The sequence below is a fragment of the Onychostruthus taczanowskii genome, unplaced genomic scaffold (assembly GCF_017590055.1).
Source record: "Onychostruthus taczanowskii isolate IOZ18803 unplaced genomic scaffold, ASM1759005v1 scaffold3, whole genome shotgun sequence".
NCBI classification, from domain to species: Eukaryota; Metazoa; Chordata; class Aves; order Passeriformes; family Passeridae; genus Onychostruthus; species Onychostruthus taczanowskii.
The window spans coordinates 14756779-14900957 of NW_024500349.1; the positions used below are offsets into that span (position 1 = coordinate 14756779).

Here is a 144179-nt window from a genome sequence, read left to right on the forward strand (position 1 = left end):
CTTAAAGAAAAGTTCTAATTTTATTTTAAAAGTAAAATTCAGAAGACTTCATCCTTACACTTTCAGTATATCTCCCTCAACAGTATTGCATGGTATCACCACACAGCCACACTTTCATCAGCAGATGCAATGGCTTTTATGAAGCATTTCTAAAACTGCTACCAGCCTCTGCAGCGGAAGTTTTTTTAAATTTTTCTCAAAAGAGTGCTAGGAAAAAAACCCCACTGAACAATAAAACACAGAAGTTGGAGCCAACAGCTAAATAATGGGTTTTAAATAGTATTGGGAGAAAGCCAGTATAGCAACTCTTTCTGGACAGAATTCATAATCTGTTTTATTCTGTTCTGAATGTCATAAACTACCTTTCTAATCATGCTCAAACGTGCTGCAAGCTCATTCAAGAACATAACGTGCCAAAACCACAGTGCTGTAGCACCTTGCAACTTAAATCTAGAGAAATTCTGAATGGCACTCTCTACAATTCCTTCTCCCTAAAAGATATACAAAAGCCTGAATGCACACAAATATTGATAGAAAGGATGCACAATGCACAGACTTTTTCCTACCCTATCACAAGGGATGCCAGATATATCAAACAGTGAAGATAAAGGATTATAAACCTTTGAATCCTGTGGCAAACTGGCCTGTGGTGTGTTCTGTATATCATAGTGTTTAGAAGCAGCAGGAAGCAGAGTGCTACAGCTGCTGTTGTAGATGCTGCAATCTTCCTCTGTAAGGAGACTATATCTATGCCATCTTTCAGGGGTGGATAAATGTATATGACATCATTGGATGGGCTGAACAGAAAGTCTGGAGTGCCCAGTCCAAAGTAGTGCTAGGTTCAGGTTAAACTAAAAGGCTCAGGACTGTGTCCAATAGAGTTATGAGTCTTCTAGACTGAAGAGTTCAACCTGTTTCACTGTTTCACCATCTGCATTATGTTAATTTTTTATTATATCTTGTCAGAATTTCTCTTGAGACAATTTTTGTTCATTATTTCCTTCTTTTTGCACCCTTTGTCCTCTTTTGTGCAAAAGTACAGGCTCCATCTGTGCAGTAAACTTGCTGGGAATAAAAAGCATCAATTAATTTCTTTCCACTGCTCTTCTTTACTAGAAGTTTATCTGCGTTTTCTAAGTATTACATAGGCACAAATGCATGTTCAGGAAATGACTCAGTAAATGCCACAGCCCTTTCTCTGTGCAGGCAGGGGAATATCCAGTCTGATTCTAGTTGCTTCTATCTCCTTCTTCTGTCCTGATGGTAATAATAATATTATACACCATACGTCATTAGGCAGCCCACTTTTTAGTTACTGAAGTGAAATTAGCTTTTGTACCTAGAAAGGGTTCAGGCCACCTGCAAAACAGGAATAGTCTAGCTACATCCTGGATGTCTCAGAATGGACTCATAAACCTAATTATCAATTAGGCTTTTAGCCTAAGGTCAGTCAAAAAGTGAATAAAAAAAGTGAAGTTTGGGCTTTTCAGGTTTCTTGTATTAAAAAAAAAAAGTCAACTCCAGGTCAGGAGATGCTCTGGAATGTTTATAAAAAGCATAGGTTGTTTATAAAATGCAGGATGTACACAGGCATACACACTGCTCAGGAGATACATTTTCTCTTACAGTTTGTCTTCTGCACAAGGTCCTGATGGAAAATAGGTGCTTTTACCTGCACTTAAGTGTATAAAGCTAAGGAATCTGTATCCAGGCTTATTTCAATGATAATTATTTCTTTGGGCAGAAATTTTGTGTTGAGCAGGCAAGAATAACCAGTTGCTAAGGGAAGTCTTCAGAGGTTAAAACTGCTTGGGCAATACCATTTTTGCAACAACTACTGGAGGTTATTTTTTTTTTAAAATATCTCAATCCAAAGACAAAAAAATTTGGACATTATATTTTGCAAATGATTCATAGAAACAAATGCATATAGTAGTAAGAAGTAGTCAGAATCTACATTTGAATAGAGATGTTTAAAAATGGTTTTATAGGAAGGAGGAGGAGAGAAGTGTGATGAAACTATGGACAATTATTTGTTGCAAAAATACCATCTATTTTCTCCTGTATTTATTCTGATGCCAATTCAGTCTGAATAAAATTAGCATTGCTGGCACTAACTTATGGCAGGCTCTGAGAGTGTTTACATGATTGCCACACCAATTATTAATGATCTTTTAGGTAAAGAACAAAAGGCATGAATTTTTTTTATCCAATTATATATTTTTCCTTTTCTGAATAGTTAAATGAATAGTTCTTTCAAAAGGATTTTTTCCCAGCAATGAACAATAAGACCATGTCTTCTCCAAGGTGTCACATTGATCCAGTTTGTTGTCTCTAATTGTATTGATTTAATGTTATTGAACTGAAAACTCTTACCATCACTGTAATGCAGTCTTAAGGTGGATTCCTTTGAAACTGATACATACACATGTATTGGGTTTTTTTTTTTTCAAATTCAGCTACCATTATATCTTTTCTTGTATCATGTACAGCCTACCACAAACAATTAACTAGCAGACCAGGGAGGTTCAATTGACAGTAAAAAAATCACAAACTCCAGCAGTCCTTTCCAAGTACGCATTAGCTTGGCAGCATTGTATGTACCATACAGAATACTGAAAATATAAAGAAGGTTGCACCCTACATGAAGTGTTACAAGGCCACAGTAAGTATATTGAGCACATTCCCTCACACATAAAGAAACAGGTGCTCTGCCAGTCTAATTCTCTTCCCATGCCCTGGACATTAATCATGACACAGGTCATCCTACGGAAGGTCATCACTTATGGAAGAATTCTAGGGAGCTCTGTTCAAACACTCATCTCTACATTCCAAACAGCTGTATTTGATCAGATTACTGTCACCTTTCTGTTTGCTTTCTGGAATCAGAAAGGAAATACTTTTGCCTTGTAGACAAGGGCGCCAGTAGTGTTGTGAGACCATCAATCATTTTTGAAGGTCCAGTTTGCTCCCTGCTTCCATGCATTTTGGAGCTTTTTAATGGTCTGATGGCCAAGAGAAAGGAGACATTTAACTTCACCCTAAGGACTTTCAAGTGTCAGTAACATGCACTTTGGAAGAGTGGGAGTGGTGTTGGGATGTGGAAGCAGTGTTGCCGGATGTCAAGACATATCATTATGTGCTCCAAGTATTGTCTGCTTCATTTCACCCAACATCTGTGAAACATAAAGAAGAATCCTGGAGGATATGCCTGCTAAGTGGACAGGAAGGACCTGGAAGATTAGAGCTGTCTAGAACAATGTACTTCAAAACCTCCTACACGATCTCTGCAGTGAAGTACATTGTGTTTAGTTGAAGTTCCAGAGGAGAGTAGGTCTGGGTAATAAACAGGTTGCAACCCAGAAAATTTTAAGTGGAACAGGTACTTGCTGGTAACATGATGGCTTGTCATTCTCAAAATGAGTAATCTGAAGGAATATAAATTATGGGAAATGTTCTTTCTCAAAAAAAAAAAAAAAAAAAGAGAGAAAACGCGAGAGTAGGGTAACTATGTTGAAATAAGTTTTTAAGTATTCACAAATGCTGTTGTGTTTTAACTCCAGCTGGCAGCTGAGTTCCACAGAGCCACTCACTCACTCACTCACTCACTCACCCCTCTCATCCAAAGGATGGGGAGACAATTGCAAGAATAAAAGTGAGAAAACTCATTAATTGAGATAAAGGCAGTTTAGTAGGGAAAGCAAAAGCTTCACACAAGCAAAACAAAATAAGGAATTCATTCACCACTTTTCATTGTCAGGCAGGTGTTCAGCCATCTCGAGGACAGCAGGGCCCCATCACATGCAAGTGTGACTTGGGAAGACAAATGCCATCAGTCCAAATGTTCTCATCTTTCCTTCCTTTCCCCATATCTTCATACAGAGACAATGACACCATATGGTGTGGGCCATCTATCTTTGATCAGGGGGAGCCAGCTGTCCCCCTTGTGTCACCTCCCAGACTCTTGAGGCACCAGCCTCCTCATTGGTGGGATGGGTGAGAGGCAGAAAAGACATTGGCTCTGGGTAAACCTTGCTTAGCAATAACAAAAACATTCTATACCATAATAATACTTTTTCCAGCTCAAATCCAAACCACAGCACCATACCGTCTACTGTCAGGAAAATTAACTCCATCCCAGTCAAAACCAGCACAAATGCCTGTGAAAAATATACTTCCTCTCTGTGTAAATAAATATTTTGGGAATGTTTTATACATGCTTGGACTGACAATTGCCATTAGTAGCAGAATTTGTACAGTTAGTATTTTGTGGGACTTCAACACGTTTACATAAAGTGCAAAATGCTGGAAGCTGAAGACAGTACTTCCTCTTGCTTCAGCCTAAATTTTTTATTGTGGTGGAAGATACTAAGATTAAAGATTTAAAAGCACATCACATATAGCAAAAAAAATATTAAAATAATCTACATGCCTTCACTGTAACTGAAAGGCTCCTCTACATGGATTCTCAAGTATATTAATTCTCTTGGTAAAAATTGACTAGTCTCCACAAAACTCTGTAATAAGATAGTAAAGATTTTATAAACATCAGAAAATTATTTATTCCTGTGTGTATGGAGATTTCTTTAGGACATGAATTTCAAAGGTAAATTGCAGCCAAACCTAGGGCTATTCTACCCCAAAAATGTTCTCATTTTACTAAGGTAGTCATCAAGGACATTGTTCCAGAGCTCTTTGCTCACATGTTGCATACATGTGATTAGGAATTCTGATTAATTATGGTGTGATCAGGAATTCTTTTGGAGAGACACTATCTCTGCTTGCTTGCTTGCTTGCTTTTAAAGGGGGAGCATAGCCCAGTCATCCTTGAATCCTCTGGACACCACTTATCAACAATATTATTTTCCTAGAAGAGTTTGTCTTTACCATCTATTTTGTCTACTTTTCATCTGAGTAAGGAAGAGGAGGTGGGCATTAACACGAACACACCCAGTGCCATCCTGCAGTTAGGCCAGTCTGACTGTGATGACTCATGTTACCTGTTTGGGAAGGTGTGTGCACTGTGAAGGCTCCAAAACACTCATCCATGTGCTGCAGATTGGGATTTACTGTGGATGTTTCACTGTAGGCACACAGTTTGTGGTAATTGGGAGTGGGGCTGTGCCCCATCCTTAGTGGGTGCAGCTGTGAGCAGCAGGAGCAGCACTGACAGCAATGAGCCATGGAGTGCCCAGGGGCACTGAGCAACCACCAAAGGGAACAGGGGCACACAGATGCAGTGCATGAACATGAGGGGTATAAAAGGTTGGGCTAAAGAACAAGAAGGGCATAGGTTTGAAGTTTTCTGAAGTGATGTGTTGTTATTCTGTATGGGTAGGTGCCTGAAGCCTTCTGATGAGGCGTGGTGTTACTCTGTATGAGTGAATGCTTAAAGCCTTCTGAAGTTGTATGGTGTATTGTGGCTGTCTCGACTGTGACATGCACTGTGGCCTGTGCTGGGACATTTCGTATGATTACTCTGTGACCACTCTTTGTGATCATTCCATGGACAAGGCACGTGCTGTGCTCCTGCATGGGAAAGAGCCTTTGAAGGCAGGTGAAAGCACTTGCTGCAGTCGAGGCATGGAGAAGCCCCAGTCTCAGCACGAGATCAGATATTTTACTATTCTACCAGAGGATTTCAAACAAGCCATAGGATTTCTCTCTTTCCCCTATAGGTAATAATATACAAGGGACACAAGGCTCAATGCATCATTAAATGCATCATTAGAGTGTTTAGGTGTCAGATAAGCAAACGAGCATTAGCTAGTTAAATAAACACACTAAACAGCCATATTTTGCTTCAACAAAGTATATTGAACAACATTGCCCTTTAGGGGATATATAAAGTAGAACTAAGCTACTAAAAATGTAAATTTATTCCTCAGCATATTGCTGTTCAAACTGGGAATGTTCAGATGTCTCTGAGGCATTTCTGGATAATTTTATCATTTTATGGCCACAATACTTCAGGGCCAGATAATAATGTTAGTTCCTTAAAATGAAATCAGAGGAAAGCAATTTTTTCCTATTTGACAGTTCTGGAGGTCCCAAAGTCCTCTTGTGCATGTCATCTTAATTCAACTTATCTTAGCCTGTTCAAATTAATATATGGTGTCAGAATTCAGGGAAATATGATCCAAAATTAAGTAAGTCATAGTGTCATTTCCAATACGTTATTATCATATTTTTGTATCATATGCATTCTAAAAAATCTAGGACCAGCTTAACAGATCTCTGCCCAGCAAGGTGTGAGAAATTTTGAACTTAATGAGACTGTTACAATTAACAGTAGAATTAAACCCAGAATTTGGTGTTTCATGGTTGAAGTTTGTTCATTCATTTATTCATTCCCTCATACATTCATTCATTGAAAGTGTCCTCACTGACTTCCTTGGAAGCAGCTGTGCATGTTATAAAGAGGAAATGTAATAAGCATGAAGGAACATGTAACATAGTTTCAATTTAATGTTCTCCATATAATTTATTTCTCTTTTGTTGAATTAATTTCTGATTTCTAGACCATTATGTCTTGATAGCTGGTGTAACCTTAAAAATAAGACCACCAGGAAAGTTCCACTCATGTTCTGGATGTCAGGCTGGAATCACTTACAGAGGAGTAAATTAAGGCTGTGATTCCAAAGAACTTAAAATATGATCTTTTAGATATATTCAAGTAATTTAGTAATATTAAAGTATCCAGAGAAAAGAACTGTGTTCCTGACAGACAAGAGACAAAATGTGTCTCTTGGAAAAGTAGTACCTTTTGCCACTTCCCACTCCCCACACAGATTTAAAGAGAAGAGGGCACGCTGGCTTAATGCAACTAGATTATTTTAGCTTGGCAGTTGAAGGGTTTTATTTTCTTCAAATTTCTGGAACCTGCTTTCTGCATTAGAAATTAATGCCAATAATTACGAGACAGTGTCCTATGAGCATATAAGGAGGCTTTACTATTCTAAGTTTTAGCATTCAAAATAGTACAAAAGAAACTTTTCATATTTCAAGTTTGTTTAGTCAGTGTTATTTGATACAAAAATGCATAAATAATTATCTGCACCACCTGTGTCCCCAACATTTTCAGAGATATGTGAAATTATGTCCACTGTTTCTCATTCCCTATTTTGTACAAACTTTTCCCCCTAAACTTCAGAACTTTAATAAATTGAATAAGTACGATGGAGAATGAGTATAAGATTAATTACCTGAATCCAAGGATGAAATTTGCAAGTATTATAAAAGTAGTTATGAATTTAAGAAAAATGATGTATGTTAAAAATACTACCTACAGTTGGAGAAAAAAAATCACAAGAACCCAAACAAAGCAACAAAACCAACAATTATACATTGAGGAGTATGCAGGCAGATTAATGGATTTATAACTTCATGTGAAATAAAAATATCTGTAAGTTTTAATAAAAGCTGCAAAAATACAGAAAAATGTGTTCTTTTGGTATACAAATATATATTTAGTAACAGACTGATTTTACCAGTTGCATAGATAGACAGCAAACAAAAATATTTCTGGTTGCGCTTCCTCCCAGAAATGAGTTTCTCCAGAAAGTCTGTTTCTATCATTTATTGTTATCACCTTAAACTGAGAAAAAAGAACAGGCTATTTACAACCCTCTGTTGAAAGTGTTTTTTCTTTGGTAAACTCTGTCAGTAGAATATAAAAGTCATTAAAATATGCCTGTTGTTAATGATTCTATGGGATTCTTTTTTATTATTTAAGTGTTATTTATTGTTTAAATTTTAAAGCAACGACAGAAAACCCAAGTCTTTATTACACCTCCAATCTATTGCAATCTAGACACAATTTAGCCTGTGATCTAGTTCTCAGCATGAATTTCAGCATTTTTCCACTTCTTTTTTTTTAAATATGCATCTCATATCCATAATGAATATTACCTGAGTGTCTTTCAATAGCCCATTGTGGTGCAGTCATCAAGTTGTCAGTGTAATACAGTTCTTTGTTCTGGAATCTACACTTCAAAGATTATGTTAACAAATTGGAATGCAGCAAGGAAATGACCTACAAGAATGCTCAAGGTCTGGAAAGTCTGCTATAAAATACAGAAATTCTGCATCTGTTTAATTTATCTAAGAGATTAAGATCTGTCTTGATCCTATGCTACAGAAAAAGTATTTTAGATAGTAGATTAATTTTTAATCCAGCAGAAAAGAAAGTATTAAAGGATCCAGAAGTTGAAAGCTGATATATGACACATTTAGTCCAGAAACAAGATGAAAATACATAACAAAGAAATAATTTAAGTGAAAAACTTGCTTTGGGATGTTGCATATAATCCAACAGTTGAATTTTATATTTTTGACTTTTTAATCATAATGTGCAGTTAAAAGAAAGTTCAAGTTTTATAATCACCAATCCTTCCTATCACTAATAGGAAAAAAATACATTTTCAAAGTTGTTATTCTTCCACCTGACACACATCTAGAAAATGTGTATTGAACAACCTGATTCATCCACATGATCCTCACTATCACAGTAACTTGTGACTCCAAATTTGGCATTTACCCTGATCAAGAAAATTTTGCTGTCTAAATACTTGGCTTAAATATTTTCCTAACTTGGAGTCTAGGGATTGTATTTCTGGTAACAAAAATACCATGCACAGAAGTCCCAAATAATCCTGTAAATTTGGCACGATTCTTTTTGTGTCCCCACGGGAACCTCTGCACCTTATATCCAGACTATGACAGGCTGGTAGCTTCAGCAATATTCTTCGTACAGATGAGGTATGTTGACCTGAACCTCCAAAAGAAGAAAGGTGATATAGAATCAGTTGCTCCTCAATGCAGGGTTATGAAATGTGGGAAGCAGCAACATTTTCTCCAAGGCTGTTCCTTCTTCACTGGTGGTTAAAAGATATTTCCACTGCAATTGCTTTTGTTGGGGAACTTGGTTCTTCAGATTTTTGATAGGTGTCTCTGAGCTCAGCTCTGGGACAGAATCCTTAGAGGACTTTGTAAGAGAAATATCCAATTTCTGTGTTAATAATAACTTATTGCAATGATCACATTTTTCAGAGTTTTCAAGACATAATTTTAGGTACAAAGAACACCCCTGAGCACTCACAAAACTTTCATGTGTAAAGTGGGCACTGATGAGTCTGGATGGCAATCATTAACTTATACCTGAGCATAGGGGTCAGGTAGATACTGTTAGATTTAGCAGTGTACATCTCACTTTAAGAATACAATTACTTCTGCCTATCTGGGCCTCATACTTTAGGATTTTTTAAGAGCTCAGCACCCTGGTGCTTCCATCTAGAGCCTTGGATATGCTGCTGGGTATTATCTGTTTCTGTGCTATGCTGCACACAGATAATCTACTTGACCAGAAGTTGCACTGACTGACCCTCTTTGAGGATATGTTAGTCCTTCATTACTTTTATGCCTCCCAGTTCCTTATTCAGCATCCTTTTAAATTCTCATATTCTCAGATTTACTGCATACTATTTGGTTTAGATATTCCTTTTATTCTTAGTTTTTCCTGGTTTTACTTATAGCCAACACTGGTAGTATTAGCTGTGAAACTGGCACCAAAGCACATTAACAGCACAAGGCTGGTTTTCCTTCTTGTGTGTCTCAGACACTACTGATCTGTGAACTGCTTAAAACATATTTGTCTGTGTACAGTTTAATATTATTGAAGTAAGACTCCATTTGACTCCTGAACTAGAGCCCCTGGAAGAGCGCTTAAGATTAATTTTTAATAAACTATTTAATCAGATAATTTGATACACAGTTTTGTGTCAGATATTGTACTGTAAAGTCACAAATACAAATATCTTTAAGGGTTAAATTATTGATTATGTCACAACTGTACAGCAGGACAGTCAGTGAACTGCTTTGAGCTATGTCTCATTAGATAAGAAAATAAAAAGACTTAATAATAAAATCTTCCTCTTCACACTTTATTTTGTTTCCAGTACAGATAATTTAGATCTCAGTCTAAGATATGCAAATAGCTCCTATGCAGAATGAAAAACAAATGTGTCAAATATATTTTAGTGATTAACTGAAAACAACCAATTCTCTTTGATAAAACTACCCTTATTATGACTTTATTTGATGAATTCTCTCATGAAATCTGATTAAAACAATAAACTGCACCACTTTAAAAAGACATTTTTTAAATAATAGTAAAAAAAAAGTAGAAGAAATCATGAATGTTTTTCTGTAATCATGTACACATGCTATGACTAATGTCAGTATGATAGGTAACTACATTAATTTTAACAACTTCAAAGATTAAATCAAAGATGCCTTGTCCTTGTATAGTTTTTCCTAACAAACTAGACATGATGGATTTTCTTTCATTCAATGTTCAATCATTACATTTCTGTTTACCATTAAAGGCTGGATAATAGTACTAAATTTTGTTTCATGCTTTTAATGAAATAGAATTTACACTCTGAGTTTAGAAAATTTTGTTTTTTAAACATAAAGAACTCAGTTATACCATGCATCATGAAAACTGTGCCGTCATTATGTGTTTTTCCCTGTTTTTATGAAATCCTGAATCTATGTGCCGAGTTGCAATTTATTAAATGTCATGGCTGGGTCATCTGACCAGTAGTTTGAGCAAAAAATTCATATCCCATGATTCTGAAGGCTGAAAGGTTAATACATAACAGATTCTGCTTTGGAGGAAACCATTCCAGGCAATGCTTTTCAATCAATGAGATGCTATTATGAGCAATAGAACCAATTTCTTTTAATCAATGAACCTTTATTACGACATTTACTGAGAAGCTCTGTGCAGTTCTTATAAACCATTCTGCGATCTTCGAAAAACAATTCCTTTTGTTTTTGAAGCCCTTTTATGGTTTCTGTAGGTTTGCTCATTTTAAGGTAGTACACTGGATTTACACTCTATCTTCCTGATAAAAAAGCACGAAAGGAAACTTGGTAGCCAACATGCGTTTAAACCTGAGGGGCAGTGAGGGCTGTGTGTGAGCCCTGCTGGGCAGTGGGGTACACTGAGCACTGAGAGCACCCCTCACGAGGAGCTCAGCCACATCTCTGGAATGGAACATTTTGTTCAGCTCCCATCCTCAGAGCAGGCCTCAGCATGAGCTGTGCTTTCCTGTGTGACGCCACCATATTGAGCACCTTAGTTTAATTTTGCGTGTTGAATGAAATTAGCATAATTGAGCGATGATCATCCACAGTGGCCTTGCAGTGGTCTATGAGCCCTCCTTCAGCACAGGTAAGCTCACCCCATCAGGGCCCATGGTCTTGTGTGTGTCCAGCCCTCTTAAGCATTCCCTGACCTCACCCTTTTCACTGAAGGTAAATTTTCATTGGTCCAGCCTTTGCCATGGCCTCTGGGACATGAGATATCTGGGAGATGATCTGTCATTTGGTAAATCAGCCTCTTCTCTATCCTATCTAGTTAAATAATGGACCCACATTTTCCTCAATCTCCCTTCTTTCTCCTATGTACAAGTTGAAGGATTTTTTGGCATTGACATCCCTGGCCATATTTAACCTCCCTTGGGCTTTAATTTTTCTAACTTCATCCTTGTGTGCTCAGAGAATGTTTCTGTGTTTCTCCCATATCCTTTATCCTTGCTTTCTCCCTTTGTATCATTTCTTCTTGGTTTTGAGTTTGGCCTTCTGTCATTTTTGCCTGATTTCATATTCATCACCATGAACTACTCTTGAAAATGGAAGAAGTGATCTTTGACTATTTTACAACTTTCTTGCACAGGACTTTTCCAAACAGGCCTGTGAGAGGCTAAAGGCTGAGAGCATGTTGTTCTCAGTATGAGACCACTTGCTGTGACTCAATTCTTTATCAAATTGGTTTAAAATTAATTAACTTCTCTGTGTTTAAAATGTAACTGATGATTTTTTTTTTTTTGAAAAACAGACCACCAGTAGACCATAGATGTGATTTTTCAGCAATTTGAAGACTCACAGACATATTCAATAGTGTACATATATATTTTACTCTATATTATAATTTACCCATATTTAACCATATGTATAAATATATTTGAGATGTAAAATATGAAATATTGTTTTGGTAATAAAATTTGCACATATAGTTTACTCTCAGTAATGCTCTTCTCTGAAAATATTGTGTCACTTTCTTGTAAGTATGTGGAATTAAGTATACACTTTTTTTAAGAATTATTTGTCCTAAAAATAGTAATTAATTAAGTGTTCTCCACAATTCTTCTCCACACTTATGTCCATTTCATCTATTCTGGAGACAGGGAACATTTCAAATTGATAAGAAAGAAAAACATAAATGTTAAAACAGTTATATGAAACATGAAAAAAAAAATTAATGCTGTTGTTTGGGTTTTCTTTTTATTTTTTAGCTCAGGGTGTCCTATTTATGTAGCAGTATTAATCTTACATGTAATATCATCAAGTACATGTAGAGAACCCACAAAATAATCTTTAGCTGCACAGTCTACTTTCATAATGAGCTTTCTAAAGCAATGCAGCAGTGTTCCTTTTATTGTGTGATTATCTTTTACTTATATTAAGTGAAAATATCACAGAAGCAAAGAGATGCAGCATATGTCATGTTCAGAGAAAAAGTACAGCTTTCATTCCAGGATATCTGCAAAAACCACTGGACATCTTGCCAAAGGCAGTCTTTTGTAAAGAGAAGAAAAACAGTGTAACACATGTTAGCAAGGCAGCCCAGGTGGGCATTTGAGAAAGAATAGAGCAACGTGAAAGCAGCAAAATGACACTGTTCCATAGCTCTCTCAGCTGGCAAGGAATTTACCCCAAGGCTGTCAGCAAAGCTTCCTTGTCCCACATTGAACAAAGCTTGCTGTGCCAAGCCACGGCCAAGGGTTTTCACATCACGTGGGACCAGAGCTTCTCTGAAGGATAAACTGTGGGTAAAATCCATGGGAGTAGTCTTGGGGAATTTCCAAGAGTTGCCTGTATTTCCTGGGAAAAAAAGTCTGTAAAGATGGAGAATCTCCTCTCTTTCAATTAAAAAAGTGAAATAATAGAGAACTGTGTGCACAGGGTTGTATCTCATGAGCATGTCTTGCAAAACAATCATCACAGTGCTGACTTCCACTGTGATCATGGGAAGAAGCAACTTAGAATTTTTTGTCTTCCTTTCTGGGATCTTAATTAATGTATTTGTTTCAGAAGACTTCTTTAAGGAGAAGATTGGAATGGTCATAGTCTTGAGCACTGGTACCAAATTCAACATACCCATTGGCACTCACTGCTAACATCTTATGAAGAAGGTGGAAACTGCATAAAATGTATTACATGAGCTGGATAAAATGTATTGCATGAGCTGGAGATCTTTGCACACACTGGTGATAGATATTGCATTGTAGACTTAATTCCATCACAAGGTCAGAGGGACCTGATTCCACAGTTTGGAAAGAGGGTGCCAATAGCTACTGATCAGTGCAGAGCAATTCAGTGACAGGAGCATCAGCATAAATGCATATACACAGATGGATGTAACTGTGATGTAAAGGGAATATTTAGAGAAGAGCCAGGTCCTTGTGGACTGTTGAAATGAATTAATGAAGAATCACTATCTAGGAAATAAATCCATAACCAGCCAACCAAAAATAAACCTCAATAGACTTACCTACAGCTTTTTTCATATTTTTTTCCAATAATTTCCAAAACACAAACTCAGAAAAATTCAGGCTTGCTGTCTTGCAATATTTCTTCAACATCTTTCTAACTTAGTCATGTGGAAGAAGTGACCCATTTCCTTATTAGCTTTCTTGCCACTGGTTCCAAGATACAGTATATGGTACACATAAGAAAGTGATATTTACTCATGCTGGAAATTAATATTTCCAAATATTTGAAATAATCTTACAGTCCTTAATCTCTATAATATTTTCTAAATATCACTGCTATATAGTTTAAGTGACAGAAATTGTTTATCATCGTAAATAACAGAATATAACACAGTAAACCATCTTCTAGAGCTTTATGTCAAAATTAGCATTGAACTAGATCTTTGACTGTGTGACACATTTCAAATGTAACATTGGCATTTTTATTAGTAGGTGCATGAAGTGACATTTATTGCAGTTCTTTTTTTAGTCCCTTTGACAAGTCATAGTTTTTACTAAAAAACCCCACAACCTATCAAAAGATTTCTTGTGAAGTGTTTAAATTTAATTATATTGAAACCCAGTTTGAAGTAAACTATTTTTGAAATTTATTTCTGCACAGAATAACAAACAAGTTGTAAAACTGAGATTTTTTTTAAATCTCAGAGATTTTTTTTTCCTGGATCAGTTCACTATTAGGATGGGAATTTTTTGTGTTCTTTTTATTTTTTTTTTAACCTGGCTTGTACTTTCATAAATTTTTTTTCCACCAGATATCTTGTGGGATGCATAACTGCTGATTATAATCTTTAAAGCACTTTCTTTCCTATTGATATAATGAATCAGATTATTAGCTTTACTTTTGAAACTCCACATATCCTCTTTTCTCTCCTTGTTATTCTCCTCTTTAATGAAAGGACTTTAGAAGGAAAAGTTTTTCTCCTTAAGGAGTTAAATTCAACACACTGTATATATAGTTAACTTTTCATTGTTACAGATATTTGTGAATATAATAAAAATGCAGATATTGGTAACAATAATATATTCATATTGTGAACACTTCAATTACATATTCACTTAATTTTTTTTCCTTTCCTGTTTACATCTTGATCTGGGAACAGATGAATGAATCTATTGCTTAAATTTGTCCTATTTTATTTTCTTGTATAGACATTTTTCATATACAAAAGTGTTTTTCAGTACCCAGAATCAATATAGTTTTTTTATAAAGAAGGATCACTTTATTTAGCATGAACAAAGTATCCTTGCCCTGGGCTTAAAGCAGCGGTATGATTTTAAGTTATAAATTAAAGAACAATCTCAACATCTGCATGGGATACAGGAGTGTTATTTTTTATGCCAAGGAAAAGCCATGCTGTCATGTTCACTGTTGTTTCCAATATTTCATTCTTAAGATGGTGGGACCTGGAGGAGAATGCTCAATCCTCGTGTGATAGCTTACAAAATTCCTAATTGCTTTTGCCAAAACATGACTTACTAGTTTTGAAGGATACTGCTGTTACAAAGGCCTGTAGCTGATGAGACTGTGAAAGGGAGAAATCCAGCCCTTCTGTCACTTCTATGGGTAGCAGTGAAGTCAGCAAACCTTTTCATATGACAAAACAATTAGACTGCAGTTGTCCATGAATAAATGAAGTCACCACAGTGCAAACAGAATTTGTGGCCAAATTCTTCATGAGGAATCACTCTCCCAGTAGCTTGATTTGGCTTCCAGATGTTTTCTTATTTACCCTTTACAAATCAGTGAGGTTTGTGAAGGACCCTGAGCATTTGGCAAGTGCACATTTGTCAACTCATCATGCATGTTCAGATCACAGCAGCAGTTGCTTCTCTGTGCCCTTTGAAATGCAGTCATGGCAGAAGAGACTCCCAGCTGGACATGTATCCAAAGCCACACACTGCTTTGGACTTGCTCATTTTCAGCCAGCACCAGTAACCCCTCAGAAGTTACATGATGTTTTACGCACACCTACATGCTTGCCCCCCATCCCCAATCTGCAGAACTCGAGGCATTCAATTTCATTTTCTTACATCTTATTTTTGCAGATAATACTAGCCTAAAGAAATAGAAATAAATGTTCAGAACACCTTGAGACAAACAAAAATTTAAATGTGAAATGTACAGCTCTTCTCTCATTTACACCTCTGCTGAGATTATCATCTACACTTACTTGGGCATCCAGATGTTGAAACAAAATAGAGACAAACCACAGTACTACAGTCTATTTCCCTTGTGCCAGAATAGTGGCATAGACAAAGAATGGAACTGGCAGGTCAAGGCCTCCTGTGGTTCTTAATGTCTACCAGAGTAAGAATAAAGAACAGTTAGAAATTCCAGAACGTTTTCTAGCTTTCTAGCTTGCCACCCAGATCTATTAATTTGAGCTCTAACCTAAGGGCATCCTTACAAAGTATAATGGCAGGATAAGTGGAAAGACTTTCTGTTTCTAACTGGTCCTATTTTGAAAATTAACCACTTAGCTTTGCTTTCATTTATTCCATGGGGCTGGAACAAGCAGTGCATGCCCTGAGCCTGCCTGACTGAGAGAATGAGTCTGTGTCAAGGGACAGGCAGGGAGGTTTCACAGAATTCACAGAATGACTGGGCTGGAAGAGACCTTAAAGATCATCCAATCCATGCCTTAACGCCTCAACTAAACCATAACAATGAATGCCACATCCAGTCTTTTCTTAAACACATCCAAGGATGGTCACTCCACCACCTCCCTGGGCAGATCATCCCAGAACTTTATCACCCTTTCTGTAAAAAACTTTTTCCTAATATCCAACCTATATATCCCTTGACACAGCTTGAGACTGTGTCCTCTGGTTCTGTCAGTTGCTGTCAGTTTGGAGCCTGGTGGAGTGGTTCTCCTTTCCCCTACTGAGGAAGACCTCAGGGTGAGTGTCCTGAGCAATTGATGGCCTGTGATCATCTCTCACACTTTATTCACCAGACTGTGATTTCCCCCAGTTTCTCACTTGGTGTCTGCTGCCTGATGGAGGAAGGCAGGCTGCCCAACTGCCTTTTGCCAAATGCCCTCGTCTGCATCTCTCTTGGATCTGAGCTGTGAGCCTGTCACTCACCCACTAAGCCATGATGGGACTTAAAACCTCTGGTCAGCAGAGTGTAGCTAAATAAAATTTTACATACAGTAAAGGGAAAGAGTAAATTTGGACATGCCAATGGAATTAAACCTCTTCCAGAAATCCATTGTCATTAGAGCCCAAAGGCTTCATTAAATCTCCATTTATCCTGGCATTTATCATCTTTTCTGTCAAATGTAGCTTCCTTCAAAGGAAGCCTCCAAGTCACTGAGAGTGCTGTACTGCATGACTGCACAGTGCTCAATTTACTGCAGACACTGTAAGAACAACAAAACTCTTCATAATACATTTGCCCGTCCTGGAAGCATCAGTTTCATTTAGCCAGAATCTCCACTTTTTTCAGCCCATTTCTATGTAAAATTCAAGGTGCTATCTCTGATCTGTTAAGCTCTGTGTGATTTGTTTCTTGGCCTTAACCAAGGCAGTTAATGTCAAGATTGTCACATCACATTAACAGCTTTTCCAAGCTGCTGGACACCAGTCTGAGCCAGATTGAATCACTTAAAAAGGGAAATTCAGTTACAACAGAGGCTAACAGCTGGGATGGCAAGTCTAGTCATGTAACTAAAAATGCAGCAGTGCTTCTGAGAATCTGGGTACTGGAATTATTATTTGTGGGTTTTTCCTAGAATACATCAGACAACCTTAAAGTCAACTTATTTCCCAATGCAGAATGCCTATTAGAAATATTCTCAGTGCAAGAATCTCTTTTACAAACAGCTCATGCAGAATATAATATTATTTAATAATTTTATTGTCTTTAGAGGTATGTAATTTTTAGCAACTACAATATAAGAAACAGAAAAAATGGATAGATTCTTGGTATTGCACTGCTGAGGGAACCATGTGAAACACAAAATAATGCCTCTAATCTACGGTTTTCCTAAATTTTTACAGGCTTAGTTTCCTCCTGCTAACTTACTAACAGTGACCATCAGCTCCCAGCAGAGCAGTGCATACTGGTACAGACACCTGAACAGGTACAGACACCTGAACAGGTGCCCATTAACCAAAAAAGCAGTGATCTGCAGCATCATCTGAGCACCTCATGAGGAAGAAGCAGCAGCTGAGGAAACACTTCTGCACATTAGCTGTATTCATATACAGATTAGAAGAAATGAAAGACACCATTAAAAAAATCCAAATCAACAGAAAAAATATTAAGTTAAAAGTAGTTGTTAGATGCTGATAATAAAGAGGATCAGAAGTTTATTTTCTTTTCTCACCTAGAACTTAATAATGACACTACAAAAACAGTCTTTGTGAAAAAAACCAAAAAACTATATAGAGAATATACTGACCCTTTGAAGACTTTTGAAATGGTACTCTATTCAGGATATGTTGCATGTAATAAAACAGAAGAAAGTGGCCTTTTTACAAAAAAAAAAAGACTGAGAGGTAACAAAAAATATGCACATCTTTGATCAGAACCACAGTGAAATAGAAGTAAACTTTAGTATCCATATTTTTGAGATGCATTTTTCTCAGGCCAGAGGTTTCATTATGTATTTTATGTGCCTGTGATCATGCCACTTCATTTAAGGCCTTACTGACACAGAGTAGTACCTGGATACTTAAATAGTCCCATCTATTTCAGGACGAATTGCTTTCCCAGTAGGATTCTGGTGACACAAAATAGGACTTCAGAAACAAACAGTGATTCAGAAATTGTTAGTAGGCATCTAATTAGATTTTACTAATTAGTTCCTATTAAGTTAAATTGAAAGTTAAAAATACACTCAATTAGACACCAGTAATGGAACTAGGACTCCTGAAATTATCCTTATCACAATAGTATTGAAACTTGCTGCTGAACTGTGTATTAGTTGAGAGGATTGCAATGTGAAATACTGCACACTTTGGATCAGTGAATAAAAAAATATTTTGTTTGATTTCAGAAACTGTCTCTTTTGGCACACAGTTCCCATGGAGAGTTTCAGCCCAGTGTTCAGGGTGCTTGTGTCCATGTGTGCTGCAGACAGACGTTCTTTGGCCATGTGTTGTAACAGGGCTGTGCAACACCGTCAGTCCTGCTTGGGAGAGGACTGACAGAGCTGGAAGGCAAATGGGCATGAAGTGATATGTGATTTTTCAGGTTTCAAATTAACTGGGTACCTAGCATAAATTTATTTGGTGATGTAAATTTTCTGCACTTGCTAGCTTTATAAATTGCTGGTAACCATTACAGAGCAAGTAACCCAAACCCCCTAGCACTGGCTTTGACTTGGTGCAGTCACAGCCAAGAGACTTTGGCTGTGGATGTTAAAAGGCTTGGGATCATCAGAGGATCATAGAACGATTTGGGTTGGCAGAGACCTCCAAAATCCATCCAGCTCCAATCCATTTGTCCTGGGAAGAAACACCATCCATTAGATCAGTTTGTTCAGGACCCCATTTTCACACCACCATTACCAAAAGAAAAATATCTAGTAGTATCTTGCAAAGAAAAAACAAGCAAAAAAATACTCAGCCGAGGAAATTATATCAGGCATTCTGGGAATAATATTACTAATGGCAAGTCAGTGAGAATTGTGGCAAAGGCTTAATTCTCTCTTCCAGTGCATCAGCTTCAAATGAGACTATTCTGCTGTTGGTGTCAGTGGACTTGGGCTTGTGTAATGGATGAAGGGATCAGGCACAAGCAGAAGCTTCATGTCATCTGAAGACTGCCTTGTTCATGCCAGGATTTTAGGTAGAAAAACTAAGATTCTTTTTTCATTCTTAAGAAGTAGGTCTTTTGTAACATTATTCTTATAATTTGAGCAATTCAAATAGCAATTTGAATAATGCTATCCATTATTATCATTACCATTGGTGTTACAATTTCTATTATTTTTTGGCAGTTTTCCCAAATTAAATGATTATTTGCTGTTACAAAAGTTTACAGCTTCTCTTGTTGACTTGCCAACAAGACTGCAGTAATAAACTACAGAAAGGATGAATAGGATTTCTGGCTTTGTCTAGTGCAGGTGGCTCAGTCAGAATGAGAATTTCTGTGCGTGTGGCAGGTATGCACTGAATTAAGAATAGATATAATGTCCCATGAGATATTTTTAATGTAGATAAAGTGGTGGAATGAGGCAACTGCGAGTTTAAGTTCATGTCTACATCCCAAAAAATCTGCTCAACACTATGTACCATTGCAAGTTGTTATAGGGGGAGTTGTATATTTATTCAGTTTGTGCATTACTTTGTTTGTACAGGACAAACTTGTTACTTCAGTTTGTACAGGACTTTGTGCATTAAATGCTGACTTGTGCAAAAATAGAAATATTTTAATTGAAAAAGAAGGGAAATATTTTATAGGCTTGGAATGCAAGACTTTTGTAACCCGTTTCTGCTAAGCTATATAGGAAGTTTACTGAAAGAATCCTCTCTCTGGGCAACATGTCTCAGGGGGAAATTTCAGCTTTTTAAGCTTTTTCATTTTCAAATATTTATATTTGAATAAAAAAAAAATAAAAAAAAGGGAATGGAGGCCTATCTATTTATTGCAAATTTTAAAAATCCTTTTCCAGCAACAAAAGTGTGAAGATTTAATAATTTTAAAAAGTATGGACAGTTGAAAACAAGAAGTTTTGAGAGTTATTGTATATTATAATATCATATTTGCTGGATGTTTCTGTTGGAGACATTTCTCAGGAAAACCAAGGTATGACAATAACAGGAAGAATAACTTGTGTTAATGAAATGCCTGCTGTGTGTTACACACTTAGCTGTGTGAAGAGCTGCTGACCTGACCCAGCTCACAACAGGATGAACATGAGAAACAATTGTCCAAGGAACAAGGAGGGGCAGAGAGTAGAAGAGGACAAAAATCACCTGGTTTGTGATGCCTGCAAGGGACATACTGCTGATATCCAATAGTTTAATAATAGCACAAGACTCAAGAGGCTGTACCTCCCTGACTCAGCCTTAATTGGGAAGGCTAACTTTAAAATTATTTTCTTGGCAAAACCTTTCCTGAATATAGATAGCTAAAACACCCTAGGTTTATACACCCCAGCCTTAGTCTGGGAGAGGGAGGTAATAAAAATACATTCTTTTCAAAACAGGGAACTAGTTAAAGTCTCATGATTTTCCATAAGCTCATAATATTTAATCAGGTGCATATAAAATGCTTTTGTTCATGTACTTTAAAGAGTTTTTAAATTGTGACTTTTTTCTTTTGCCCATTGATATTTAACTACTTAGTACAGGTTTGTAAAAATATAACATTCAAGCTGTCTTAACAGGAAAAGTGTTGTTATTTAGAACTTTGAGCTTATATTTTAATATTTTAAATATTTTAAAAAGAAGGAAAAAATCAAAATTACTCCTGTGAGACAAGCAATTTTCATTTGGTTTTATAATTATTTTCTGAGGAAATATAGGTCAGCATTCCTTTGACTTTTCTTGTCAGGGATTCTTAAATTTAAAATGTTAAGTGGAGAGAAATGACAATGGATGAATGTTAAGCTATTACCCAAATAAAACCAGCTCATTTAAAATAGCATATTTAAACCCTCTGATCAAAGAAATTATTTCAAATTGTCAGAAAAGTAATTTAAATTTTTCCCCAGTTTTTTTATTGAAAAGTGTTCTTTTGAGACCTTTTCTTTAACAAATTAATGTGACTAGATTTTTCCTGTTTGAACATGAAGTGGTCCAAATACTATGATACAGACATTTATTGTGCATGCCTGCTTGATACAGTGCTAATGGGAATAAGTTTATAGGACACCTGTTAGGTTTGATATAAGTGAAAAACTAAGCAAGAAAAGCAAGAAAGCAGGGAAGAAATGACCATCATCTAAATAAAATCTGAATGCTCTACAGATTAGCACTGGAACCTTTGGCTAAAAGTTTGACTATCAAATCATGAGTGCTTTTGGAAAGGATATTTAACAGCCAAATATCCAAGTTGTCAGATGAAACTCTGTGGAGGGAACAACTGCTATAGGGAATGTAAAAGCAGGGATTAAGGACATTTAAGCACTGTACTTCGGTTGTTAGAGATTACATTTTTCTCATTTAAGATACAGTATATGTTTCATTCTGAGTCATGGAAGAAGGAAAGTAGGGATATATAGTTAATACAAATTGCTAGGAATAAAAAGTAGGGAGGAAAATCCATACTGCCTTTATCCTAATTTGCATCTGCACTTAAGAAGAAGAGTGGCTATAATTGCTTTAGAGGAATGCAAGTGAAATAAGCTAAATTAATACTAGTTATGAAGCAAGATTAAAGAAGTTCAGCTTTTTTCCTCATTTAAGAAGAGGAGACGTCACAGTGACACAGCTGAATTTTCTAAAAATATGAGGAGTGAAGATTACCAGAAGCAGAGAACAAAACATTAAGACAAAAATGAACTTACAAAATTGGCAAAAGAGAGGATATATACAGAACTGTTTCAGATAAATAGGCCTGCTCCTGGAGAATCTTTTACCAGAATAGAGCAGTCTCAGAGATGCAAACTCAGGAGAAGAGAGGCAGTCTTCTAAGCAAAACCTTGGTGCAATTTAATATAAAGAAAACCCAAAACTGAAACTTAGGTTTGAGAAACGAGTCTGGACAAACTGATAACAAGACAAGCTTTCAGCTAAAAGTCAAACTTTTTCCAAAGCCTAAAAAAAAAAAAGAGAAGTGTTGGGTTTTTTTCTCTTTACTCCTCTTTTTCCAGGCACAAATATCATTGCTTCTGTTTAATAACATTTCAAAGTAGATTTGCTGCAGTCATCCCTCAGCAATAAGGTCAAGAAAATCTGTTGGTATTACCAGCAGTATAGAGATAATAGCTGGAAGGAGATGCTCATGCGATTTGGAAGGATGGAGACATAATGGGGAGTAAGAGCAGAAATCAGTAATTTATACTTTGTGTGCAATTTGAATTAAGAAGGATTGGTACCTCAAGAAATGTAATTGGGTTTCACATTCTGATAGTTTTTGTAAAAATATAGGGGTAACTGATATTACAGTTTTCAATACTTTAAATTTTGATTTTTTTTCTTTAACATTAACAGTATCTGCAAAACAAGAGCTAATAATGTGTTCTTGACCAACCTTTCTACACTGGCACAGAGCTGCTTTGGTAGTAGAAGTCTGCTGCTATTTTAAAGACAATGTGAAATTCTGTGGTGATCCCACATCTCAGGAATACCTGTGATTCTCACATCTCAAGAAATGAAACACTAGATTGAAAATAATATAGTGAAGAATGAAGAGGATAATCAAAAGTAGGGAATCCTGTATTTTTACAGCAGGGAATATTAATCTGTGTCTGGAAAGTCTCATTCTATGTCTGGGAAAAGATGACTAGAAATATTACATGACTAGAGGAAAGAAATTAGAGGCATGAAGAGTCTATTTAGGGAATTATTTATTCACTGTTTCCCCAACAGAGATGAAGAGGATGGAGATGGTTTGGAAAAATTTGTCAGGTAGCCAAAAGAAATGTCAGTGTCACTCAATTACACTGTGCTACATTTTGTCTTGATACCATATCTTAGATAGTTTCAAAAAGTAATTATGCAAATTCCTGAAAGAAGGTCTTTTAAACAAAAGTATTAGGAATTCTATCAGACATAAATTTTCTGAAAAATAGGAAAGCATACTGGAAGCAAAGCATTTCTGTGTATCTGTCTATGTTTTATATGCTAATCCCAAACCTCCAATCCTAGTAATGACAAAATGCAACACACTTGACTAGGTGGACCCTTGCCTGATACAGGACAACTCTTTCTCAACATAAAGACACAAATAGTATCCATATAGCACTATGTAGGCAAATTTTTACCTTTTAGCTGAGTAGAGGGAAAAAATGTTCAGAAACAGCAAAACTTCTTGCTGTTTGCACATGCTGACATTTTAATAAATATGGTTTTCAATTATATTACAAAAGCAAATGACATTTTAGGTTTCCATTTCATTAGCTTGATAAATCAAATCTATTTCAAAATTCTGATTAATTTCAAACACTTTCTGACATGGTGCAAGAACAAGTATACTGATGCTGGTTTCATAACAATTTATACCACAGCTCCCTTTGGAACCTCTTTGAGTATCTCTTTTCTTACCATTTTCATGGGATTTTTGAGGTCCTCATTATTTGTCATTTCTGGATTGACTGTTTCATATTTCACTGAAGTGACTTTTCCTGATAGCTTGCTTTGATCACTTTTGGTACCAGAGCTAAGAACCATATTGCTACCTACACATTTCGTATTATGGATAATCCTGCCACAAATCTTCTCTTGATCCTCGCAGTTATCTGCTGCTAGCTCTGTGGAAGTAATTTTCATTTCCAGAATTTCAAGGTTATATATAGCAACACAGCAGGTAAGACAGACATGTTACCTTCTCTGCTTCAACACACTTGTTTTCCTTGCTTGTAATTGAGTCTGAATCTTTCTGTTGTTTTATTAATTACATTCAGTAGTTTTAGCAGAAGATTGAGATGTCAATTATTCATACTGTATTTAGAATTCAAATATTGCCATAGCCTTTTTTTCTTTTTGGCCCCACAAGTAAGATCATCACATAAACCAAACCTTTCCTGACAGATGTTAGTCTTATGTAAATATTTATGTAACACAAATTCTGGGCCCTTCCCAGATCCTCTCTATGATGTTAAATGGTTCTGTTGCAAGTCGTTTTTCTTCATATTTCCCACATAGTTTTTCTTTGAAGTGACTTAAAATCCTTACCTCTTGCTTTTGTCTAAAAAGAACAAAGATAAAACCTTATTCCCATTTGTCCCCACTGCAAATTTTCACACTTCTGAAAACCTGCCATATTTCTCCTGTGTGGCCAGCTCTCTAAGAGAAACCTAGTTCTTACTAGCTTTCAGAATACATGTTTTCTAGTTCTTTGATCATTGTTTTTGTTCTCTTATGCATTGTCTTCTAATAGTTTTCATCATTTACTGTATAAGGTGTAGGATAAAGAAGGATAAAAGGTTTAAGATAGTAAAATATCTCAAATATTTTGTTTTAAACTGCATTTAAAATTTTAGGTAGTATATAAAGCTGTATGAGTCTTTTAGTTGAAGACTTCACATAGATTTTTCCTTCTTTTTCCTCCCTTAAAGAATATTATATTTATGTTAGAATATTTAGGTGTACAACAGCAATAGTATATGCAGTAATTAAGTATGTTAAAACACACATTTTATTGAAATGCAGATTTACAAAAAACAATAAGAACTCATCTGTGGTTTAAAGAAATGGCTCTATTGTAATTTTGTTCTTCCTTCTAGCCTATATCCATCTCCCACTTAAAATTAAAGCAAACAAAAAACCAAGCAAACAAACGAACCAACAAACCCAGGAACTGGACTTGCTTATATATGGAACAGCACTTGCTTACATATGCTATTAATCCATATGATTATTCCGTTTTACTCTAAGGTGAAACTGGTTGTTACAACTATGGTTGTACAATTGTTTTGTAGCTAGCTGAAATTAAAGCTTCTATATTACATGTGCACAAATTATAAATTACAACAAAATTTTACAACAAAATTACAACAAAAATTACAACAAAGATTGCAAAAAAAAAAAAAATTGTCAGAATATGTTTGTGTGAATATGTTATTGGGCAGTCATTTCTAAGTGATCTGAGACATCAAAAAGGGAACAACTAACATCCATGCTGGAAAGATTAAAGAAACATGATTCTGAAAACAGGTTGTCATATGCCAGGATCAAAAATAAAGTACATGAATAAGCATGGGTATTGTATGAGGGACAAGGTATTGTGAATGAGAGGCAAGGGCTGAATTCAAGGAAATATCATGGAGTGAAAATGAATGAATGGCCTGTGGGGACTTTGATTGGGAGATACAACTGATGAGGCAAAGCAAGAGGGATTCATCAATAGAGCAGAACACAGAACAATGAAGTTAAAAGAAAATCTTTGATACTGTCAAAAAGTATCCTAAATCACTCAGCATTCCTTGCAGAGTCATCAAGGCAACAGATGGCAGGGCCCTAATGAGACTAGAAAATATCAATACCTGCTTTGAAAGAAGACTTCTAGAATTACACAAAACACTAAGAGAAATTCCAGTCTTGAGTAGGAGTGACATACCCTCTATATAGAACTATATCCATACATAGCTACTGTCAAGATAGGCAATAAACAATTATAAACTTTATATCCAATATTATTTTGCATAATATAATTATACAAACACAATATCTACTTGAATTTTCAAGATGACACGGTTCAGCCTCCGTGGAGAAGGTACCAGTAAGTTTCATAATGCACAGTAAATTTTTGTGGAATTGCCTAAATGATTAAATTCCAGATTATAAGGATTTGAAGATTTAAACAGAGTTGATGTGCTTCAGGATGCATATCCTGTGTGCATATATTGCACAATCCAGTGTAGGTAATTTAGGTACAGTTTTATCAGACATTCAGTCTTTTTCTAAAACTGATTTCACAACTGGAGCCCAAGATGTTTAAATTCTCCTTCCCTTTCAATGCCTTGTGCCTCCTTTCCCTTTAAAGAGATATGTTTTTCTCTGTTGTAGAAATGCTCTATTGAAAGAAAGAATATTCAACATTCTCCAGCTTTCCTCATCAGGTAAAAGTCATATTAAAATTTCAATGACAAGAGGCAGAATACATAGAAGAGACATTAACAGTAACTTGATTTTAATTTCATTATAAGATTAAGATTCCTTTTCTTCTCCATTCCTCCTTCTCCCTTTTCTGTATTTTTTTTTCTATTCCAGTTCCCACACTGTCAATCATCACTGTTTTCCTCTGCCCTTCCTGCCTGTTATATGCTAACTATTTTTTCACTTAAAGTATTAGTTATTTTATTTCCACTAATTTCTTATCTTTCTTTATAGGGGAGACACAACTTTTTTTTTTTCCCTCTCTTTTTTTTTTTTTTTATTTTCCCTCAATGATTATACAATAAAGAATTTAAGAAAATAAGAAGTCCTTTCCATTAAGAAATTTGCAGAAGCTGTAGAAGAAATGGAGAAAGCAGAAGGCTCTGGACAGTGGTGCAAATAATCAGCTCATGCCCTTCTAACAGGAAAGGGAGAGCTAAATGAGTGTGAAACTGCACAATAATCAATCTCCCATGGGAATAAGATTCTGCTGCATTTCATTAGAGATCGTTTCAAGGGCAAGATGGAAATGACAAGATTCAGCAACTCACAGAAGGCAAGAGCAGGCTCTGACTATACAGCAAGTCTTACAAAGGGCATAACCCTACCCTCAAATACCTAGCACTTTTTTTCATTCCCCAACAACAAATAAAAAAAAAAATCCCACTGACATACACAGTACATGGAAATTGAAATGGCAGGCAGACAGCAGTGAAATTTGAAATGTCAGTACAAGAGTACTCTGAAGTCCTGGTTTGGGACTGCCACCCTGCTACAGTGGCACACAGTAAAAGTAGAACTGAAGGTTGAGTGGTTCCTCAGTGCAGGCACAGCTTCCTGGTGGCAAGAGGCCAGCAGAGGGATGCTGATCTTACTGATCTTCGCTTCTTGGTGACACAAGAAGACACATGGAAATGGAATGGAGCTGCATCAGAGGAAGCTCAGACGGGACACTAGGAGAAGATCTTTCACCCAGAAGGTGGCTGGTCACAAGCTCCCAGAAGAAGTAGCTGCAGCACCAAACCTGTCAATGTGCAGTGAAAATCTGGAGAATACTCTTGGTGATCCTGCTTAGTGTTGAGCAGTACTAGAAAGAGCAGAGACTTGGTCTCAATGATCTTTATGGGTGACTTCCAACTTTTGGTATTCTGATTCTGCAAGTCTGAACAGCTGTCCACAAAAGCAAATCTGTTTAACAAAAACACCCCAATATGGATGTAGGATGGCCCCCAGCCAGGGAATAACATGCTCTGACTCCATGATTCAGGAGGCTGAACAATTGCTTTATTAAGCTATACTATATTACATACTATACTATAGTAGTACTAAACTAGCTAAACTCCATACTATACTAAAGAAAAACCTGTGACCCTTTCAGACAGTCATGACACAGTTTTGACCTAATTGGTCAATCAGTCCAAATAACCATTACCAGAATTCAATTAACAAATCACTCTTCTGTAAACAATCTCCATAACACATTCCACATGTGCCAAACAACAGGAGCAGCAAGTAGAGATAGGAATTGTTTTCTTGTCTCTCTCTGAGCTTTCTCACTGCCTTTCCCAGGAAAAATCCTGGGAGACAAAATTATGTCTCTCTCTGTTCAAAGAGTATGTGAATACCATACCCCTATATTTGCATGCTGTTCTTCATAAATTACCTTTGCTTCTTAAGTAATTTGGGATAGTCTATATTTCAGATTTGTAGAAACTTCATAAATAATTCTGTTGCCTGGAAACACATCGCAGGTGAATTTTAGATCAAGCTACAGCAAGAGAATGCTGGAGAACTGCTTGGGCTGGATATGAAACAGCGGAGACCCCTGTCCAAATGCAAAATACATTCTAGTCCTGCAAGATATATTATAATGAAAATATTTTAAATCTTTCCAAAAAACAGTGTTGTGAATTTGGAATGAGCAATTGTGTTTATTTGTTTTTTATATTTAATTAAACTTTCTGCACCAAAATCAGATAAATCCCTCTAAAAGGAAGATTTGCCATAAGTCACACTTTAGTTTATAGTTCCATGTTCAAAATTTCTGCTCTTTTGAGTTTTCATTTAGCTGTTCCCTTCGCATCCTTTAGCATCAAATAAACATTCACATAAGGCTTTGAGGGGGCCATGCCTGCTTTTCATGCTTGAGTACATCTTTATTACAAACAGAGCCATCTCTAGAAACCATGGCAGTGCAGCTTGAAAGGATCGAAGGACAAGTATGGCCTAAGAAAATCTGTGAGCAGCTGGGATCAGTGGCTCAGGGAACTGTCCCTAGCAAAATAAAACAAAAAAAAAACCAAAACAGCAAGCAAAGACTGAGGCATAAAGCATAGGAAGCTGTGAAACAAATTTCCGGGGTTAGAGATATGGAAAGTTTTCATTTCTGTGAGAGCAGATGGGTTCAGAGCAAGCTAGTGTGCTCAGAGAGCTGGTATCAGAAACCTAGAATCAGAACCATTAAGGTTCTGACTTATTAAGATAATTTTTTTAGTCATAAACCTATCACTATCTCTGCCATACCCCCACCAAACCATGTCCCTGAATGCCGATCTACATGTCCTTTAAAGAGATCCAGGGTCTGGGACTCTGCCCCTTGGGCACTGGTAGGAGCAGCAGAGCTCCTGTGCTCCCCAGCAGCCCCTGCACCCAAAACCCTTAACCAGAGATCTGACATTTGTAGTCACAGGAATGGTGTATGGGAAATGGACCTTAGGACCCCGTTTGTCTAAAAAAACCCCTAGTCCTAAAGTGCTATGTGAAGAGCAAAGAAAGGGGTTTTGTACCTCAGGAAGAGCGTGCAGGCAGATTGCAGAGCCTGTGCTGCAGACCTGGGCTTCTGTATGGGAGGCACATGGAATACCCTGGAGATGGGGTTTCTGGTTCATCTCAGTTACTTTCTGAAGAACTCTTTGCTGCATTTCAGAAGACCTTTCCTCCATTTTTCAATAGTTATCTATATTTATCTATATTTATGTATGTGTGTTTGTATCAATCTGTCATAGGCTTTTACCATTTTTTAACTTCCTAATAAAACACAAACATTTCTGAAAAAAATTGTGGGATTTTCTTAAAATAGGAAAGCTTCCTGATTACTTTGAGGATGAAATAAAAGAATGAAATTTCCTTGCCAAATCTACGCCAATATTTCTTTTTAAAAATTTTTTTAACATTTCTTTTTTTTTTTTTCATTCACCACCATGTCCTATATTAGGACTGAAGATAATTCTCTTCTTAGCTCTGTTTCTTTAAAGATCAATAATAAGCTGATAAAGCAGACATCTGAAGGACATTCAGAATAATTATGAGCACTGGCATATATGATTTGGACTTCAATTTTCTGTTAGATATAGCCTAGATGAGATGACAATAACAATAACAATAATAATAACAATAATAATAATAGTAATATATCCTATTGGATAAAGTATTTTTGTCTTTGCTTTACTTACCATGCCCAGAATTTTTTTTTTTCAGTTTTATCTGCTTAATAGATTCATAGGTTCTGTTGCTATTAACATATATAAGATCATTGGAGCAGAAGACACCAGGAAGTACAGCTGAGTTACTTTCAGGAAATGATTGTTGTACTTATTGTTGAGTCAAGAGAAGAGTTCTGTTCTGGCTCTCTGTATCAGTTTAAAGGAGCTCACTGTCTGCTGCTAGAACAAGTGATCAAATTAAGAGGATAATGTCCCCAGTCCAATCCATACTGCCATTTCAAATCAAAATCAGTAATTGTTTCCAGCATGATAGTGGTTTTCTACAAACACTAGAAATATAAGTGAAGAAAGAGGAATTTGACTCTTTAGCCTCAAATGAAGATGTCAATATACAAGACCTGTCAGAAAGCCTTGTGAAGAGAGCAAGGAGAACACTGTAATATCATGATACCAAACATAAAGAAAAGAGATGTAATTTTGCTGTCAGCAAAATTTTCTTGTGTGTTAAAAGACCTTGAAATGAAAGCAAAGAAAGTTTAACCACTTCAGTAACTAGCACAGAATCTGTGTGAGAAGCCTCAAAAGAACAAATAAAGCAGAGTCTGTATTACCAATTGTCTGACTGAGATGGGTTCATTGACTGCGATATGCTGAGAGAAATCAGAGATACCAAGGGCAGAAAAAACAACTGTACTGCCATTATTCCCATGCAGACTGGTCAGATGGAATGTGAATCGGAGATTAAATTTTTAGGTGTTTTCACGGAGTGTCCAGATAAGAGGCCCAGAAGAACACCACAGCCTTAGACTTGCTTCAGAACAATCTGCAGGACTTGGCTCAAAGCCAAGATATTCTGATTCTATGATTCTGAAGATTTGACAGCAACATGTTTAAAAAAATAAATAAATAAAAGCACTTTCTTGCTGCTATAGGGAATTAAAAGCACATGGGCAAAGGACTACCCCAGAAATGCCAAAACAATTGGCTCATCCCTAAAGAAGCAAAAGAAATAACCTCAGGCAAGTTAAACTTCACTAAGAGAAATGATGTGGAAATGCAAAAGATTAAAAGATACCTAAGATAGTTGCATCCCTATGTTTAGCTTTTAATGTTACTGAAGATGCCATACTGGCAGCATCTTGGCAGTACAAAATGTTGTTGGGAAAGACTTCAGAATGGGAAGAGAGAAGGAAGATGTCATTCAAAAAGGTGAAGTAGCATCTAAATGAGGAAAACAGCAATGATCCAATAGAGCATATGACCCAAATGATCATAAATTCTGTAAATTTGCAAAAATTTAATATAATGTAATAAATATTACATGAATATGTGGGCAACCTAATGATATCAAAACCAGTACATGATATTTTTTCCTTCATTAGGAGTGAAAAACCTGCCCAGAAAGTAATTTTATTTTATAATAAAAAATGAGTAATTTGACTGAAGATGCATAAGGATGATTAAAGACAGCCATGTGCTTGAAATAAGACTTATACCTTTGAATTAAAACAGGAAAGGAAAAAAAGATCAATTCTTTAGTATAAATCAAGTGATTTACTAAAAGTAAAACTACTTTTGAGGTCTGTGTTGATTTAAAAAAAGTCTGAAAAAAGCAACCCTTCAGAAGAATTGCCATTTTAACCCATGACACGGAAAAAACCAGACATCACTATTGGTTTTGTTAGGGTTTTGTTAGCATTTTGTAATTCTAATTTAGTTTCTCTTTAGTGCTCTTTTTGTACTGTTAGCATATCAAGTTTGTAAACTTTGTAGAGTTTGTAAATGCTATTAAATCTCTTGTCTTTGTGTATATTCTGCTCTACAGAGGAAGAACACAGGTGTCAAATTTTCATTTTTGAAGCATCATTGACAGACACAAAAATCAAGAGGTGAACACACTAAGTTCTTCACTGATAAAAAATTAAAGACCAATTTGTCAAAGAAAACAATACTAACATCAAGTTTCCCCTTTTTTGCTTAAGGTGAAGAATTTCTCCCACAGTTCAGAAACATATGGCTCACCAAAGAAAGACAATTTTTATTCTTTTGACCTTTCAGACCACTCACAGCCTTCTTGTAATTTATAGTTCTTTACCTAACTGTTGCATTTTCCTAGGGGCTGTCATTTCTATCCTTTATAAATTAAGATTCAGTGGCTGCACAGACATGTGTAGGTGAAACCTCTTCCAGCTCACCTGCTGTTGTTTCTTGTTACCTCACCCGCTAAGATTTCAGGCTCTGGGATCTGGCTGACCTCCTTGTCAGCTCAGCACTGTTTCCCACAGCTGATGTGGTTGTGGACGTTCTGCTGCTGTACTCAGCACAAGCCAAAGCCTCCAGGAGCAGAGATCAGTGTACCTGGAGTCTGTGTAGCTGCGTTTTGCTTCAACTACACTGTGTCTTTTCAAACACACGGAAAGGTTGCTGTGTCTCTACACAGCCTTGCCTTCCATTGGTGTTTGGCACTTCAGGGCAGCACACACTTTTTTCCCAGCAAATCAATGTAAACTGATGGGGTGGATGCCTTTGTCTATTACAATTGAAATTAATTATCCTTCATAGGATGCTACTCAAACTATTTTGCCATGTGAGGTTTTAAAGTGACCCTGTAAATGCTGCAAGTAACATTTCCTTCTCCACACAGAGGTCACAGAAAACCCACAGCAAGTCAAGTGGCTCTCTAGCAAACCTGGGACCACTTGTTATTTCACAAGCAAACATTGACAAATAAATATTTTTTTATAAACCTACACAAGTCACACGTGCACACACACACATAACCCAAAACCAAACCCCCAAAAACCAGAGGAGATGGTATTGTCTCTGCTTATACCCATGACTATGAGGTATTTGGAACATAATAAGCAGAATCAGATGAAATAAAACTAGAAATTGAGACTGTCTTTTGGGTAGATATCTTTCTCAAACATATTTTGTTGTAAAAATAATACAATTTTAAGAGATTGTGAGTTGCAGTAAAAACTATTATAATTTCCACATTAATCTCCATGCTTTATGCTCACCATATACCAATACCTGAAATACAACACACCACCAGGGTCCAACAACCTGGTTGGGAGCAGTAAATGATAGGAAGCATTTGCTTTGTATTTGTGATATTGTCAATAGCAACAGTCATTGCAATAGTCATATATCAATAGTCATTGCTATGTGGCTAATACCACCAGTAATTATTGTGAGTTCACTGGGGAATTCATATGAAATAAATGAACATGCTGTAAGCTATTTGTTGGGCAAATACAGTAGGATTTCATCTGTTTAAATGATTTTCACATGTTCACTATTAGAATCTTTTAGACAATGAAAAATCATTGTCTTTTTCTTTTCAGAGCAGAAGTATTTTGCCATAGTGATAATAATTTTTATTTATTTATTTATTTTGTCTGTGTGTCTTTGATAAGCACAGTTGTGGTTATAAGAATTTTGCATGGTGAGTTGCAGTGTAAAAGTCGATTTTAGCATACAAAATTCTCTGTTTCCCTAAAATAGAAAAAAGCAAGTAAAGCAGTTGTAGTACATGAATTAAAATTTGAAGATTCCATCCTCCTCTTCCTTTTCCAGCTGGAAAAGGGAAATAGTTCTTTCTTTTTCTTTTTTTTTTCCTTAGGACAGAAATACTTCTGCTGAGAACTATCTCCACACAAAAGCTTACAGAGCTGAATATGATGTCTTGTCTTATCACTTCTGAACAGACTCTGGAGTTTGAAAAGACTTCTGAAATTTGCTTAACTTGCTGTTTCCTAATATAATGAGGAAATCAATGTGTCTTGCTTTTAGAAATGCTGGTGGCTTCAGAATAATTTGAGAGTCAGCAAGGATAAGCAGAAATGAAACTGCAAGTACTTGCTCATCACTGAAATATCTGAGATGATTTAGAGATAAAAATGTGCTAATTTACTATTGTCAGAGAGAATATGTCATTCAGACATGTTCACTAGTCTGAGTGTTCTTTGAACAAGCTAATTCAGGCTTTGGGGGCTTCTGAATGAAACCTGAAGGGATATCCATACCCACCACGCTGCACTTGAGCAGGGCTGCAAAAGGGGACAGCAGCAGGGTAACAGCTCTGGGGAAGGAAATGCAGCAGTGGGAAGCATGAGCTCCTCAGTGAGCAAAGCCCAGACCTTCACTCCCACAAACCATCCTCCTCCTGGCACGCCTAAGCCCTGATAACTGGTCACTGGAGGAAATACAAATTGTTAGAGAATATATATATAAGAATATGCTTCCATGCTTAAAGAGCATCAACAAATGTATCATCATTGATGCTAAAGAGCATCAACAAATACAGTACAAAGGGAATTCTTTGAATAATGAAATGATTTGCCAAATACAATCCAAATGCACTTGTCTTTAGCACTGTGTATGCACCTTAGTATTCCTTAGAATTGTTGCTGAGGGTTTGGGGGAATTTTAGGTTGTGCGTGAAATAGAGAAGCTAAATTTCAGTTTGACATTCAGGTAATTTTCCAGTCAACTGCTACTGTAGAGGATTATTTGAATGAGACCACACTAATTTTAATGAAGTCCGAAGTTTAAATTAGATACAGCAGTACGTAGGTTTAATGCAGAAGTTATTTAAAATGACATTTTACATAGGGCTATTCACATGATTGCATTTTGATCTGGTTCCTCAACCAAAATTTTGTGAAAAAGCTTATTTCAGAATAACTGTTTTGATCAGCTTGAAATAGTTTTGCATTTTAAACCTTTTTTTAAAATTTATTTGCATTTTTCTCAATGTTAAAACAGAAACTTCCACTATTAAGAGAATAAAATGGAACACTAGCATTTTTTCTGAGTTTTTATTCTTGTTTCAAAAAAAATACTTTCTAAATTTAATTTACCCACAAATTTAAAGACCAGAGATTAATTACATGTACTTTAAAGCATAAATATTCTGTCTGTTTATAAAAGCTGTAACTAACTTTTTCATTTTTTTCTTTGCAGCTCTCTCTTATTTTGTTATTCTCCCTCATTACGTGTTGATGAACATTTTTCTATGATAGGATTTGACTAGATTCTTATATTTTTTTTGGAGAAATTCTATCCTGAGTATCAGCAATGACTGTTAAAATAGATCCACTTTTAACCATCTGAGACCTTTCTCCTGATCTTAATTTCACATGTACTGAAGAATGTTAACAAAACTGTTTTGTTTTTGTTTTTGTTTTTTTTTGTTTTTGTTTTTGTTTTAATATGAGGTTCTCAAACCTATTCACTCTGTACCTTCCCATGTAGACTCAAAGGATGCCCGTGTGTATTCTCAATGTCCTCTCATTCTCCACACCTGAGTGTTTTAGATTAGAAACTGAAAAATAATTAAAGGCTCTAGTGGCTGAGATGAAAATGGACATAAATCCTATTGGTTTGAGTTGAGAACTGTTTGTAGCCACGCTACTATTAAAAAAAAAATTAAAAGAATATTCTAAAATATTTGTCAGTGTTAATGCAATAACAATGCTTCCAGCATGGACAAATTCAGGCAGCCTTTTGGAATGTTTTATAATTCAAACAAACATAAAGGCAAATAACATCCTTGCCACTAGAGAGAGCTCTCACACTAAAATAATAGAACTTTGCTTTGGGCTCCTTTTTTTCGTAATTGAGGAAGAAATGTAAGAGGGAAAAAATTGTACCATCTGGACTCATGATGGGAAGATATGACCTGACAAAAAGAAGAGTCCAGAGGCTGGTTCCAGCTGGACATGGGGAGAGGGGAACATGTTGTCTTCATTCCTCACTGTGGCAGATTCTGCCTGGATCCCATGAAAGGGAGCAAGAAATGTCTGAAAGAAAATAGGTTTATTTTTCCACTTTTGGCAGAGAAAATTTGAGTTGATGGGACATATGGTTGTTGCTCCTGACTTTTCATTCTACACAGGCAAGGCCAAACAGAGTAAGAATTGTTGTGTGTTTTGCCATTTTTAGAAGTGGCCAATAACTGTCCCCAGAAGCAAACCAAGAAGAGCCATTAACATTATTCAAAGATGTCAATGTTTCTAAAAACATGGATGAAAAGACTGCAATAGCTTTTTTTATCTTAGCGGCCATGAACGAAAATCTGTGCTAAAGAACACCAGGAACAGAACTGGTATCTGCAGGAGAGCAGGTTGTAACTGAAAACTTCAGGGTGAGATGATGAAAGAGTTCAAGTTAAGAGAAAGGATATTTTTGAGCACAGTTTTGAGTACTTTAGTAAACCTCCATTCAAGAATGACATCGACTTTTGAGGAAACTGACACAGGAAATTTTGGATGGTATTACTTGTTATTTAGAGCAGTATTTAAAGTTCAGTGAAGTGTTCTGCATTTGATTAAGCTGCTAGAAGTAAACATTTCAAACTAAGGAAGAGAACATGTCTGGGGAAAGTATGGAAAACTTAGAGTCTCATGTGCCCGTCTTTCTCCTTCCTTTCCTCATCCTTCACATACAAAAGACGAACCTGAAATCTTTAAGGGCTTGAATGTCCTGATTTTGTGACTAAGGTTTTATTCTACGCTCTAGATAATGGAAACACGATAAGTTCTACCATGTTAGTCAGGTGTAATGTTATTTACTGCTTGAGAATTTATATTATTTCAGCCCTTTTAAATTAAACATATAATTTCAACAAGCTTCTGAAAGATGAGATACCTTGCATTCCCAGGGGATCAAAGAGGACTCATGATGGTCTTCTGTCAAATCCTGAGATTTCTTTACAAAAGCAGATATTCCAACAGAGAGATGAAATATTTTTTGTCATAAAAGGTGTAGTTAGTGGCATGAAAGACAGGCAAAGGAGTGTTAGAATCATTTATCTAAGAAGTTTCTTAATTTGGCATTTGTGTGAATTGAAACCCTTTTGAAATGACTTGTGAATTCAGTCATCTGTGCGACCAGAGACAACTTTGTAATTGTGTGCAAGGCTGGCTTCCTAATTACTCTGAGATCTAAGGCAATTAAAATTATACAGTTTCCCCTCCATCAACTTTCCTGTCTGAGAAAAACTTGCTTTGTTTTTTACCTCAAAATCTCAATACTCCTTAAGATACAGCAGCAGCCTAAAATAAGTTTAAGGAATTTTCATGTTCTCTCAGTGTTCCTTTTTCTCCCAGTTTAAAGGAAGGTATTTCAGCCTTCCTGTAAATGGCCTTCCTGTAAACAACCTACTTGTCATTTTCTTCCACTCTCTTCTATCTCTCTTTTGCTTGGATTCTGTTTCCATATTCAGCATTGTGTTACAAGAATATGAGTTTTGTGCCAATGAATAGTTCATATTATAGGAAGAAAGCAGGAGGTAACTGGACAGGTAACATTAAATGCCTATAAATATTCCAGGGTGTTCCTAGTTGCCCTTTCTTATGAACAAATCATCCCTTCATCAGTTCAACTAAGCTATTAAGAGCTGAAATATTTATTTTCTACATCTAACAACAGAATTGTTACTATTCTACTGAGAAATAATCTCTACCTCAGGCTTCAGTAAAGTCATTCAAGGACAGACGTTCCTTTTCACAATCAATTTAATTCAAGTCATTAACCAAGAAGCCCAAAGAAGTTTATAGACCTTAAAAATACAAATAACAGAGTGTGCTATGTCTTTAATTAGTAACACTCCAGATTTGAAATGATGACCTAGAGGTATATAACCCCATAGCCCATTACCAATCCCCTGAGCCACTCCAATCTCTCAGAAACCTTGTCCCCGCCTTACACTTCTAAGTAAGGTTAAGAAAGCCTAGGACAAGGTGGGGATTTTCCATTCCTTTTTATCTTTTTCTTATAATTTTCAACTGCCTTTCAAAATGCCTAAAAAAGCTCTATAGCTTGTGGTAAAATACAAAACATTTGAAAATCTGCTAATAATTAAGAAAATGTGGCTATCAATCCTGTTGTAAAATGTTTTTTTGGGAAATGTATTTGATAAATCTTATTCAATGTGAAAACTTTTATATTTTCTTTTTTTTTTGGGGGGGGGCGTGTTGTGTGTGTGTGTGTGTGTGTGTGTGTGTGTGTGAAACTAAATATAAAACAAATGCCACCTTTTTAGGATGAGATTAGTCATCTATTACTGTAGTGTTACCATAGTCAACATCATCTCTGATCTCAGAAAGTCTTACTAATAGTTGTTTCCAATTCATAAACATGGGGGATATAAAACTACAAATTTAAATTTCCTTTGGAGGAGATACTGTCCACTGAAAAAAAACCCTAAAAGCATTATTGTTCTTATGCCCTTAAACACAGCATCAAAAATTTATAAATTTTGAGCATTGCAGCGCACTTAAGAAATTAGTTCCTAGTGCACAGAAATCCTGGAAATTGACATTTACTTCTATTCTGAAGACAACCATCCCAGGATTTTATAAAATAAATAACTCAAATATATGCTCAATATATTTTTTTCAGCTTTAAAGCTTTGAATATGTACTGCAATACATTGCAGTCCACACTTTATATATACTCTTTTCCTTCCTTTTTCCAGGGGGATCACATTCAAAAATTTCTAATTCACTGTACACACAGTGAGAACTCACATTCAGTACTGCCAGGATGATATAATTTCTCTGTTTATTGAATCTAGCTTTTTTTTCTCTCTAGCAAGAATGTTAATAGCAGTGTCTTTCCTGATGCCATCAGATACATGAAGTTAACTGTGAATCTCTGTGAGAATTTTCAAACACCACCTCAACCATTAAAGGCTTGTAAGAGCAAGGGAGAAGCTCATAACTCCAGAGTGGATATGAAGGGCTTCAGAAAGGTAATTCATTGTCTCCTCCTGCCCTTCAGAGGAAGAATTTCATTGCTTGGGATGATGCTTGGAGGTCAAATATTTGTGCTGTTCCCACCCAGTCCAAAGAGTACATAAGAGGAGATAAGAGCAACACCAATAGTGAGATGTAGTTAGCTCCTGAACCGATAGTGGTACTTCAAACCTAGAAATTGCTTTTATTCATTTTTTTTGTTATTATGCTAGCTCACAGCACTGTATTATTATTGCCATCACTATTGCTACTGAGTTCCTTGGGCTTAGTCCTTGAGATTTATGATTTTTCAACATATTTACACATTAGTTAAAGATGTAGCTCTAAATAATAGAATGTAGAAGGAAGGGCAAGAGGATGGGGCCAGCCCTTGCAGTGGTGCCCAATGACACTACTAAGGATAAGGAATGATGGGCTCAAACAGAAAGGAAGGAAGTTCTATCTGAATACAAGGAAAAACCACTTTGATGAATGTCCTCGGTTGTAAGATGTGGTTTGGGTGTGTGTATTCTATTTCCAATGTGTTAGAGGTAGGGCAGTTATCTTCTGTTGGTTAGGCAGTTTATCTCTTCCACAACCAATCCTCCCTCTGGGAAATATCTTCTATAAATGGGCCATTGAGCCTCACTGCATGGCTGATAAAATTACATCATCCCATTGTGATGGGGGAGGAGCCAAGCATTCCTACCTGGATATAATCTGAGATCAGGAACACCACAGTCAGCTTTTTCCACTGGATTCCCAGAGGAAGACCAAGCCCATCTACACCACCACTAATCTCCAGAAGAAAACTACACCCTTCTAGAAGATCACTGCTTCAAGAGAACCACATCTGTCACTCCAAGAAGGCTACAGCCACCATTTAATTAGACTGCTACCAACACCCTGACTAGCAGGGTATCAGGTCGTATTCTGACTCTGTCAGTGTTGTTTTGTATTACTGCATTTTTTATTTTATTTTTATTTTCTTACCTAATAAAACAATTGTTATTCCTTCTCCCAAATCTTTACCCAAAAGCCCCTTAATTTCAAAATTATAATTCAGAAAGAGGGGGTTTACATTTTCCATTTCAGGAGAAACTCCTACTTTCCTTAGCAGACATCTGTCTTTTCAAACCAAGACAATGGAGCACTGGAGCAGGCAGCCCAGAGAGGTTGTGTAGTCTCCCCAAGATATTCAAAACTGACCTGGACATGAAAAGTGCAACCTGCTCTAAATGAACCTGCCTTAGCAGAGGGGTTCGACAAAATGATCTCCAGAGGTCCTTTCTGACTCCAACCATTTTGTGATTTTCTGACAAACAACAGATGTTTCAGGTTTCTCCATGAATGCTTTCTCTAGACACTATGGAGACAAATGCCCTTGGCCAACTGAAGCAGCTGCCTGAAGACAGAAGGCAATTTCAGCCCTTTAAACAGTGAAACAGCAATCTCAGTGGTTTCTGTTCTCTCTATTCCATAGTCTGTTCTTCCTTCTGGAACTGCCTTTAGATTTTAGATCTAGTCCTGATTATTGTCTCATCTTTGACAGTTTGCCAGGCAGGGTGCTTTGCCATATATTTTTACATTCTTTATGCTGCAGTTTGCTTATTCTGTGTAGAGTGGATTATTTCCTTTTTTTCCATGAGTGTCCATTGTCTGTATGGCATTGACAAAGCCAGATAAAGGATGCTCTTTTAATAGCAAAATAAGATTTAGGATACCTCAGCACAATGATCAAAAAGCCTGTCTGAATCATGCAAATCTGTTTCATTACAGTCTTTTTCCACTAAGTCTTTATGCCAGGAAGATCGTCTCAGAAACCTCAAAACTGAATAATTTGCAAACAATTTAGAATCTGCTAAGATAAAAGGGTTTGTCTGTTTCAGGATCTATTCTGGTTGATACTTTCTGTCACATTAATTTTGACATTATAATTGAATGGTTGGAAACCTGAAAGTAAAAGTGACATTATATTCCCTTTGAACATAAATTAAAGGAAGTGTACCTTATTATCACTAGGTATCTTGTTTAATCAATGTTATTCTTACTCCAAATTTTTATGGACAAGATACACAGTTACTAAATTGGACACTACAACCAGATACCTGCTCAGGGCTGGGGTGCAGCTAGGGAGAAGGAATTGAGACCATTTCCCTGAAGAGATCTGTTGTGTTATATATGTGTATTCTGAAGACAATGAAGTTTCTCTGGAGACATGCAGAAAAAAATTTCCAGTTCTCTTAAATTAACTAACTAGATTAATGTCTTTGGATCATATAAATGAAGTGATCAGAGGAAGAAATGTATGCAAATGAGCAATTTTTTGCTAGATACAACACTGTATCATCAAAACTCTATAAGACAACTTCACCCAGACAATAAGATTCTTACAAATATTCTGAATTTGTGACTGAACTAAACTGTCAGCTCATCCTCTAGCATCACCTCCCCATCTTACATGCCTTAGCAAAAGGGATAGGAACTGCAGATTCCACTGCTGTAGAGCATCATGATAAAAAAGATGTTTGTGGACTAGAAGTACTTCACTGGACAAAAAAAGTTGAAAAAATGGAATGTTTATGCTAGTCATGTGTTCATCTACATCACCAGCTAATTTTCCACATGCATTAGGAGAATTCTGAGATAACTGAGTAGCAAAAATTAGGTGAAACATCAGAAAAAGATTTCTATAAACAATATAGAAATACAACATTGATATTATCTTTATGTGTGACAGGAGAACTAATATATCTTGCCGTGGACCACAACTTCATTTTGCAGGATATTTCATAAAGACAAAACTAAAAAATAGATCATTACTTTTTAGGCATAAATCAATGAGAAAGCAAATGGAAGACAACAAGGAAACCCTGAGATAATATGCATTAACCTGAATAGTCCTGACAGGTAAATCATCCTTATTGATGGGTAACCTCTCCAATGAGTTCAGTTTTGAATTAAAATTTCTATTGAAAAAGAATTTGTTGTCCATATAGATTTTCAGGAAATCCATGGTCTGACATACATTGAAACTTCAAGTAAAATAAATGCTTAAAATATCAGTGCTGGAGTGATTTAAAAAGCATTTTAAAGCAGTGTTTTCATGTTCTATATTTGCTTTACAATCCTGAAAAAAATACTAACTCTTTATTTTAACTACTGATTATCCCTTTCTTCCAAATTAACTTCAAATCCTTTGCTCATATTGAATCAAAGTGACTTCAAACAGAAGTCCATTTATTAAATATTTTATTAGGTCTTTCATTATGTATGCTTGTAAAGATCTTAATAGAGATGTTAAGTAATGGAATTTTATAAGTTCCTAAAATTTCATAAATCTCCATAAATTTTCTTTTTATGAGAAACCTGCTTTCATAGTGTCTGATTTTTTATTCATATGCAACAAAAATGTTAATATACTGTAATTAAGCTAATATGATTTATCTTTTCACTCATTATATAAGTTAATTTTGTTCTAAAGAAATCCTGTTTTCGAATTCTCTCCAGCAATGTAGAATTAAAGTAATTATAGTTTGGCACAGGAAATTAGTCATAAAGGGCCATGATTTCTAAACTAAATGGAAGTTTTCACAGGCTGGATTAGCCATATACTTTAGAAAAAGGGAGAATATAAGGGAAACAATTTGCAGTGCAGATTATTCTTAGTGCAAGAACTCACCTTTTGGGTACAAATTCTTCAGATGATAAGTAGAATATTAACAGATCAAGAAGTTTGAATTTTTTAATCTATTTTATATTTGTCCTTGCTGAATGAGATTATTAAAATCTCAGGTTTTTTTCGTTGGTGGTTTGTTTGGGTTTTTTTGTTGTTTCTTTGTGTGGTTGGGTTTTTTGTTTATTTTTTGGCTTGTTTTGATATGTTTTTTAGTTTTTTTGAATTTTGAAACTGGGAAGATCATACCAGTGTAACTGTCCAGTTTCCTTCCCAAATCTCTGACTGATGGAAGAATATAGACAGCTGCACAAGTGTGGAAGTGCCCATTGAAGCTCGTGGAAGTTCTTGCACATAAATTTCTTAAACCAATGACTGTATGACAGATTTTATTGTGCTGCTAATGCAATATTTGCAGCCTCCATGACTCATACCATCATTCACTGAGATCTTTGAAGCTTCTGCATTGAAGTAGAGAGATCTTATCAATGTAACACTGGGCCTGGTGTTGATAAAGTGGGTACTGATGAAAATGAAATAACCACAGCAAAGGATGAGTCTGACTACTCAAGGCTACCTCCGTCAACTTGATATCAAGTGCAATGAAATGAACTCTCCTTTACCTAAAAAAAACTGGCAACAGAGCCCTAACTAGAAATGTTAAAACATGGCTAGAGGTCAGAGGATGAACATGGCACACTAAAACCTTGGCCAGGGAGAAGAGAACATAAGGAATGGGACTTGTTGGTTATAACTTGTTGTTGGTATTACAAGGTAACGCTCTCAAGAACTTAATAAACTACAATCATTGTCATCTACGTCTGAAAATATGCAAAATAAGTTAGAGTTACAGAATGCACTTCAAGAGAGCTGGTTAGGACAGTTCTAAAGGAAAACAGGACTGTTTATGAAATCTACTTTGACCAACACATTAAATAAAAGATTAAGGGAGAAAAAGGAAGTAGACTCTTTTTTTATTGAGAATTCAAAAGCATATTTGAAAGTAGAAATCAAAAGAAAACTAAAAATATCAAATTGATGATGGTTTATGTTGTTCAATGAAATTGAATGCTTCATGAAAGTTAATCCATGATTTTTTATATGAGAAGCTTAGAATAAGATGTCAGAGAGATGTAATTTCTATACATCTTCACACATGTATCTGTGCTTGAATAAAATACTCTAGTGCACAATACAGACATCATCTTCTGTAAGATCATCAGTCCATGACATCAATTATGCAATGAGGTTTCCCCTTGAACTTCTTTCCTCTATTATATTTTCATTACTACATTCAGTGTAGGAGTTAGGCTGGACAATTTTCTTGCTGCCATGATGGATGATTATGACATGTTATGAATAAGAGGTGATTAAATATAAACTATGTGTTGTCCATCAATGCAGTTATTATGGAGGCTTTGATATTAATATATTTTTAATTTCTCAGTTCACGGATGAAAGGATCAGCCAACATTAATAGCGCTACATAAAGGGATAATTTAGTAAGATACCTGGTGCCCTAATCCTGATTCAGACAAACTTCCCATTAAAATATGTGGAAATGGCAGTGTGACTAAACCCTTTAGTTTGGTCTTAGAGTCAGGGACAATCTTGTCCTATTCAACACAATAAGAAGTTTAATTCAGAATATTTATTCATATTAAATTTTAATCTTCCGTTTAAAGAATATGTTGAATATACAGTGTACAGATAATTTTCTTCTTGTTAAGAAGCATAATTTTTTTGTTTCTCTGCATTTTTGTCACATACTTTATCAATAAAGAGAAAAAGTGGGTGAAGAAAGCACCCTAACCAACAGCAAACAGAAACTTGACTTGCCTCTGTGTCTGCTTGCCAGCTTATGCAATAAAATCTACTGAAAATCATAATTTATAAACATTCTCAGAGAATGACTTAAAACATTTGTTGGTTGGGGTTTTTTTGTGTGTGAAATGATAAATTTTTTTCCACCTTTTTTTGCCTCTTGTGGTTTAGAAATATTAAGGAGTCAACTATACATTCCTGCTTTTTCCCATTATGTTTCTACTTTTTTTTCCTTTTTGAGTAACCACAGGCTATGGGACAAAAAGTTTAGTAATACAAATAAACTACAGAAAATTTTTATTAATTTTGTTTTCAAAGTTGATATTTTTATGATATTTTATTGTCTTCATTTTTGGTTTTACATTGTGCACTTAATACACTTTGACTACAGAAATTTCAGAAAGTGCTAAAATGCTGAGAAGACTCAGGATTTATGGAAAATATATAGTAAAACACATATGATGTGGTCAGATCATAGACTTTCTTTCCCTGGTAGACAATTCAGTTCAGAGCCAAGACTTTAAAAGAAAGAGGTTTTCTAGTTAGATGAGAAAAGGAAGAGAAAGGACACATGAAGGATATCTTCAGCTTCAGTGAGCTACGGGAGGGGAAGGAATAGTACAACGATGATAGAAAAAAATCCTTTTAAGTAAATGAATGTATTGCAAGAGCTAATTTTATTCTGTGGACAAAATTTGGTGACAACATTATTCACACAGGGTTTCAGACAGCCTATGGCACCTCAGTGAGCCTGAAGGAGCCTGCAGGGGGTCAGCAGAACAGCCCTGGTGACCTTCCTTCTTATCAACTAACCCTGATCAGTCTTTCAATTCATGCAAATAACAGATGCACTCCTTTATTTTCTATCTTGGATTTAAGGAGGACATAAAAGTAAAAAATTTTAACATTAGAAGTAGCTGAACCCAGAGATACATGAATGGCTGGTTTATACATTGACATGAAATTTTATTCACATATTATTGAAGAAAATGCTGGAGAGAGAAAGCACTTTGTCATTAGCCTAAAGTGAACAGGTTTTTGTTTGCCTAGGAATGGGGTATGTTTTCCACAAAGCTCCTTGTCAGTTACAAATTTATTCCTACTTTGTATAATGCCTGTCTCTACTTTTTGCTTAATATTATTCATTTCACATAAAAATAAATGCAGAAAAGGTGATTACAAAAGAAAAATAATTTGATTGAACTATTTTATTTCCTTCAAAGAAACTGTTTTCAAGCTATTACTGTACTTAGAAGAAGACTAAAGGGAGAAGAAGGGAACTTGGAAGAGCAGTCAATGGGCATAAGTAAGAGATCTAGAACTCAGAGAAGCTGGCTATTGTCTTACCCCTAATTTTGTTGAACTCAGAGCCAAATCACTAAAATAACAGAGCACTTGAATAAAAAAAAAATGCAAGAATTTAACCATATAACATATATTATCCATTTACAAAGTTGCTTTATCATCACAGTACACCAATCAAATTACTCCTCAGTGCAGAACATTTCAGCCAATTTAAATATAAAACATTAATGAAGTCACATGTGAGGGGCCAAACAGGGATGTTAAACAAATCTGGAAATCACAAATAGACTCTACTAAGTCTCAATCAATTTTTGGTTAATGGTATATTAAGTAGGAGTAATTATTCAAGTTAGGGGTTTCTTTGTACAAATTACACGTAATAAGCTTAATGTAGATGTGACATAGTTCCTTAATTCTAGCCATTAAGGAAAGTAGATTTAACTCCATTAAGTAACTTCACTTAAATATGACAATAGATAACTGTGGTCATTAAACTAACGACATCTGTCATCAAAGTTGATGTTACCACAATGCCATGCATGTGTCCAGAATAAAGACTCAGTCAGTATTTCTGTTATAAAGTGATCCAGGGGGTTGTAGCCTGGCTATTTTAAGGAATGGTGGAGAAAGAAAAATTTAGTCCACCCAAGAAAAAGGTTATTGAACAAGGTCTGCACCAGTAATGTCCATGGGCAAGTCTCTACAGTTTATCTGCATGTGGCAGAGCAGTATGAATTTTGATAATGTAGAACTGTGAAATGGCATTTAACACATATATGACTGCATCAATCTGTGCTTTAGAAAAACTGTCAGCACAGAACTCCTCAAAAAGCCTTATAGAGATGAAACCTGCACTGTTTAAATGCTCTCTCTTTGTTCTATTCTGAGTTCCTAGTCATCTTCAAAAAGAGGATTCCCAGTATGAAGCATTTGCTCCTCATACCTACAGACAAGCACAGATTAAGCACTTACACATTTCTAAACAGCAGCTAATAGCTTTTGGTGGAAATATGAGTGATGTGTAATAAGTCTGCAAACTGCAAGTAGCTCAGTTAGATATATCCTGAGGGTATATCCTACTGTCTATACATTCAGATTTACAGAATAACCTGCTGTTCTGCAGCTGAAGTTATTAGCTCAGCACTGAAGAAGTGCTGAAGTTCTTAGTATAAGATTCATTCTCTACTATTTTTGCACACTCCCAGTACATTATTTTTACTACTTCCTCAGTGATTGTGTCTTATCTGGTAGGAACAATATAAGTCATTGACTTTCCCTATTAGTCTGATAGAATTGGTTAGAGTACAGTGAAAATTACATTAAAGAACAGAGAAGATTAATTATGTTTTAAAGTCAGTAGAAATAATATCACTTGAAACCTATTCTGCAATACAGGATGGCATCTTCTGAATGAGTCTTGAGAGTAGAACACATCCTCTCTGTTCTCCCTGATGCCTTGTAGAGAACCCCTTTTCCAGCACCTCTGTCTACCCCTAAGCTTTTTCTGGCATTGCAGCAGCTTTTCTCAGCATTTGTGGAGGAGATGGGACTGGTAACTGTGTGTGCAGGACAGACCTGTTCTTGGGAAAGCAGTTTGCTTTGCTTGCTTGCCTGTTCTTGTGCAAGAATTAGAAAAGACAGTTCTTTTTTTTTTTTTTTTTTTCCTCTTGATATTTCAGCACTGGACTTAAGTTTTCTGATTTTTAGTTTTGTTCCTTTGAATTATTAAACAAAGGAAAAGCACACACACTGTTAGGAACACCTCTGAGACACACCAGCTACGGCCTTCCCTTTTTGCATTTCCTTTTACCCTTGCTCAGGAATTCTAAAAAGGATTTTCTTCTCTCCCCATGACAGCTCACTCCAGAGAGTGCAGCCTTTCTTCTACAGGCAGGGCCAGTGAGAACAGCCAGGCTCAAAGTCATGAGCTAAATAAAGTATCAGTATTTTTCACCAAAGAAGGAAGAGGGGAAATTGATACAGCCTTCGGGGTACAGTAACTGCTGAACAGAACTCTATGAAGAGACTGCTTTGCTTGAGATCTCTGGGCAATTCCTGCTGTTTTCTGGTGAGCAAGGAGGTAATAATTTATAATGCAATAAGAAAGTACTGCATGTTCTTTAAGCTCCCTTGTAAACAGCAAGTGAGAAACTGCTGGAATAAAACTGATATTGTTAAGAACAAACAAACAAACAAGAAATCTAAAAGCATTACAAACTATTTTAAAAATCAATTATATGGAATAAAAATGAAAATCACAGAACAATTTATCTGTAAGAATAATTAAAGTGTTTTAAGAAAGAGAAAAAATAATTATTTCAACGTTGTCAAAGCCCTGGGTTTGTTTAATTTTGTTTTTCTTTCTCAGCTGCTAGGCAAAAGAGCTAAATGGAAATGGAAACTTAACAAAGTGTTTTCACTTTCAGTTTATAATATATGATGAGGAGTAAGCAAAAGCAAGGAATGCTTTATTGATAAAAATCAATACAGGTATGAAAGTAAACATAAGCAAAACACATTCAAGCGGACAAGTGAATATAATTGTAGCTCTGGACTGCTAGAGAGGTTATTGATTTCTGCAGACAGGACCCTGTACTACACAGGGTACCACAAACAGCTTTTCAGATGATGATTTCTTTAAATGTAAAATCAAATGTCAAAACTTCTGCTAATCTACCTCAGTCTGTGAAATCACATGCCATAAAATGAAGGCCTAATTATAGTGTTTTCCATTGAAAGTTTGACAGCTAACATAGAGTAGAGCTAAATATCAAAAAGAAAGTCTTTATTTTACAAGTACAGATGAAAATTTAATGGGAGTTTGCATCCTAATTCACCGCTACTCTGGATAATGGAGCAGATGCCTTCAACACACCTCTATGTCAGTCAAATATGCCTGGAAACCTCATTGTGGAGTGTGCAGCCCATGAGCACTGCAGCCATATCAACAGGGCATAGCAAAAAAGAGTGCAGTACTATGGCATTTTTGATTAAAGCTCTGCTAGATCCCAAAAACAACATCTTGGTGCTCTCTGAAACATGACTTAGGTGTTTTGCATTTGCAATCAGTAATTCTATTTTAGATATAATTGGACTCTTCAAGAGATCCAGGGCATAGCTGGATAAAAAAACCCTCTTCACATAATTTTCTAGGTGTCAATTTTTGTGGAAGGTTTGAAAGAAGGGGATGAAAACTTGCTCTTCCACTTGGTGTCTCTCCTCTCAGAGGCCTTCAAAGCTGTCAAAATGCTGAAGATAATATGAGATTCCACTGGGGCAGTGAGGTCTTTCTGCCACCAACTCCTTGCATGTAGGGCAATAAAAACATATCACTTAAAAATATCCATAAACCCCTCAGGCTCATATCTGAAAAAAAGCCCAGTAAATAAACAGCTCTCCTAGAGACTAACAGGATGTTAGGATAACCTCAACTGTTCCATCTTTGGAGAAAAACACCAGGTGTGTTTTAGGTAGTTAGAGTTACATGGCATGTAGACATTTTGAGCTGTCTTTATTCTGCAGGTTTTCCAAGAACCTATCACTGTGCTCAAGAATGACATCCTTTAAACATTTTACACAGTTGACTTTACAAGGTGGACTATGATTCCACACAATAAGTTTTTTAATTTCTGATGAGAAATCTTATGGACAAGGTGAGGGAATTGTCAAAGTAACTAGTTTAAGTTAATTTACATGAGATTTTTTAATAAGGATACTGAATATGGGGTTTATAGATTATAAACCTTATGCAAAGAGAAATCAACCTTATTATATATAAAGACATATGGACTCAAAGGGTTTTTTTGCTGTTATTAACTCTGGTTTGGGTCAGATGCCATTTACTCTTGGCTTTCCTAGAGAATATGTCAGTATAGGAATAAGAAGTATGAGTCAAGATAGAGGAGGCTTTACAAAGACAGCACACATGAAATCTGAGAAATCAGGAATGATATGAACAATAGGTGTAAAAGGGTGCTGTTATTATAATAGGAAACTTCAGAAACATGTTTAAGGAGGAGCATTGTAAATATTATTTTAAATGTTCTTGGATAAAAATATTGTCTTCTGTATTTTTAGAACTTTGTAGAAGAAAAACAAACAAACAGGGTTTTTAAAGCATATTGTATATCTGCTATTGATGGGAAGGTGGACAAGTCACTGTAGGATAAAACAAATGCCAGAAATATGAGATAAAATATTCAGATAGGTGAGAAATCCATGTTTAATTGTTGGTAAAACAGAGCTGAAATGCTGGGTAAGCAGGAAAGGTAGTCTTTGAAAAACTGATGGATTTAGCAAGTGACTGAATGTGAAAAACAGAGCTAGAATCTGCAAATAATTGTTGCCAGTTTGGATGACTGGAGGGAAAAATAATCAGTTACCATGGGAGAATAACATGCAGAGGTAAAGAACACCTATAAAGGAAAAGTGCTTTTGGAAACAAATTTTTTGATGAATGGTATAAATATTTGGCTTTTGAGTCACATTGAAAAACTCCTTTCTAAAGAACTGAAAAAGTGCAATGGACTGACAGCTACAACTTACTACTTTTTCTTTTCATTTAAGATTAAAATGAAAGTCTGTCAGATTAAAGATTTTTCAATCTCTTCATAACAGAGACTGAAACTTTTCTAATCATATTCTTCAATAAAACAAAATCTATTTCAACAGATGTTTCAGAGGACAACAGATTATTAAGCAAATGTCAGGTCAAATAAAATTATGTGGAATGTCATATGAATGTGGGAAAATGTTACTTTTTTTCTTTTTAGTTCCATTTACATTTTCAGAAAACCATTTTTTTGTGCCGTTGTCTCAATCTTGAAGTAATTCTGAGGGCCCCTTGGCTAGCCCAAGGATTCTGTCCTCTGTGCTACTCTGTGAGAGTAGCAGAGTTTATTTCTGCAAAGGATGGGGCAGCAGAGCTTCTGGGGGGCAGAGTGGTTTTAGGACACCAAAAACATCTGGGATGTAGGGTTGGAAGGACCCAAGTTGGGGTCCAACTCTTCCAAGGTTGGAAGAGGAGTTTCAGGATAAGTGATTCGAGGAGCCTGGATGTAAAAGAAACAAGAGAAAACAAGGTCTGTGAGAAGAAGGGACTTGGGCATTATGTTCAGGCTTATGGGACATTTGGGTCTCTCTGAGTCCCAACAGATCTCAAACTATTCTCTTCTTTCCAATTTCCTATGTTTTTCACCTGCTCTCTCTAGAATTCACTTCCCAGCTGCCCCATCACAGCAAAGTCAGCTTTTCCCCAGCAAAAGCCACACAGCTGCCAGCATTGCTCATGTCTAAGGCAGAGAAACCATGAGTGCGGCCAAAGTGACTTTTGAAAATACTTCAGTTCTTCAGAATGCATCCCTAGGGGGATTTCTTTTGCATTGAAAGATTTAGGATTAGGGTTTAAAATGAATCAATTAATGATTCATTTAAATTCTTTTCAATCATTCATCCACTTCAGCAGGTTTTACCAATTATCCAGGAAAGTAATGGTCCCTTACAGTTAAAGGTGAGTGTTATTTGTGATTTTCTCTCTAACCACATGGGTTTCCTTGATAATGACTGATTGCAGAAGGGAATAACATGAGAATCTCTGTGCAAATGCAGTTATGATTATCTCCTGCCCTACTTTGCACTGAAGTAATTAAATATTAGCAAGACTGAAGCACTTCTAATGTAGTATAAAGACAAAATACTATTTTGTAACAACTTGAAGTGTGCTAACTATTCACACATCTGAAAGGCATTTCAACTCACAAAATAAACAGTAAATACTATCCCTGTGGAATTTTAACGTTATTTACTTACACTGCAAGAATTTGAAAATGCAAATTGTATATGATGTGAAGTGCAGAAGTCTCGTTCTGTCCTGCGCTTCTACACCTGATATGATGGCAGACCCAGACTGCTTTGACAGAAAAGTGCCACATCACAGGTCATATGTGGAAATGGTAACTGGGACAAGCAGACAACAAAAAGATAAATTCCAGTTTCCAACTCATTTAAAAATACATGTAAAATTGACCTGATTTTTTATCTGAAGCTACTAACAGTATTACATCGACAATATATGGTATAAGTTAATAGTAAGAAGAATAACAGAAAGCTAAAACAAAATCTAATATTGCAAGTCTTTCTGGCTGACACAAGCAGATTTTTCTCACTATGTTCTTATAATTCTGTTTCTACTTCTCTCTAGAACACAAAAATCAGGAAAGGCATTAAAACGTAATAAGCCTATTTCATTGTTCCTGCCGCGTAAGCTGCGTAGGGTCTATCCAGCCTGACAGCCTCTTCTTTTCTGCCAATATTTATTACCTTTTATTTAAGACTCTGAAATGACTTCCCAAATCAACATTGGATGAATTTTCTTCATTTTCTTCCCTTTCTGTGTGGAGATAAAATCTGTTAGCAAGAGATTTGTGGGTGGCCCACGAGTCACACCATTGGTTAAAGTGGAAAATCTAAGAATTTTTACTGTTCACATTATGTTTGAAAATGGTAAAACCCAACCAACCACAAACATTTAAATAACACATTTTTTGTTTCTAATTCCATTGAAGTCTGGGATTGCCTCTGAACACAGAACTCCCAATAAAAGACTTCCCAGAAGAAAACTGGCATTTTTAAATACCAATTTCAGTTTTTTATTTTCTGCAGTGCACTTGAGCAGATTGAAATAGCACCGCTGGTATTTGTACTTGGATGTTCTTAGACCTACAGTTTTGCTGGGCCTAAGCTCAGACTTGGCTTTATTTTATCCTAGATATTTGTGTTTAGATACTTGCTTTATATATCTGTCCAGTAAAAAATGCCTTTTCAAAGGATTACTCAGCATCTAAGTTCTCTCATTTCTGCATTGCATGGAGCTACTCAAGTCCAGCAAATGATTTTTAAAAAGTGCCCATTTGATGGTTTTTACTACAACAGTATTTATGATATTCCCATTTATTAAAAAGAGGGACCAAATTAGTTCCCAGGTGTAGTGGGGAAAATTTTATTAATAAAAAGGTGAGATACCTGAGCATTTTTGGACAAAATCTGCCTTGGTGATGAGTCAAAACCAGTAGTGTGTCTTTGTGTTGTTATTTTGACTACATGTATTTTACATATAAATATTCCCAGAATATGGAGTTATTCACAATAAGAAGTTGCTTTCATAGGATGAAAATTATGAGTAGGATCTCTTCTTAAAGAGCATTAACAATGTCACTTTACATTCAGACTCAGTGGCATAGGTGCAAGGAGGGGTTTCTGTGATTAAATTCCAGTACCAAGATTAAGAAAAAAAGGTCAAATTCTTAACTCCTTCATAGATTTATAATGTGACATTGGACATGTTAATTCACCTTTCTTCTTAATCTACAATAGAGATTCTTTGCTTTTTCATCATCCAAAAAACAAGTCCTTTGAACAAAGTGAGGAATAAGGGTCAATTCTCCAGTCTTCCAGTTAAGCTAAATGTCCTGATGAAGCACAGTTGTAGAGGAAACAACAGTACTAAATATAGTAGTTTTACTCCCTTTCCTGCACATCATTCACTATTCTTTTCAGTCTTGTTCTAAAAGACCAGGAGAATATGTGTATTTTAATTTTTAAGGATGGGGAATCAATTATGAAAACCTCTGGGAAAAAAAAAATATGAAGGCGGCACAATTAGTGAAAACACAGATCAAAAGACAGCAAATCTTCCATCCTCCTTGAATAATTGTGGCTGTAAAATGACTTAAATATTAAAATTTCTTCCTAGCTGAATTAACTGCACTTTTTGAACATATTGTTAATACCCAGAAATCTTAATTAATAGTTGGAAATTATGGCATATAGTAGGTAGCATTTTCTTAAAGAAAAAGAATAGGCTTGCAGTCTCTGAGACAAAACTGAATCTCTTTCCTCCTTTATCTGCTGTGTCCCTGAGCTCCCTGAGAACCCTGACTGTGATGTGGGGAGCACAGTGTGTGTCCACCTTACAAGGAGATGATGAGAGTGCTGCTGTCACCCTTAAGTGACTACCAGCTGCTGCTATCAAATCAAAAATGGCTGGAAAAATTGAAAGGGACATAAGAAAGTAATCCCTTCAAATTGCCACAATATTTACTGGAAAGAGAGGCTTTCAGGGGAAATCAAGCATGTAATCCTGTAAGCCCTCTGCCCAGTCATACCATGAGCACACAGGGGTACCTATCGAAATATGGTAATGATCACAGCTCTGCAGCCCAGGAAACAAATAAAAATAATGAAAACTTTTTAAAAATAGAGAGAGTGTCACTATCTGAGTCTTTTGCATGAGCTCAGAACAATTGTTGCTATTCATAATTAAAAGCATCTAGCTCTGTATTTTTGGTTTTTATGTAAATTTGTTTAGAACTGAGATGGTAAAAAATTCCCACCCAACAAACACACATTTATAGAAATAGTCACAGCATTACCATGCTGCATAATATAAAAAAACATCCATTTTATGGCTGCACAATTTCCTCCCCATAATGCTGTGTGCCAGCAGTAACAAATATGAAAGCAGATCGATTTAAAGTTCAAGTTAAGTTGCATGAGTTTCCCATGGTGAAGCAATTACTCCCTCAGAGGCTCTCATTTTCTTTATCACACCATGAATTCCTCAGGAAACGAATGTGCAGTTTCTACCATGTGGATACTTGTATTGCAACAAAAAAACCTCAGAAACAGTATTTAAGGATAGACATTTTTCTCTCTGTGGAGACTTCCTAAATTTGAAGTTTGACCTCTCTACAGTCAAAAGCATTTACTCTTGGCAAAATCATGTTCCTGTTAATCTAATCTAAGCCATCCTTTTCCCTCTAAACTCAGAACTTTTTTATTTGTCAATAATAGAGGTTGAACTTTCCAGTAAAAGCCTGGGGTGAATATAATAACTCTACATATATTGGGGTGCACTGAAGTGGTATCACCAATGTTTTATATATCTAAGAGCTGGAAATCTACATCATTCCTGAACATTTGTATTATTCTCTGCCATATCCCTCTGAAATGCATGGGAAACATTGATTTCAAACCTGTCAACAGGCTCAAAATCCATCTTCTCCCTTGCAGCACTCAGGTCTTTGGACCTTCAATTTGCAGCTGAAGCCTTCCTGAAGCCACAGCTGGGAGTATGGTCTCCACCTGTTTTTTCCTGTCTCTCCTTAGGGGCAGAGCTCTGCAGATCTGCTCTGCCTTCCACAGCAGGATTACTCTGCAGAGAAAAAATCCCTACTTAAACCCATCAATTCCAGCTGCCATTCTTGTGGGTATTCCACATGGGGTTTGGTGAGAAGAGGAAAAAAAAAAAAAGTAAAAACCAGTAAGACTGGATTATAGAATTTCACATTGCAAATGCACATTGCATAAAAACGATAATGGTTTTATTTCCAGTTTGATAAAGATATCCTTGAGCATCTTCACTGGACAAGAAGAATCATAAAACTTCAGGTCAAAAGAAACTATTAATTATAATATTGTAATAATATTGATTCATTTAAGTTCGCCATTCCTTCGTTTTTCTGCTAAATATTATTTATTTCCTTTTCTGTATCTTTTTCTATTTAGTTGATGAAAATTCCAGAAAACTCATCTGATCAATTAATAAAAACGACAATTTTATTTTCATTCTCGCATTCATTAGACATTATATGAATGCATGCTTTAGAGATTTGATTTGCATGAATCCCTTCTTTCTATATATTTCCCTATAAATTTCTATAGGTAGCTGGGCTGTTGTTTTTCTGTGTGGCAAAAGTAATAAATACCACTTCTGCATAGTGTTTCCTAATGGCTCAGACAAGACTTCTGAAGGCAATAAGTTGGTATGAAACACTAGACTCAAGGGCTCGTGTGGAATTTGGGCATGTGAACATGAGTGCTGGATGCTGCAGGGTAACATTTCTCCCAGCCATCTGCACTAAGAGACAAGAGTGGCTGAGAGGTGGGAGAAGGAATCTACTGTCAAATAAGGATAATTTTTTTTAATCCACTTTTTACATTAAAATTATGTGCATGCACACATACACACACAAATATATATACTCACATAGACCCACTGATTAATTTTCCAATTTTTGTATGCTATTTTCAGTCGTGGTTGCCTATAGAAAAGAAAACCAAATGAAGTCCTGAATCAAGATGCAGAGGAAGAATTATCACACCTGACAGAGCTGGAGCAAAAGAGTCAGGATCAGGGAAAAAACTGAGATTTTACTGGGACACGTGGCTCAGTGTGAGTACAAGAACAGAAGGAAAGAGCAGGAGACACTCTGTGGAGTCAAGAGGGAAACAAGCACAATGAGACAGAGCTGCAGAAGACTGTGGAGGAGAGAAGTTCAAACCCAACACAGCAAGAGACAGGGTCAGCCCAAGAAAGATATAAAGTCTAATTACATCCTCAGTGTTATTTGAATTACTTCAGCAGAAATATCACAGGTAGTATGCCCACTTCATCACCAGTTAAATAATTTCTAAAACCAGACATTCCTATATGTCTGTCCCTGAAATCAATATTTGCAGCTGAATAATTTCTGCTTTATTCGTTCAACAATCACCTACTTTTCAGCTTTGCAATGAGGACCAATAAGTGTATACAATTTTGTCCAGTAGGAAAAATTAACATATTTCCTTCTCTTCAGAAAGAAAATAAGTTATTTCCACACTTTCCATGTAAAGGAAATTTGAAAAAATAATTCAGAAAAACAAATATTTCAACTTGGTTGCATGGAAATTAAATTCCACATCTTGCTGCTCCCTGGGGCAATTCCCTGCTGCAAATGAGCAGCATCCCCAGGAGTTGCAGGTGAAAGATGGGGCTCAGCTGCAGGCAGTAGGAGGGTTTGCCACATCTAGTCTACAGGTCATAAGTGGCCTGAAACTATGTTTGTTTGAAATCTGAACTCCCAGACAAACTCTGCTCTGGTGAAAATGCATCAAAATCATTCTATTTCCATCAAAGTGAATCTATTTCCATACAATACTTCAGTTTTGACAAAGCATCATTCTCCATATAGAAGTACAATGCAAAATTCCTGACAGGTGTTTTGCAGAGGACTGAGCTCTATAAGAGCAGATATCTGTGTTTGCATGTGATTATTGTAAGAGAACTTACATTTTAACATTTTCCTGATATTTACTAGGGGGAAAAAAAACAAAAAAAAACAAAAAAAAAAACTACCTTCCAGCAATGTTATTTTTTTCTTTTAAAAGAATATTCATCAGCCCTTTTACACCAAAAGTACAATGGTGGACAGTCTTAATATGCACTAAATCATAATTTTATTGCAAATGTAAATGATAAGAGACAAAAGGAGAAAAGAGCATATATGTCATTTTGAGGTACAGCTGAAACTACAGCTTATCAGTAATTTGATAACTGGTCAACCAGCAGTGCTCACTAGTTCATGACTATTATCTACATGTTTTCCCATTTATTACATGCCAGCTGAGGCCAATTTTCAGCTGGGAACTATAGCAGCTGTCTCTGTGGAAAATAAAGGAATGTCACTTTAAATTTCTTTGCAGCATGACAGAAATGTCAGCTTCATGCTGGAAAAATACAGTGATACACATTTCTTCTGACCTGAACACATTGCATCAAATCACATACTCATGAAAATGTCATTTTTGACTTTTTTTGCTTTTTAACCAATTTCCAACCTAAAAAAATTTCCTCATCTAACTACATCACTGATCACCATGTAAATTTAACACTGACCTCTTATAGGGTATTCTGAAATATTTAAAGAGTTTATATTTTTGATAGTATAATTTGCCATTGAATAAATTTTGATAGAGAAGACAATAAAGAAAAGGAACAAGGAAGGAAGGAAGGAAGGAAGGAAGGAAGGAAGGAAGGAAGGAAGGAAGGAAGGAAGGAAGGAAGGAAGGAAAGAGAGAATGGGGCAAAATCTGTTTTCTGCGCTCTTCACAAGCTGCATCAACAATTCTCTACTTTTGAAGTCTGTTTTCTCCTCAGTCTATATAATCACACAAGCTATTGCTGTTTATCTTATTTTTGCCATTGACATGTTTGATCAAGTGTACAGTAACAAAATATTAGAGATAGCTGATCTTTTAATAAGTATTTCTGGAACAATTTGCTTATTCTTCCATCATCATCAGCCATTGTTCTGAGAGAAGTTAAACTTGATAAAGAACTAAAAATCTAGTCTTATTATAAAATATCCAGCGCTAAGCTGTTGGAAAGAAACACAAAAAGGTCACATTTCATCAGGCTTTAATTTTCCATTCTCATTTTCAAAGAGACTCATCCCTGTATTCTTCACAGAAGTAGAAAGCCCTCCCTACCTCTGATAATCCTTTTATGCTTTCACATTAATATAACAGAGTACAGAGAATTAATTATTAAGTACTGCTTATACAGAGCTGTAAATATACAATATGTTACAAAACTTAAGATAAGCAATGGCTCCATTCCTAATGAGCTTACTATAATTAAATTCATTGTTGAATCTACATATAAAATGTAGCTAGGAGTCAAACCACACGGGAAAAACCTTTAAGCCAGGTAGATACACAGATGTGAATCTAACTTGTTCCTGGGTTATGAAAATTAATAGCAATTTAGGTTGGTTAACTATTGACTCACATAATTCACTGAGCTTTTTGGCAAATATCAATAAAATGTGGAAGTTGCACATTATACATACACAGGGGAGTTGAAAAACTAACCTGAGATGTCTGATGATCCATAATCTATGCAAAGTGTGAGGCTATTTTTTTTTTTCAGATGAATATGCTGGATATTAAAAGTATATAATGGTATGCTTAGAATTGTAGTCACATTGCTTCAAATCAAGATTCATTCTACCTTCAGACCTCAAATGAAAAAAATCCCCTCCCCTGCCCACATTACAACTCACAGCTGTGGTATAGTTGTGTGTTTCTTTGTCTGAAAAGTGGAATCCTTCTAGGAATCAGTTTATAAATTAACTGTGTGTCTTTCTAGGACTGTTTATGTTTACAGGGGGAAGGTATAGGAGATCAAGAACAAAAGAACCAGAATTAAGAAAAAAATAAAGAAAAATCTGTAATGCGGAGTCTTGGTCATAAACTGATATTTAAGAATTGACTAGGTTCAGTAATGTGTATACCCATTAAATACCCACTAAATAATAATAATTTAATTGTTTTCAACATTAAAAGGAGAAAAAAAATGTTTCCTATTTCCAAATCCAAATGAACCTATTCTCAAATATAACCTCACATATTGTCTTTTAGGTTGGCAACCATTCCATGTCAATCTCATGTATAGGAAGACTTTCATGATGGACAGATGAACAACTTCCCAGGAAGGAATCCAGTCTCTTCTCTGCATCATGCCCATGAGGTTGCTTGAGGTAAAAAGCTGTGACTGGGAGCTATCTCTAATTTCATTATGTGAGCAGAGCTGATTTGTTTATAAATAATTTCACTTCGTTTGGTGCTCCACTCACTTCAATCGAATGTCACCTCAAATGTCTGCCTTTTGGGGTTTGGGGTTAAAGATGAAGGCACACAACCCTTTGCACAGTAGAAAGAAGGAAATGGGTCATCTCTGTGATCAGTTTCTTTTCCTGTCCCAAGTGTTCAAATCACCTGGTGGGATGGTTTGGCATGGCAAACCAAACAGCCACATCCCATAGCTGCCCTGCTGGCTGGCTCTGTGGACAGCCTCGGGGCTGAGCAGACAAGGGCAGGCAAGGTGACAATTTTTAATCACAAATCACAGCTGTCTTGATCTTGATACAAATCAGCACAGTAGAGACAAAAGACTTTGTACACACACACCATCCACTTTACTGGGCACTATGCACCAGCCAAAGTGCCAGGGGAAAAAAATCCTAATTGCTGGTTTCAGCAATAAAGCCTGGCAACATACCGTTAGGCAGGGATTTTTGAAGGCTAACCTTGAAAATACAGGAATGTATTGTCCTACTCTCAATATTGCTCATATAATTTCTGCAGGAACCATGCAGCATTTTTATTGCTAGTGGAATATCTCTAATGGGAGAACCTCTAGATTCCTAGTGTTAAATACAAATTCATACATTTCTTGTTTATTCGCAGCATATGTTCCTTTGCTATAATACATGACACACACTGTGTGTTGCTTCCATAAAACAGATGCTACAAGAAAGCCAAAAAGCATGAATTTATCTTTAATGTTAAAAATACCCAGAATAGCAGAAAAATACTAGATGCAGAAGAATGCTAGATGCAGAATCAAAATATCTATAATTTTCTTGAACAGCGCCAATTGAAAAGCATTTATGTAATGAACTGTGATAAAGATGGACTCAACTTTAAGAAGTCTTTATTTTCAGTTAAGGGTGTTTTAAACCATTTAACTTGACTCTTTGGGATTTTGTATATTAACTGTACTAGTATTTAATTTTTATTTCCTCAGGAATTTACATATATAATAGTGTTTATATAATAAACTCTAAATGCAATTCACTAATTTAAAATAATTAATCTGACATATTTAGATTTTTAGATTTTCACAGTTATTATGAGGAATTGTTTTCTGAGACCAGATACTTTTGTGTCAAATACTTTCCTCTGTTCATTAATGTTATTATTTAAATTTCACTAGCATTGATGTGGATCTCCTTGAATTCTTGTTTGTAATTGTTTTGCCTTTAGCACAGAACTCATTCTGCTAGTCTAATAGTTATAATTTATCTGGATTGCCATGCCTTCTCACAGTGACAGACAAACTGGTGGGGTCAGTGACACTTTGACTACTGTTAACCAGCAGAAGTGTAATATTAACTGGATGTTTTTCCTCTTTTAGAGATAGGCCAGTATAAACTAAGGGTCACCTTGCATCACCGTTAACCTTTTTTAAGATGAATAAAAGTGAAAAGAGCTTATGTTTTCATTTTTTCATTAAGTGATTGATTAGCTGGAGGAGCTGTAAGATTCCTAAGAAACAGCCCATCCAACTTCTCTGGATTCATCAAATCATGACAGGCTTTTTCAAATTAAAGCAGAGACAGTTTATCTCTTTGGGTAAGAGATCTTCATGTGAACTTGACAGGGAGTATCATCACAGTTCCTCTCTGAAAGCTTAGATGAATTACAGTATCTGACATTTCACCAAAGCTTTCTTTGTATACTTAGAGATTTTTTTTTCCTAGATTCCAGTTATTCAGCCTGATTTGAATAAATTTTCTATGGGAAAAGGAGAGTGGAAAAATGTTTTTTGTCCTCTTTAAACAAAAAAATAAATAAAAAAGGAAAGAAAAAAGTTGCTGATTAATCTGTTGTGACCCGTTTCAAATGCTGTTACAGACAGAAGTCAGTTTTTTATCAGAGATAAGATGTTTCTTCCTGTTCATACTTTAGCTGACAGATTTACTCCCTATGTGTATTGAGCTCATATTGGACATTCTAACTAATGAAACTCCATTGTAGCTCCTGTAGAGATGGAATGTGAGCACCACACCTCAGTCAGGAGTGCTCCAAGCATGGGAGTCATGGGAAGGATGTAATGATTTTCTGTGTCCTTAAATGAGTGGCATCACTGTCCAACTTCCATGAGATAAAATATTAAGAGCTGCTTCGAAATTAAAGGATTTTTTCAAATACAAATTATTTCCTTCTCTGTTGTTCATTATTTTTGTAAGGAGCACACCCTGGGAGCTTACATGTGGGACCAGGGGCTCGCTGAGCAGTTCATATCCCTTTGGTTCAGTGCATCACACAATGAAGCATGAACAGCTGACCATGTATCTATGCACATCCTGAGCACAGGAATCTCACAGGTTCCAGGAAGAGAAGGGATTTCTTATGCTCTGTGAACTTGTGAGAATGGATTTGGTCAAAAAAGAAATCCAATGCAATCTGAGTCAATAGCTGAGTGTAGAGGCTAATATAGAATAACAGATTTATTTTATTTTATTCATCATTCTATTAAGCATTCTACTAAATATTTTCAGCCCACTAAGAGAAAAGAAAGGAAAAAAATAGCAAACAATATAACAGATTTCAAGGTCAAAAGCCCCCACTATCTCAAATTCTGAAATTCTTTTTAGTGGAAAATAAAATAAACTCGTGGACAGCCCAAAACTTTGGAATTATCCTTCTAAATATCCAGTTAATGCACCCATTAAAAAAAAAAATCTACTGTGGGAAAAGAGTAACCATGATTAAACTAGGTGATGCAGTTAATTTTTCATCCTCCTTAATAAGTATATTTTTATAACCTGTTTATTATATGCAATATATAAACTTTCCTGAAGATAAATGAAATTTGCACTTTACATATATGGGTCTAAGTAAAAATGATACATATGGGTGTAAGCAAAAATGATACATTTTCCATTATATGAGCCAGGACTTGAATCTTTAAACTTTTGAAGAAACAAAATGAAATACAACCCCTTTCCAATGTTGCTTACCATATCATATTCTTGTGCAATTTATCCATACATAACATAACGATAAAATTGAACTTTGATTCTTGCAATCACATCACACTTGTTTATTTAAAGGTCAACCATTACTCTTAGAAGTAAACCCATTAAAATATTGTGATGTAAGGATGTAAATTACAATGCGTCTAAATGTGAAGTTATTACTTAAACATCAAATGACACTGAATGCGTGACTAAAAACTAAATAAGATTCATCAGTATTCAGCTGGAAAAATCAAGATCAGAGAGTGAGTACGATTTTTTTTTAAGCTGACTGATAGAGCTGGGTCTGAAAATTTGAAAACTTCACAAGATTGTGCTTAAAAAAAAATAATCTGATATTTTCTGATATTCTGTTTGCTTTTCAAGACACAGATGGTCATCTGAATGTGGACTGGCTTTAACCAGCCATGTAAAAATTATTTATGTAGGAAAATTAAATGAAACAAGGTCAAAGAACATCAGTGTGAAAAATAACAGTCAGAAAAATGTATCTGTACTGTATCAATTTTTAATGTTATCTGATTTTATTCTGATTGCTAAGTGGATATATTCCTCATCCTCATTAAAACAACCTCACTGGAAAAAATGAAAAGGATTACATTCAAAGAGCATGGATATAATTCATGCCTAAAAGCAAATGCAGAAGATAATCAACTGTCTTAGGAGAAAGTGAAGAGGGCTCCTGTCTGAGCTGCAGCAGTGGGTCTGGAAACTGAGTTTGCATGGGACCAAAAAGAAAAGCAAGCGCCAAGTGGAACAGATGCTGAGACAAGATACTTAAATGAATGAAGGAATGCAATATCTGTCATCAAAGTGTGAGCTAGTAGCGTGTGACCTATTTAGTCTAGTGAAACAAAGGCTGAGAGAGGATAATATTGCTGTCTACAAAACCTTCCAGAGAGGGGTTTAAGCTTTCGGAGGAAGATCTTAAAGCAAAAGGATATATAGAATCATGGTTGTGAATACATTTAGACTAAAAATTCAAGATCAGTCAGGGAGTCAGAGCTCAAAAATGCATCTATTTAGCACAAGTCATAAAACATAAGAGGAAAGCTTTACATTACTATAAAAATGTTAATCGAAGAAAACAGTTACTTTGCTGTGGCAAGAAAAATCTGTCAAACTATCATGCTGAGATCTTTGGTTTTGGTTTTTTTAAAAATACTTTAATGCCTTATTTTGGCCATTGAAAAGGGGAGTTGCAATCAACTGGCTAACATGCTTATTATCATTGACAAAAGCATACAGCTCCTGTCTGAAATTAAGAAGGAAGCTTTTTTGGTTATTTTTCAAATAACCAGATTTTTTTTTTTTTGTTATTTTTCAAATGCTCAGAATTGATAAAATTTACCAGGGCTACTTATATATGGAAATTTTCTCTAAGAACTTAGGTAGGTGGCTGAGTTTCCAAATCCAACCATTCTGATTGTATTTAAAAGTAGGGGTGGTAGTGAGAAAGGAAAACTGGACAACCAAGGCTATGGGTTTGACCGGCTTACATTCAGCTCCTGGGAATAGGAAGTGTCACAGAAAATTACAAGGTGTTAACATCACCTAGACCAGTGACATATCTAATATTTATACCTGGTAGGGAGTGCAACAGAAAATATTGTAGTAGATGTGAGTGTGTGATTGTGTGTGCTGAGTGTGTGTGTGCATGTAAGGCAGCAGAGATCTAAGGGGACAGCAGCAAAGGAAACAAGACAGTGAAGCTTTCTGTCTAGGTAACCTCCCCAAGACAAGACTATTAATTTATTATACTTCAAAAAAGGTCACTATCTTTTAAAGCACGTTGTCAATGCACTCTCTTCATTAAGTTCTAGGTTGCCATATATCCCTCTCTGTTGAGTTTGGGAGTAAGCCAGCAAAATGTCCATTGATGGACGCTGTGCAAGAGCAAGGCAGAAAATAATGCCATGGAGTATTTGTTGGTTTTGTCAGCTCAGAAAATCTGCCTCGTTTAATCTCCCTGGAAGCAGGAACATCCAGCTCGGCACTAAACTGAAAAATAAACTAGGTACAGCAGTGTGTCCATCAGTTCAGGTGTTCAGCCCCATGTCTGAGGGGATACCTCAGAGCTTGCCAGGGAAATTCCCAGTGTGGCTACAGCACAAGCACAGCCTGTGTGGAGCTGAGCTTCCAGGTTCACCTTCTGCACTAAGCACAAGAGAGAAGTAAGGCTCAGAAAGTTTTCACCAAGTGTGATACAGTTCTGGTGGGGATGGACACCATTACCCCCAAGGTAAGAATCAACCTTGGTGGAGATGGTAACAGGAGATGATTAACTGCCAGCATCTATTTGTCAGGGAAAAGTCACAGAAAGACAATCCCATGTGCTTCTAAAATTAGCATTAAGAACAGGTAAATAAACAACTCATAGACATACACATAATGCTAGTAAGATTTCAAACTCTCCTTGTTAAGAGCACAAAGTCCAGACAAAACTTATCATAGTGTGCACAACCACACTGCAAAGCTATTCTTAGTAGCTGTGTACAAATATCTGCTTTGGCATGTGATTGTATCACAAATGTTCATTTACACTCCAGCTGATGTAAGTTAGGGTAGTTTAATTAATTGCTCAGATGACATAACCAGTTGTTTCATATGTCATATTATAAATATATAGAAAAATTTAAATGCTCTGAGGTAATATATGTTGCAATTTATCACAGAATCATAGAATGCCTTGGGTTGGAAGAGGTCTTAGAGGTCATCTAGTTTCAAGTCCCCTGCTGTGAACAGGGATGATTTTCACTAGACCATTTAAAATGGAAATGTGAAATTTCCATTTAATATGAAAATGTGAAATTCTAGCTATAGACAAGAAAATTACTTTCATATGTGATGGAGAATGAGCAAACAGCTTACAATGCCACCAAGAGAATTTGTGGCTTATATTGTGACCAGAAACTGAACTTAAGCCAATTGAGTCTGACAGTTGCAAACATTCAAACAATCACATTAGCATGTTTCAGCAAAACACCTGAAGTTAAAGGAAATAAATAATCTGATTTTATACTCAGGGATCCTAAACCTGAATACTATTCTTAGTTTTGATCACTATATTTTACAAATTATGTGACCAGATGAGAATAGATGAGATGGAAGTAATAAAGATGCTCAAGTTGTCTAAAAGAAATGGAATGCTACAAGAAAAATTTGAGAAAACCAGGATTACTTAGGCTAAAGAAAATAAGACAAAGGTAATATTATAGAAAAGATTAATATAAAATACAGAGAAATAATAAAATTTCTTCATTTATGCAGAGATGGAAAAACATTTTACTTAGTATAGCAAAGAGTGAAGTAGAGGTTAAGAATCAAGAAAAATATCCTACAATTACTTAAATAGATCACTTTTAAAGTCTCCAAAATACAAAGATTTTAATAATAATTTAAACATATATTTTTAAGAGTGAGAAAACCATTGTTTCCCTTGGGACACCAATGTTGCTAAAGTACTTTCCAAAACTTTTTACTTATGGAATAGAAAAAGAATATTTTACAGTAATGTTTGATGTACCTTTTCAAGTAGAGCCATGGTGTTGAAAATCTCCAAGATGGACTTTGGCACATCTATGAAAGACATGGTCAGGCTCTTGACTCATGCTCAAAACTATACCCTGTTTTCCAAGCAGGTAATCAAAATTGTTTCACAGAACTTGGTTTTGATACCTACTTTCAGTCAGTTTCACCTAATGCCTGCTGAAGACAATAAAAAATCATACTTTGGTCAGGTTTTGTCAAGCAGTCTCTGGTGCCTTACAAGTGTCAAGCAGCTCGTTTGAAGTGAGTGTGTCAAGTGAAAGAGTATAGGATTACTCACTCAAAATGTGAATGGCATCATTTGGCCTGAAGATCACTTCAGGTAATCATTTATATGATGAATGAATATGAAACAAGTGAAAGAGGGACTGGAGGCTAAAGGATTTTAAAAGGATTTTGCAAGTGTAATGACCATATCCCAGTGGGTTTCAAAGGAACTTCGTTGCTTTAGGTGCCTTTGAGAACCCAATGCCACACAAACAGCGTAAGAGTTCTGCTGTGGGACACAGGGTGTGTGCAGTTCATCCTCCTCTTTCTTTGGGATCTGCAGGTATACAGAGACCAGCTTAATTCCATTTCCAAAACGAACCAGGTTAGTTCAAAGTAATTTTCTTAATGCCAGTTCAGAAAGGACTTGCATTTCTTAAAACCTTCTAAATTGTAGTAGTAAACCACAAAGACCCCAAAGCTTCCCACAAAGGGTTTTGGAAAATTCCAGAGAACTTTAGCAAAATGTTCTGTCTTAAAAGTTGTTCAGAATATCTTCTAATTTTCAAAATTATTTTTCAAGCATATTTCCTAATCTGATTTTTTCTCCTAAATATAACTGATGTTATCACATTATTTGTCTTAATTCCAATAATCAATAGATTTAATTACAAGTTACTTGAAGTCTTCCATTATGACTTAATAAAAATTTCCAACATTTTTGTGTTAATTTTAGATTTAAACTGGGAACTACAGAATGACGTCCTTCTGCATCATATGTACAAAATAATTTCTTTGCATTGTATTTAAACTCTCTGTAGAGATTATGTAGCACCTTTTTTTCAGGGAGCATCCAATATTATTCTTGATTAGGCCTTATTCACTTTCATGTTATTTGATATCAACATAACATGGACCCTATGTGTTCTATGGTGTTTTATTTCAGACTGCATGTGATCAAATCTCTTTAATTCAATGCCTTTAGCAACTGAAGCACAATTGATGTGCTGCTGGACAACATCTTCCAGTCCTGCTTCATGCATGAAAAATCCATGTTGTGTGCTCAGATTACTCCGGGATGTGAACAGATTGGAGGAAAATTAGAAATTCTACTCAAAAGTGCATGCCTCATCTGGAAAAAACATTCATAGACAAACACCCTAAGAAAGAAAATTCCAAAGTGCCATATGTTATTAAATAAAAGAAAAATACATTTGGAAAACTGTCCAAGGAAAATTAAAAATGAGATTTATGTTTTCATTTGTTCATATATGAAACACACAATTCAGAGTGAAGGGGGCTGTGTTGCAGCACAGAACAACGAGGCCATTTTGAATTGAAAACATGAGTTAGTAATTGCTACAGCCATTTATAAGCTGATGTGTGAATTCTCACTGCATTATGGAAGAATGTAGCTAATGCTGTGATCAGTGGCTCAAAGGCCAAGGGAAGATGAATCAGTTGTGACTCCCAGGGGTCAGGAGGCTCCGGCACCTCGGAGTGAGGTCAGTGAAGGGCCATGAGAGTGATTTGGTGATTCAGAGATTGTGACATCTGAAGAGATGCTGAGCAAACTGTGGCTTCTCAGCTCAAAAAGGACTCAGGGGGTTTGGTGGATCCTACGAATGTGTGTAAATACCTGCCTGGAGCAGGGAGAAAAGGTGGCACAGCCAGACTCCTATTGGTGCCCAGGAAGAATACAGGCAGGTAGTATGGGCACAAGGCAAAATATGGAAAAAAATACATTCAATTTTCTTTTAAATTCTGTGATTTTTTTTTTATTCACTAAGTGCTTCATTTCTTTTTTTATGTAAGGGGAAAAACGTTTTCATGTATTTGCATCCTTGCAGAGTACAGTGTGTAGGAATTGTAACTTATACCAAAAGGTATAGGTTACCCAAGCTCAAAACACTTAAAAATGTATTTTCCAAGAAAACTATTTACAATATAGCTCCCTGAGCTAACACTGCAATGAGTTCTGTCTCTGTGTGTAAAAGCTGACTCTGTGATACCTTGAAGTTAAAAGTATGATTTAAAGCAGGAGCTTTCAGCTCTTTTTCCTAATTACCTGTTGCTTTTGAGTTTGCAGTGACTGTAATATTTTTGAAAATTGTCTTCTACCTGCTGGAAGTAATGTAAATTCTATTGTTTACTTGCATTCATGAGGTTTAATAGTTACCACTATAGTCTTCCAGTGGTGAGAGAAATAATTTTTGTAACTACTGTTATTTTTTTTAATTATTTTTTATATATTTTTGTTAGCTTTCTTTTTTAGCAGCCTATACCTTGCAGCACTATATGTGCACTTCTTTTATACTAATACACATCTAAAGTGACTGAAAGATGTTTTTCTTTTTATTCACTGTATCCACAAGCTATCATTCTAAACATAACCTCTTGCTCCATGCACTTTTTAGTAGTGTTTCTCAAATGTTGTCTGAATAGCCTGCCACAAAGGCCATCAGCAAAGACATCAACAAAAATTTAGAGCTTTTTAATGAGGCACTAGGGTACACTAGAACGGACTCTAAAAAGTTTAAATGATAACTATTGAATCTTACATTTTTTTAATACACTTTAGGTTTCTAATAAGTCAAGGACGGAAAGAACACTTGTGCATGTATTTACAATAGTTGATAGAAAAGAGGTTCAGCCCTGACTTAAGTAAATTAATTAGAAACCATATCAATTCACTTACAAATATCACACCATTGCTGCCATTGTGAAAGAAAATGCTTTAAGGCATGACACTGCTGAAGGACCTTTTTTGTTTTACAAAGGTAGTGAAGAATTTGCTAAGATAGGTTAGTAAGTTTCAAATAAAAACATTTTATAAGCATTTTTTTTAAAAATGTAGAAAATTTCATTTTCTATCTTATGTTGACTGATTTAAATATTACCAATTTAGTTATGCATGTTTCAGAATAGTGGACTTGCTTATTGGTATATTCAAAACAATGTAATGCCAGGGAAAATTTACCTTTATTCCACAAAGGAAAGCCTCTGTTTTCAGATACACCCATATTATGTATACAGCCATTTAAAGAGACACAAAGAGCAGAGTTCTCTGCTAGATTTATTAAATAAGACCTCAATTCAGGGGAAAGAAAATGCCAGCTTTTAAGCAGATTCTTTAATGTAAGACTATTCCTAATACATGGTAATTTGGACAATGGGTGGTTCATAAAATGACACCTCAACTATTTTAACAAGACACTTGATGTCTTACTTTTCATTTTCATGGCTGCTACTTTTTCCCCCCTGTTTGGCCCAAGGATTTATTTACCATGGGAAGGTTAAAACTGCTCAAAAGGCAGAATAATTCATTTTCTCCCGGTCTCTCACTCTCCAAAGAAGTACCTGAATGCTTTACAGACATAGGGTTTGGCACAACCTGATCAACACCCTGCCTACTTAAAGATGGTCTTAAGAATTCTCTGGAAAAAATACACAAGATTACTTTCAATTTTACATGACCGTGCACCTGGCTTGGGACAATTGCAGACATACCTGCAGGTTGGGTGGAGAATTGATTGGGAGCAGCCCAGTGGAAAAGAGCTGGAGGGTGATGAAAAGCTCAACAGGAGCCAGCACTGTGTGCACAGCAAGGCAGTGGAATCTGGGCTGCATCAAAAGAAGCCCAGCCAGAAGAGCAATGGGGAGGGAATTCTGCCCCTCTGCTCCGCCCTTGTGATACCCCACCTGGAGTACTGCATCCAGCTCTGGTGCCACCAAAACAATAAGGACATGGAACTGTTGGAGCAAGTCCAGAGGAGGCCACCAAGTTGGTAAGGGCGCCCCTCTCCTGTGAAGTCAAACTGAGAAAATTGTTCAGCCTGAGAAGGTTGTGTGGAGACCTCATACCAACCTTTCAGTATCTGAAAGGACCTGCAGGAAGTTGAAGAGGAACTCTTTATAAGGAACTACAATGGTAAGACCAGGAAGAATAGCTTCAAACTGAAAAAGAGTAGATTTAGATTAGATCTTGGGAAGCAATTCTTTACTGTGAAGGTGGTGGTGGAACACTTTACCTACAGAAGTTTTGGGTGCCCCATCCCTGGAAGTGTTCAAGGCCAGGTTGGATGGGGCTTTGAGCAGCCTGGTCTAGTGAGAGGTGTTGTTTCCCCAGGCAAAGAAAAGAGAGTGCAGAAATTTTCCATTTTCATAGTGAAATCTGTAAAAGTAGAAAAATCTTGAAAAGGTGAAGTGCATGAAGACATTCCCTTAACAAAAAGCTTCTCAGTGACTGAAGCAAGTGGCAGGAGATTTAAAAAAAAAAGGATATGCAATCAGTCTTCCTATTGATTTATATTTATCCTTATCTAATTCTGTATATAATCTAAATTTAAATCCATCTACCATCTACCGCTACAATTTCTACCCACTGGAAATTAAAATCCGGTTGTTTACCTCATGCTGAATTATTCTATTTACAGATACTTCATTTATGATTAATCAGAAATTTCAATTGCATGAGCTAGGTAGATTCATTAATAATGCACATGATGGAGCCCACTAATCCCAGCCCACAGCTTTTAATGACCTCAAACTCCCTCACTGTGTATGTGCAGATATTTTGCTTCCAAACAGCATGGTTTTTACCTGACCTCCTACTTAACCCTGCAACTGGCTACTCAATTCCTAATATTATTAGGAATCAGTTTACCCTGATGGAAATATTCAACAAAGCATAAGCTACTGATTGCACGTGGCTCATTAAAGTCACATTAGCCTCAATATTTGAGAGGATAATTCAAAACCATAAATAACTCATTAAACCAGCTACATCATCTTCCTCTCATGAACATGTAAGAACATTTATTCTTGTGCCTTAGACACCACCAAAGCACGGTCATTAAAATGAACTTTTCCATACTGGTTTTTCTGAGAACTAAAATCATAGACGTAACCAAAAATAGTCCTAACCTAGAAGGAAAAACTTATTTGTGAAAAAAATTTAAAAGGATTAACAAAAATACCTTATTTAAGCTGCACAAGTTCTCTTCAATAAATACCAGGTTTGATCACAGAATGGTTGGGGTCAGAAGCCACCTCAGGGGATCATTTATTCAATGAATAATGGAAGGAATTAACATGTACTTCCAAATCTACCACTTGACTGAACATCTTGGTAGTTAGTACACAGGAACACATAGCAAAATCTTTAAATTCAGCAATCTTCAACTTCTGTGGAAGTCCTTAGTTACAGAAGTTCTCCAAGACAGGCTGGAGGAAACATGCTTAAAACCAAGATTCCAGATGCCAGTGTGAAGACTGTCTGTGGAAATAAGCAGAAAATGCTGAAAAGGATCACACAGTTTATGTGTATGCAGTTATTCTTTGGTATTCAGAATCACAGAATGGGTCAGGTTGGAAGGGTGGATGCAGGGCAGGTAAGAGTTTTCAGATATGGCACAAATTTTTAGACTGTCAACTGAAGGAGATATTACAGTGGTTTTAAGCATAAATCTATAGAAAGTAGACTGCAGCCATAAGAACATTCATGGCTGCAGAGAAGAGGATGCTGCCTTTGCTGGTATCAGCCTGGGACAGCAGGAGAGGAAGTGCTCAAAACACCCACGAGGATCCAGATGTCAGTGCAGTGTCTGCTCAGCTCTCCTCCACCCAGTTCAGGGCTACGTGCGCTAAAAAAATCTTCCTCTTTCAGGCACAGATCTAGTTACTTCTACATAGCTGGACACAGAAAAGAGAAAAATGACCAATTACTTCTGGAGCCCTCGGGAGGAGCAGAGCCTCACTAATATCCCAGTGCACCTGTGAGAGTGACAGTACACTTTATAAGCCTCAACACTGAATAGCTGCTATGGGTATTTTTTTCTCTCTGTGTGAACATAAGCACTGGCTGGTTCCAAGCAAAGAACTGAAGAATTACATCTATTCGCTGTCACTATATATTTTGTATAGCTCCCAGGAAAGACTTTAATTTGCAACACACAGGCAATCATTTTTGTCAAGTGGCCTTATTATGATTATTGCTTGTTGTATGTGGTTCTCGACACATTTATGGGAAGATCTGAGCCAGCTTAAATGACCTTGCAGTACACAGGATCACATCCAGAGAAGAAAGTCTTTTTCCTTTTGAGGAGTGGCTTAGGTATTTCTGAACAATTCATTACAGACATATACATTATCAGTGAAGCTGCTGTTTTTATCAATAAAGTTTAGGGACTTCACTGAAATAAATTAGAAAAGTGTTTCGATGTTTTTATTACAGTTTTTGTACGCTTACTGAGGCTACATTTCACACTGTAAATTCTTAATTAATATTGCCTTTATTAATAAAAACACCTTAATATTTTATTAATAGTTGGCAAACAAATAGTGATTTGCTTCAGGCTAATAAAAGAAAAACAGTGCCAAAATGACATAAGAATGATAAATACAGGAAACTCAAGGCACTGTAAAGAGTACAATGTCTTTTGAATTCTTATTTTATCCTGCAGTCAGCTGTTTTTAAAAGGTCTTGACTGGAGTCCTAAAAACCTTACAGCAGTATAGCCTGAAATTGCAAATATGAATATGAAAATAATACAGGAGCTGGAAGAAACTTTGTGTACATTAGTGTACTCAAAGAAAACTGTGCTTCCATTTATGACCTTAGCAAGCACAAAAATTCATTTGTATTTATAGCACTTCAGAAAGCACGTCCTCTTAGAGGCAGCAAGGCTCAATGGGAGAATTCACGGTTTAATAGCATAATATGCTAATAGCAACACCTATACGTGGCTGAGTCTGTAATTGTGTCCCTCTGGATATGGGGACCTTGTCTGAACACGTTCAAATTGTCCTAGACTGCAAACGCCTGGAGCTATTCCAAGCTCATTCCACTTCATAGATGCTCTAAAAATAAACTCAAGCGTTTTTGCACTTCATTCATTTAAAAGCACTTACAAGAGCTGTGCTCAGATTGGGGATTTGGTGAAGTCCAGTGTAGTTCCTTTCCAGATAGTTTCTAGGTGCAATTCAGGAAGGAGGCAATTAAGTACCCACAGAATACGTTCAGAGTGCAGTGAAACTTTCCTACAAACACTCATAAGCCACAGGACCTCAGTGTCTTTGCATAGGTATCACCTCCCTATGATATCTATCTCACATGAAGAACACACCTAGCCATAGCTTACTACTATTGCTATTTTAGCATCTCAATTCTCTGCATTTGTAGCAATGTCTGAGGGTTACTAGCCAAGTAGTTATGCTCCAGTTGGCATATTAAGATTATATCTATTAAAAAATTTCTCCCCAAAGAGGTCTGAGACAAAAGAGAATATGTGAATACAAGAAGCAGAGAGGAACAGCTCTGGATACTGGATTGACCACCCTGTGTCCTCAGGTGCAGTGACAGCACACCTGCAACACAGCCATTACTTTTAAGAAGCATAATTTTCATATCAGTGATTTCTATGGCTTTTGAGCTGTTACCTGTAAAAGCAACATACAGTGTGGCAGGCTTCAGTAGCTGAATGGTTAAAATGCTTTTAATATTATCTAATATATTACCTAATAGAAATGTTGCAGTAGTTCCCAAATATTTTTCTTACCTTTCTACAAATATAAATTAATTTGTTGAAATCCACTTTGGAGAGACTCTCACTTTTTCTCATACTTGAGAAACAATTTATGAAGGAACAGGAAAGCACCAATCTTCTCACACCAGAACAGCAGAGATAAACACTTGATGCACTCTGATACACAGAGATAATGCAAGCTCAAGAGATGCAATATTGGGCATCTAGGTCTCTGAAGTGTGGAACTTTCAGCTTGAAAAGTAACAGCTTCAAGTTATTCCAAGAAACTGAAGGAAAAGAGTTTGAAAAGGGGGAAAAAATACAGAGGGAAATAACCTGTAATGGAAATTGCTTTTTCTGCCTTAATATATAAAAAGCTGGTTTCCTATCAGTTGCAGAGGTGCAAATCTCAGCTGTTCCTGAAATTGCAGGACTCTAACTGATAGCAAAATCTGATCCAGCAAAAATAATTTTATTTTTTATTGTAGCCACCTTGCAACAAACACTGTCCTTTAGAAACAAACCTTTGAAATTTAATGTTCTCTTCCTGCTTTTTATCAGAGAAGAGCAGCCTGTCTGAGTTCTTTGCAGTTTCCCAAGGGTGTCTGCAGACATTAGAAGAGATGAGCAGGTCAAGGCACACTAAAACAGGAGAAAATCCCAGACAGATCACACCCGGAATTTACCTCTAATGTCCTCTTCAGGCAAATGTTCTTGCATAAATTCAAGTTCATCCACACCTGCCAGTAAGTTTGCAGATTAAGATATATATATTTTTTTCAGGGATGAATAGTAATTCATATAAGATAAGATAGCCTGGAAGTACAACCACATCAAGAATTTCTTAGTATTGCTGCTTGCAGGTGGAACATACAAGTAGAAAATGAAATTCCACTTACAAGGGGAAGAAGTAGGATCATATAATAGTTAAAGCTATATTTGCAAATGTTTAATATTTGGATTTTTTAAGCATTAATTTCCCTGGACATATTTAAATGGACCTGTTTCTGTGCAGTCCTTTATAAATTGTTTTGACTTGTAGCATTTCCAAAAGGGTTTAGGCAGTACAGGACTCTTAGATTGGAAACAGACAAACTTAAATTTAGAAAAAAAATTAATAGATGTCTAAAAGATCATAATTTTTGTTAGAATCATTACATTGAGGTCATTAGTGTAAGTGATATAGGAAAGAGCATTCACAAAAGCTATGCTCAGCCTAGCTCATTTCCCCAGTCACTCTACATAGTCCATGGGAAAGAAAATTTTTCTGGACCATTATTAGGAACAAGTGATATCCTGTATTAAGGGGTGTAGTTACTTCCCCCAGCCTCAGTTCTGGAGTGAGAGCAGGAACCTCACTCCACTTCTGGATTTCCCTGAGAAGTAAATGCAATTTAAGATGTTGAAAGGTCCCAAAGGCTCAAAAGGAGAAGGGAATCAGGAGGATTGGCGTAGGTGAGAAATACTTTAGATTGTGAATGCTGATAATTGTGGCAGATAATTGTGTTTATGTGTGAATGACTGAAACAGAATGTTTGAACTCCCAAGCACATTCTTACTGCCTGCTACCTGCAACAGATCCAGATTGGTTGTGAATTTTGGCAAGACCTGGAACTAAAAAGAGCGACAGATGCTGAATTGTGTTTGATACTGGACATGAGGCAGAACCACCAGTTCAGATACATTGTGCATCTGCAAACAGAGTGTTCAAATGGAGTAAAACAAGCTGTAAAACGTAAAAGCAAGCTGAAAATCTTCATGGCACATAGCTGACATGACTCTGCCCAACTTTCCCAGCAATGGCAAGCGAAGTCTTGACTGAATGTGGCTTTGGAAAATCTGTGAGTGTGAGAAATAATCAAAAGGGGTAAAAGCCATAAGCTTGAAAGTTCCCAAGTAAATCCCAGTATTCGAATCCAAAGAGGATTTTATTCAGTTCATCTCACCCATGACAAGGGTTCAAGATGAGGAACTATGCAGGATCAACCAGCCTTTCAATCATATTCTGAAAAGTGTTTTCATTCTTGATGGGTGATAAGGGGGCCCAGCAAAGTTCACCTTTGCTCATGTCAGTAATGTTCTGCACTCAGCAGAAGGAGCAGGAGGTAAAGCCCACCACGCTGAGAAATGTAGGCTGGATTCATACAAAATTTGCAACAGAGTCTTAAGTAGTGTTAGATCTAGTTTTGACACTGGCACACATGGATACATATGTTATTTTGGTTAGTGATGCTTTGTCAAGTTTATTTTCATTCAGCTGCAGGAAAAAAAAAAACAAACCAAAACAACAAAACAACAGACTAGTGGATTCCCTTGGTGTGCAGTATGCATCAAGTATAGGCAACAGGAACAGTTTCAGTTTCATACTCAGTTTCATATTCTTTTTGTAGGGTGGTTTGGGATATACCTTGGTTTCCTTGTTTTTGGGTTTGGTTTGGGTCTTTTGAAGTTGTCTGGCTATGGTTTTTGTTTGAAGTTTGCCAGGTTAAACTACCCCAAAACCAAAATGCTATCAAATAAAGGATCAGATTTTGAGATACAAAATCACCTTTTGAAGAGCTCTGCTGCTCTCTTTAGCTAATCTTCTGAGAATTCTGCCCTGTGCACAGCTTCCGTAATTCCGTTCAGTCATCTCAAAGACATTATTTCTGTCTTATTGGCTGAAATTCTGCCTCCTATTCACATCTGATAATGGTTCTGATTTTGAATCATACAATTCAGACACTTCACAGCAGTAGCAGCAAGGACGGAACATTTTAATTTTTTTGCCATGCCTTTGTTGCTGGTGTCACTTTATCCCTACGTGCTGTTTTTCTACATATACATCTCACCAAACGCACTGAGAACTAGAAATATGGAAACAACTACAGAAGAAGTCAGGTTAAAGTCCTGTGTTTTAACCTAAGGGTTTTGTCGTTACCAAACCCACTTCAATGAAGTCTTAAATTTTGCCAGTCATTCATTTGGATCTATAGCCTCTAAACTACAATGGATTTATGCCTGATGCAGTCCATAAGAAGCAAAAGAGATGTTAATTCCTCCACAATTGGCTGTTATTCCTGTTTTACACTCCTGGTATGTTTTTTCTCTTTCTTTTAGTGAAGAAGCATATATACTTTAAAATAATAATTTGGCTTTAGACTCTATAAAAATGTAGACAATAATTTATGTGTCTTATATGCCTAAAAAAGTGCTAAAAACACCTGATAAATTAAATTGCTATGCATTTTATAGCATATTTGAGAAATGCTACAAACCTGCTAAGAATGTATATGTATTTATATATATCTTTCCAGGACAAAAACTGGTGTTTAAATGGTCCAGGGAAGGTAACCCCAGATAGCTTGATCCACAGTTTTAGGAACCTAATTAAAAGCTTTCCCTAATTCTTACATTGAATCTTTATTAAACTTAGATCAAACGGTTATTGAACTTAGATCAATTTCTTCCCTAGAATCTTTAAAGAATGACTGACACCTGCTTTTTACATGCTACGTTGCTATCCCTTCTTCCAAATTTTTCCCTGTTTTTTCTTATAATATTTATATTTTTATAGAAATAAATATATTCTATAACTTTTATGTATATGTTTACTCTAGGATGCATCATTAATTCACATTTTTTTTAAAGTTGATAGAGTTAGACACTTATTGTAACAGTTGTCTAACCTGTTTCTAAGGAATTTATGTTACCTCTTTCACAATCTGCCCCAATATCAGATTTTTATTCAGCTAGAATGAGGCTTTTCTTTTTTAGCAATAGCATTCTATCATTAAGTATTTTGCTACCTATCTGCTTTAAGGTCCAAATCCCTTCTTTGCTCTGTTTTATAGTCTTTTTTGTGTTTGTATGTTTTGTTTCTCCTTCCTAGAGGAAAACTTCTTGCATTTTCTTTGTTAATTTAATTGTCTTGATTTTGGACTCAATTTCCTGAGTGGCTGAGTTTACTTTTTTCTTCTGATCTCCTTGCATGAAACACTGTCAAAATATTCCACAGGGTGGAGAGAAATCTTCTGCCCAAAAGTCAACTGACATAGTGTTTATAGACACTGTACCCACCTGGATGTAGCCATGTTATTCCTTGAGGGAATTCCCAGGAGGAGATGATCACAGGAAGAGAATAGAGGCACACACATGATGTTTGTAATCTCAGACCAGTTTTTATGCATGAAGCTCAATGGAATTTAGTTCCACTCATCACTCTGCTTTGCACTTATGTGCTTACACTGTGCAGAAAGCATTTTTCTGTCATAACTAACAAATGCCACACTTAGGGCTGCTGCATCTGATCTCCTTGTTATGAACACTGTTAAATACATATTCTGGCTTGACTTTGTTGTAGCCATGAGCTTTGTCTGATGAATAATTTATTTACCATTGACTTGTTTACATTAGTTTTCAGTTCAGTTTATGGTGGTGTCTTGGTTTGAAAAGACAGGTGACTGCTAGGAAGACAGGAGCCTTCCTTGAAATGGAAAATGCAAACCCCCTCCTTCTGAATTATTATAATTTTTAAATTAAGGGGCTCTCAGTCAAAGATATGGGAATAGGAATAACAGTTCTTTACTAGGAAAATTAAAAATACAAATGCAATAGTACAAAGAAAAGACAGCAAACCACTGACAGTGTCAGAATACAACCTGACATCCCGTTGGTCAGGGTGTTGGTAGCAATCCTGATTGAATGGTGGCTGCAGCCCTCCAACAGTGACAGATGTGGTTCTCTTGGAGCAGGGATCCTGCAGAAGGGTGGAGTTTTCCTCTGAAGGTCCAGTGGTGCTGTAGATGGGCCTGGTCTTCTTCTGAGAATCCAGTGGAGAAGAAAGCTGGTCCTCCAGGAATCCTGTAGAAAAGGCTGCTGCGGCGTCCCAGATGTCAGATCACACCCAGGGAGAAATGCTTCGCTCCGCCCTCTGGGTGGAGCTTCTTCCAATGGAATGATGTAATTTTATCAACCATGCAGTGACAATCAATGGTCCATTAACAGAAGATATTTCCCAGAGGGAGGATTGGTTGTGAAAGAGATAAAGTAAACTGCCTAATTAACAGAAGATAACTGCCCTACCTGTAGCAATTGATAATAGAACACCTACCTCCACCCTTATCCTGCAGCCCAGGACAGGTGGGAACAGCTCGTACAACCTCTGGTTCATGCTTACATGGTCGGAGTGGGGCGAGCTAAATGCTCAGAGGTAAAACACTATCATGCAGAGGATCATTCTGCTGCTCTTCAGTACTGTGGGTTGGAGACTCAGTACAGTCATAGGTATAGATTGTCATCATCAAGAGCTGTCTAAAAGTCAAAGGTGTTAAGCTAGCAATTCTTGCATGTGTATAGTCTTTGTAATAACAAAAGTCAAAACTAATGTGTGACAATATGAGGTTGTATAGACAATATAATTGGTCTAATGTTGATTTAAATTTAATCTCAAAGTCAAAAGCATGAAATCTATCTCTTCTAAAAGTTAAATTAACATATATTTGAAATATTTTATAGTGACCAAGGTAGATAGAATCCATTAATTGATTTTGCTGGAAAAAAATTCAACTCACATCACTTGGGAAGTTTGCACTCTCAAGAAGACTGGATATTTGAGAGGTATTAATGCCTACTAAAATTAATGAAAACTGCTGATGTTCTTGGAAACAAACCCAGTAACATTGCATTATCTTAACTTACTGCTTTTTTTTTTTTAATGTGTTTTCTATTCTTATTATAAGGTTCAGTAGATGGGCAACATCCTGCAACACAGCAAAATTTCATCTCCATGTGACAACTACTTTCCCTCTCATAAAGTTATTCTACAATGTATTCAACATTGTCAGTGAGCTGGGAATGGAACTGTGAAGTATTATCAGAGAAATATTTTTCAACATTGCCTTTTATAGTATTTGATGCATGCTATGAAAGATGCCTCATTTTGCTAAAGTTAGAAAAAACACTTGGATATTTATTCCAGGAGAGAATGTTAACACCAGTAATGAACTACTCTTATAAAGTTTCTTGAAGTAATTCATTTGCACATCTTCCAATGTCAGTCAATATCTAGCTGTTGGGAAGAGAAATACTGAACCAAGATGAAAATCTCAGAGTAACATTTATGTGTCAATATGTGGGACTAGTTGTGAGTGAACAGAGTACGGCCCTTCCAGGGAATGGATCATTCACTCCTGCAGATTATTAGAGAAACACCTCAGGAACAGCTGCCCTGACATCAGTGTCTTCCAGTGTCCTTGACAGGTGACCAAATAGCTGTTCCATCTCTAGTGCACAGCGGTGTCAGCTCAGCCTAACTCTTACCACAGGCACCGGCTGATACAGAATTAAAAAAGGCTTTTCCCATTTAAGGCAAATTTCATTTTTCTCTGATCAGAAGCAAAGGGAGCAGTTAGTGTTCAACAGACCTTTGAGTTTTAGAGGTAAAGACCTTTCTCTGGCCTTATGCAGCTTATCTTGGATTCCATATATTAGTACTTAAAAGTCCATTAATCCTAACTGAACGTGCTTTACCAGAAACTTTGAAATAAAAAGGCAGCATAACTGCTGTACAAAACAGAGGGCACAGACTTCTTACCTGATATTCCCCCTGACATTTCAGCATCCAGCCTCTCTCAAACCATGTAGCTGCAGCAGCAGAGATAGGGAGATATGGAGTGACTGAGTCACCTGTGACATTTATTTTGAGTCATGAAAATAATATTATGCATTTACAGTGCAGTAATTTTTCAAATTGAATTTATCCCTGTGGAGTTCTCCAGCATTCTTCTTATCAGGTGATAAGACTGAGTTTTGTTCACATTTATTTTCCAGCCATGCTTCACAACCACTTGAAAGTTTCCCACTCAGGAGGAAGAGTTTTGTTAGGCATATGACCAGTCAATCTATCCATGCCAGTGGACTGCAGGAAAGGCCAGAAAATGGTTCAAGTCACTGGTGCTGTGGCCCAGCAGTCCATCACTGAAGAGAGCAAACATTATTAATGCATTAACTTAGTACTGGAATAAGTAGGTATATACTATGTGAGGAAATACAAACCCATTAATAAAAATAAATAATTTTGGTTTAAATTCCTTCAAATTGTCAGTTGGTTTTCACCAACTGAATAAGTAATTCAGTTGGTGAAAACTAACTGACAATTTGAGTAATTTTCTTCTGTTAATCCAACAGCCACTACCAGCAGTAGGAAACTGATTTCTCCAGCTAATGTTTTTCTGTAACTGCTCTGAATTAACTCTGCTCATCAATTTACAAATTCCAAATATTCAAGAAGATGCCCCAATGATATGAAGCTTTGCCCAAAAACTTGAGCTACACAAAATCCATTTTGTAGTATATATAACTAATATAATACAATCACCATATATTACAGCCACTGAAGTAACAAGAGGATTGAATTCACATGCAAAAAAGCTGTGAAAGTCTTATTAAACAGAGACTTGCTGCAGTTTCCTAGTGTCTTCCTTATTCATTGATTTGCACAGCATCTCTGAAGTCTTAGAGCAAAAGTTGTGATATTGAATTTTCATTAGAGTTCTTTCTCAATGTAATCAATTTTTTCTTCTGTTACCATTTTCTGTGTCAGGTTCTAATTTTTGGAAAGAAATCTACAGCAAACCTTGTATCATTTCCTATAGCAGATGTGTGCTATGACAAAAGGCAAAAAACCAGATATCTATATAACATTATGTTACCCACTCCAGCATATGTTAAACTTGTACTAAATGAGGAAAATTATCTACTGTTTGGGATAAAGTTTTACAAATGTTTTGGTGTTTTCATGTTAAAGTTTAATAAATTAATAAATTAAAAGATGACTACATTTCTGGCCAATATAGCAAATATCTAGAAAATATCTTGCACTTGAAAAATTTTTAGTGCCTTGATTGAACCAAAATTATTATGAATTATGGAATAAAAATGAATTATTATGAAAGAAAAATGTATTTATGAGGCCAGGTATAGATTTCCACTGCTTTAATATATCAACAGAATGCCTCATCTCACAGTGGACAAAAAAGTCCACGCAGCTTCTGTAACAGAAGAGCAGAAGGCACCCCTTGGCTACTCTACATCTAGTCTAGTTTTGCAGGTAAACTTCTGTTGTCTTTCCTATAAAGCGTATGTGCAACCAGATTTGGGTTAAATTTCCAACTTATAAGTTTATTCTTCGTCAGATTTTATAGGTCCTGTAAATAGACACTCTTACAGGACACCCTTTGACACAACAGACTACAGACACCCTTTCAGCAGATGGAGTAGGTGAGCTGACAGAACAGCCAAGGGGGCACAGGAGCTCTAATATCCTCTGAGATCTCTTTTAATGAGCCTTTGACAGTTTCTTTATATGTGAAGTGAGAACTCTTACTGCTTTTCCTGCACAGCTGTACCACCACTATGAATGTTTACTCTTATGTTTTTTGTTCTTGTCTTTCTATGAATATTTTCTCATTTGAACATCCTTGAGCATATGGGTCTAAACCTGACTTCATGTACTGAAACTGTATCTGTGTTTCACATACATTAAAACAAAAATTATTGAGACACTAGTGTTTTGTCTACAGGATAAACCGAAAAATGTTCTTCTGTGTCATAGTGAAAACTGATTTTCTTTCCAGTGTTAATCCTTGTCTGCCACGGTGTTCCCCCCAGGAGTGAGATGTCAGCAAGGAGCCCGGTGCCCCTTTGCTCTGGCTGGTTCTTGCCTGCCCGGTGGCCAGCAGACTGCTGGCACACACAGTGCACAGCAGCTCTCCTCTGCCTGCTTTGCCTTCAGGGTCAGCTGGACTGGGTCAGTGTCCTGTCTGCAGCTTCCCATTCTGGGGTGGTTTGCAGAATGGACATTTTCACCGAGACCACCAGAAATGTCTCATTTTAATGACCCTTGGGGGTCCACTATGAACTCTGGGTTTCATAGAAGGTCTGAAGATTTTTATAAATTTTATAAAATGCATAGAAGTATACAGCATTAACCTAGCAGATCTAGATGAGTCAGAAGATACTTAAGGCCTAATCTAGGGAGAAAACAGCAGCTGTGATGTAAAAAGATGTGTGCTCTTTGCTACCTGTATCTTTACCACAATGTGGCAAAGGAAGGACAAATTCCTTTTCTGTCTGCGGAAAGAAAAAGACAGATTTTGTGGCATAGGAATTAGGGAATTCATCTAAGATAAATTACTTTTGAAAAATTATTCTTGTCATAAGGTTTAAGATTATTTAATGCAGAAATCAGAACTTCTTCCTATAAAGATCATATCCAAAGATATATTAGCAGAGTTAACTAAACACCACACAAAAATAAACCCTTCAGAAGTCCAATTCTGGGGTTTTTTCATGACTATATAAATCTTGTGCTGTAGAACAGTGCAGCTTTCAAAGATGGGGTGAAGCTTGTTCTCAGCTGTAGCCAAGTGGCCAGAAAATTTTGGACAAGTGGCTGTTTGTATTTTGCATTTCTCAAGCTTAAGAGAAAATGAACTTGGAGACTGAGTTTTAATGTTCTATCCATAAAGTTTTTGTTGTTTTTTATTTGTTTGCTTGTTTTGGGATTTTTTTTGTTTGTTTGTTGGTTTGGGTTTGTTTTTTTCTTTCTTTCTTTGTTTTGGTGGTTTTTGGTTTTTTTTTGGTTTTTTGTGTTGTTTTTTATTTGTTTGTTTGTGTTTGGGGTTTTTTGTTTTGTTTTTGTGGGTTTTTTTTGTGGGTATTTTTTTGTTGGGTTTTTTTTTTGTTTGTTTTTGGTTTTTTTTGTTTGTTTTTGTTTTTGTTTTTGTTTTTGTTTTTATTTTTGTTTTTATTTTTGTTTTTCGGTGGTATTTCCAGGTACCTGAAGACCCACGGAAAGGAGAAATGAATATCACACAGTCTGTACTAATGTGTAACTCCCTGGGTCAGGCACAGCACTGTGCTAGACAATAATCCTATCCTATCTGTGGGCCAGCTACTGTTAAAATAAAAACATTCATCTTCCTCATTGACACCTCCACATGGTCTGCTGCAAAGTGCTTCATCAAAGTGTAGAGTTCTGTGCACAACTACCTAGATTCCTCTGCCTTGTTATTGGACTGAATTTGTTGATATACCTAATACCCAACAAGCCTTATCTGCTTGTTTGTTTGGATTTGTTTGGGTTTGTTTTGTTTAACTGCTTCTGCCACCTATATTCTTTCAAATATCTTCTCAGTCAAATACTCAGAGGCACTCAAAATGCAAATCTAACCCAAAGTTTTGATAATGCAATTTTTACCTGTGATTCAGGGATCATTGGCCAAAACAAACAAACCCCTCACTGTGCTGGGGGTGAAATTATATTACCTCCTTTTAGAAAAAACGATGAAAGTCTCAGTTCTATGGCTCTGTTGGCTAATCTATATTAGCAACTTAACACTCCATGCTCCTGCTAAAGTTGCAGTCATGGGGCTGCACCTTCTCTTTAAAGTACTTTTACCACGTTGCACTTCTCCTAAATCCTTTTGACTAGATTGGAGCACAAACATCACAATTCTGATTTTTGCTACTGAACTGTGTGAACATAACCAGTTTCTTAATTTACGTTGTTAAACACTTTGTGAGGAAATTGGCTATTATGTTTTGTTGTGGTTTTCATTAATATAATGTAACTCAGCTTTCTCTAAGATTAAAATCAAAGATGAATAACTTTGTGCTCAGCTAGAGCATGCCATTTGCTAATTCATCTGAGATCAATAATGCTTGAATGAATAATTTAGGAAACCACTGTGCATTTTTTTCAGCTGCTTTATTTTCTTTCACAAATTACACTTACTTGAAAAAAATATATACAGCATTTAGAGAGCTAGGGAAAAGAAAGTCTTTCTTTCTCTCTATTTTCCTTTAAGTTTTTTCTTATTAGGCAGAAAATTAATTAGTGTTTTTAAATTCTGAATACCTGACTGAAAAATCTTTCAGGAATTTAAAGTCTCAATATTGACTTTTATTAAAGAACTCTTTGGACTTCCTTTTTACTTTTTTTCTTGATGATTGCTTCTATGATGCTCATTGCAGTCCTGTGCAAATAAGTGATTATGAACAGCAAATGTAGTGTTGAAAAACAAACCATGATTTATATGTGCATGGTAAGTGTAATGTCACTGTAACAGTTGTCAGACAGATTGATCTTTTGTAGCAAGTCCAAAATGCCTGAAAGAAATTGAACATATGCAAAAAACAGGCTAGTGACCTAAATTACCAGGCACAGGTCATTCCAGGTATTTGGGTGTGATGCCTCTGTTCAGAGTCATTTAAGACTGAAAAGATCAAATAGGAAAGATCTCTCTAGTGAAGTCATTTTCCCACAGAGGGATTAATGCACTTTTAAGGGAGGGTTCTAGCTAGGGAGTTATGGATTAGGATGATTTTTAATTCAGGAGTGAATTGAAATTATATTACCTAAATTATATTTCTATATTTTCTTCTAATAATTAGTCTGTGGGCCAAAAATGGGGGTGAGGGAGAAGAAAAGGCAAAAACTACTGTCAAATTTGGAATGAGCTTCAGGAAGAAATGGAAGAATGGATGGATGGTGACATTAATTCACACAGAATTTAGCTGTTTTTATTCCAAGACATAATTCAGAAGTTTTACTGTATAAATGATTTAAGAAGACTCCTTCTGCTAATGTCACTTCACTGCTTGCCTTGCAGTTATTTTGATGACTTAAGGATATACTTTCAGATTCACAAGATAATGCAAGTCTCACAACTTTCATCCTCACTTTAAAGAAAGGAGATATACCTTCTAATGCTTATGGCTGCAGATAATAAGTAGAAAGCTGTTCTGTGCATTTCTTTGATGCACAGAACCTAAAAAAATCTCTTTTTTATTGCCACATTTTAAAGAGAAATCCTTTGGGAAATGTAGAAAAGTGACGTACTAGGATTGCCATTTGGGATGCTATAGGGCATTTAACAAAAAAAAAAAAAACAACAAAAAAACCAACCAACCAACCAAACAAACAAAAATCAAAAAATAACCACAAGGGAGATTTGTCTCTCTCTGGACCTGAATGCTGGACAGTGTTACCATAGGACACCCTAGACAGCACTTGGCTACTACCCCAAGGCAAATGAAGTGAGTCCATCACAGTGTAATTAAGTTGACATATGCTCTGATTTGTTGGGTTAGCTGCTTAAAGTGATGTATTGCTTTTTCCTGTCCTATACAAAAAGAGAAATCTGACTGAGGACTGCATACTTCACTCTGGAAGTAGTACCTAGCACCATAATACTCCTGTCCCTTCTGGATCTAGACTATGGATATGTGAAGGAGAGAATCATCAATGGAGAGCAGACACCCCTTATTGGTGTGAATAGATTTTACAGTATTTATAATTTATTCCATATTATATACTGAAAACTTTGCCTTTTCACCCGTGGTTAAAAAACTGCATGAATTAGGATCTAGTATCCAATATTAATGTTATACTTTGTCTTTATTAAGTGGAAGGTTATTGATTTGAATAATTGCATTGCATGACATGTCATTATCTTGTGTCAGTGAATTAATGCAAACAAAATACCTGGGAAGACAAAATTAGTTCGTTAAAACTGCTGATAGTCATAACGATGTATTGATTACATATTAAGATAAGATATATAATAAGATATGTAGTTATATGCAGTATATTAATTCTACATTGATATCCATAAATATGTTTCATATTGTGTCTAATTGTCCAATTATACTTTCTATTTGGAATCAGACTATAGAGAAATTTCACCAGTAAAGAAATGTGTATGAACTTTTTATATTTAAGTCTGTGCATTTGTTTCCTTTTGGAATACAGAAATTTAAGAGGCAAGGTGTCCCTGTAGCTGATCCTACTGGGTTCATGCTGAGCAGAACTTGTATCTACAAGGGAAATTTTGCCTTGGGCTCTTTATGAACATAATGCAACTGAACTGTGTTACTGGCAAATTTTGTGTAAGCAACTTCATATTAAACTGTGCATTACCTTTTTGGGGCATCCTCACTTCTTTTCCTTTATTTATCTATTTTAGACATTCTCAGGTGTATATTTGAAAACACATTTCATTTCAAAACTGAGGTCTGTTATGAAATAATGACAAAAAATATCCAAAACATGTCTATGGTGGAGATTTTAAGCCAGTCACTATGCACTATTTCTTCAGATATCTACAGACATAATTGCACATATTTCAGCACTGGACAGTGTAATTTGGAGGAATTTTCATGTCTCAGGTGATTCCAGGTTTTTGGTGCCGGATTGTTTTCTGTGTGAGGAATTCCTCCCCCAGTTACAGCACTGTCAACAACCCTATTTCTTAGCCTGACTGAGGTATTTACAAATTATTTTAGATTTGCACATTAACATGATGCAGAATAACCTTTTACATTCAGTATCAAGAGATACATTCTAAATACAAACATCTAATAAATGCATCAAGGCACTTCTTATGCAGCCCTTGGCAATACAGGTAATGCCAGATAGAACAGCTCCATTGGGGTTGCTGTAATCTTTCCATCTCTGGTTTAAAAGCCTCTATTTCTACAGCCTGCAAATGTCAGATACTAACCAATACACACAGATAGATTTATTTAGGCAGACATCATAAGTGTCTTGTTTAGTTAGGGAAAAAAAAAAAAAAAAAACAAAAAAAACAACCAGGAATCACTGGCGAAATAACTCTTACAGCTAGTATTAAAACAGTAGAATAACTATTGTGGAAATATTCTCACATTTATAATAAACAAGCTAGCTTGGACAGCAGAAATTTTCTTTCTGTGTAACATCAAGCTAAGATTATGGGTAATTTACTTTGTTTCTTGTCAATATATGGGGCATATACCAATTTTTTTGGTGTGCTTGATTAGCATTTAGCCTTCTCCCATGAAGCTAAGTAGGTCATCCCTGCACTGAACTGAAACTACTGTAACAGCATTGATACAACTCAGGCAAGGAAATTCTTCCTGGAGCTGCTGGGTTTTTTGTTGGTTTGGTCCCCCCCCCCCCGTTTCAAAAAGCTGCCATTTCTAGTAGATTCTTGTCAATCTAGCTGATTTAGAAAAATCTTGTAGTTTTCTTTGACATCCTGATATCCTCAGACTGATATATGGAATGATTAAGTAACTATAGCAGATTTACTTATGGATTACCATATCCATGGTAAGAACAAATTTCTCTCTGTGTGGTTAAATGCTATTTTACTTTTTTGTTAATTATTTAATATGAAGCAGAGGGAGGGCATCAGTAGCATTACATATGCTTTAACTGTCTAGTTACAGACTCCCTGAAAGTTTCTGACATGAATTATTTCATAATTTTACAGTGTCATGTGTATTCCATGACAGTTTAGCAACACCTGGAAGCAAAGAATTAAGATGTTAAGGCATGTTCTGAATACAATTACAAGGCCTCAACCACTATATTTTGGGTACAATATTACTTAGAAGAATTACCAAAGGAAAGCTCCATTAACTTGAAGCTCAAACCTGAGAAGTGAGTGCAAGTTCACTGTAACTTGTAACCTAAACAACAAATGTCAGTGAAACTAGTATGACAGACAGACAAATGGGATAAAATTCATTTAAACTGATTTAAACTCTCCAAAAATCAAATATTTATGCTAAATTACTCTATGCTTAATGGAGACAGTTAGGCAGCCCAGGAAGATGAGAGTGGTACCTGAGAGATCAACATATGACATTTAAGGTAGGTAGAACAAATAATCTTGTCAAAATGCCTGTGGAAGTATTCAGTGTCTGTGGAAACTGGATATGAACATAATTGAGTCACCTAAACATTGGTAAGTAGTGCTGTTCAAGGAATCCTTATCAGGATGACATTATGTCACTGGATTTGTGAGTAATCCAGCAGCAGAAAATCTGACAGGAGACCTGAGAGTATCTTAGATGTTAGTGGTTGCAAATGATTAACAAACTGAATCAAGACATGAACTTAAAAAGATAGAGAAATTAGAAAATTAGTCCTTAAAGACTAAAATAGTTTGAAATAATTAAAAACCTCAACCCCTCAGGTGCCAGGTTTGGGGTGTGCACTGTTAGCATCTTTGTCAGTGGCATGGACAGTGGGATCCAGAACACTTTCAGGAATTTGCTGATAACAGCAAGCTGTGTGGTGTAGACACCCTGGAGGGCAGGGATGCCATCCAGAGGGACCTCGTGAGGCTGGGCCCATGGAAACCTCCTGAAGCTCAACAAGGCCAACTGCAAGGTCCTTAACCTGGGTCAGGGCAGTCCAAAACACAAATGCAGACTGGGCAGAGAATGGATTAAGAGAAGCCCTGAATAGAATTTAGTGTGTTGGTTGTAAAGGAGCTCAACATGATCTAGCAAAGTGAGCTCACAGACCAGAAAGCCAAACGTGACCTGAGCAGCATTGAAAGAAACATGATCAGCGGGGCTTGATATTGAAGCAAGGTGACCTTTAAGGACCCTTTCAACCCAAAACAGTCTACAATTCATGAAAAAAATATTCAATAATATAGTACCAATGCTATGCCACAATTATGTCTGATAAAATAGAATGAACATAGATCTGGGAGTAAGAATAACAGATATATGCTATATATTAGATACTTCAGAATAAATAATGATCAGACAAGCCAAATACTCTCTTACAGATTTTCTTGTAGTGTTTTTGCAAAGGCCTCACAGTGGCTTATGCCATCTCAGGACTCTCAGCTTCACTGGTGAGCTCCATTGAGGAGATCTGGGCAAATAATCATGCAGATGGAAATTTCTTAGTGTTGTGACAAATCCAGAACATGTAAAATGGGCTTTTGGCGGTCTCTTTTCTACAAATCTTCTCTCCTTCTTCTACCTTTTCTCCCACCTTTTTGTTTCTTTTAGACTCTTAACTACAGTCCAACATTTCCCCTCCATCTCTGACCAGACCCAAAACAACCTCTAGAAAAGGGAAGATATAGACAGGATATATTATATCTAATTAAGAAAATGAGATAGGATTCTGCTCAGATCTAGATGTAAAGTTTTGAGCAGCCCAAGCTCCAAGTAATTAAATTAAACATTTTCTTTGACTGCATGTGGTAATGAATCCTTTGATTGCTCAAAAATTATTTTGATTTCAGCAACTGAAAATTTATCACATGTGCAAGAACATCCTCAACAATATAGCAAATCTTTCAGGTGTTGGTAATAAACAGTAATGTTAGGAAATATTTGAGAGTAAAATGACATAGTTTTGGAGAAGCTTCTGATTTATAAAAAATCTGCACTGATTGGGGAAGTGGATTTTGAATGAAAATTTTGCAGAAAATTATATTAGGATGAAGAAGCAGCAAACCTATTTAGGACTCAAAATGCCTATTCTTACTATTTCCTGGAGATGTAGGTCATTAAGGAGCATTATAGTTAATTCAACTAGTGAATTAATAGGTTTTGGAGACTCTAAACTCTCCAAAATACAAGTCTAAATTTCTTGAGGGGTTGGTGGAGCTGCACTGCTTAATCATTTAAAATATATTTCCTATGACTGTCAAATATGCTTTTTATTTTGACCACTTTCAAAAGGACAATATTTGATGGCCTTTCTCATCAGGAATAAACTCAGGCAAGACTGAGTCAAAACTTCAGATTACACCAGCTAGTAGCAGAATTCAGACATCTCTCAGTCTCACCAGGGATTTGACTTTTTCTTGCTAATTGCTTTGGTCTCCTTGATATGGTTCCTACTGTGCTGCTTATAAGCCTGACTGATATCCTAGAAATGCCTTCTAAATGACTTCCTTATCAGTGACAAATTCTTTTAGCTCCCTGGAGGAACAAGGAAGAGAGTTGTTTTATCCTCTTTCACTAAAACATGAAGATTACTACTGCTTTTCAAAAAATTTATACACCAACTGACCAAAATGCAGCTATTATGGCAGTCTTATTTCAGTATTGTTTTCCATAATGAAGACTGTGTATTGTGGATTCAACGCTGAGTCTTAATCAGATTTTTTTGAGAAATGTCAGGGGTATAAAATGAAGAAAAAAAGGCTGCAAAAAATGGCTGCATGATATTGCTGATGCCTTCTTTCACTGTTTTTTTTTTTTAAGGAAATGGGTTGGGAAAGAAGTGGAAAAGAAAGGAGAAATGGAAACATGCGGTGGGAGGATGAACCCTCTGAAGGAATTGCAGCTCTTCCTCCGTAACCATCCATTTTTCCCTTCAGAGTGTATCCCATCTTCTTCATTCTGCCTGTTGTTAAAACTGTTTAAAATATTATCCCAGTCTTTCATGTACCTTTATTTGCTTCCTGAGTGTTTTTGACTGTCTGTGTGCTGGATTTAATCAAGAAAACCTGTGCAACCTACTAGATGATCATGGTGTTACATTATGTTTTTTTCCCACCTTTTTTTTTTGCTGCAGGAACATCCAAATTTGAATTCTCCATGAATCATAATGGAGTTCCAGCTTTGGAATAATACATTAGTTGTGACACTGCACAATTATATCTTGGTTTGGTAAATACTGGCTGTCTGAAAGGAAAACTTGAGGTTGTATTGACAGATCAGAAAATGAAGTTTTTAAATTTACTCAAAGTAGGCATTGTGTGCTACATGATTCCCTTCATAGTCTCCTGTGAGGAAAGAGGATTGATATGTGTCGGTGCAGTTTGGTGACTACAAGTCACTTTAGAACAGAATGAGAGGTTTTCAGTGACTTAGCATTGCAGCTGAACTCAAAGGGAGCACTGTGATACTCATTGGAAACTGTGACAAGAACTTAAGCATGGAAAGGATTTACCAAAGCTTCAAGCTATGCCTCCTTCATATCTGTATGAAATAACGTTCTTTTCACAAACTGCAGCACTATCCAGTTTGACATTTTTGGCTGCACAGAGGGATATTTCTTTCCACTTGCAGCACAAATGTTTCCATGACAAATGTGTTCTTTAGTGGGTTTATGCCAATATTTTCTCTTAGCTCAGGTTGTTCTCTCCCATCTATGTTCTTTACTTCCTTGACTGTTTGGCAATTCAAGGAAGTAAAGCATAACAGCGGTTCCAGTTTAACCTGAAGGGAGAATCTCTCATAGTTCTCACTGATAAGAATCCATTTTAAAAGGTGAGCAGTTCTGATTATCTTCAGCAGAGGTCAGTGCTGCAGTTTATTATGATTTTAGATGCCCCAAAAGTGCATTGAGACCAAGATTCTCAAAACTGGTTAGCTAAACCAGGTGGTCTAAGGCTCATAATCACTTGTCTTTGAGTTGTCAGAGATAAATAGCCACAAATTCATCACACCAGGTTTATTGATACAATCAGTTCTCCTTAATAACAAGATTTGGGAAGGTTTAGTTACCAATAAACAGTGGACATTTCTTTCATGTTCTGTTCCTGAGGCATGTACCCAAGTTGCCAGACTCTCACTAGACAAGATAGTTACTATTCACTTTATAAATCTGCAAGATTCTACTCTGCAGAGTGTTAATTTGCATTATGAGGTTTCTTTACTTCATCTCTTCTCAGTGAAGGCAAGCTTGGATTTTTGCATAGGTTAGATTTAGTTTTGGTCCTGATGTGCTGGAGAATAGTGTCCACTAGATCACTTCTTTCTGCATAAGAACATGAGTACTGGGCAGAATAGTTACCAGGTGCTTCCTCCAGGTGTTTCGGAGAGACTGACATCTGTCCAATAAATAGAAAGTGATTTTAGGAAGACCAAATCCTTCCAGCCTAAAGAACAAGTCCAAAGTTGACTGTTAAAAAGTCTTCCTCTTCTGCCCTTGGCTCGTTGAATCATGTTTGCATTCTCAATTACTGCGAAGACTTCAATGGACAGCTTTAGACAAAATCAGCAACTGTCTGCATAATACATTAAAAAAAAAAAAGCAGGACAACTTTTCTGTGTGACCTTGAGAGAAGGTGGTGGGCTGGAGGCCCAGCTCCAGGCAGAGGAGCACCCAGCTGCTCTGGGATGGATTGTGGTGGGGTTCTTGCCTTCTGTTATGCTGTCTCAGTACCTTTTGGGCTATGTGACTCTTTTATGCTTGCTAAGCATATCCAGAATAGCCAAACTTTTTGAGTCTAACAGGGAATAATAATGTGTTTATACAGCACATGAGAGAAAATCACAAGTGCCAAAATAATTAGCTCAGAGCCCAGGTTTCCTTCTGCTCTTGGGTTATTAATTTGGGTTCATCTATCAATTCTACATTTCTGAGATAACTGCTGCATGATAACAGTGCAATACTTTGCGATTATTGCACCAATCCAAATAAGAACTGAATTTGTCCCATAAACCCATTGCACCAGAGTTCACCAGAGAAAATCCTTAATAACTGGACTGAGGACACTGAGTTGGCTCAAGTGAACAAGTGGCATAAAAAAGCAGTGTATAACCTCTGCTAGAAAATATGTTGATCTTACCTGGAAGTGTTCATCAGCAAGCCACTAGTCCTAACAAGGGATACAGATATTGCTGTCTGTGTTTTACAGGAGGGAAAAATTGTTTTGTCAAAGTCAAGAAGAAAACCTATGGTATAAACTGGATAATTTGTAGATCTGACTCATCAGTCCACAGTCCTGCTATAGGCAATGTCCTGTAGGCTATGCCAGCTCTGCAAACTAGCTTTTAGAGTAGAAAATATTGACTGCAAGCACCACAGCCAGCAGTTTTTAAGAGAAAAATCTAAATAAAATACATTATAGTAATAAAACAAATTAGCATGTTATCCTGAGGCAACAGCAATGAAGCTCTCACAAAACAGGCCTTTATTAGAAGTAGTAACAGTAATCATAAGTTCAAGTTTAACTAAGTGAGCCATTAAAAGTGTAATGCTGAAATGAACTGAACCAAATGGCAAACTAAAGCATGCCTGGGGCAATGAACAGGTTTTTAATTTGTTTAACTTCCATCTTTCTGGTGTCTGGCTCTAAAAAATGATGTGACAAAAGACTCCTCACTACATTCTAGTTTGAACACTAAATAAATTAGTAAAAGCAGCAGCAACAATAGTGCATACAGCCTCTTCATCTCTCACAGTGCTAATATCACTGGTCCTCTCTGGCTTGGTGCTCTGGTTTTCCACTATCCAGGGCAAACCATCATCCCTGCAGCCATCAGGAGGGTGTATCCATGCAGTCATAGAAACCTTCCTACAACAAAGACCTTTCAAACCCCATAATCTGCCACAGTTTCCTACATGAGAGGATGCTAAGCTCAAATTTACCAGAAAAATCACATCAGAAATTTCTTGTACCAACATTTTTTTTTTCAATTTACATGTTCTAGGTGGGGGGGAATACTGCTAGTGTGAACTGCTGTGAGGGTGTCACCACCCTGCAGGCACATCCAGGCAGGCCTGGCATCTCCTGGACCTGGTACAGGCTTATGTCATTCAGAGCAGCTCTAGAGTATGCTCATAAATTGTGACCACTAAATTAGAATAGAAAAGAACATCAAATTATATTACAGACACATTTTCCAAATTCTCTAGACCACAGCACCCTGTAGAAATTTTATTCTAGCTTTCTCTAAGATAAAATGGTAGTTACTTTGCAGTATAGTCATAATAGAACACTTGTTTCATTCATATTTGCATCCCTGATTTTAATTTGACTGGGTTTAGCTCCTACAATCCTGTTTTGCTTTTGTGAAAATATAATTTCTTGTTTCCCAAAATATTAATAAAAACAGTACCAGAGAAATAAAGGTAACTGTGGTTTTCATACAGCATTTGTAAAGCTACTTTAAATATTGTAAATAGCTATTTCCATCACCAGGCATGCTGGAGAAAGTTAACTAGGAAAAAAAAAAAAATCATAATGACTTTCAAGGATTTGTTGAAGGCAAAAAATTGCATTTTATAAATCAAATTCCTCAAAAATGCTGACTTAGTTTCAAAATCATTTTCTCTACTTATCTTCTGAGTTTCTCCTTGCTGTGCTAGAAATTGTACAGTGAGCTTTATATGAGCTGTGAAAATGGATTTGTGATTTTTAAGCAAGCAAATCTAAACCAAAATAGTAGTTGCCATTAAAAAAAAACAAACCAAAACAAAACAACAAAATCCCCTGCATCAACAGCTTCTGAGGTTAAAAACAACAAATTTGACTAGTCAAAATCTTATTATTACAAACATCATTACACAATGTAGACTCATTTTTTTTACTTGATTTATGAGTCAGTGAAATAGTTTCCCTTCACGAAGAACTGCATGCTAGTCTAAATGTAAATAGCTTCAAAAAAATCATTTGTGCCTGGAATAGTAGGAGTGAGAAGAAAAAAATAAGGAAAATGAATTGGTTTATTACAGCAACTTCGTAGTATGAGTTGTTGCAGTGTTTATAAGGGGCCAGAGCAGCTGCAGAGTGTGTGAGATCCAGCTCTCCTTGCTGCAGGTACAGCACTCGCTGGGAAACATATGGAGCTGCTGACCTCCTAGTCTCTGAGACCCTGATCTTGCATCCAAAGTGTTTCATGGATCAAATCCATTATGACAAAACCTATTCTTAAGCCATGTGTGTAAAGTACTTTTTCCTATAGCAGTTTGGATGCTGGCATACATCTTCAGCTTTTTTCTACAGGTAAAATCATATTTTCACAGAATTTCCAGAAAAAAATAGGAGTAAATAGAAGTGTACCTTCAGAGCAGCTGAAAATTAAATTTAATTTCACTTAAAGAAGAAAGATCAAAATCTTATTAGCCTTTTCATCTGCTGGCTAGCTCATTTATATTCACATCTTGTCTAAATACTTAGAACTAACTTCAAAAAATTGTAGGCACATATCTAAACCAGCGCTTGTTACACAGATATTTAAATTATATTTCCCTGTAATTTCTAATGTGTGAAAATGTTCTGAAAAATATGATACATTTCAAATATTTGTTGATTTGTACCATGCAGAAGAAAAGTACTTTTGACTCTACCACTTTTCCATGTACACAAAGTGGTCGTTCAAGTGTGTTACCATTACAAAAGTCATAACTGCAAGACGCAAGCCATGCCTTTGTTTGCTGTGATTAATGTTAAAAACCCCAAAGAACCCATATTCAGAGGCAATCTGGGATGATGCATATAGTTGTCCCTGAAGAAACAGAATTGAGGGAGATCCTGTCTTCCAGCTAAAGGGTCATTTGCAGTGGTGAGTCAATGCACTATTCCTGAAAGCAAAATTCAGAAGTCCTCACCACCTCAGGAATTATTTTCCTGTGAGAAAAATTTCAATTTTGCCCACAATGCTGATTTCACTGAATACAGAGAAGACACCATTCTTCACAGACTGGTGTTCCCTTGGGTGTTTTGCCATCATTTAGGGCACAAAACCTTAGTGTGGGGAACATGGGGGGATATTCATAGCTCAGAGTTTGCTGTGTAGGGGGGCATTTTCTGAGTCTCTGAATAACTTGGATCATCAGAAGGCTCTGTGATCTCCCTGAGAATGGGAAACAGCAAATATTCTTTGTGGATACAACTGCATTGGTGAACAATGGATCCTTAGCTCATTATCAGGTCTTGTTCCCTTCTGTGTGCATTGAGCACAAAATGCTCTTTGATTCTCAGCCTCCCTTTTTGTGAAAAACCTGTTAGTTTGGATACAGCTCCCCACAGAAATGGCTCTTATGAGGTAGTATGGAGGAGTCACACACCTCATTTGACTGCACACACCCTTCTCCAGATTCTATCCCAAAAAATGTGTACTTACTTTTTCAGGTGCTTAGAAGTGAAAAACACCCAAATGCCCATATACACACAAAATAATCATTCCTTAGGATTGCAGAGGCAGCATATGGGGCCCAAATTACATCCAGAGTCAAATATTGTTTGGTGTGGCCTACCTGCTTAAGGAAGGTGAGTGTGTGTGGGTGAAAAGGGAGTACCAGCTGTTCTGTCCAAGCTGAGATGGATGAATTGTGCAGTATGGATGTAAGATGGGTGATTCTGGAAATTTTACTTTTGTCTTCTCAATTGGTCACATAGGAAATTAAAATATCTATAAATTACAAATGGACCTTCTGCAATGTTTTTCTATATCTCATGGACTCCTAAGTTTCTTCTAAGGAAGTTGCAATCTGCACAATAACTTTGTAATTGATGATGTTTTTTACCTACCTTCCTAAACTGTTGGTCCACTTATGCCTTGAGGAATGCCTGTGTTTCTCTTTCTATGAATATTATTTTATATCCTATCTAAAGCAACTATGGATGTTCTCATTATCCTTATAAAGGTTTAATCCTTTTTTAATTCCTGCTAAGCCCTTGGTCTGAATGCTGTATTGTGACAATGGGTTCTAATAACATATTATTGAGACTTTGACTGTTTAAAATCCCTCTTAGCCTATGTTTTCAAAGTACATTTCACCTGCCATTTTTCACTGCAGAATTTACTTAAAATAAAAACTCACTTCTTTGAAAGTCATGTTCAGTTCACCTCTTGCCTGCTGCTCATTTAGATATGCATGTCCTCTTTTTTAGAAAAAATTTTTTATTATTAAAGGTTGTTAAAGGAAAGGCAAGTTTAGATGTTAAAGTATCAGCTTTGGGTTTCCTTGTTGTGCAACTTCTATCTATATTATCCTGAGCAAATCGTTGAGGAGTTTTCTTCCAGTGACTCATCTGTAATAAAGACATAGTAACATTGTCTGTCTTAAAATGCATTTGTCCAGTGTGGTAGATGGGGTTCTCTCTAGGTGTATTAAAATGATAATGTCACTATATTTTATAAGTTGCTTTGGTTAGATTCATTTTTTTCTTTCGTATTTTAATCCTTACATTTTTATTTACTGTTTTTTTCATTTATATGACTCCCTTAGTGAGGCTGATGGATTTAGACATTTGCTAATCACTATTACATAAAGTTCAGCTACATTAATTAATGAAAACGGTTCCTTTGTTTTGTTATTTCATTTATATATTAATTTCCTTGTATTTTATACACTTATGGCTATGCACCAGATCACCCAGTGTGGTGCAGAAATATTGCTGTTTCAGGAAACATTTAGAATATCAATAAATTAATTTCAATTTCGTCTAACTGGATCATTTGGACAATATATAGGTGGATGTTTCAGAATTAGTGTTTTACAAAATGCTGAGCTCTTCTGTTTCATTACTTTGTTTAGTGATAAGAAGTAAATATGTCAATGTATTATTTGCTGAATTTTGTCTGGACATTGACTATATAACAACAATTTAGATAGAAAAATATAGTTAACAGATGACCACTTCTGAAAGAGTTGAAATGGTTGCACAGACAAATCATTAATACAATTCAAATTCAAAAATAAAGAAATCTTCTAGGAGAGATAATCATAACACCTCTCAATGATTTATCTTCATTTGAACTACAAATCCGATATTCTAACAAATGTATGAAAACTTTTATGCATAAAATGCAGTTTTTTGCATAGGAAGTTTCATAGTGAGGAAAAAAAGTCTTTGTTCCCCTAGGTAAAGTCAGCCAGGGCATTCTTCTCATTTGGCCTTTTTTAGTTACAATGATTTAGTGGAATCATTATTTTAAGTAAAAATTCTTATTAAATACTGCATTTATATTGCAAGGATGGCTCCTATCTACACCTTTAAGCATTTTCATTACACTGGTAGTTCTGCTTTGTCAGTATTTCTGTGTTAAACTGTTCATATGACTAATTAAAATGTGATTCTAAATTCTATTTGTTATTGCTTCTATTATCTTTGTTATAACACACCGACATAACATGTTTATGGCTTCTGTAAGCTAATCTAATTTAATATTGTGCTTGTAAGTGAAATGTCCTTAATAGCAACAGCTGCCCTTGGAATGCTGATTTGAATATATATGTACAAAGACACACACACCAATATATATATATTAGTCAGACTGCTAGTTTTTTCTACTTCTAGCCTGGCTGTTACTCCAGAGAAGCAAATCCTTTCATGGTTGAGGATGTTCATTTGTATTCAATTAAAAGAAAGAGAACTGGGTGCATGATAATCACATCCACACTGTATCCAATTCAAGGACAAAAGTAAAATAAGCTTATAAAGAAAATGTAGTCTGATTCATATATTCTGATTTCATATTACTCAGCTTGTGGAAAAGCAGATATAGCCTTCCTTTTTCCAGGAGGATAGTAAATATATAAATATGCCATATTTCTGGGTTTCATGGCCTTTAGCATATGAGCTTTGCATCTCTATCACCCTTTATCCTTTCTACCAGGCAGCATTGAGTTCCCTTGTTATTTTCCCTCTGTTTATATTTCTCCACTCTTTGCAAGTATCATTGGAGCCATGGATTTGAAATTGATATATAAAATTTTAAATTTTTTTTGTGTTATATAGTATGCTATCACCAAATTATGATCCTTTGACTGTTCTTACTTAGGTAATCAGAAGCATGGATAGCTAGCCCAAAGCTGCTTGCAGTTTTGTACACCAGAGAGAAACTCTGGTCTGAAAACTTGATTGTCATCAGGTTTTGGCAGTAAAATTTCTTCTTAATAACTCAGAGTAATAGACTTTGTGAATAAAAGTTGTTTGGGAGTTGGCAGCAAAGCTGTGCTCATGGAAAGCCTTGTAAGAATATTTTGAGTGCCTAGAAAATTATTTCTTTTTTTTTTTTTCACAATATGAACATATTAAAAAGACTGCTTGTTAGATTTAAAAAAGAAAACTCAATCAAAAAAAAAAAATTAGTCACACTGAAAGGTACATAAAACTGAGTTTCCACTGAGATTATGTAACATTTTGGTACATATTACAAAGAAAAATCTAGTCAGCAGTTACTTTTCTTCTCAAGAATTTTATTCTCCTTCATTGAAGTAAAGAAAATCAGCAATTTGAGTACCACTGAAAATCCAGTCAGTATCTATAGGATATATTTTTCAGCTTCAGCTTTGCTCTGTTCCAAGTGTATTATTGCAATGTCTGAACATCTTGCAGTCATATCTTGAGCTATGTGTGCAACATCTGACCTTTCCACAGGTGGATTACAAGCCCAGCTCTCTCCAGCCAGATGACCAAGTGTGCCTTTTAAAACAACAACAACAATAGCCTTGTAAAGGCTTCCTAGCTACCAACGCCAATTTTTCAAATAATCTTGCTCTGAATGAGCAATTTGCCCCACAGTATATAGACACACATTGTCCATCATATCCTTTCCTATGTTTTCTGTTGCTATTACAAGTGGGCAGCTTTTTAAACTTGAAGCAGCAGTTAGTGAAAGGTGAATTTCAAGCTCATTACAAGAGATGAGACCACCTAGAGAATGGCATTGTACTGCACTATACTAGGCTACATTATACTAGACACTATGGAAAAGCACGTACAAGGACAGGAAAAGTGTATCCTGACCCAAAGAATTTCCACGAAGAAGCATGATAGATAAAATTAAGGAAAATTACTTTATTTCAAAGACAGGGTCTGTGGCAGGAAGAAAGTGAAAGACATTGGACAGAGATTGTAAACGACAAGACTACAAGAAAAGCTTCCCAGTTAAAAATGCCAATACTGAGGATGAGAAATTATATAATTGTATGTGTTTTTTCAGTATTCTGCTGCCTATTCTTGCTTTTATGACAATTTTTGATTTCACCATGGACAACAGTTTACAAAATTATATGAATATGAGTGGCTAAATATACATATAATGATCATAATGTAGGAATGTAATAGCTGGAAAGAAAAGCTCAGTAATGTGATTCAAATATAATTAAAAATGCAAAACAACTGCAATAATTAAAACCAAAACAAAACCAAACACCTAACTGCTCTGAGTATTTTAAAAGCAACATGCATGAATATTTCAGAAGATGCTTTCTCTCAAAAGTTAAATTATTTTCATGGCATGCATTTTTTTACTCTTCATTTTCACAGGATAAGCAGGAATGGAAATAGAAGATCTTCACAGATGTTGGCTGAAGAAATAAGTTCATAAGTGGTTAATTTCAGCTGTCATGGATACATGGCTAATTACTATAATGAATAATATTTTTGGAAAAAAAGAAAAAGTTGAATGCTGATATTACCAATTAACACACAAATCTAAGAAGCAAAAATCCACAGTTAATAGAACACTACATAGTCCTTGTAATTAAAGTGTGACATGGGAGGCCAGTGTCACAAAGAAGAGAAATCCTTTAATTAGCCAGGATTCAAAAAGCAAAGACAAAACTGGAAGGTTAAACAGGGAGAAGCCACATTGTAACATAAGACTGTAAGAAAATGACAGGACTTAGACAACCTCGAATCATCCATATTTCTGTATTTGAGATTGAGACTTTTGTCCCAAATCACCTGCCCCAAGTTTATCTGTAATGACAACACCAAAACTACCAATGGAAAACAACTTGCTGTCAGACATGCACAGGCAAAGCCCCAACAGTTACTGCTGGGTTTGTCAGGGACAAGGTTCTTGAATCACATTTTTGGTACTTTACATCAGGAAAAGGAGGCAAATCTGCACTAATGGTTTAGGCTTACAGTAAAATCTTTTTATTATCTCCCCTGTTTCTTGGAGATCACATCATAGGAACTTGATTTCTTTTTGCTCACTAATAAAATCTCATGTTTTCAAGGCAGTGAAATTTGAGTTTCCTTCAACAGATTTTATAAATGAAAGTAGTATTAGAGAAAAAGCCACATCATGGACTTAGACTTCACTTTCTAATTTAGTTGATATGTTCCATTAAGATGCATAGACTAACTCCTTAATTTATAGAAAATACCTTCAAAATGTAGTCCACTAATGAATATATAGTTCATAAAAATATAATTCAGGAATAATTTTGAAAGTATCTAAAAGCTTTTATCAAGTGTACCATACAAATAAATTCCAAGAAAGAAGTAATGCAGAAAAGCTGATTGACAGATGGTTACTGAATTCCTCAATCAGGACCAATTTCCTTTATTTACAAGTCTGTTTGAGACAGATATGACATGATATTCTTAAAAATAGATTCTACCATAGCAGTGCTAAAATTTAATTTCATGTGTAAAATATTGCATCTGGTGTGTCCAAGACAAAATATCTGTGAATGCAGTGGCCCAAGATTATTGCTTCTATCCTGGAAATACAAACAGTTGCAATATACACTAAAAAGCAGAAGTCTACTGTCTTTACATCTGCCTTAGGAGGGGTAAATCTTATCATAGCTCAAGATTTTAGTTCCAGACTTTCAGCTGAAACATTCAACTTCATGTATTAAAGAAGCAGAGGCGTTTTGTTTATTTGTTTTCTTATGGGGACAAAAGATATTTGATGGACTGTGGATATGGTATGAGGAAACTACTCAGACAAGAAAAGGCTTGCAACCTCAGACCATACTGCTCTCTGGATATCATTAACTTGTCCTGCATTTGTTGATCTGTGGCACTTTCATCTGAGAGTCTCTCTACTTTTAAGGGTCTTTTGTTACAAATGCTTACACAAATTTCTTTGCATTCCAATACATTTTTAATAGAGACTTTTTCCTGAGCTGAATAAGGCATTCTGTCTCATCCAAATAAAATAGCTGTGTCTGAAAGGGAGAATGTTGTTAGCAGTAATAGCATATCTAAGGGCTTTGAAAAGGAATTTATTCATTTGTAGCTCGGGCTCATTTTGCACTGAAATATTCATGCAACCTCTGAAAGTGTTGTCAGTAAAACATCTGGCTTGAGCACAGGAGTTTGCTATACAGAAGTGGCTGCTATTCCCATGTCCCAAATGATTCTTTACATGCTCAGCTTTGCTTGATTGTACCCTTCTTCTGCTTAGTTTCTGTGGCATAGATGTATTGGCAATGATTATGAGGATTTTCAAAGCAAAGTGCCTCTTGTAGTGCTATAGGCCAGCTTGTTTAGCCTGCAGCATGTTTGTAATGCTCAGGTTGATTATCACTTCTAACAAAACAGTCCCTAGTGGCTCTCAGCTGCATTTACATATATTTCAGACAGTGTGTACTGAAATAAGCAGTAAATAACCTTAAGGAAAAATTATGTTAATTGGTTGGCCACTGCAGTGCCTGCCAGTTCAACACCTTCAGCTGGGGTTATGTACCTCTTTGAATTTAAAAAGAATACACATCTAGCTCCCAGTTACCTGCATCTAGGATTGCCAAAACTTTTTATTCTAACAGAGACTAAATTTGGTGTGAATGCTTTTGGTTGGTTTGGGGGCATTTTTCATATGTGTGTGCAAATTTTTATCTATGGTTTTAAAATAAAAAAATTTAAATTGATTTTTTAAATATATAGATATATATATGTTTTATTTCTAGTTGACCTGATCAGAATCTCTCTCCCTCTTCCTTCTCCTTGTGTTTGTCCTTAATCTTGTCTTGACTAGTTTTTTTAATTATGATATGATATTTTGTAATGATAGCTGGAAAAAAAATATTTGGTATGTTATACAGTTTCTTGTAAAAATATAATTTTTTTGTACATTTCCTTTCATCTAACTTTTTGTTACTGTAAAATTATTGGATGCTGAAATACTTAACCTAGTACTTTATCCCAAACAATAATACACCAAAAAGATATCTGACCTTATAGGCTTATTTTAAATCTATTTCTTTGTTTCTCATTTCCACCATTTTCACCTGCTTAAGTGTTTACCCATGATATGTGATACCCCATTTCAAGTGAAATTCTTAAATCTGATCAGAAAGAGTAGCTACTGTAAGTATATTCCAGCATATTGTTTGTATGTCTATTTTATCTATATGATTTGGATGCTGATCTTCAGTAAAGAAGGCAAACAATGCATTTTGATAGCATCAGTTATTATGGAAGCATACAGATATTTTGAATCATCTTGTTGGAATGGAAAATCTTTTCTTTATCTATATCTCTGTTATGGACAATCACCTGTGTACAAAGGAGATGCCATGTTCTGTTCAAACAAATTTCTCACAGGAAGACACATCCTTCAGCTCTCTGAGATTCTCTGATCTCATGTAATTTACAGGGTAATCCCTTGTCCTGTATTGCAAGGATCTTGGCTTGTTATTTTTGTGGACCTGTGTCCTGTCCAGTGTGGAACATTCTCTTTTTATTTCCATCATGTTTGTGCAAAAGACTGAACTAATCAAACATCTCCAGAGCAAAATTTAGCAATTAAAATAGATTAAAATTAAATTGAAGTGTTTTCTGGAAAGAAGCATTTTTTCCCTACAGTTGTCAACACCTAATATCATGGATACAGGAATAAGTACTCTACATAGTTGTCGTTTTCTGCACTGCTGAAATGGAAACAACTTATTGATTTCTCCTTTAGTGCTTTTAGGCAAAAGAAAAATTGCATTAGGACTATTTGAAAAATAAAAAGTGTTTGAAACTGATTTCTCTGAATTTTAAAAATGTCTCATCATTTGTAAATGCTAAATCCAAGGTAGGAGACACTCTTTAGTCTGTATAAAAATGTGCACGATTTGCTTCCAGCTGTTGGCCCACCTTATTTTCTCATAATATTGCAAAATGAGTGACGTATAGGTCTTCATTTAATTTTTTAGATTGTGTGTCAAAAACTTTCAATTGCCTTTCCTCAAATATTATCAGAACTCCAGGACTGGCTCATTTTGCCAGCTCTGAACACAGAGAAATATAAATGTGTTCCCAAAGGATGTATATGTTTAAACCATAAAGTTGAAAGTATCCTTAAAAGCTTTCTAGGTATTAGAATTTCTTTTGTACAGCATGAAAGGCCTTATCAACTGTATTTTTAAAATTTCTACTGAATTGATAAAGACAGCTATGTGAAATTATTTTCTTTATTTGGTAGTTTGCTGAAATTCTTTTAAGCATTATTAAGATTTTAAACTCCAGTTTTAAAATTAGAACCTTGTTTGCTCCTATATGAGCTGAAATTTGGTATGGGATGAATGCATGAAAGTATAAATTCCTAAATGACTTAGTCTTTGGTCATAAATATAAATAAATTTTATCTAAAACATGTTGGGGAAAAGCATAAGAAATGAAAAAAGGATTTAGTTTAGTGGTGCACAGCAGATTGCAGATAATACACTTCATATTTTTGTTCCTACAGACGTACTAGCTTTAACTTTATTGGGCCACTTTTTCTAGGAGAAAATACTACCACCACCAAAAAAACACCAAATCCCCCTTCCCCTTCAAACCCCTGAAAATATTTTAAAAATCCCCAGACAAACAATCAAATCTAAAGTGAAATCAGCCCTAAATATTTTAGGTAGTTCTGGTTAAAAAGACTTTTGTTGTAATAAAGATTAGCTCCCAATTAGAGGTTAATGTAAAGTACGTGAATTTGACATTGGAGAATGACATAATGATCAGTCCTCTGCAGTTTGCTCAAATGCTGAATGGAAGATATGCTTTCAATTACAAACACAGAAGTTAAAATTATATACTCTTTGTGTGTATTTCAGTTTAGGACACATTTCAGAAATGTAATAAATATTGAATCTAGAGACAGACAATCCCATTTAAGTTAATTTCATTTGTCAATTTAAAATGCTTTATGTGATAATGAAAAAAAATGTATAATCATATGTAAATTTAATAATGATATGTATTATAAACAAATCTATGTATATACTGATAGCAAATAATGTTTTAAAGTAGATTGCTGTTTATGGTGACTCATCAATATTTTGATATTTTTAAGGGAAAAAAGGCTAGATGATATACCAAGGAAATAGTGTTCCGAGGTAAAGTGCTTTTTTTAACTTTCAACATGGTTCGCACATCAGACCTTACCTCTCCTGTTTTTAACTGTCACAAATTACTCAGGCAAAACAATTAGCTAAGCTTCCTTTTTTTCTGGTTTTGCTTGAGAGGTTGAATGGAACATCTTCCTGGTTCTGCAACTCACAGGGAATATCCTGAAGTCATGAGAAACTTGTAAATGTGCCAACAATCTGAGTGCACTTATTGCTGCCATAAGAGATTACCAAATCAGAATGGACACAATAAATACTTAAATTAAAAAATTGGCTCCAAAGATGTAGCAGTATTTGAGAGTATAAAAAGCACAATGTCATAGATAGGAGAAGGAGGGAGGAACTGAAAACAGCCCAGTGCAAACAGTGTGCCAAGGCATGAACACCACCTCCAGCAACAAAACCACAGGACGATAACTTCTAGGATATCTCAGCTTGCAAAACAGAAATGAAATAAATAGATCCATCAAAGCGTGGCTGCTGAGGAAATGGTAAAACATAACAGTGAGTAGATACCAACTATGGGAAAACCTGCTTAGCAGGGTGCGAGTAGCGGGGCTGCTGAATCTGCAGCCAGCCTTTGGCGCCGTGTCTGCACATCAGGGCTGCCAGAGCCATGAGCAGGGATCTGGAGAGTTATTTCCAGCACAAATCTGCACTCTGTCTCCAACCCCCACTCTGTCTCCAGTCCGAAGGGTGTCTTCAGTTAAGATGCACCCTGGATCCAGAATTCAGCATGAGTGCACACACACATGTAAAATTTCTCTGCAATGGTAAGCACAGATTGGTAACAGGCAGCAAGCTCAGGCTCTCAACTCTTCTCAGCAGTGCTCAGGCACTGACCTCCAGTGCATCTGTACCCTTGTAATCAAATTAGATTTTCTCACCTCTACTTTCTCATCTGAATTTTCTTGCAACTTTTCTTAACACATGTTGATTTTGTCTTTTTCCTTCCTGAAAAATTAAGATATGGCGTGTCAGGAACCTATCTCCTCTTTGGTCTTTCAGTTTAAAACTACAACCAAGTTTTTGACATTTAGGTCAAGCATTTCTTTAAAGGCTTGTCAGGAAGAAGAGATAAATGCATGCTAGAAGTATATACATTATATTTCAGTTCCTCATGACAAAAAAAGGAGGCGGGGGAATAACTTCACTACATCTTTTATGTCTTCTAATGCCCCAGGCTAATAAAATCAAATGCTTTCTTTAAAGTATAAAGCTATTCCTTAATTCATGCATTTGCAATGTTTCCAACATCATTAAGAACAGATTTCTAAGTCTGCCCTAAGTCACTGAGCATTGCCTTTATGTGACAAGGGATCTCACAGAATGAAATAAATTAATCTATACTATTCAACAACTAATCACACCAAAATGAAATTGCTAGAGAATTCTCAGTCCTTAGGTACATATTTTCAGCTTTATGCTCAGATATATCATATACTATATGCTAATAGTAACAGTAAATATATGTCTAATTTTGGCTTTGTAAAAGGAAAAATCTTTTAAGTGAAGCACAAAGACATAGGTGTTAATGTATGATCTTGGCAGGTAGAACGAAGGAAAAGCTCACTCTGGCTTACAAAAACACTAGAAAATTTGGCAAAAGAAAGAAATCTATATTTGATAGAGGGCAAAACCAGAAGATAATATAATTTCACTGTAACATAAGAGTAATTCTGCACTTAGAAAAAGCCAAATGAGAAGACGTTTGGTTTTCTTGAGACTTCCCTGACTTTGGGTTAAAGGGTGCTCAGAATTGTAAAAAATATTCTTGGCATATACGTGTACCAGTATTATCCATATCTGCTCTTGCTAACATGAATAGACTTTGATGACTGAATCTCCAGCAAACTGTGTGCACCTGCTTGCCTTCTCTGTTAGGTACTCCGGGAAATCTCTGCCAATACTGGAGGTCTTTTTTGTGCCCAGCAAGCAGGCATGGCCAGTTGTGAGGCTGGACATCAGAGGAATTAATTTCTCAGACATTACGCCATAAAAAGCTTGCTAGATTGCTGTGGCTGGATCACATCCCAGTTAGTCAACCAGAGGAATTGGTGATTCAAAGCCTTACTCAGCAGGATGCTTGAGCACCTTCTTAGCTTCAAGTGTCTGACCAGTGCCAGTATTTAGTATAAGATGGGACAGTTAAAATCATTAAAACCCACCCTCCCTCAAGCTCTGTTAACTGTCTCCTCAAAGAACAAGGGCTTTTGGTAGCGCTATCAACTGATGACTCTTACTAGTGTAATTGCAATTTCACTTTTTCCTGTGCCTTATTTAAAATGCAGTTATACTGATTATTCACATGCCTGTAATGACTGCCTTCCTTAATCAGTGCTCTCAAAAATGTCACATCTCCCTGTGCTCAGACCTAAGCAGGAGGGAGGTCCCTGCTGCCACATGTCTTGCAGCATCTCAGAAATCTTCCTGGCGCCACTCTTGGTGTCCCCTCAGCTGCCAGTCTGTCTAAACAGGGGAAAAAATGGAGCGGTAAGAGAGAAACTTCTAGCTGCTTCCCAGCCCCTGTGAAATGATTACAGCTCTGCAGGCTCCCAGGCAGGTAGGCTTATGCAGGAATATCACAAAACCCAAAGCTGTGAGCCAAAGTTTGAGGTCTAAAGGTTGTCTGTGTCGTTTCTTACTTGCATGTTTTAGTGGACCTGAGAGGAGTCTGACTTTAGGCAGATGAATGTAACTGGATATAAGTGAAGTATAGGCCTGATTCTTCTCCTCCTGGCAATGCTCTGAATATCTTGCACTGTTCCTGTCCTACCTTTTGCCCTGTGAGAAGGGTAAACCAGCAGCTGTGTTACATACTCGTTTCTAATAGCTGGCGTGTTGAGAGGAACTTGTTGACACCTGCATAAAAAATTGAATAATTTCATTGTGCATACTAGAGAGGAAAGAAACCAACCCTTCCAGTGCACCTGGTGAATTTGCTTTCCTTTTCTTTTCTTTCTCAATTTCACAAAAAGTAAACAGTGACACTGAACTGCAGTCCTGTACTTGGGAAGTGAGGGAGAAAGCTGGTGGCAATCTGTGCTGTTGACACAGTGTCACAGTGCAATGAGGCATGCTGTATCATCTCAGCAATGCATCAAGCCTGGGAAGAGCTCTAAAAAATTTAACTGCATGGAAGAGGGGTTTATAGCCTTTTGCTGTGCAAGTTTAGCATTGGGTAGCACAAGCAAAACAATCTGTGTGCCTTGGCACGTTATCAGCAGGGGCTCTGATGTACCACCATGGTGCACAGTCTCCTGGAAGAGTCAGTAGTTTGGGGCTTGGTCTATTATGTCTCACACCAAGACAAATGTTTTATTGCTTTACAGGAGAAGGGTGGACTTTTGGCACTACTCCAGTTTTCACATTGCCAGCTGTGTCTTCAGCTTGAGAGATTTCTTGTTTGCTCTATGTTTGCTTCTATTCCTTGCAATTTTTTTACCACAATTTTTTTGTATTTTGCCATTTTGAATCTGGAAGAGTATGTAATGCAGCATATTTAATTTAAACTTTTCTTAAACTGGTATTGATCAAAGGTGCTTCAGCATGTGCCAGAACTCCACATTCATTGCATTATTTATAATATTGGGGGAAATTGGAGGAGCTAAAGGAACTTTCCCAATATCATGTTGGTGGAAAAATCATGGAGGGAGAGAATATGGGGATTTTTCATGATGTTCTGGGGCACAGAGACTCTTTACCTTCACAGTCCTTTGAGACCTCATTGATGAAGACAGGAAAAGTGTCCCTGACCCACATTAGGGGACAAAGTATTGCTTCACAGTCAAGGCCATATGGATCAATGGGAAGCATGTTTTCAGATTTGCTATTTGTTTCATCATTCTGTGCTTCAACTTGTCCTCTTGCAAAAAGGGGGGAAAAAAGGCCATGAGATTCAACTGCTGAAAGTTGTAAAGTCTCATATCTCAATAAGGATTCATGAAGATCAGCCTTATTTCCCTTTGCTATGCAAGGAAGACACTGCTGATTTTTTCTAAAGTTGTTTGTGTTCTAAAACTCAGTTGGCTCTATAAGGCTTCATACACATAAACTGCATGAGGCTTTGTCCAATAAATACATTAAATACTTTGAGAACATCAGATGTCAGGCACAATAGAAGTATAAAGGATCAATTGTTACAAGGGTACCTGAAGGAGTAGTTTCAGTTGTTAAAGTTATTAAATAGCATGAAAACTGAAAAGCATTATGTAAGGGATAGGAACTGTTGTCCTTATACTTCAACACTTCAGGCCATTCAGAAAGATTATTTAAAAATTCATTTGATTAGCAGCCTAACCAGGGAGGATGTCACAGTGCAAAGGATTCTGCCCTCACATGTGGTTCCTTTGAGTTTCATATGCCCCGGAGAAAGTGCCAACTGCTTATGCACCACAATTACATTTGTAAAAATTGATTTACACATCCACAGGCAGCAAGAGCAGGTGTTTGATGTCTTTTTTCATCAGGGAGCAGCAAGACTAGACTTCTCCACAACAGAAGATGAGCTGGGATGGAGGTGACAGCAGGGCAGTGCCCTCACCAAACAGGGATGCTCTCACACAGTACCCAGACAAGAGGAGCAGAGCACAGCCCTGACCAGACCCAAAGAGCTGTGCTGATCCCTCCCTAGCCCACAGTGATAAGGGAGAAGGCTGAGTCAGTAAAAAATGGTCAGATCAGCAAAGTGCAAAGCAACCTCTTTGTCCTGTGTGCTTTTGTCAGTGGTCTGCAGTGTCACACCCCAATTTACAGTATAACTCGTGTTTCACATAGATCAGATAATCCCTGCCATTGTTAGTGCTGGTTTTACCAAACTGCAGGGCCTAGGTTTTTTGGGAACCAGTATTTTTTGTAATAATAATTTCCAACAATAATTATAGTAAATATTAAGAAGAAAATTGTGTTAATACAGTTTTACAGAAGGCCTTACTGACAGCTGTGCATCTAACTCCATGGCTATCTGCAGTCCTGCAGGCACTACAGTACACCTGTGAGTAATGGTGTCTGTCTGTCTTGTTCTGCAAGTGCATTAATAGAGAGACTTCTCACAGTGCAGTGGTCTACAGAAGGTTGAGATCTGAGGGATGTCTTTGGTGCTTAAACACATAGGAACGATGTTGAGAATCTGGACTGAGGTGTGACTGAATCCCAAAGCTGATAACCTTTCAAGGAAGCTGTTTCTACCTTCAGGTTTCCCATCTCTTTAGAGATGTTTTTCATGCACACCCATTAATAACTTTACATTTGACACACACCTTGTGACAAGAACTTTTAAATTTTTGTGCTATTTTCAAAGACCTTCTGTCACTATATAAAGTCTATCTTAACATTACTAACACATATAAGATTCATTTATGAATTTCCTTGCATGAATCAGGACCTGGAATCCCTATTCCTTACAGTTCCTTTTTCTGTCCACATGAAAATTGTTATAGAACTGAAACAACCTTGTCATTAAGGATGTGAAACTCCCATATTCTCTTCTCACCTGCAGCCCCGTCATGGAAAGGAGAGAGGTGATTTGGAAGATCCTCAAGCACAAAGAGAAAGGACCTGTGTCCTAGAAAGTGTTGCACTGGCTGGCATTCATAGTGCTGCCAACTGCAAGTAAGTTCGAATTTGCCCTGCAAATTTGGGTTGAGTTAGTTTCAAGCTTTCACAGCCACAAACTCGTTTCTCTCTTATACTGAGTATGCTTGTTCTCAAACTTAACTGGCAATGTCAAGAGGCAAGTCTTAGCATTGAAAACACAAAATCAAATCCTTCTGCTTTGATCAGGAAGCTTTCTCCTCACTTTTAAAGTCATTCCTTGGAAATAAAGGACCACTGCAATATTTGCAGTTCTCTTTGTGTGCTCTGTATGTGATTGAGAAGGTTAACCTGTAATGGCAAGGGAGCAAGTACATCTGTTTTACCACTTGACCATTGACAGCTCTGCCTGATTTTGAAATTCAATCTACAAATTAATTTTGCACTTTAACACTTTCAGGTTATTGTTATGAATCTCACTGGTGCTAGAAGTATATACTTCATCAATTTTAAATAATCATTATAACTGAATAACTGTTGAAACCTAACTCTTCAAATTTAGAGTTATCTGTGAGATCTTACTGGTCACAAGTGTGTTAATGTAATAATTGATAACTTCTCAATTACTTGCTATCATCTTCTCTGAATTCCAATGGTAATTAAATGAAAGAGGATATAATTATACCTGCAGCCATTTCGATTAGTTCAAATGGAGCCCTAACTGGCTAGAGGAAGCTCTTGTTAAAGAAGCAAAGTCCTGTTCCTACATCTCATATTCTGTCTTTGTAAGAAACATTTTCTATCCAATTATGCTTTAATTGCTATTGCTGCCTCCTAGTTCTGTAAGGAACTTATGTGACAGTGAAAACTAAACTCCTCTTCAGCACGGTCCACTGTGAAATCCTGGCACAATATTAAAGTTCCATCTGCCTTAGGTACTAAACTTTTGGTCTAATGTACAAAACAATGATATGTTTGGTTTTGTGCTTTGGGTGAAGGACAGGCAAGTCAGAGTGGGAGAAAGAGTCCAGTTTGTGCTTGGGCTGCAAACCTGCAGAACCAGCCCCATGGCTGTAGTCCAAACAAACAGGAATATTTTTTTTTCTTTTAATTACTGTTTTCAGAAAAGTGACATTTCTCCAGCTTCCCATTTGCACCTTTTTTCTGTGAAACTCCCCCACTGGAAAACTTTGTTCCCATTGTGTGGAATAGCACACACACCTCATCAGGCACGTGATGCAGCCAAAGAGGATGTAGGAATGAGGGCAGAAAACTAAAATGCATGTGTTGCTAGCAGAGTAGTGATTTTTCTCCATTTGTATCTATTAAATCTGCATCACTAGGCCTCTGCCCCCATCCCCAAGAGCTCATTTCTCTCTGAGCTGGAGATCCCACCCCTCACATTTACTTCAAAAAATCACAGAATTTTCTGAGTTGGAAGGGACCCACAAGGATGAGTGCTGAATTAATTGCATGTGCAGCTGCTCTCCAGTGGAAGGGTAAAGGCACCTCTGGGAAGGACTGGAAATGGAAATTTACTTTTATTTGCTGGGTTTTCTGTATTCACTGTTGGTTGTGTGAACAAGTGAAAATAAGAACCCTGTTGGCTTTGGGGTCTGCTTTAGTAATGAACACACAATCCTAATTTAGTTCCAGAACTAAACTAGAACTGCACATGTTCTATAAGAATCCATGTCTGTGTCAAATAAGGATAATATTTCCATCTTAAAGATTAATAATGAGTTAATAAAAGTTGTTAGGAAAGGAAAAATTATAAATAGCTTCACTGGGATGTCTGAGCTATATGTATCTAAATCTGGATATTGACAAGACCTGTTCTTGTTACAGGGAACAAAATAAAATATACAAAGTTTTGGGTTTGGATCCTCTGGGGAGAGGGGTCGTGTTTATTTTTCTGATTTGGTTTTGTCTTTTGGTTTTGGTTTACTTGTGATTTTTTTTATTTAAAACATTGCAATTAAATAGATGAAGTTATATGTGATGGTTTTCTTGTTTTTGTTTTTTAGATCCAGGTGCAGAAGCTACAGCAATTAATATTAATCTGAATTTGATTATTTGGCTCTTCAGCTTTTCATTGGATTATGTTGACTTTGTAATTTGATTGCTACACAGATGTAAGCTGTGCTGATTGCATTAAAATATGCAAAGGAAATTAAAAGTATTACCAAGTGATGTTCTGAAAACAGTTCTTCCTTGCTGGCTGTGAAAACTTCCTTTTGGGAAGAGAAAAGCAAAGGAAATTAATGATTATACTATAATGCCAACCACTGAGTTACAAATAACCCATCTACATGGATAATAAGTATTGAACCTGTTATTCTTTGTTTCTGGACTAATATGTGTTATATAACTAATAAAAACTTAATAGACTATATAATGCTCTATAATGTGCTAAAATAGGAGATTAAAAGGTGAGACCCAGAAGGGAAGCTCCAGCATTGCTGCTTTGCTCCTGCAGTACTTCTGAAGATCCCCTACACTAAACTTTGGCACAAACACTGCTGTGCCACTGCTGAGGCTCAGCCAATCCCTGGGTGATTCCCAGCAGAGTTCTGTGGCCATCACCATCTATCTCACAGTCCTCTTTAAACAATATTAACTGGGGAGAACTGAGCCACAAAAAGGATCTTCCTGTTCTATTTTGTGGCCAGGAAAAGGTGCCTCTCCACTGACAGCCGCAGTACCCAAGGGAGTTTCTAATACACATCAATTCTGTGTGTGATGGGACACAAAGTGGCCCATCTGTTACTTCCACAAGTTATTTTGAAAGCATTTTCTGTTCCTAAGTAAATATCATAACTGGAAACTGAATTAAGTGTTTTCCAATATTTTATACAGGATGTGTTTTCATTCAGACAAATGAATTCTTCATTATCTTTTTTCATTAAGTTCAAGGTTATATATTTCCCCACTGCTTTCCCCACTAGCCATTTAAGTGCCTCATAAGAGAGGCAGAAGTAGAAAATGCAGTGGAAATTTTAAATTTTCCACTGTGCTTTTTATTAGTCTGAAAAATGGAGGGGGGAAAACAACAGTAATATTTAATAAGGTTCACCTTACAATTAATTATACAGACAACTCCTTTCTGTGACTGAATTTGGAAAGGAAGATGAAACCAGAACTGGAAGTTTGAGTCTGCTAGTTTCTTATTTAAATATTCCAATTGATTTTAGAATGGTTGCTCATGGAGCAACCTTGTATTCCTCTTATTAAATCCCAATTTCAATGAGGAAAAAAGCACAAAATGCATGAAGGTATCCAAGATATGCTTCTAGTTTGAAATTTACATTTTGGTGTAACCTGAAGCACAGCACTTCCCCTGCAGCTGGGGGAGATGCCTTGTCAGTCCCACTGCCCACAGCTGTGCTCATCCCTTCTTTGGGAGAACAAAAAGGAATTGCAGTTTACAGGCAGACTGGGGTGATGGTGATAGCACTTTACCCGTAGTGAGGACAGCTAAAAATCTGACAGTAAAACTAACAGCCTTAATGTCCCTTTTTCTGCTCAAAATCCCTTTAGAGCATTTTTTAAGTAACTCAATAAACAAATGCATGCATAGACTTTCTAATTGCTTCTACAAGTTCCTCTAATGTCTAATATTGTATTAAACCGTGGCAGTAGGATTCCAGTTACTTATGCAAAAATCACATCTGCAATTGATAGAAATATTTATCAGTGTATTCACTAAAATGAAAAAGCATTGAAGCAAGTAATAACATTTAAAACAAGTAGGAAAGCACAAATGAAAATGAAGCATCTGAATAATTACACAATATACAGTGCAGAAAAAATGATATCAAAATTCCACTTCTGTTTCAAATCAATAACACTGAAATGTGACAGGAACTTGATGATTGTGTGTAACTAAAAATTTAATCCACTCAAAATATCTTTGCAACACACTCATAGACAATCAAATCTTTGCAATTGTTTCTTAATGAAAAGCAATTGGTTTCTGGAAATAATTAGCTTATTTTTATAGCCACAATCAAAGAACATATGGAACTAGACAAGAGTCTTGTTCCCAAGTTAAACATTTCAATTTACAATGTAAAAAGAAATAGAGTATATAGTATTTTATAATCAATTCTTATCAGCTTTAATTTGTGAGTGGATGTGGTGATGAAGTCCTAAAGGTGCAGAAAAAAAATTTAAATAATGTGAACTAAAGACTATGGAATGGCCAGTGCACAGCAGGATAATGGTAAAACCAGGAAGAATGACTACTGAAGACAATTCTAAAACAAAGCTTTTCTGTTCCTAAAACATATTAAAAATGAATGTTGGTGTCCCATCAACTGAAAATCCCTGAGAGAAAATAAGAGATTTTGAAAAACACTTCTGTGTTGAATGTTTTGTAGTTCCTGAAAAATATGGAGTGTCATCGCCTCACACATTATGTCCTAATGTATAAACCTGTATTTCCTGCTGAGATCAGTTGTGACAATTTCTGTAAAGTCATCACAAAACCCAAGAGGGAAAATTTTGATTTAGTTCACTACTAATCTAAAAATCCTGAATACTTTATTGTCTTGTGGGTCTTGTGGTTTTTCTTTTTTTTTTTTCTTTTTTTGTTTGTTTGTTAAGTTTTACTGTTTTCAGGAAGATATGGAAAGAATAAAAGGAAAAATTTTTCAGAGGCAAAGAATCTTTATCTCAGAAAGCAGTGGCAAGACATTAAAAGGAAAAAAATTTAGGTTAGATACAGAGATGCAGCATTTAATTTACATGTGCACACTGGAAATGAGCTTCTGTAGATAATTTAAGAAAGGAAGATTCACATAAGCCAAAGGATAAGTAGGTTTTAAAGATACCATTTGTCTGGTCATAGCTCAGATACAGGCTGTGCAACTCACTGCTAAACGCTTGAATATTTAGATGGGATTTTTTTTTTTTTTTTTGGTTGGCTGGGTGGGTTTTGTTGTTTTTGTTTTTGGGGTTGTTTTTGGCTAAACCAGACTAAAAATTGTGATTGGAAGCAAGATAATGAGTAAACATAATGAATGCATTTTTTAGAAGTTACTCTCCCACAAACACTTCCCTGTGAGGAAATAATAGCAACATGCTATTGCTGAGGGTTTCTGAATGTACAAAAATTCTACATAGGAAGCACAGAGTCAGGGATCCCTCTCAGAAGAGGAAGGGTTCTTTTCATTATTTCTGGCTTGCTTGTCTTCTTGACTTTATCTTTAATTCTCTTTCAGAGCCCTACCCTGCATTTATTATTACTTATGCTGCTTATGCTGCCCCTGTCAAGACGAAACCCACTCAGATGGAAAAAAAAAAAAAAAAAGATCCCAAAAAGAAAACCTTCAAAGTACTGTATCTTAACTTTAAATCTCACTCCAACTCTCATGGTTTCATTTTTTCTTCTTCATGAAGAATTGTCAAAGCACTTGACTGGTAGACCTTGGGGTGGGATTTCAGAGTCACAGAGTTGCTCAGAAGACTGAAGTTAAGAATTTTATTCAGGAAATCTCCATACCTATTTTACAGTGACAATACAAGCAATATGGCCAGACTAATGTAACCTAACTGCTACTGCAACTGCACCTCCCCTGAAGTGGGACAGTTATCCATAAGCATGTATTTATTCTTTTTTAGTATGAACTAACACAAATATCTGCAATTTATTTATTTGCAGATGACATTGAATTACTTCATTCTTACCCTGGGCTCAGAATGTTAATTTGAAAATTTACTTTCAACCAGTTGGTACAAGATAAGTTCCTGGGCACCAAAACTCAATCATATCACTTTTTCCTGAAGGAAACAGAGTCAGAAAGAATCTTAAAGGCTCTTCCAGGTGACTCAGCTTGAGCCTCTCTGCTACTAAGCTGCTGGTTTTGTTGTAGTGTAAGCAAAGCACAAAACATTCAGGGAGATCCCTGAAAGCATTTTGTAAAGATCTTTTAAAATGTCTGCTGGCTGAACATTCATCCTCTTCAAAAAAGCCAAATACAGCAACAGGGTGCCAATATGGTGATTAGTTATACCTTTCTATTTTACAGTAATGATTTATGAAGGGCATTTACTTAACAAGCTCCTTTTGAAGCTTTTGTACATGATTGCAAATGACATGTGTGACGTCCAGCAGTCCTTTCTTTTGCATAATGGTCACAGATTATACTAAGGAAGAGTAACATGGAGGTAAAGTGACAGCTCCAGTCTCTTAATGAGAAGTTTATTAAGAAACTAGGACTGATTATCAGTTGCAAATTAACCATAATGTGAGTAATCAGCAGAGACGTCACATTGGTGCAAGAAAAACGATAAACAGAGGGATGTTCATCCCTATGCTAATCAAAAAGTACCTACAGCTCATTACAGAATGTCATTTCTAGCAACCTGGGGACACAGGATTTGAGAAATGTGGTTTTGGAAATTGTATTTGGCAATACCACTATGTGTACCTTTAGACTGTATTTAACATGCCAAAGGAATGTGGCTTTTTTTCTAAAATAGAGATTCAAGATCTCTATGAAAAAGCTAGAATTGCAATACATAAAATTATATTTTTGGACCACTAGACTAGACTATGGTTTTGAAACAGTGGAAAAAATTTGCATTGATTTAGAAACATTATTTTGAAAGTTTTATAAGGCAATTGTAAAATGGATGCAAAATTCAAGCCACAGTAATCAGTCTCATCATTTGTTCTGAAAAAGATTATAATATTACTTTTAAGCATTTTGACTTGTATTTACAAACTGCACCCTGGGACTCAAGCCTCAAACCTGCAAGGAAATGGCCAGTCTAGGAAATAAAGAGTTTACAAATTTTTATCATCCAAAACACAGCAACAGATAGGAACATAACAACATAGATATTGTTGTCTGGATGGCAATGTGCCAGCAGCAGGAATTTTGGCACAGTCATCTGTTTTGTTTTCATTGCTCCTCCAGTGCCCTTTGTTCTACCATAGGTAATTTCATTCCTTGGACTCCAGTCCCCCATCTCATCTCTTTCTGTATAATATCCTGATTCTCTTTTTCTCAGGCATTGCCCACATCATCTGAAAACACCAGTGGTATCCCTTGATCCTTTTCTATCCTTTTGCCAGGTTCATTACTGAAAAAAGGAGCTCAAACTTTCCTCTCCTAGAGAAACTTTTACTATTGAATACAGCCTTTTGCCAACACTTCTTCCAGATTTTACTTGTCATAACAGGATTCTGCTGAACAAAACTGCCTGACTAACAAGTTCTCCTGTGACACATATCCAATAAATGTTTTGGTGTTTTTTTGAGGCTTTTGGTTTTGTTTTTGCTTGGTGGAGGGAGGGTTATTTTTTGAAGTTTGCTTATTTTATATCACTTTTATTTAGTCACTAATGTATTTAAGATAACAGAATCATATGGTGCAACTTATCTTTGGTAAAACTCCCATCATTTTAACCCATTTTTTGTCTGCAGGCATGTCTTTATCAATCTTTCCCTCTGTGTTTGTTCCAAAGGCAAAATCAATGACTGGATCCTGTGTTTTGTATTAGAAATTTTCTGGTTAGATTTTTTCCATATACATATATATATATATATATGTGTGTATATATATATATATATATATGTGTATATATATATATATATATATATATATATATATATATATATGTGTATATGTATAAACACACTATGTTATTTGGAAATACTTTTCACTTTTTATGTTTCTGAGTTTGATAGGGAATAATTGACTGTGTCTTCAAATAACAAATAACAGATATCCTGAGCACTTCTGTAAACTTAATATCACTTAATAACCTCAATATTTCTTTCAAAGAGCTAAACTCTGAAGACATGTTTCTGCATTGGCCTATTTCAAATGCTATCATTATTTCAAGTTCTTCCTAGGATTTCCGTTGTTATCTTTGTTGAAGGGAAATGAACTTTTCCTCTGAAATGACAGTGACAGCTGTTTGTTCCACAAAGAAATATCAAAATAATATTTTTTCCCAATTGAGGCCAGATGTTTCTGTAAGACACTTAAAAAATACATTTTTAATCCATAAAACAATTTTTCCATGCATATTTCATCCCATTCTAGCTCCAAATCTGCTCATTTTAATCAGTGTTCATCTTAATGATGCTTAAGAGCATTCAACAGACCCAATATGTGACTTGAATGTGGGACAGATCATTCTTAAAAAATAGATGTGAGAGTCACCAGTGAGTGGAGATCTGATAGGCAGAAAAACATGCAGCTAGCCCTAGGCACTGAAACCAGCTAGATACATGAAGTATTTACTGTTTCTTGTTCTATGATGTCTTAATAAAGAAACTGCATTTTAATTGTTGCAAGATTTTCATTTCATGAATTCTCTTTTGCATCAGGAATAAATGTCTTCTCAGCTGCACTGGCAGTTCTGTGCCAGCGACTCACATTCACACATTTGGCGAATCAACGGGGATCATGATGAGCTGCCTTGTTCCAGAGGTCTTGGGAAAGCAGGAAAACTCTTTTCTGCTTTCCTGAGAAAAGAGGGAAGCTAGGGCACATAACCCACAGGGAACTTGCAGCCTGTGGACAAAGCTGTCCACAGTGGGGAATCCAAAAGGGCCAAAGGAGCAAGGAGCCAACACTGGGAATATTGCAGAAGGAATAACTCAGCCAAAGCACTGAGCAATTTTAGTACATGTTGCAATGTGAAAAATGTAGCTGTTTACAAATTATAATATCAAAATTATGGTAATAAAGTGATCTAACATCTACCAAAAGATAAGGAGGAGTTGCAACGTGGGATTCCTTTTAAGGCCTTTGAAAGGATGCTATTTTCATTGTCTGTAAACAAGGCACTGCTACAAGTTCCTGTATGCAGAAGGGAGAGAAACCTTGAATTCTCATTCTGTCTGACACATATCCCACCAGAGAATTGTCCAAGCTCAAAGGAGATCCCTTGTGCTCATCCTATGAACATTTCTGAAAGTCAAAGTGCAAATTAAACATAAAGAACAAAGCAAACACAACAGCACTAATCCTGGAAGCCAATGTTTCCTCCATGTCAGACAGGGATTAAACAGAGTTCCAGTTTAGCTGGTGCCTCCATGAAGGCAAAAAATTTCATATGACACAGATGCTGATGCCACACCAGAAATAACTACTAATGTTTTTACCAAATTCCTTCTTCTAGTATTTTTGCAAACTGACATAATGTGGATGGCCTGCCACAAGAAAACAGAATTGTCCTATTCAGTGATCTTAATGAGATGTCAAAGGGTTAATAAGCAAATTAATTTATCCTTTTAAGCACAAGAAGTAATTAAAGTCTGAGGGAAATCTGTATCATAATTGAAAATGAGTAACGAGCAAGTAGGATGTGGTGGAAAAATGAGTTTGGTAATTAAGACAGGAAGTTCAGTATAACAAGAAGGAATAATGTATTTGTCACCTATGGCACAATTATATCATGCTGATATTAAGTGGGAAAGCTTAAGATGAAGCAGAACAATAGAGCTGGTGAATGAGGAGGTATTAGATAGTGACACTGCATCCTCAGCTAAGGAAACTACTTCAGGGAGCAAGAGTAGGAAGGCTCCTGATAGCATCAGGGCTTTCAAATTAATGGAACTGGAATGCATTAAAAGGGATTAAATAGTAATTGTATTAGAATTTATATTAAAGATCCTGAAGTTATTAGTTCTTTGAACTTTAAAAAAAAGGTTCCTGAATTACTCACCAGGAACACCTCAGCTACTATTTTAATAGAATGGGCCAAAGTTGGCCCTGATATCTTTTCCTCAAAGTCAGTAGAGACCCCGGTGGTGAATCTGGATTATTACTCCCTATGTTCCTTATCTGAATTTTTACTTTGAAAGTTTGAACACTGTAAAAACCTCATATCTCTAGAGGCATCTATGAGGTTATAGCCTTTCAGAAGGTACTAAGACCTTTTGTATCCTTCACTTTCCATGGAAATTGATGCCAATCATGCCTAGGTGCAATAAAGACATGAAAGAAATTAATAGGACTGAATTCTAAAGGAAATTCTTGTGTTCAAATATCCAATATTATTTTTTTTTTCTTAGGAAGATATACTTAAGTCTTATACAACAAACCTAGAATGACATCTGCAAGAACTCTTTTGAAGGCAAGGTATGGTTAAAAGAATAAAAATGCAGAAGCATACATAAAAGCCAAGAGAATGTTGCCAGGTATCAGTTTTCTTGCAAACATGAGAGCTGTTCTCCTTTTAGAGATGAGAGCATGTTAGGTAGCACTGAAGACCAGCAATGTGATAAAGTGTTTGTGTATGTTCAAGTCCATTCTCCAGGGTTTTATTTATATGTATACAACCTACAGATGCAATAACTACGCTTTTCAGAGGTTTTTGTAATCCAGATTTAATTGTCTATAGAGACAGAGAACTTTATTTAACCAGCTGATCATTTTAGAGCATCTTTCCCTCTGTGAAATGTACTACTGCTGCTTTTCAAATCTGCACATGCTCTGGATGCACACAGTGTGCCCTACACAACTCTGCTCAAGAAACACATAGTTGAATTACTTCCAAGTTTACTCATGACATGTATTTTGGCTGGGAAGAACAAACATCACCTTTCCTAAGAGCTGAGGGCTGATTTAGTCTTCTTGAGTCCTCTGCCCTGATTCCGAGAAAGGAAAGAGAGTGCCTCAGGAAAGAGATGCCCATTCTGCCTTTCAAACATAAACAAGGATAACAAAACAAGAAATGGACTGCAGCTTCTGTGTTTGGGAGCTCACAGGGGCACCCAAATTAAACACCTCATGTTTCTAAGGCAAACAAGGGCAGCCATTCACACTGACACTCAGCACCATTGGAGTCATCTCTCACAAGCAGGCAGAGCAGGCCAGACTGTACTGCTGCTGAAGAAAAAAGTGCAGGTACATGAGGAAGAAAGACTTTGTGAGGATATTGTATTTGGCAGAGTTTTTGCTGAGGATAAAAGCTCGTTTTCTTCGCAGCCTAATTCTATGAAAATTCTTTGTTGAGAATATGTAAAGTATTTCCTATTCACTTCTTAGTCAACAGTCTGACTCTGAAACCAAACACTAGCCTCTCTCAATTTTGTCTCTGGAATTATCCACTTGGTACTGAGTTCTGTTGATTGTAATGAGGATAATTTTGAACTAGCAAAGGTAAATTTGATACAACAGTGAACATGTAGCACGGGTTACTGCCCCTTGTTCTGTCACAGAGCTGCTCAAGCATTGGTGCTTGGCTTTATTATCCCCTTTCCTGGCCTTATATCTAAAGCACCTCCTTGCCAAAGGCACTTCAGTCACACAGGTCCCTGTGGTGCTTAGAACACCTTATATCATGCTGAATTGAACTACATAGATTAAATTTAAAAAAAAAAAAAAAAAAAAAAAAAAAAAAAAAAAAAAAAAAGAGGAACTGAGTTGGTCCCCAAGGGGGAAAAAAAGGAAGGACAAAGCAAAAAAATGTTCTTGATCTCAGAAGGTAAAAGTAAAACCCCCACACGTTATTAGGGAACTAAAGTCCTAAAGTAACCCAAATAATCATTTATTTTACAGGAAAGAAAAGGAAAAATATATGTGATTAATGCCTCTAGCACTGTCAGTGTGAAATTCATGGTTTGCTGACTACCTAAATTGCCTGGCACACTGCTAACCCTGATCTCAGCTTTATCTAGGCAAGCACTTGTCATTAAAGGGGCAATTAATCTACTATTCTAATTTCAAATGAGGCAATGACAGAAGGAAAAATGAGATGTGTCATTTAAGTGCTTTTACATTCTAAACCAAGCAAATGCCATGATTTCACAATAACGTCAACAGAAAAACTCATAGCAGGCAAATATTCATATTAAAATGGAGGGTCTGTCATAAATGTGTCACACAGACTAGACTGTAAAATCACAGACAACCTACTCATTGCTTTAATCATTAAGATGGAGAAAATGGTGTTGAAACAGAAAATATTGTCAGGTCTGGGAAGAAACATTGTTTTCTTAATGGCAAAATGTCTCTGGATGTAAAGCTTGCAGAAATTAACTCCAGTCTTAGTGGAAAATCTTTATATTTCATTTACTACTGATTAGGATGGGCTGATAATATGCTATATACCAGAAAGAAAATTCTGGACATTTTTCTCCAATTTTATAGAATGTTTGTAGCACTATCAGGAAGCAATAGTGTTCAAATACAGTCATGGCTTAGTAAAGATGAGGAAATCTGACTTTCATGTCTGGTCCTAAAGGCACTCAGCCAGAGCAAGGAAATGATTTATGATACATCAATAATTTTTATTGGTTAAAGCAGAAATCAGATAGCAAAAGATTACTCCTTTCAAAAAGTGTACTTTTTTGCTGAAAGTGAAATTTTAGTGGGTGGAAATTTGTGATATAGTTTAATAGTATACCTAATAAAGGAAATAAATAATGTATGTTTGGTAAAAGAAAGAAAATTCTAGTCTTTCTGTAATGATAAATTTACAAGTGATCTTTAGTGACAACAGAAAATTACACATTTAAAGCAACTTAGAAAGATATCACTGTGATATCTTAGTGTGGCACAATGATCCAGCTTCTCCCTGGGACCACTGAGAGTAGCCACAGAGCAGCTTCTGCTGAGAAACCACCAGAGATCCACCTCAGCCCTCTCTTCAGGTCTGTGATTTTTTTTTCCTGTTTCTCCTCAGTTTGTTCACAGAACTCTCAGCACAACCATATTTGACCCATAGTGCTTCAACAAACTCAGACTGCAACTTGGTTATGTTTTCCTAATATGCCACTTAAAATATTAGAAATTAAATTTAGGAGGCATAGTTTCAATAAAACAATTCTGTTCATTGCATTATCTTGAAATGCACATGGAAATGAGGAAAATTAATTTAAATCTTTAAATGTATCCATGCATTTTTGAGATTGTGTCAGGACAGGAGGTAAGGACATGGCTGCTTTTATCTGGACAAGGGTGAGATGTTATCCATGCAAGGTTGTAAGTGCAGAGATTTCATTCTGCCTAGAAGAAATTCTGAACATCCTAGAACAACCTCATTCTAGAGGTCATTCTGGGCTCTAAAAACTGCTTTAACTAACCACAAAATCTCTGTTTCAGACAGAAGACAGATCTTTTACCAAGAATCTCATTGACACAGAGGCTGTAACACCTGAGTCCTTAAAAAGACAAACTACTGCCAGGGCCAGTGCTCAGCTGTGCTCTGGGTTACGGCTGGAGCTTGCTGGTGGTGATGCAGACAGGATGTTTGTGTGTGAGAAAAAGGCAGGAAGTTTGTGCATGGTGCTCTCATGCATTAACTGAAAGGACACAAAAAAAACCTGCCTACAAGCTGGAAAAAAAATAGATATGGGAGAGAATTTGAAAAAGAGGACATAAGAGTTCTGTAGATCTGCCCTTAACCCCAAAGAATTGGAATGGAAAATTCAGTGGGACTTATGCCCTTTACCCTCATTGTTCTTTTAAATTTTCTCTCATAGGAAAAAAGGTTATTGCCCAAGGTACCCTTAGGAATAATAATTACAAACACAAATATAGATTTAATTTCGTGTCTTAAAAGATGCCTAGCTAAAGCAAATCCTCCTTTTCAAGTAGATTAACACATTGATTTCATACTCTGCTTTAAAGGAAAGATAAACTAATCCTTCTGTAGGACATTATATTTGGCAAATCCTCACTTGATCTTTATTTTGTTTTCTGAACAAAATGAGTCATGTGTGTGTAAATTACTCTCAATTTTAGTTGTTGTTTACCTAAAAGTAAGTCTCTGCCACTTGTTTTTGTTTACTAAATGATCAGTTTTAGTATCCAAGTGTTTATGGCATCTGAAAAGTGGAACTGTGAGGAGTGGTGTACAAATGCAGATGAAGAAACTCAGGGACAGAGAAGCAGAGAAGTCTCATCACACTGGAAACCTTGTTATTGCTGCTCTGTATGAATCATACAATCTGCAAAATTATTTTTTGAACAGTGCTAGTAAGTAGTTAGGATACAAAATTATAATGAAATATTGATAATTATGATTTTAATACTGAAACATAAGTAAATTTGGAATAAAAATATAAAATATTTTAAAGGACATGGCTCTATATCAGCAACATGCACAAATGCACACATATATGTGTGTCTGTACATGCATATGCATGCATATTGTATATATGCACATAAATCCATACCCATGCATGTAGATATACAGAGACACACATATTATGTGGAAAATATGTATGATATGTAAATATGCATTTCCTAATGGAAATCCTTTCCTATCATTACAGAACAGAAACTGATATTGCTTTAGATGGAGTTCTCCTTGTAAGAAAATAATATATTGCATGCATTTTCTTTTATGTTATTCCAGACTTCCTTCACTATCATCTCTCCTTTCTCTATCTGAGAGGAAAAAATAATGGCTGTGAGGAAACCACAAATAACAAATATACAACATGTATTTTCTTCTAGAAAATGGGCAAAAGTGACTGTAAATAAAAGAACAATGTATATACCTAGATATATAGCAGTACTTATTCTCACAATGTGATCTTCCCAAATTTATTATTTCTGCAAGAAAATATGACAGGAGGAAGCCAGCGAGAAATAGATAATGGACTATCTTCAAAAAGGATCCTTTTATTCCTTATAACAGTAGGTGATAAATGCTTCCAATGTCTGTGCTTACTATTTTCTGCTTTTTATTTTTTTTTTTCTCCTTGCAGCATATCTCAAATTAGAGACTAATAGCCCCCCAGGATAAGATACTTTGACACAGCTTCTTTCCTGAAGCCATGAAACACCCATTGCCAATATGAAATGGGGAAGGATGTAGATATTTTATGACTTAACAAAGGTTGTAATTTTATTTTTAGATTATTAAAGAGAAGGTACTCTTATAATGAGATTTTTCTCAGAAATATCTGCTGGTTTTGGACTCTTGCTCACAAGAATATTTCCTTGCTTGCTCTGGAGCTGCTCTGATGAACCTCAGAAAATGGAAACAGGCAAAGAGCCCATGTAGGTCCTGCCTGAAGATGAGGATCCACAGGGTTGTAGCAACCTAAGTTTTACTTTCAGAAATGCTAAGTGAACAACGCTCATCCTGAATTTTCACTTGAAATTAGTAATTATCATGTCATTCTAGTGTTATCCTACCTTTTGAAGACTTTTTAACCATGAGCAAAATCTCTCTGCATTGAACAGAAGGAAGGCATCTATGTGAAAGTCATGATTAAAGTTTGCTCACTGTTCAAAGTCTGAGCTGTCTCTGATGACTCAGATAAATAGGGAAAATGTGCTGTTGAGAGTAAAACTGTGTTTCACTGCAGAACTCAATTGCTATGAATCTGCAGGCAAATATATTTGCATTTTTTTTCTCTCTTCCCTGACTGTTAGATGGGAGCAGGGTTTGCTTGCTTTGTAGCATTTTTGCACAGACAAAATTTGTGACTTTGATGTTCATGATGTCATATCTTGATTCTGCATTTTTTAGGGGCATGAATACACAGAGCCAAAATATGCAGCAGATTTTTTTTTTTCCTAGTAATGCCTAAACATTTTTAGTTTCTTCATATATTTTTAGCTTTGTAGATTTTTAATAAATAGTTGTATGTAGTTTCTAGTACTTTTCCTCACATTTTAGAATAACAACTCTTTGTAACACATTCTTGAAATTCTGTTCAGTCTTTTTCTTAAGAAGAGCATTTCTGACAAGGACATCTTGTTTTCCACCAGAACTGAAGAGAAATAACAAAAAATAGGGCAAGGAAGCCCCTGGGCCAGCTCCAAGGAACTGACCCAAGAGTGGGTTACTGGGGCAACTGATGCCCTATTTTATGTACCTGCTAGAGAAACTAATTTATTAACCTTATTAAAAATTGTAGAAATCTTGTATACACGTGCATATCTAGCCATACTTGTGTGCCGAAAGCTCTCATTAAATAATTGGTTTTTATCTCATCACTCTTAATATTGTTTAAAAAGTTATGTCTTTTGATTCCAGGCAACTCTAGGATTAAATTTTAAAAATAAATTTTATTAGAAAATTAAATGGGTGAATAATGTTATGTAAGTGAGCAGGGAACAAGCAAAGAATGAGTGAATGATTATATTTTGCTTCTCTGGGAATTACTGAGTGGTTGATTGAAATTTTACTCAAAAGGAAGAGAATCAGGAAACAATGTAGTAAATTAGAAATCACACATTCTTAGACTTCAGGCATATTAGAAATAAATGATTCATTAGAAATCTATTTCCAAAGCTCCATAAAGAGCTTTAGGTTACAAGTGGGACAATTTTGGATTGGTAGTGGCACCCTATTCAAGAGCACTTTAAAAAAATAAATGCAACCTTTCTTAAACCCGAAGCATTTTTTCTGTAGCACTCCTATAAATCTCAGGATGTTTCAACTGAATAACAGATCACTTTTCATATAAAAGGGTTGTTTTCCTTTAGTTAAGACTACATATGCAAAGGGAACTGTGCTCAAATTCCTGGAAAATAAAGAGCTGGACTGCAAAGAAGGTTCAACAAACGCATTCACCTACCAACCACTGACAAGAACTTCACAAAATAATTAAACACTTTTAAAAACTCCAAAACATTGAAATGTCTGAGCCAAGTTGTGTTTCCCATATTGCCAGAGAGCAGTGTTTTTCCTTCTGTGGATGGTTCATCACCGTGGAAATCTGTAATTTTGCACTGCACAATGTTGATCATGGATGACTGCGGTCTTCTAGGCCAGGACCAGCATGCACCATGATATGGCATCTGCTACTTTTGATCTCAGAATAAAATAGGAGGTTTTTTCATAACAGGCGCTCTTGCTGGCTGAAGTTTTATAGGGAGGTAGTCAGTCTGAATTTCTAGTTTAATCATACTCTCTTAAGAAGATATGATATTTTGAATGGAAATAAAGAAATTATTCCCACAAAATTAATATTCTACTAGAAATTTGCTTTCTTGAGATCTGCTTTCAAGTTATTTCCTCTCCAGGATAAATTTTTATGAATTTCTTTCTTATGACAAAATTTACCTCTCTTATTCTCTGAGCAGATTTTTAAAAGTTCTCCCTGATCAGCCACAAGTTTGTCAAAAGGTTCACAGCATGGTTTGTGTTGGAAGGGACTTTAAAGATCATTTACTTCCACCCACTTCCACTAGATCAAGTTACTGAAAACCCATCCAGCCTGACCTTAAACACTTCCAGGATGAAATATCCACAAATTCTCTGGTCAACCTGTTCCAGTACCTCACCACTTGCCATGTAACTGTTGATTATGGTGACAACTTGAATGAAATGTAGCCTTTATGAAAGACACCATTGAAAATGAGCTTAAACCAACCACATCTCTTATAAAAGTAGTCATCCCCCTTTAACCACAACACCATCAGCAAAGGCAAACACACTTTATCCTTTGAGAATAACTTACATCCTCAATTACATTAATTAATTACATCCTTACTAAGGATGTAATTCTCTGTAATTTTGATGCCATGTGGCAGCTAGGCTAGTGAATTATAAGCTCCAAAGGGTCCAGTGTTGCAACCACGCCTAAAGCTCTGTGCATACAATCTGAAGGATAATTCTATCAATGCTTTATACATCACCATAGACAGTGTTACACACATGTAAATCAGGCCTATTCTATTCTATAATTCACCTTTTAAAATATTTCCAGTCTCTTATGTTTTAATGCAAAAAGCTCAAGTAAGTTCTGCAGATTCCAAAGTTTTTAAAATACATGTTTTACAAGTTATGGTGATAATGGGGAGATTTGTTTAGTGTTTTTCTATTACAGAGAATAAGAATTTCCTAAGATTATTTCTTTCCTTCTTTTTCTCTTCGGTATCTTTACAAAGCCACTTGAAAACAAAAAATTTAATGGAACAGCAAGGAAATTTTGCTCCGGAGAAGCTGGAGCATTTTTTAAATCAGTGAATAGTAACAAAGACGTCTGTGATTGTCTTTTCTACTGGAGCTTCTGTGTTTACACTTGCTCCCAGGAACTGCAGCTTGGTGATGTGTGCTGCTCAGAAACAGACACATTCTGTTGTTTTTATTGATAGCACTTGAATACTTTTTCACTTCCATATGGCCAAAACACATCACAGATTTCCAGATCCTGCTGTGTGCACTAGGTTGTAGACCTAGCTCTGATATTGTTTTCCTCGTGTCTAAAGCAACTCAAGCACATTCTCCACATGAATCACACTGTCCGTGTTGCTTGGCTGAGTTGGAGTGTGACACAGTATATATATCAAATGCAATTTAGATGCTGTGGTTTGATATGTCATTGGCACTGCAGCTAAGAACAATAGAATTTCCATAACAGGGCAGAAGCAATGGGCCATCCAGTCCAGCATCCAGCCTGAGGCAATGGCTGCACGCTTCAGAGGAAAGCATGAGGCCTTGGCATGCACACAGAATTTAACCATGGAAGGAAATTGCTTTTTGATTCTGTCTGTTGCTCAACTAATACTACAAACCATGAGCATTACTTGTCCCTGTAATTGTTATCCCAGTCAGTGGAACTGTCCAGGATAGTCTAATTTATAAATGTCTGATTTTTTTTTTTTTTTTAACGTGCCACACTAAGTTTTGAGGGTTATTGTGAACACGTATGCAGTGTGGCTGAAATAAAAATTAACATTTTGTTTCCATTTATTTATTTTTTAAATGATAAAACATCTATCAGCAGGTGGTGTTGTTGCAGAGACCTGCTTTAACTCCATGCAACCCAACATATGGTCAATTAATTCTTTAAAGGATGGTTTACTGTCAGGTGTAATCAGTCCCTTTGGTTTAATGAAGCCAATACCAGAAGAGATGACTCCCCTTCTTAATGATGGCTAATTTATAGATTTTTATTTCTTAGTTTCAGCTGCTATTTTTGTTCAGGTCCCATGAGCTAACAAGTGTTACCAAGAAAAATGTGAAGTTATGGATGTCATGTGGCAGTTATTTTCCTGTCTCAAAGTGAGTGATTTGAAAATTTGTGTTCATCAGTCTAATCAGTATTTTGCTACATATAGGAATGAACAATAGAACTCTAAACAGAAAGGCTTATTCATCAACATGTGCTTTCTAACCCATTCCTGTTCTGGAGAAATTAAAAATCATAGAATACTATTACCATAGCTACAATAAACTTTAGGTTATACCTGTTTTCATATGCTTGTGTTGTTCCTCTGTGAGAGGCTGACTCCTCATCTTGCTGTGTCCTTCTCCCTCTCCAGTCAGCACAAAGAATTGTCCTCTCCTTCCTCCCCAGTTCACTTAGTAATCAATAGTCACCAGTGGATTGATTTGAAATCAGCACTTGAAGGAAAAATGTCATTCTCTTCTGCTGATACCACCATGTAACAACTTTGTGGACAGGTGTGGGGCAGGTTAGGACCTTCTGAATAGCAGAGCATAAGTGAGAGTACCATGTCCTGGGGCTCACTTTTATTTCAAGAGAAACACTTGCTTGAATAGCAATCTGTTGCAATGGGATTAAAATCCAGATATTGGGATACAACATAAAATATAAATCCAAAGTATTTGCAATCAATCCTCTTTGTATTTAAAAGAGTTATGGAGATGCTAAATTATTTTTCTGCATCAAGTTGAAAGAAAAAAAATTACTAACAAAAATTTATGCCAGCTGTTATATAGACACAGATTAACAAAATGAAAACATGTAAAACACTAGTGTTAAAATAACAGCCTATCTGCCTTAATTTATTCAACTCACAACTGTGAAAATAATTATTATCAACTTCCCTATGCATTTAGAATTTATAGTTTTCTAGATGATCTAGCATCTAGTAGCAACAATGTTTAAATGAATAGAAGAATCAGAGTAATTAAGCTGTGTGAAAAACTAAGTTTACAGAACAGACACAAAATATTTGAATTTCATAATCTGCAATAATGGATGCCAGATTGAGTTTATTCATTTTTTTTCTGTCAGTGCCTGGATCAAACTGAATGTCTACCAATCTTCACGAGTTACTTCCCCTAGTAAATATTAAAGATCTTAGATAATAAATTCTAATGTAGAGTCCCTCCCATGCAATGCTGAATTTTCTAGACTCTTTACACTGTAGAGTGGATATATGTGTTATGACATTAGAATATTAAGAAAAGACCATTAAAGGAAGACCCACATTTCATTTTGTGCTATTATCACAAATGAGGAATAGTATCAGAACACTGCAGTATTTTTTTAATTAATGTTCTTCATAAGATCTGTGATTACATATTTGATTACATATTTGCAGGAAAGGCAGAAGTTTATGTGAACATATATGATGCTTTCAAAGAAAAAAGTATAATTTTTTGGTTAATTTTATTCTCATGAAGGGTTATCACTGATCTGAATAGCAGTTTAGTTTAAACTTCAGTCTTCTGATATTTACAGAGATGCAGATAATAGACTGTTATTCCCCAGGGTATCACTCTGATTAAATTGTACATGTATTTTTTATTAGCTTACCCAGTGTCACATTGCATTATAACAAAAATCTTTGTATATCTGAAGTTAGGTGGTCCCCTGGCTTGAGGGGATTTTGATACTCCCACGCTTATGATGTAAAAATAATGTAACCATCAGAGGTTTATTAAAATTTTGTTTTGACCCAATCTCCTTAAACCATATGGAATATCTGTTTTCACAGGCAAGACTTCAGAGCTGGCATTTTTTATTGCTGCTTTGTGGTATGAAATTTGACTTATGACTTAACATTGAGGGTTTAATGTGATATTTATGGAAGGATCAACCCTTCATATTACTGTTACAATGACCGATTCTGCTTTTAACAGCTTTCAGACGGTGAAATGTGGCTGTTCCAGTGCAATGTTGACAAAGGGAGCTTCCAGTGAAGCTCATCTAATCTTTAGAGAGCTCTGAAGTTGCCAGGATTCAAGTGCCATAGCTACTTGGACAATCCACTTTCCCTCTTAGCAGCCATGCTAAAGCTGACCCTCACCACTGACTTGCTCGACAGATATTTTATTTCCACAATTAATTTCAATATACGTTAGCAGTAATTGTCCACCTCCTTCATCTCCCTCCTTCCTCCTCCAACATTCAGAAGGTAAAAATTCTGACCACTGCTGGGATTGAGATTGTGTCACCAAATCACCTTCCTCATCTCTTCTCCTTCTGTTTGGAAGAGCTTGAATTCACAGCCAGTTTAAAAAAAATAAATTAAAATAAATAGAAAGAAAATTATTAGTATGTTCTGTGCAGCAATGGCATGAGACTCAGCTTTTAGTGATCAAACTCTCTCCCCAATATTCGGTGGCAATAATCTAGAATCACAATAATCTTTAGTGATTTCTTTATTTCAGTGTGGTTAGATTTGTCCATACAATATTTTAAAACATGGGAATGAAAATTCTGGCTTCTATGGGTCAGAAAAAAAGACCTTTAAATTTATCTTACTAGCTTTCATAATCATGCTTTTCTCCTTTAGTAAGAGATTTATTTCATAAACACACCCTACTGTACCACAAACCCTGCCCACCCTGGACTGGTAAATCTCTGAATTTATACTCTCATAAAAGATCCTTTATTGGTTTAAGGAATAAACATTTAGGTATTAAAAAATATATATTTTTTACCTGTTTTCAAATGTAAGGTTCTGCCACTTTTGAAGCAGAAGCATCTCACTGGTCCTCTCAGGTTTTGTCCTTTATTGGATTCACCCACACTTCCACATGCAGTCACAGAGCTGATCTCACTCTTAATTTTCTACATTATTGAAAATGGAAAGTTACTTTAATCTTCAAGTTTAAATCAAAATTATTTTTAGTATAAATCATATGCACAAAATTCTTTGATCCTCCATGACATCTTTTCATGGAGCATTAACATAACAAAGCAGAATAAAAGCAGCTGGAAGAGAATGATTCAGAATTTCTTTGCTGGAGAATTTGAAATGAGGCAACTACAGATCCCAAAGACATGAGAGTGTCATTTACTTTTGCAGTTATTAAAATGACTTTGGATAAGAAGAGAGAAGAGCAGAGTATCAGTTTTTCCAAAGGTGGACAGCAGGGGTGTTTTGTAATTTTGCAATGACATTTCATATTTGCTACCATCTTACTCTTGACTACTGTAACAGATATAGTGATGAACTTTTTATTTCTAAGTGGTCTCCAGCAGAGAATATCTCATGTTTTTGTTCTAAGTGCAGAAAGTTTCTAAGGAATTCTGTTCAGTTGCATAGCTTGAAAAGGCTAATACAACCTCCTCAGTTTAGCAGCCCTAGTGGTAGAGCTATGATGAATAAAGAACAAATAAACAATTTTGATTTGGTTTCAGACCTTTAGAACAATATTTAGAAGAAATTTAGGACAATGTTTCTGGCTCAAGTTTCAGGGTTTTTTTAAATTTTTATTCATGGGGTATATCTTAGGTAAATTTTTTTAAAAGTTCATCCACAATCAAAATGTGATTTTCCTGTCATTATGTATTGTATTGAACATGTAAAATGCCGCTGTACTGTACAAGGTCTTAGTTTTATAATCAAGTGACCTTCAGGGGACCAATATACAAACAATGGAAGTGTTGCAAGAGAGGTGTTTAAGATAGCCAATGAATATTATATTTGAGAAATGGCTATCATAGCAGAATGATAAACTGTATATTTTTATTGGCTTATTATGCATATAGAGCTATGATTACACTTTGGTGTATAGCAAGTCTTATAAATATGCTAAAATGAATATGCTATTTAAATGAATAAATACATTTTTTTGCAATTGCAGGCTAATCTATTACTAGATACAGTTTATCAATCTGAGTATGTGAGCTTGGATTTAGGGGGAAAGTAGGCTAAAGAGTTCAATAGGACATTGTTCTTTCCTAATTTCAGATACCTAGTCATTGATGCCCATTTCATGTTCTACTGATCCATTTTCTATAATGAGTGAACCTTAGGGTCATCTGAAGGTTAAACATCACATCTCTAATATTATAAGAAACAAGTAAAATACTTTGCAATTTATTCTTCTGTCTCCTGTATCTCTGTTAAGCAGTGAAGTTTAACACATCATGTTAAATTGCAGGATTTTCACATCATCAGAGGCAAGGTAAGTGAACTTCATTAAATGTTTCTGTTGAATTTCATATTTGTATATTCCAGAAATTCAGGAATATAACTAAGTCATTGCTGTACATCCAGGCAAGCCACTTTCAACACACAGATTTCTAGGCAGTAAGTGGTATTAAAATAACACAATTTTTTCACTTGAAATAGCCAAATATTCACAAGGGAAGGAGAAAAGAATTTTCTATGCTCCAGCACAAGCAAGAACCTCTTTGTAGGCAGAATTTCCTATTCCTCTATAAAATATCTTGTGTGCATGCAGTTAGTTTAAACACCTCAGTATCTTATTGGAGAACATCTGAGGGGGACAGACTATAATAAGAAAGCAGGATATTTCAGGGAGTTGACCGGGAAATAGTATAGTTTTGATGAACTCTGGCATTTCTGACAGTATAGAATTCTTGCACCTGATGTCAGCCCTTTGCTCTCTGCCATTCAAAAACACTCCTGGGTGCATAGTGCAGATAAGTTTACTCCTGTGTAGAGGGGAGAATATTAAATGAGTGTAAAGATAACCTGCTCCATGGAAGACAGATTTCATTCTTTTCCCAACTAAGCTACTCATTAAAACCGACGTGAAAATGGTCAATTTTTTTTGTTTGTTTGTTTTTTTGTTTTTTGTTTTTTGTTTTTTTTTTTTTTTTTTAAGAATTGAGTTCCATGCTGTATCAAATAGGACCTCTGCTAGCTTGGACTTACAGGAACTTCATCATTCTAGGACTCTGGGTTCCACACATATCCTGCTGTGTTAATTCAAAGTGAAATCAATGGCATTTTAATTTAATGTGACAGATTGCAACTTATGATGGCTAAGGAATAGACAAACTGCCATTTGTGATGCTTCTGTGAGGGGATGGCAACCTCTGGTCTAAGTACAGAATGGACAGGTGAAAGCAATGCTGTCATTGCCCATCACAGGGAAATCCAAGAAGGACCATCAGTTTGAACATCTACAGTGAATGAAAAAAAAATGTACTTGACCTAAACTACAGTGAACTTTCTTAGAATTTTGTTGAACCTAGCACATTTTATGAGAAAAGGAAAGCACACATCCCATAATGCCTCCTGTATATTTTTTTATTTTCACAAGCCATTAACTTAAGGTTTCAACCATGTGAGATTTCATATCAAGACTCTTTGTAAGAAAATACAAAAGAGATCACAAAGTGTAATGTGTTACTTGCAGAGAGAGTTACTGCTCCTACAAAGCACAGTTCAAAGTTCAAATCATCTTTTCTGCAGCTTCCAGGACTTGAGCAGAAAGAAAACCAGTGCCAGGTGGTTTAAATTTGCAATTAGCTGAGGCACCTGCATGTTTGAAAAGAGAAAGACCCACATGAGCATGATTTAAATAAGCAGAGGTGACTATGTTTCCCTCTCCAAAAAAACTTGTCTGCCTGAGCCATAATATATTTTTATCTTTCCTCTGCATAATGGGAAAGAGTGTTTCAGAGATTAACAAACTGAATCGCTGCAGACATGGAGTAAATATTTATTTGTACTTAACATTTACACACTTCTCATCCACAATGCAAAAAGATTTTATTATGTTAGATAAGCATTACTACTCTGATGCTGTGAAATAAAACAAAGTACCAGTTGTTCACAATAATAATCACAGTAAATAATGGAGCTCAGGTCGTCTGATTTCCCATCCAATCTATGAACACTGAAGGCTTCAGCTATTTCTATATACTATTTATTGCATCCTGAAATCCACCAGAGCTTTGTGTCCCAGCTTTTTAGCTCGAGTAGAAACACAAAAGATGCCCTCCAATGAGTGCTAACTGATCAAAAGCAAATACTTATCTTCTGTAGTAGTTCTTGGTTTTGTTTGCAGCAAGAAGTCTAATATAATTTTTGTGAAACATAGTACTGTTCAAGTTCTGAATAAAAAAAGAAAAATATTAAATTTATGTTGCACTGGTGCATAATGAAACCACATGTATAGCAACATATTAGGAAACGTATTTTACCAGAGATTCCTGTGTAAAAAGGATTGTATCAGCTTGAATTACATTCCAAAATAGGTGGCTTCCTCTATTTTTGATGAAATGGGAACAATATATTTTATGCTTGTAAAGTATTTTAGAATACACTCTGGTTTGTAAAAAGGCAGAGATGCATAAATTATGAGGTCAGAAAACATGCTTAATATCAGAGGGAATATCTGTAAAGGTCTCAACCTGACTTTAAATGATCTAACTGAAAACACTTTAAAACTGAAACTGTCACATTCATTTTTGCAAATACTGCTGAAAGGTGCAAGTTAAGTCATTCCACAATGAACAGCTTAAAAGGCATACTAATATCAATTTTATACATAGCTATAAAATTTGTACATAGACAAGGCTAAAGTGATCAATATTTGATATGCTGACAAAAAATTTCAGAGAAGACTTTTAAAGGCGAAAATACCTCGTTAAAGAGAATTGGGTCACTGATTTGTGGTCTTGCTAACAGTGATAAACATCTAGGTTCCATTATTCTTCAGTGCTGAAAAACATATGGTCTATTTTGTATTTTGTATAATTTTTCCTTTGTTTTCTCTTCTGATGCAGAGTGATTACTTTTTTAATTTCAGCCTTTCTTGCATTAACTCCTGATATCCAAACCACATGAGCTATTCATAATAAATCAAAAATGTAGCAAAATAACATATTCAAAAGTGGCAAATCACCAGGATTTTTATTTAACCAGATTCAGGGTTCAGATTCAGTTTTGATGCCACTTGATGTGCTGCCCCCAGATTTATGCTGCTACCATTCCCTTTTCTAAATATATTCTTTAATGTGTTCACAAATCAAATAAACAGCAAACAAGTTATTTCACTGCATATGAAATCACTAACAGCTGGAATAAAGAAACCAAAATACCCACAAATAAAAAAATGGAAAAAGGAAGCATGAAAATAAAAAATGCATTACATAACTAATATAATGTGTAAGTTACATTTTAAGTGAAGCATAGATTTAAACTCTTAGGAAGACATGGGTCTCCTGGAAACCTGTAATGCCCTTCTGAGAAATAAGTGAACAAAAGCTGAACTATGGCACCCCTATGCCCAAACAGGAAGGTTTACCAAAAGCCAAACACCATTTTGACTTTTGATGCAGGCAAAAACCTCACAATTTCTACTGTTTTCCCCCTTTCTTTTTTTTTTTTTTTTTTTTTTTGCTTCTTCATCTATTTCTTTATGGTATGTCACAATGTTGATCTATAAGATACTAAAGGTCTCTTATCAGTCACTTATTTCACTGCTAAACCTAAATTTAAACTGTGTTAAAAAGGAACAAGGTGGGGGAAAATAAGCATGATGTTGCTTAGCCCTGTTGTTCAGGGCTTAGAGGACTCTCTTCCTATAGTGAAAGCAAAACACAGAAAAGATTAATGTTTACAATGCCTCTAAAATACCCTGTGTTCTGAGATGTTAAGAATGTGGCAGGTCTCATGTTCTGTGAATATTTCTCATAACTGAACTGGTGGTTTTGACAATATTTGTCCACACTGGCATAAATGTGAACCCCTATTATAGCAAGCCTTGTGCTACTCAGGGCATGCAGGTGCTCCTAAACAAGAACTGTGCTGAGAAAGAAAAGGAAGGAGAGGAGAGGAGAGGAGAGGAGAGGAGAGGAGAGGAGAGGAGAGGAGAGGAGAGGAGAGGAGAGGAGAGGAGAGGAGAGGAGAGGAGAGGCTGTATTTTAGTTTACCATGCCACTGTGGTTGCATCTCAAAAACATGCCATGCATCCTGGACTTTCGACTACATAAATAATTATTTCTATCTGCTCTCAGCTAAGCCTCATAGAGATAAATTTCTAAGCCTGAAAGGCATTCTCATTACACCAGTGTGATACCACTCCTAAGCTAATTACCTCTGCTTTTGATAGGACCAGTTATTTTGACCAAGTGTGGCATCAATATACATATAATGTTTCTGTTTCTCAGACTAAAAGTACTAGTTTCAAGATATTTACCCAAAGTAGACAAGTCCTGGATGACTTAGAGGGGATCACAAAGCTGCTACAGCAGGAATAAAAGGCCTAGAAAAAAACTAGCAGATAATCTTTGACATCTGTATGAATGATGTATTGGATGCAATGCAACCAAGTTAGTCTTTTCATCCTTTTCTATTTATCATCACATTAATCCCTTTTTACATGTGCTGTGTGACAGTAATGAGCATAAAAGGAGAAAAATTGAGTCCATGCAACCTGTTTCCTCTTCATGCACAGGGGACACCATGATTTGTGCACTGGCATGGACCAATTATTAGGCAGATTCTGAACTGATGGAGCCAAAGTGTCTGCTGTTGAATGTCCTACTCCACAATAAGGGCCTGCCAGGACAGTAAATGTACATTCTTACTCACCAAAATAATGGCACGCATGTATGCAGGGAGAAAAATCTTTGTTCACCCATGGTTTTCCTGGGGCCATATCAAACTTTTAGTTGAGTCGTGAGTCATTGGCATTGAACAAATTAAAGAACCCAATTTACTCCAACAGAACTTATTCATAATGCTTCAGTGAGGGAATCCTGTCATGGTGCTAAACCTGGAGTAGAGGAGAAGACAAGGCATCTGCTATCATATTTTTAAGACTGCCTGACATTTCTCCTTGTTGCAAGCCAAGTCACTGCTTCCACTGGAAAACCAACAAATGGAAACAAGACCTCAGGAGAGCCTGCTGCAATGGGGTTTTTGTGTTTTTGTTGTACTTAAAAGGTTGCAAAACAAGTCATAACCCCTTTTGTCAAAGCCAGGATGGCATTTTCTGAGTTTGTTGCTGATACTGCAGTGCCAGAGATGAGCCCTATTCATTGTGGACTTGTTAAACCACTTGTAAGGCACTAGGGTAACAATCAAGTCTGAGACAGGTGTCAAACACGGTTTCTTACCAAACAGTAACTGATGCCAGACAAGCACCAAAGAATAGTCTAAAGTTCTTATTTCCCTTTAATGTCTGTGCACCAACATCTAAAAAACATTCTGAGTAACTATTTAAGAAATCTTGTATACTAATGATGGGATCGGATGCATTTTGCTGGAATTTGTTTATCCTACACACTATGGTCATTAAGGAAGTTTTTTCTAAATGTGTTTGACAGCAAAACAAAAATCAAAATCTGTTCTATTAGATGAGACCCTGCCACAAACTTTTTAAATTTACATGTGGGTGGTTGTGCCCGTGAAGGCTTTAAGAGCCTTCCCTTGTTAATTTTTTTTAATCTGTATAAGCACAGAGTGGGCAGTTATGTCTATTGTCTTAGACATCCTACAGAGTCTGTATACTTGTAAATGCAGAGTTTGAAAGCAATGCCTGTCCATCACTCATCAGAACCATCAGCCCTGTGTGACAAGCCCATAAATATACTAGTTTGAAGATAGATATACTCTTCTGGTTCCTAAAACATACCAATAAAAACTACTTCTAACACAATAAGCCCATTTTCACAGAAAAAATGTGCTGGAAAACATTGAAACACAGTGGAATCAAAATTCCAGTGAGAATCTGTGAAGCTTCCATTGACACTTTTACCTGTATTGCTTTGATTTAGTTAATGGTAATAAATAGTTTCCAATGTTTTTCCTGAGTTTTGCAATAGACTTCCAAATAAGGAAGAATAAATATGCCTAAAGATTCCTAAGAGAGCTTTTTAGGAAGGACAAGCCATTGATTCTGCTATGTTTTCATTATTTAGACACTGATCAGAAAAACAAGTGTTCTCACATTTAGATACAAACCAGTGCGTAATTCCCGCAAATTTATGTAGTGTTCTAGACAGTGAGGAGGAATAAATAAAGACGGCAAAAATGTAAAAGAGGAAAAATGTAAAAGCTTTTGAATTTTAGATTCTAGATTGTCTTTGTTTTTACTACTTTAATAAAATTATCTTAATAAAATAATTATGCACATTATTTAGTCGTTCTTATTTCTTCACGAGATACTGTAAAATTCTTGAAGATTACTTGAAAGGATAGAAAGAAAAGTTTTGTGAAAGTGGAAAAGAGAATTATTAACTATTTTCATGACTTCCAGCTAAAATTAAAATTAATTTTATAGCAAGCATTTCAATCCTCAGAAATATTTATATCTTTCAGCAGCAGTATGTGATACTTTAGAGATGCACCCAATGTCTTGTAGAAGACTGAGGTTTGATTTACAGAAGAGGTGTGGTGTTAAACTCCTCTTGATATCTGGATCTCACTGTTCAGTGAATGCCTGCATGACATGTTTGTTCTCAGGTGTGCTTTTTGCATCATGAGTCCTGGTGAAAGCAAAGAGGACTGAATTCTTCTTCTGTTTTGAGCAGACAAAGTGGAAGAAAGAAGAATTTTGTCCCTGTCAATTTTCTAAATGCAGAGGCAAGTTGTACATCATAAATGAGCTGTTGTGTTACAGGAAATAAGTTCAATTTTGGTGGCTGGCAACTGACATCTAATACTAAATTCTAAAAGAAGGAAATCAATGTTATTTTAATCAATTGTATTTCCTTTCACATCATCTTATTAAACCACCAATTTTTCAAATAATTTAATTTTTAATTTAGTAAAAACAATGATTTGTGTCACCAGCTCACAAAGTCATTGATATTAAGAAGAAAATTATGAAATAGCTGTTATTAGGTAAGTACAGATTTGAAACCAGCTTGAAATTTTGTAACATGTTTTGGAGTGTTGTGAATAATATTTAATTTTTAACTAGTTAAAATAATTATTTTCTTTTCATCTAAATTGGATCTGCACTGTTTTAAAATCTTAATGGGGAAAAATGATGCAGCTTACATTCACAGTTGTATTTATTGCAACACAAATTGTAGCGGCTGTAAAAATGGACCTAAATTGCAAAATTTAAAATATCCTTTAACCAGAGTCTGCTGATAGAGATAAATCCAAAATTAGTAAACATGGAAGATGAAGAAGGCTACACTCAGAACACTAAAGAAATCTTTACTAGTTTTAAAATCTTTGAAAGGAAATATTCAAAGACAGTGAGGTGGAAGAAAGTCCAGGTTGACTTCATAGCTGCGTAAGCTCTGCCTTTCATATTCCCCGTTTAAACTTTTTCCTGCCTTTAGAACAGGTCAAGCTCTGCTCTTTTTGATCTGATAGATACATGAGTACCTAAAGTAATAGTGACTATGACCTTCATTTATCATCACAATAGTTTGCATTTACTGTTATAAAGACATTTTAAAGATTAAGACTTTTTTTCAATTTCCATACATTTTTATCCCTTAACTTTCATTCAAAAATTCCTATCGAACTTGCAGAAAGAAGTCCTGAAGTCCACCATAGATAAATTGGCTGAAAAAGATCAGTGATACAGATGGATTATTGATGTAACTGTTGAGCAAACACAACTGCATTTTCTGTTTGTAGAGGAAGAAAATGTATTTCATGTTCTTCTACTCAGATTGTTTTACTTCCTTTGTTCCAGACTATGTAAACTTGTGCCAAGCAGACAGCCAGGGGTGGATGGAGGCAGTGAAACTGTTGGTTGGGCACATTTCTTTACTTTCTGAAACAGAGACACTTCATTTTGCCTTTTTCTCTGTTCCCTCCAACAGCAAAAAAGGCTGATTCTGTCCCTTGTAATCACTGGCATTAATGAATGACCTTCTTTTCATCAGAAACATCTCCCTTCTTGTAGAGCACACAGCTGTGAAAGCAAAACACTGACATTTAAAACATGTTAATGTAGGGTGGGGTGAAGCATGGTTTTATCCTAAACCACTAATGTTCAGTTTCAATCTGGTTTAGAGTATTGAATGTGATTAAAACTGATTATAAATGAGAAGCTTCTACTTCATTCAATCCACCTAATGTTATAGCCTCTATTACACAGGATTTGTACTTTTCAACAATTCCTCATTTCAAATCACCTTGCACATGCTTGTTTGTGCAAAGAAGAAAATAAATGACAAGTCTCCATTTTGCAAAAGGACCTTATGTTCAGAGATGTCACATGCTCATTTTACATATAGCTCACATATAAATTTGTGTGACCTAATCTTCCCCTTGTATTTACCCTTTGTCATAGGAGAAGATAAAAACCAAGGGTAAAAAGGATCAAACTGGCAGATATTTTTAGCAGTTTGTAAATGGTTTAGAATCAGGCTGTCCTTTCTGTGCTCAGGGCCACAGAAAAAAGGGTGGCACATCTGGTTGTGGCTCACTTGTTCCAAGGGCAACCTTATGCAGAGCACTTTAGTGGGCTATCAGAAAAACAGAAGTCTAGCTTTACTTTCCCTGTCATTTATTTCCTTACATGGAATAAAATGATAATGCACTGAATCCCTCAGCTGCAGATCATCAAAAACTTCTTAACTTCAATAAAGAAATTCTCAAGTCAATAAGGCCCTTCATTTTCTCTTTGGTAAATAGCATATATAACCAATTTTGGTCCTCATGAAATACATAATCTCCTAAAATAAAGTAGCTCAAAAATCAGAATCTCAGCCTCTTTTGTTAGAGATAGCATCATGTTTCCCTTGGGTTTACTGCCATGTCCACTTTTAATAGTTGATCCCCTGACTTTATCCTTCATGTCATGGCAGTCTCAGACTCCTAGATTTCTGCTATCTCTTTTCAGCATTCCCAAAGCAAAGCTCAGGCTTTGGCTCATAATAAATTTTACTATAGGTAATAGAATTTGTACGCTGCTATTGGAGTGTACCAATATTCCTGACGGGACTGCCTTGGTCTGTCTGTCCTCAGCTGCTGACCGAATAGCGGCACCTGTGCTCCTTCCTCCCCAGAGACACTGTTCAGTACCTGTGGTCGCAGCTGGGCACGTTTGTATTTTGGTGGCACAGCCTCTGAATCTTGCAACAACTCCAACAAACTCTCCAACAGAACCCCAACTGCGTGGTTAGCTTGCCCTTTTACCTGGGGAGAGGGGCAGGAGAGGGGACCCAGGGAGCACCAACCAGGTACAGGGAGAAGGGGTCTCAGGTGAGAAGGATATCTGGGTGGGCAATGGCCCCCCAGGGCATGGAGAGCATCCATTGAAGCTGCCAAACACTCGATGGCCCCTTGGAATTTCTGGGTTGATAGACAATGCCCAGCAGGGATCAAGGGTGGAGAAAGGAAAGGTGATTGACATCCCACCTGGGAAAGGAAATTTCAGGGAGAAACCAAGGGAACTGAGGCAAGCCATGACATCGCACCGCAACACACTGCAATTCAGTGTTTGTCCAGGGGTTTTTTTTCAGTATTTTATCTCTTGACCAGAATCCAGATCCTTCTGAAGTTTCTGGTGCTTCTTTGTTTCAGATTCAAAGCTGGTAAATCTTTCACTGGTATCATCATAAAATCTTTGAAGATCAAAGGGTAAAGAATCAACAAATAAAAGGAATTATATGGAGGTTCAGATATGAAAATTAATGTCTGCATATGTTTACTAGTATTATCTTAATATGGATAAAAATTGCGCATAAAAATTTTTATGTATTTAGGAACACAGCAGGTAACTCAGACATGAATTGGCAGGTGCCTGGAGGGCACAGTTAAAAATATCTCCAGTAATTGCTTTAGACCCCCAAAAGGTGCATATTCTTTGTATGTGTTGCCCCTCAGAGTGATTCACGTGTTCATAACTGCTGCAAGCTGCAATCATCCATGGCTGAATACTTCACAGGTGTAATAAATAAGTGTTCAATTTTCAGTCCCTGAGAAGCAGGTGCATCTCAAGCAGATATGTGGTACATCTGTTTGGAGGCAGATGAATCAATGAGACAGTGCCTCTTGGGCAGGTAACTATTCTGACCTGCTTGGAAAGGAGGTCACTGTCAAGGGTGCCTCCGAGGCAGGGTCTGTTCAGCCAGCACGCACTGCAGCTTCCAAAGCCAATGGCGTGGCAGGTTTGTTTCAAAATGAGCTACCAGGCATGTAACTGGACTCAGGACTTCAGGGTGGAAACTTGTTCAGGCAACCAGTCAAGTCAGACTCTCTTAAAGGTCACAGAGGCTCTATAATAACAAAGACCTCATTGCCAAACTGTATAATTCCTTTCCATTTTCCTCTCTTATTTATTTTGTCTGATTTAGCCTTTCTTCTCACTGCTTCACAACCTTTTCCCAACAGTAAATCAAGGCCTGAGCTTAGATGACCTCAAATAGGTCCGCTGTGAGGAAGCCACAGTTTTTTATAGTCTAAACCTATTCTTTCTCCAGTGCCTGGTGCAGAACAGTCCCAGCCCCAGGGTCATTGGGGCAGGCTCCAAGCTGATTGCTCAGTGCTGGGAATCTCTGCCACTTGGGTCTATGGCAGAGAAAAAGAGCACACCAGAACTCAGGGCATTTCCCTCTTGCCTCCATACATTTAATTGGTATGGCTGGGGACAGAAGGCTGGCACAGGGCTAAATAAATTTGTCCTGTGACTGAAGGGCTCCCCTACATCTGACTTGAAGCCTGGGTTTTCTCTATGACTTGCCATAAGCAGAACAAAGGGATTAGCACAAGAGCAGTGTTACCATTTACTCATGACAGGGCAAAGCACAAGAGGTGACATGGTGGCTGGCAATATGACATTTGACACTGCAGAATCAGTAATAAAATTGCATTAAATTTACTCTTCTGGTGAAAGAGTTACCATGTCTGCACCTGGTGAAATGCAAAGCCTATGCACCCACATTCAAAATGTAGACTAAAACTCCATGCTTTGCTGCTGTATGATGTATGTAGCCTGGTGTCTTTTGCTCACTCCTGGTTAAAAATCAGGAGTGACTGTCTTTCTGCAGCTGATTTCTCATGGTTTATAGACCAGACCAGAAGAAGGCTTCATGGATTCCAACTGTATCCTGGATCCACTGAGAAAAACTACAGTATGTTATTGTTATTTATATACATATGTGTGTATTTATTTAAAAATTTCTGTAATAAACCCTTAAAATTTCATGCAGCAAAAATGTTTGACAAATGAAAGTTGGT

General features: G+C 36.2%; 1 long non-coding RNA gene across 2 annotated transcripts; it reads left to right on the forward strand.

The window, feature by feature from the left end:
* Window positions 1-47329: 47329 nt before the first annotated feature.
* On the forward strand, window positions 47330-112972 carry LOC121338119. 2 transcript variants are annotated; one of them, XR_005952978.1, is made up of 4 exons: window positions 47330-47414; window positions 58577-58695; window positions 110144-110256; window positions 112206-112972. It is a non-coding gene; the product is annotated as an uncharacterized LOC121338119 (long non-coding RNA). The 2 variants fall into 2 exon arrangements; XR_005952977.1 differs by lacking the exons at window positions 110144-110256; window positions 112206-112972 and adding an exon at window positions 60758-60926.
* Window positions 112973-144179: the final 31207 nt, after the last annotated feature.